General features: G+C 44.9%; 1 protein-coding gene across 1 annotated transcript; it reads left to right on the forward strand.

The window, feature by feature from the left end:
* Positions 1-4842: 4842 nt before the first annotated feature.
* Positions 4843-103206, forward strand: LOC140723908 (uncharacterized). Its single transcript, XM_073038447.1, has 10 exons — positions 4843-5026; positions 86098-86163; positions 86771-86816; positions 90889-91000; positions 93672-93793; positions 94506-94654; positions 98245-98277; positions 99526-99558; positions 101891-101923; positions 103164-103206. The coding sequence occupies exons 1-10, from the start codon at positions 5022-5024 to the stop codon at positions 103204-103206; spliced, it is 642 nt and encodes a 213-aa protein (XP_072894548.1). The 5' UTR covers positions 4843-5021.
* The last annotated feature ends 40973 nt before the right edge of the window (positions 103207-144179 follow it).

Consider the following 144179-nt stretch of genomic DNA (forward strand, 5'->3'; position numbering starts at 1 on the left):
CCTGTACACCCTCCATAACCTCCCTGTCTCACTGGGATGTACGAATGCAGAATTCCCCACAAATATGCCCTGAACCTGTACCCCTCCATAACCTCCTTGTCTCACAGGAACGTTCCAATGCAGAACTCCACACAAATATTCCCTGTTCCTGTACCCCTCCATAACCTCCCTGTCTCATTGGAATGTACCAATGCAGAACTACACACAAATATGCCCTGGACCTGTACCCTCCATAACCTCCCTGTCTCACAGGAACGTACCAATGCAGAACTCCACACAAATATGCCCTGTTCCTGTACCCCCCAATAACATCACTGTCTCACTGGAACGTACCAATGCCGAACTCCACACAAATTTGCCCTGTTCCTGTACCCCACCATAACCTCCCTGTCTCACTGGAACGTACCAATGCAGAACTCCACACAAATATGCACTGAACCTGTACCCTTCCATAACCTCCCTGTCTCACTGGAACGTACCAATGCAGAACTACACACAAATTTGCCCTGAACCTGTACCCCTCCATAACCTCCCTGTCTCACTGGAACGTAACAATGCGGAACTCCACACAAATATGCTCTGAACCTGTACCCCTCCATAACCTGTCCTTCTCACTGGAACGTACCAATGCAGAACTCCACACAAATATGCCCTGAACCTGTACCCCTCCATAACCTCCCTGTCTCACTGGGACGTACCAATGTAGAACTCCACACAAATATGCCCTGAACCTCTACCCTGCATAACCTCTCTGTCTCACTGGAACGTACCAATGCTGAATCCACACAAATATGCACTGAACCTGTACCACTCCATAACCTCCCAGGCTCACTGGAACGTACCAATGCAGAACTCCACACAAATATGCCCTGAACCTGTACCCTCCATAACCTCCCTGTCTCACTGGAACGTACCAATGCAGAACTCCACACAAATATTCCCTGAACCTATACCCCTCCATAACCTCCGTGTCTCACTGGAATGTACCAATGCAGAACTCCACACAAATATGCCCTGAACCTGTACCCCTCCATAACCTCGCTGTCTCACTGGAACGTACCATTGCAGAACTCCACACAAATATGCACTGAACCTGTACCCCTCCATAACCTCCGTGTCTCACTGGAATGTACCAATGCAGAACTCCACACAAATATGCCCTGAACCTGTACCCCTCCATAACCTCCCTGTCTCACTGGAACGTACCATTGCAGAACTCCACACAAATATGCCCTGAACCTGTACCCCTCCATAACCTCCGTGTCTCACTGGAATGTACCATTGCAGAACTCCACACAAATATGCCCTGAACCTGTACCCCTCCATAACCTCCCTGTCTAACTGGAACGTCCCACTGCAGAACTACACACAAATATGCCCTGAACCTGTACCCCTCCATAACCTACCTGTCTCACTGGAAAGTACCAATGCAGAACTCCACACAAATATGCCCTGAAAATTTGCACATTTCTTCCCTACTTTTCACTGAGAAAATCTGTTTCAAGTTTAAGCTTCCAATTTCCTGCCCGATAGCCTCATAATCCCCTTACTCCAATTAAACGCTGTTCTAACTTAACTGTTCCTATCTCTCTCCAATGATATCGTAAAGGAGATAGAATTTTGATCACTATCTCCAAAATGCTCTCCCACTGAGAGTTCTGACACTTGACCTGGTTGATTTCCTGATGCCAGTCGAGTACAGCCTCTCCTCTTGTAGTTTTATCTACATATTGTGTCAGGAAACCTTCCTGAACACACCTAACAAACTCCATCGCGTCCAAACCCTTTGTGAGATACCAATCGATATTTGGGATATTAGAAACTCCAATCACGACAATTCTGTTATTATTACACCTTTACAGGATCTGTTTCCCTGTCTGCTCCTCGATATCGCTGTTACTATTAGGCGGTGTATAAAAACACCCAGTAATGCTATTACCCAGTAACACCCCTTCCTGATCCTGCCGACCACCCACAGAAACTTCACAGACAATCCCTTAATGGCGTCCACCCTTTCTGCAGCAGTAACTCTATCTCCGATCAACATTGTCACACCACCACCACTTTAACCTTCCTCCCGGACCTTTCTGAAACATCTAAAATCTGAAGTAAACATTCCTGTGCCCTGGCACATCCAAGTCTCTGTAACAGCCAGCACATCATATCTCCAAGTAGTGATCCACGCTGTAAGCTCATCCGCTTTATTCATAACACTCCTTGCGTTAAAATAGACACATCTCAAACCTTCGGTCTGAGAGCGTCCCTTCTCTGTCACCTATTATCCTCACTCTCGCACTATCTGCAAGCTCTCTCTATTTGTGAACCAACCTCCTCTTCCCCAGTCTCTTCAGTTCGGTTCCCAACCCCCAACAATTCTATTTTAATCTCTCCCCAATAGCCTTAGCAAACATTCCTGCCAGGATATTGGTCCCCCTGGGATTCAGAGCAGCCCCTTTTTTGTGCACGTCATACCTGCCCTTAAAGAGGTCCCAATGATCCAGAAATCAGAATCCCTGCCGATCCCTGGCTCTCGGCAGCGAGGGGGGAGGGTGTCGTTGGAGGGTTGAGGACTGAGTCTGAGTGAATCTGGTTCAAAGCCCAGTAAATGACAATACTCGGACGGTGCAAGCATGGCCGCCGCAAACAGCAGCCACGGGGTTAGCGCGAAGCTATTACAGGTCAGGGGTGTTCCAGAGTTCAAAGTTCAATTGCGGTGTTGTTCTGCCGGGAAGTCCTCGGCGTGGAATGTTTGGGCTTTCCGTTTTCCTATCACAGTCCAAAAAACTGCCGGGAAGATTAACTGGAGACCTGGGATGGGAGAAGGGTATTTCCAGCCCGCTCTCACGTTCTGGCAGGATCGGCGATACCGTGGAGCAGGTCCGACAGCAAAGTGGGACGGGGGAAGGATTGAATGGAGATCAAACAGAGAAGCGAATGTTATGACCTCATGGAACCTGACTTAGACAGAGGGGCATTTCCGTTTTTACTTCTGTCGTCTATATTGTCGTATCTTTTCGGTGTCAAGGCAACCTCTCAGTCTTTTCCCTGTTTAGCACTCCCAGGTTCCGAGCTGACAAGCCGATCCTCCCCGTTTGCCTGGGAGGCGCTGAGCTCCCTGCGTGAATGAGCGGTGCCGTTAGGTGCAGGGCGAGTCTCAGCGCAAACAGTCGCCAGTAGCCCAGGGGAAAAGGAGCTGTCTCTCCTGTGAAAACAAGTCAGTGCGGCTTCATAGTTGCATATGAATATATAAGACCATATGATATGGGAGCAGAAGTAGGCCATTTGGCCCATCGAGTCTGCTCCGTCAATTCATCATGGCGGATCCAATTTTCCCTCTCAGCCCCAATCTCTTGACTTGTTTGGTCGAGTGAACTTTTGCCTTTTCTCCTTCGAGGATGAAAGGTGACCTGAAAAAGGCGTATAAGGTGATCAGGGGCGTTAAACGTGTGCATAGACAGAGGCTTTCCCCCGCCCTCCCCAGTGTTGAAATAGCTAACAGAAGGGGAAGGCGATGGTGGGAGGTGTTCCATAGTTATAACGTGCTTGCAGGTAGGTACGGAAGGGATGTCTTTCACACAGAAACTGGTGAGTGAGTGGATTGAACTGCCAGCGACGGTGGAAAAGGCGGATGAAATAGGGTCTTCTAAGAGAGCGTTAGACAGGAACATGGAGCTTAGAAAAAGATAGAAGGCTATTTCGTAGGGAAATTCTAGTCATTTTCCAGAGGCGGTTACCTGGTCGGCTCAGCATTGTGGGCCGAAGGACCTGTAATGTGCTGCAGATTTCCATGTTCTCTGTTCTCCGGAATCACATCATGTCCTGGCCCATCAAGAATCTATCAAACTCTGCCTTAAATATACATAAAGCCTTGGTCTCCACAGCCACCAGTGGCAAAGAATTCCACAGATTCACCACTCTCTGGCGAAAGAAATTCCTTCTCATCTCCATTCAGCACAGCTGCCTGAGGCAAAGAGTTCCATTGCCCCCGCTAATGACCACTGGATTTAAATACATGTGAAATGGGGCATGGTCTATCCCCTGGGAATTCGAGCGGAAATTTACCTGAGCTACATCAGTCAGCATCCCCGATCTTGCAGGACGTTTCCCGCCAGGAACGATTCTGCAAGCGGGATCTCTGGAAAGCGAGCGTTATTCAAAAAAAAAATCCCAACATGAAAGCATTTTGAATAAGCCTTGAGGAGCCTGGCAGTGGATGGGCTACAGCAGCAGAAGACCACGAGCACATACACTCAGTGGCCACTTTATTAGTTGCAGGAGATACCCAATATTGAATACCCATGGAGGCCGGCGAATATTTGAGAGACTCATGCCGCTGAGCAGTTAGACAGCCAACATCAGACTCCCGAAACCCGACTGGAAGTGATCCGGCGAGAGGAGCAAATACCCAGCGAGCCAGAAAAGGAACCTTCCCGATTCGTCGTTTTGGACAGTTCCTCTTCCGTATGACTTATCTTAAGGGGCGGGGATAAGGGGCGGGGATTCCGCGACCACTTTTAGAAAAAAAAATGCATGCAAAATAACATGAATTTTATAGCCAAACTTCTGTAATTAAACACAAAATGAAACAAGGAAATTGATTTACAGATTAGTTTTTGCTGAATTCCCTGCAATTATTTAGCAAAGGGCTTGACATATCTTGTTCACAGTTGAAGTGGGAGGGAGCTGGGGAAGGGCTTTGATTTGATTCCGAATGAGCAGGTGACTCTGTGCTGGGACGTTTAAGGTGAAACTCGTCTTGCCCCGGGCAGGACGGGACCTGCTGGGCGGAGCTTCGTATCTCGCAGAGCGTGGGCGGCTCGAATTCACAGCCTGGGACTTGCAGACTTTAACGAGAGGACGTCCGTCCCACGTTTGGGGTCGAGCAAGCTTTTCCGACCGATTAGATGCGATGGACCCTTACCATTATCCGTGGGCGCCAGGTCGGGGACAGCTGGGATTGAATAATAAGGAGAGAACTTGTGAGATCGGCCCAGAAATCAACTGAGAAGATAAATGCGGACATGAGGTAAGGTTAACACAGCTTTTTATATTTCTGCAAGTGTTTCACCTTGTGCCCCTCAGGGATTCCCCTGTTCGTTGTGCTCCTCCTCCTCAGCCCACGGTCCGACCCGCTCCGGTCGAAGATAAGAAGTAACAACACAGGTAATAGGAGCAGAAGTCGGCCAACTGCCCCGTCGAGCCGGCTCTGCCATTCAGTAAGGTCATGGCTAATCTGACCATGAACTCATCTCCACCTGCCTGCCTTCTCCCCATCACCCTTAAGTCCCCTAGTATTTAAAAACCTATCCAACCTTGTCTTAAGTATATTTACTGAGGTATGCTCAACTGCTTTATCTCCACTCTCTGGGAAAGAAGATCTCCATCCTAAATCTACTCCCCGAATCTTGAGACTATGCATCCTCGTTCTAGTCTTTCCTACCACTGGGGAAAAAAAAACTTTCCTGCCTCTATTTTTCCATCCCTGTTATATTTTTATATGTACCTATCAGATCTCTTCTCAATCTTCTGAATTCCAGTGAGTACAGTCCCAGGTGAATCAATAGTTCCCCGTAGTCTAATCACACCCCCCCCCCCCATCTCAGGAATCAACCCGGTGAACCTCCTCTGCAGCGCCACCAAAGCCAGACCCGACAGCTGTGTCAGGTGGGTGGCACCATGGCTGCGGTGTCCACCTCTTCCCCAGGCCGAGGATGTCAGTGTTTCTACCAGTCCTGCTGCATCCCTCTCCCACAGACGCGGTGTGGGGTCAGTCAAGGGTCACGGGGCACAATCTGACACTCGACTATTTGGGTCCCTTTCGTAGCCAGAGTTGAGCATCGATGTTGTGCCCCAGCTGTCTAGATACGCAAACCAGGTCAGTACGATACGGAGAGCAAACTGTTGCCCATGTAGCAGGCTGCCTCGCTGCACGCGCATAATGAACAGCAAGGATCTGCAGAGATCCATACAGTTTGGCACCGGCAGCGTCTCAGGAGTTGCCAGTCAGGGTTGAAATCAATTTAGGAACTGCAGCTCCGGAGTTTTCCCTCTGTGTTTACTATCGAATCCTTTCTCATGAGTAGATTCAGCCATAAGGTAGCGGAGGTTTGAGAGCAGAGAATTCCTTCCAGTCGAACTGTCAACCGCGGCTGACGAGCCAGATCTGCCCGAAACGGCAATTATTAAGACTCTTGCCCCGTCTCCTGTCAGTAGAAACTGTTCCGTCGGGGTCAGTAGCTAAGCCACACGTGCAGGCCGGGAGCCGGACTTGGTTGTCAAAGGCTATTTAGGTGAACGCCATTGGGAGCATTTAATAGGCAGAGGGACCTTGTTCCCATCAACACCCTTGGCTGTAACAACCTGGAGGAATCAGGGCAGTGCACCGACCACGAAAAAAAAATAAAAAAATTATAAACCCTTAGCATTTTGGGCAGCAACTCTAACGGTACTAATTCACTCTGGGATTCGATATCACATAAATGTTATCTCTGTATCGATTTTGTTTCCATTCCGTGGAGAAGGAATGGTTAAACAATATATTAAACCAAGTTCCTCAGACAGGATGAAGAGGTCAATACTCCCCAATGCCATTAGGCTTTACAATTCTACCGTCAGGACTTAAGAACTTTTTAAAAGCTATTATTAATGCTTTTTGAGACGGTGATTTAGATGCATATCATATGTTTTTACTGAGTTAAGTATTGTATGTAATTAGTTTTGCTACAACAAGTGTATGGGACATTGGAAAAAAAGTTGAATTTCCCCATGGGGATGAATAAAGTATCTATCTATCTATCTATCTATCTATCTAAGTTCCTTCAGTGTTGATTGATAGCAAGCTACCGAGCCGGCTGCTCCGATTTCAGCAGAGAGGCCGCTCCCTCTCCTGAGGAATGTGTGTGTTGGAATTCGCCCTGCGGGCAGGCAGCTGCTTGCTCAGAGATTCTGAGCCCCACAGGATAACAGCCTGCACCGCCCAAGTCAGCCAAAGGCCCCTCAGCTGTTTGGCTGCATGAATCGATTCGGAAAATATATCAAAGAAGTGATAGAACTTTTAAGCGGGATCTCGGGGAGAAGAATGCCGCTTCTTATGTTTATTTCACAGTATTCATTCAAGCAACATTTTTGTTAAGGTGTCTTTGTTTTGGAGTCAGGGATCCAGGAGTCACCGGCTCTCTTATGCCGACGATATGATGTGTTCGGCTGCTGTTTTTTTTTGTTTGAAATCATTGCCACGGTTAGGATTTCCCATTGGTTTATTCAAGATCAAAGATGCATTGCGGTGTGTCAGGGAGGTTTTAAAATGATCCCGGTGAGCGAGTAGAAGCACAAGTTGTTTGTTGTCTTTGAAGGACCGCGTGCAAACTATGAAAAGCTTTAAAAACAGTTAAACTTACAAACAAGAGAAAATCTGCTCCTCCCCCTTTTTCCCGTGGCCTTCTGTCTCTTTCAACAATCAACCTCCCAGCATCTGTACTTCATCCCTCCCCCTTCAGGATCCACCTATCATATGGAGCTTCCCTCCTTCCCTCACTCCCCCTCCAACTTATAAATCTACTCCTCAGTTCTGTTTTCTCCGAAGAGTCTCGTCCGATCTATCGACTGTATTTTTCCCACAGTTGCTGGCTGGCCTGCTGAGTTCCTCCATCATTTTGTATGTGAAACAATATACCCGTCAATTTAGTGCTTTGGTGAACCCCTTTGGTCGCATCCACTAAAGGAAAGATTCAGAAACGCGAGAAAATCTGTAGATGCTGGAAATCTGCATGCAGCACGCACAAATTGCAGTAGGAACTCAGGAGGCCAGGCATCGCCTATGGAAATTCGTAAACAGTTAGCGATTCGACCTGAAAACTTTCATCAGACTCATTTTCTTATGTCTGTTCGCCTTCATAACTTTTTGCTCAAATTTAAAACATGTATTCCTTTTGAAAACAGGAGGATAGATAGATAGATAGACCTCAGTATGTGCGGTTGGGAGACTGTAGGTCTGACACGGTGGTCAGCAGCACAGGAGCGCCGCAGGGAACCGTACTCTCTCCGGTCCTGTTCACCCTGTACACATCAGACTTACAATATAACTCGGAGTCCTGCCATGTGCAGAAGTTCGCTGATGACACGGCCATAGTGGGGTGTGTCAGGAATGGACAGGAGGAGGAGTATAGGAAACTGATACAGGACTTTGTGATATGGTGCAACTCAAACTACCTGCGTCTCAATATCACCAAGACCAAGGAGATGGTGGTGGACTTTAGGAGATCTAGGCCTCATATAGAGCCAGTGATCATTAATGGAGAATGTGTGGAGCAGGTTAAGACCTACAAGTATCTGGGAGTACAGTTAGACGAGAAGCTAGACTGGACTGCCAACACAGATGCCTTGTGAAGGAAGGCACAGAGTCGGCTGTACTTCCTTAGAAGGTTGGCGTCATTCAATGTCTGTAGTGAGATGCTGAAGATGTTCTATAGGTCAGTTGTGGAGAGCGCCCTTTTCTTTGTGGTGGCGTGTTGGGGAGGAAGCATTAAGAAGAGGGACACCTCACGTCTTAATAAGCTGGTAAGGAAGGCGGGCTCTGTCGTGGGCAAAGTACTGGAGAGTTTAACATCGGTAGCTGAGCGAAGGGTGCTGAGTAGGCTAAGGTCAATTATGGAAAACTCTGAACATCCTCTACATAGCACCATCCAGAGACAGAGAAGCAGTTTCAGCGACAGGTTACTATCGATGCAATGCTCCTCAGACAGGATGAAGAGGTCAATACTCCCCAATGCCATTAGGCTTTACAATTCAACCGCCAGGACTTAAGAACTTTTTAAAAGCTATTATTAATGCTTTTTGAGATAGTGATTTAGATGCATATCATATTTTTTACTGGGTTAAGTATTGTATGTAATTAGTTTTGCTACAACAAGTGTATGGGACATTGGAAAAAAAAGTTGAATTTCCCCATGGGGATGAATAAAGTATCTATCTATCTATCTATCTATCTATCTATCTATCTATCTATCATTAGCCCGTTGATAATCCATACCATGAATGACACAACAGGTGTCATAAGGAAATAAATTCCAAAAGCATTAGAAAACTAAATAAGCGAGAAAGAAATGATAATATTTACAACTGTGAGATCAAAACTCGACTCCTGAGAGCTGATAAACCCCAGGGACCTAATGGTTATCAGTCCACCTATGTCGTGGACATTTATTTTATTCGAAAAATCACTCGATCACGTGTCTAGGTTCCGGCTGCTTTCCTGGGCTGCGTAAGTCCAGGAAAGACACACTCTGGTGCCGCCAAACCCGCGAGACTGATGCGGCGCACCCACCCCAAACCCGGTTTGTGTAAATGCTGTGTAATTTGCTACCCTGTTAAAGCTCAATGCCCGGAAATAACAGACAGCACACTGAATACGATTAAAGAAATTATATTTGTGAGTCTTAACTGAAAGATTCGTAAAGATAAGAAAGATTAAAAAATACTAAGGGCCGCTTATAATTAAACAGTCAATGTGCACAAGTTGGAGCTCAGTTCATCGATCCTCCATCGATCTCGGCGCCTGTCTCCATGTAATTACAATTTCTCCAATGCGTCCAGTCCTACCACCGCTTCTCTCTAGCGTCTTCCCTCTTCACCTCCCTCCAAACAAAGAAGCCAGCTCTCATTCCAGAGCATCTGTTATTTTTCCCCATAACTCAAACACTGCTTCTACAGAGAGAACATTAGGTTGGCGGTGAAACATTTCCCGGGGTGTTACACTGTGGAGAGAGAATCTGGACCATAACCCTTCACAGTCTCAGATCCACACACCTATCGATGCCCATAAGACACAGCAGCAGAATTTGGCCATCTGGCCCCATCAACTCTGCTCCGGAATTCAATCCTGGCTGATCTTTCCCTCCTCTGCCTCACCCCCGTAACCTGTGAACAAGGAGAAGGAGATAAGTCCGTGGCCCAAGGTAGAAGGAGATCAGTTATACGGCTCTCGTTACATGCACATGCGGAACAACTCTTTAAATGGTTATGCAGAAATGTTGAAGTTAATAACTCACTTATTTCTACTGTCACGTACCCAGTGACCGGGTTAAAGAACCAGCAGAAATGCAAAACACACTGGAATCTGGTATTGCTATAAATTAGTAATGCTTTTTAGTAAACTACGCAATACGGTAATATAAATGCAAATATATCAAACAGGTTAGCAGTGATACAGATATAGATATCTGTGGGACAAAACTAGGCTCTTGCAAACCCAGGGGTTATTGGATACAAGCTTACGATGATGAAGACAGTTTAGTTCAGTTCGTGGTATTTTGTTGAGTAACGTTGGAGAGAGAGAGAGAGTGGGGGTCTGAGAGGTGATCCCGTCGATCTTCCCGTTGTCTTCTGATGTCCTGTTGTGGTCACCGACTACGACCATGATACTTACGAACTTTCTTCATTGGTCGCAACTCTTCACATTGTCAGCCACTGATCGATTTCCCTGAATCGATCCTCCAAAACCCGACCTTCACATGGGTGCACAAAGTTCGTTCAATGTCCCACACAGTGTGTGTCTCGTGGTGTGTCTGTGTGTGTAACAGTGGATCTGCTTTTTATCTCCACATGCTGGACATCAGCTGTCCATCAAACTGATCCTCCCATCACTTTCTGCAGAAACCGTACAAGCAGGCAAGTAACCTTGTGAAAGTTGAACAATCAGATGAGGAACCATAACATCAATCTTTCGAGCACTTTCAGTCTCTCTCTCTCTCTCTCTCTCTCTCTCTCTCTCTCTCTCTCTCTCTCTCTCTCTCTCTCACTCTCTCTCTCTCTCTCTCTCCCTCTCTGTCTCTCTCCCTCTCTCTCTCTCTCTCTATTGCTCTGGACGACTCCCCCCCCCCCCTCTCTCTTAAAAGCACCACCGTTCATATAGTCTCTTCTGGACCCCTTTCCATACTAGGGTGACCCACAACACACCCTCATTTTAATAAATTCTTACGGAGGGAAAAATTGCAGGTTATATGTGCAAAACAATACATGAGTAATCATCAGATAACAGTGTAAAACGAGTACAGTTTCAAACTTAACATCTAGATAAACAATCGGCTATAATGTTGTCAGTACCTTTGACATGTCTAATTTCGATGTCATATTCTAGCAATATGAGACTACAATTCAAAACCCTTCTGTTCTTATTTTTTATATTAGCCAGAAATACTAAAGGATTATGATCTGTGTAAACCATTAGTGGATTCTGGGCAGGACAAATATAAACTTCGAAATGTTGCAAAGATAGAATAAGTGGCAGTAACTCTTTTTCCATAGTGGAATAGTTTTTTTTCTGGTGTACATTATATTTCTTGGAGAAATAAGCCACTAGTTGTTCAATGTCATCCGCACATTTTTGCAATAATACTGCTCCGAAAGTCAGGTCACTAGCATCTGTTGCTATAGAGAATGATTTGGAATAGTCTGGTGCTCTGAATATGGGATTATAACACAATATAATTTACAGTTGTTCAAACAATATTCCCACAGCCAGAGGGTGCTCTTCCCATGTGTCACGACAGACCACTCAAACATCAATATATGTATGCCCCTGTGTTTTCTAAGCCTCTAATTACCGAGTCAATCATCCTTTGAGATGTTCCTGGAATATATTTCATTCCGAAAGGTAAAACATGATATTCATACAGCCCTGAAGGTGAGACAAAGGCTGAGATTTCCCTAGACATTTCAGTCAAAGGAACACACCAATATCCTTTCAGCAAGTCAATATTCTGTAAGGTACGTAGCCGTCCCCACTTTATCAATGTAATCATCTACTCTCGGGATAGGATCAGCATCTGTCTTTGTGATGGCATTGACTTTCCTGTAGTCAGTACAGAATCTCATGCTACCGTCCAATTTCGGTACAAGTATACAAGGCGCTGCTCACTCTGAGGTAGGTCGCCAAATAATACCAGCTGCTAGCATGTACTCAATTTCTTTTTCCACCAGCTTGCTTTTCTCAAATTTCATTCTGTAGGGATGCTTTTTAATGGGCTGGGCTGACTTTACAGTGATGTCACGCACGCGTCGTGCACGGTCTTAGAATATCACGGAATAAACCTTTAGGTCAGTTAATTAAAATATTCAGCATTTTTGCTGCTTTGACTGCAAATGCTGAATTTTCCCAGCAATATTTTTCAAAACATCATACTCTCTGAGTCTTCTGAAAACTACAGGGAGTTCGGTAAAATGATTTTGTCTTCTAGTACTAGACACGACAAACTCCTCCGTTGTCATGACAGTGCTCACTGATGCAGGATCAGAGTCATGATAACACTTGATCACATTTACATTCTGACCTGACCATTGCTCTCTGAGTAAGGTCAAAGGTGACATAATACGCTTAACTCTCAACTCCTTAACTATCCCCTGGAATGTTCTCGATATAAAGTTACTACCCTGTTTAGATTGGATTTTTTTAGGTAGACCGACTAGTATGGAGAATTTGTTAAGTGCTTTTACGTTGATGTTCCGGAGGGGCACCATTCAATGGAACCGAGACACAGCACATTTGATGGTTAACAGATACTCGTAGCCAGCTGCCGTGTTTGGCAATGAGCCCGCACAATCCACTTAGACCCCGGAAAATAGTTCACCAAAAACAGGTATCAGCCAAGATGGTGCTTTTGGGATCATCTGATTAGGATTTCCTGCACGCTGACGGGTATGGCCAGTCCTGCACAAGTTCACAACATCGTTCCTTAAATGAGGTCGGGAGAATTCCTTCACAATTCCATTTATTGGATTTTCCACTTCAGAGTGTTCACCTAAAGCCATACTATGAGCCACGTTTAAAATTTCAGCCCTGTAAACTTCCGGGACCACCACTTGATGTTCAATAGCCCGATCCTCATCTGCAAGCACAGTAGGTGGTCTCCATTCCTCATCAACAACCGGCCTCAGATAATATCCTACAGACTCTCTCTGAACCTCCTCTTCTGTGAGAGTTGTCTCCTTTAATGTCACAATTTCCAGATTTCTATTTTGCTCCTCTCTCTTCCTTTTTGCTTCTGCAGCCGGCAGTTTTTTTGTATTTTTGTTTTTACTTGGAACTCACGTTCATACTGCACTTTATCAGCCTGAATCTGAACCTCAGCCTCAGTAACTGCTTTACCCTCAACAAACATCTCCCTCCTCCTCTTTGAATTTCCCCTCGGCTGCATAAAGCTGTGTTATTAACATCTGTACCTGAGCCCTCCACGTGCGAGTGGTCAATTTAATCTTTAGCTTGCGATCAATTCCCATCAGTACATCCCTCTTAGCCTCATCCAAAGCATCAGGGGTTGGATCCACCATAAACATAATAACCACAAACTCCATTTTTGCTGTTTTTTCACACAACCACATCAAAATAAGGGAATGTACGCCAACCAATTCAAAGAATCCCCCACACAATTCTGTTCAAAGCCCCGGACGTAGGCCCTAATTTTGGACGCGTCCACAGGGACTGAGTTAAAGAACCAACAGAAATGGAAAACACTCTGGACTCTGGTATTGCTATAAAATAATAATGTTTATTAGTAAACTAAGCAGTATAGTAATATAAAAACAAATACATCAAACGGGTTGGCAATGATACAGATATAGATATATATGCATGTGTGGAACAAAACCAGGCTCTTTCAAACCCAGGGGTAATTGGATATAATGTTGCGATGATGAAGAGAGTTCAATTCAGTCCGTGGTATTTAGTTGAGTAACGGGGGGGGGGGGGGGGAGAGAGAGAGAGAGAGAGAGAGAGAGAGAGAGAGAGAGAGATAGATATGCTGCTGTCAGTTATCCCGCTGTCTTCTGAATTCCTGTTGTGGTCACCTACTATGACCATCATACGTACGACCATTCTGCAGTGGTGGAATTATCACACAGGCAAGGGTGGACACACAAGTAATTCCCCACCGCTCGCACTTTTGGCAATGTGAGCTACTGATCGATTATCCCGAATCGATCCTCCAAATCCCCACCTTCACGTGGGTGCACAAAGCTCGTTCAGTGTCCGACACAGTGTGTGTCTCGTGTGTCTGTCTCTAGCCCAGCGGATCTGCTTCTTATCTCCACATGCTGGACATCAGCTGTCCATCAACCTGCTCCTCCCATCACTTTCTGCAGAAACCGTACAAGCAGGCAAGTAACCTTGTGAAAGGTGAACAATCAGCTGAGGAACCATAACATCAATCTTTCGAGCAGTTTCAGTCTCTCTCTCTCTCTCTCTCTCTCTCTCTCTCTCTCTCTCTCTCTCATTGCGCTGGACGCCTCACTCTCTCTCTCCTAATAGCACCACCGTTCACAGAGTCTCTTCTGGACCCCTAGGGTCCTAACTAGGTTGACCCCGAACACCTCCTCCTTTTAAGAAATTCTTACGGAGGAGCATTTCAGGTTATATGTGTATTACAGTGTTTAAAAGAATACACGACTAATTATCAAACAACCTATTAAAACGGGTAGGGTTTCAAACTTAACTTCTAGATAAACAATCAGCTGTAATGTTGTCCGTACCTTTTTCATGTCTAATTTCTAGATCATATTCTTGCAATAACAAACTCCAGTTCAACAACCTTCTGTTCATATATTTCATATTAGACAGAAATACTAAGGGATTATGATCTGCGTAAACAAACCGTGGTTTCTGGGCAGGTCAAATCTTAACTTCGAAATTTTGGAAAGACAGAATAAGGGACAGTAACTCTTTTTCCACAGTGGAATATATTTTCTGGTGTACATTAAATTTCTTGGTGAAATAAGCCACTGGGTGTTCAATGTCATCCGCACCTTCTTGCAATAATACTGCTCCAGCACCCTCGTCACTAGCATCTGTTGCTATGGACTATGGTTTGGAAAAGTCAGATGCTCTTAGCATTGGGATTATAACACAATATAGTTTACAGTTCGTCAAACAATTTTCCCACAGCCGCCGGGTGCTCGTCCCACGTGTCACTCCAGACCAGTAAATCATCGGAATAAGACCCTGTGTTTTCTAACCCTCTAATTAGTGAGTTAATCATCTTTTGAAATGTTCCTGTAGCATTTTTCATTTCGAAAGGTAAATTATTATTTTCATACAGCCCTGGAGGTGTGACAAGTGCTGAGATTTCTCTAGCCCTTTCATTCAAATGAACAGACCAATATCCTTTCAGGAAGTCAATTTTCTGGAAGGTACGTAGCCGTCCCGACTTTATCAATGCAATCATCTACTCTCGGGATAGGATCAGCATCTGTCTTTGTGATGACATTGACTTTCCGTAGTCAGTACAGAATCTCATGCTACCGTCCGATTTCGGTACACGTATTCAAGGCGCTGCCCACTCTGAGGTAGATCGCCGAATAATACCAGCTGCTAGCATGTACTCAATTTCTTTTTCCACCAGCTTGCTTTTCTCAAAGTTCATTCTGTAGGGATGCTTTTTAATGGGCTGGGCTGACTTTACTGTGATGTCATGCACCGCGTCGTGCACGGTCTTAGAATATCATGGAATAAACCTTTATGCCGGTTAATTAAAATCTTCAGTAGTTTTTGCTGCTTTGACTACAAATGTTGAATTTTCCTATCAATATTTTTCAAAACATCAGACTTTCTCAGTCTTGTGAAAAATACAGGGAGTTCAGTAAAATGACTTGGTATTCCTGTACTAGACACGACAATCTCCTCCGTTGTCATGACAGTGCTCACTGGTGCAGGATCGGAGTCATGATAACACGTGATCACACTTACATTCTGACCTGTCCATTGCTCTCTGAGTAAGGTCAAAGGTGACAAAATACGCTTAACTCTCAACTCCTTAACTATCCCCTGGATGGTCCTCGATGTATCGTTTCTACCCTGGTCAGATTGGATTTCCTCAGGTAGAACTAACTGTGTGGAGAATTTGATAAGTGCTATTACCTTGATGTTCCAGAGGGGCACCATGCCATGGAACCTGGACACAGCACATATGATGGTTAAAAGATACTCGTAGCCAGCTGCAGTCTTTGGCAATGGGCCCACACAATCCACCACAAACCTGGAAAATAGTTCACCAAAAACAGGTATCAGCCTAAATGATTCTTTTGGGATCACCTGATTATTTTTACTGAACGCTGACAGGTATGGCAAGTCCTGCAGAAGTTCACAACATCCTTCCTTAAATTAGTTCGGTAAAATTCCTTCACAATTCCATTTACTGGCTTTTCCAATTCAAAGTGTTCACCTAAAGACATACTATGAGCCACGTTTAAAATTTCAGTCCTGTAACTTCCGGGACCACCACTTGATGTTCAAAAGACGATCCTCTTCTGCAAGCACAGTAGGTGGTCTCCATTCCTCATCAACACCCTACCTCTAGGATAATATCCTACTGACTCTCACTGAACCTCCTCTTCTGTGAGAGCTGTCTCCTTTAAAGTCACAATTTCCGTATTTTTATTTTGCTCCTCTCTCTTCTGGTTTGCTTCCGCAGCCGCCAGTTTTTTTTTTGTTTTGATTTTTCTTTACTCAGAACTCATGTTCATACTGCATTTTACCTGCCTGAAGCCGAACCTCAGCCTCAGTAAGTGCTTTACCCTCAAGAAACATCTCCACCCCTCCTCTTTGAATTTCCCCGCGGTTGCATAATGATGTGTTATTAACATCTGTACCTGAGCCCTCCACGTGCGAGTGGTCAATTTAATCTTTAGCTTACGAGCAATTCCCATCAGTACATCACTCTTAGCCTCAACCAAAGCATCAGGTGTTGGTCCCAGCATAAACATAGAAACCTCAATATCCATTTCTGCTGTTTTACCACACAACCAAATCAAAATAAGGGAATGTAAGCCAATCAATTCAAAGAATCCCCCACACAATTTTGTTCAAAGCCCCGGACGTAGGCCCCAATTTTGGACGCGTCCAAAGGGACTGGGTTAAATAATCAGCTGAAATGGAAAACACTTTGGAGTCTGTTATTGCTATAATCTAATAATGTTTATTAATAAACTACACAGTATAGTAATATAAAAACAAATATATCAAACAGGTTGGCAATGATACAGATATATATATATGTGTGTGTGTGTGTGTGTGTGTGTGGAATAAAAGCAGGCTCTTACAAACCCAGGGTAATTGGATATAATCTTATGATGATGAACTGAGTTCAATTCAGTCCGTGGTATTTAGTTGAGTAACGTTGCTGAGATAGAGAGAGAGAGAGAGAGGGAGAGAGAGTTGAGAGGTGATGCCGTCGATTATCCCGTTGTCTTGTGAAGTCCTGTTGTGGTCACCGACTATCACCATGATACGTACGACCGTTCTTCAGTGGTGGAATTATCACACAGGCAAGGGTGGACACACAAATAATTCCCCACCGGTCGCACTTTTCGCACAGTGAGCCACTGATCGATTACCCCGAATCGATCCTCCAAACCCCCACCTTCACCTGGGTGCACAAAGCTCGTTCAGTGTCCGACACAGTGTGTGTCTCGTGGTGTGTCTGTCTGTGGCCCAGCGGATCTGCTTCTTATCTCCACATGCTGGACATCAGCTGTCCATCAACCTGCTCCTCCCATCACTTTCTGCAGAAACCGTACAAGCAGGCAAGTAACCTTGTGAAAGGTGAACAATCAGCAGAGGAACCATAACATCAAACTTTCCAGCAGTTTCAGTCTCTCTGTCTCTGTCTCTCTCTCTCTCTGATTGCGGTGGTCGCCTCCCCCTCTCTCTCCTAATAGCAGCACAGTTCATAGGGTCTCTTCGTCACCCCTTTCCAAACTGGGGTGACGCCTAACACCTCCTCCTTTTAAGAAATTCTTACGGAGGAGAATTTCAGGTTATATGTGTATTACACAGATTAAAACAATACATGATAATTATCAAATAACCACGTAATAAGGGTAGAGTTCCAAACTTAACATTTAGATAAACAATAGCTATAATGTTGTCTGTATCTTTGACATGTCTAATTTCTAGATCATATTCTTGCAATATCAGACTCCAGTTCAACAACATTCTGTTCTTATTTTTCATATTAGCCAGAAATACTAATGGATTATGATCTGTGTAAACTATCCGTGGTTACTGGGCAGGACAAATCATAACTTTTGGACGTGTCCACAGGACAAGGTTAAAGAACCAGCAGAAATGGAAAACACTGGAGAGTGGTATTGCTATAAACTAATAATTTTACTTAGTAAATTACACATTATAGTAATAAAAAAACAAATATATCAAACGGGTTGATATAGATATATATGTAAGCCTGGAACAAAACCAGGCTCTTTCAAACCCACGGGTAATTGGATATAATCTTACGATGATGAAGAGAGTTCAATCAGTTCATGGTATTTAGTTGTGTAACGTTGCTGAGATGGAGATAGATAGAAAGGGAGAGAGAGAGAGAGAGAGAGAGAGAGAGAGAGGTGAGAGGTGATGCCGTCGATTAACCTGTTGTCTTCTGAAATCGTGTTGTAGTCACCCACTATGACCATCATACGTACGACCGTTTTTCAGTTGTGGAACTATCACACAGGCAAGGGTGGACACACAAATAATTCCCCACCGGTCGCACTTTTCACACTGTGAGTCACTGGGCGATTTCCCCAATCGATCCTCCAAAACCCCACCTTTAAGTGAGTGCACAAAGCACGTTCAGTGTCCGACACAGTGTGTGTCTCGTAGTTTGTCTGTCTGTGGCCCAGCGGATCTGCTTCTTATCTCCACATGCTGGACATCAGCTGTCCATCAACCTGCTCCTCACATCACTTTCTGCAGAAACCGTACAAGCAGGCAAGTAACCTTGTGAAAGGTGAACACTCTGCAGAGGAACCATAACATCAATCTTTCGAGCAGTTTCAGTCTCTCTCAGACTCTCTATCTCTATCTCTTTCTCTCTCTCGCTCCCCCTCTCCCCCTACCTCTCCCTATCCCTCTCCTTCACACCCCCCTCGCCCACTGGACGACTCCCCCTCTCTCTCCTAATAGCAGCACAATTCATAGGGTCTCTTCTGGACCCCTTTCCACACTAGGGTGACCCCAAACACCTCCTCCTTTTAAGAAATACTTTCGGAGGAGAATTTCAGGTTATATGTGTATTACAGAGTTTAAAACAATACATGAGTAATTATCAAATAACCTAGCAAAGCGAGAAGGGTTTCAATCTTAACATCTAGATAAACAATAGGCTATAATTTTGTCCATACCTTTGACATGTCTAATTTCTAGATCATATTCTTGCAATATCAGACTTGTTTACCAACCTTCTGTTCTTATTTTTCATATTAGCCAGAAATACTAACGGATTATGATCTGTGTAAACTCTCAGTGGTTTCTGGGGCAGGACAATTTTAAATTCGAATTTTGCAGAGACAGAATAATTGACAGTAACTCTTTTTCCGCATTGCAATATATTTTCTGGAGTACATTAAGTTTCTTTGAGAAATAAGCCACTGGGAGTTCAATGTCATCCGCAACTTTTTGCAATAATACTGCTCCAGTACCCTCGTCACTAGCATCTGTTGCAATGGAGAATGTTTTGGAAAAGTCAGGTGCTCTGAGTATGGGATTATAGCACAATATAGTTTACAGTTGCTCTAGTTTCCCACAGCCAGAGGGTGCACGTCCCACGTGTCACTCCAGACCAGTAAATCATCGGAATAAGACCCTTTGTTTTCTAACCCTCTAATTAGCGAGTTAATCATCCTTTGAAATGTTCCTGGAGTATTTTTCATTCCGAAAAGTAAAACATTATTTTCATACAGCCCTGGAGGAGTGACAAGCGCTGAGAATTCTCTAGCCCTTTCAGTCAAAGGAACACACCAATATCCTTTCAGCAAGTCAATTTTCTGTAAGGTACGTAACGATCCCGTCTTTATCAATGTATTCATCTACTCTCGGGATAGGATCAGCATCTGTCTTTGTGATGGCATTGACTTTCCTGTAGTCAGTACAGAATCTCAGGCTACCGTCCGATTTCGGTACAGGTATACAAGGCGCTGCCCACTCTGAGGTAGATCGCCGAATAATACCAGCTGCTAGCATGTACTCAATTTCTTTTTCCACCAGCTTGCTTTTCTCAAATTTCATTCTGTAGGGATGCTTTTTAATGGGCTGGGCTGACTTTACAGTGATGTCATGCACGCGTCATACATGGTCTTAGAACATCACGGAATAAACCTTTAGGTCAGTTAATTAAAATATTCAGCTTTTTTTTTGCTGCTTTGACTGCAAATGCTGAATTTTCACATCAATATTTGTCAAAACATTATGCTTTCCTGAGTCTTCTGAAAACTACAGGGAGTTCAGTAAAGTGATTTGGTGTTCCCGTACTAGACACGACAATCTCCTCCGTTGTCATGACAGTGCTCACTGGTGCAGCGTCGGAGTCATGATAACACTTGATCACATTTACATTCCGAACTGACCATTGCTCTCTGAGTAAGGTGAAAGGTGACATAATACGCTTAACTCTTAACTCATTAACTATCCCCTGGAATGTGCTCGATGTAAAGTTACTACCCTGGTCAGATTGGATTTCTTTAGGCAGACCTACTAGTATGGCGAATTTGTTAAGTGCTTTTACCTTGATGTTCCAGAGGGGCAGCATTCCATGGAACAGATACACAGCCCATATGATGGTTAACAGATACACGTAGCCAGCTGCAGTCCTTGCAATGGGCCCACACAATCCACTATGACCTTGGAAAATAGTTCACCAAAAACAGGTATCAGCCTAAATGATTCTTTTGGGATCACCTGATTACGTTTTACTGAACGCTGACAGGTATGGCAAGTCCTGCAGAAGTTCACAACATCCTTCCTTAAATTAGTTCGGTAGAATTCCTTCACAATTCCATTTACTGGCTTTTCCACTTCAAAGTGTTCGCCTAAAGACATACTATGAGCCACGTTTAAAATTTCAGTCCTGTAACTTCCGGGACCACCACTTGATGTTCAGTAACCCGATCCTCATCTGCAAGCACAGTAGGTGGTCTCCATTCCTCATCAACACCCCACCTCTAGGATAATATCCTACTGACTCTCTCTGAACCTCCTCTTCTGTGAGAGCTGTCTCCTTTAAAGTCACAATTTCCGTATTTTTATTTTGCTCCTCTCTCTTCTGGTTTGCTTCCGCAGCCGCCAGTTTTTTTTTGTTTTGATTTTTCTTTACTCAGAACTCATGTTCATAGTGCATTTTGTCTGCCTGAAGCTGAACTTCAGCCTCAGTAAGTGCTTTACCCTCAACAAACATCTCTACGCCTCATCTTTGAATTTCCCTCGGCTGCATAATGCTGTGTTATTAACATCTGTACCTGAGCCCTCCACGTGCGAGTAGTCAATTTAATCTTTAGCTTACGAGCAATTCCCATCTGTACATCCCTCTTAGCCTCATCCAAACCATCAGGGGTTGGATCCACCATAAACATAGTAACCTCAAACTCTATTTCTGCTGTTTTTCCACACAACCAAATCTAAATAAGGGAATGTACGCCAATCAATTCAAAGAATCTCCCACACAATTTTGTTCAAAGCCCGGACGTAGGCCCCCAATTTTGGACGCGTCCACAGGGACGGAGTTAAAGAACAAGCAGAAATGGAAAACAATCTGGAGTCTGGTATTGCTATAAACTAATAATGTTTATTATTAAACTACGCAGTATAGTAATATAAATACAAATATATCAAACTGGTTGGCATATGATACAGATATAGATATATATGTATGTGTGGAAGAAAACCAGGCTCTTTCAAAACCAGGGGTAATTGGATATAATCTTACGATGATGAAGAGAGTTCAATTCAGTCCGTGGTATTTAGTTGAGTAACATTGCTGAAATAGAGAGAGAGAGAGAGAGAGAGAGAGAGAGAGAGAGAGAGAGAGAGAGAGAGAGAGAGAGAGAGAGATGAGAGAGAGAGAGACAGAGAGAGAGTGAGAGGTGAGAGGTGATGCCGTCGATTATCCCGTTGTCTTGTGAAGCCCTGTTGTGGTCACCGACTATGACCATCATAACGTACGACCGTTATCACACAGGCAATGGTGGACACACAAATAATTCCCCACTGGTCGCACTTTTCGCACTGCGAGCCACTGATCGATTACCCCGAATCGATCCTCCAAAACCCGACCTTCACCTGGGTGCACAAAGCTCGTTCAGTGTCCGACACAGTGTGTGTCTCGTGGTGTGTCTGTCTTTAGCACAGCGGATCTGCTTCTTATCATCACATGCTGGACATCAACTGTCCATCAACCTGCTCCTCCCATCACTTTCTGTAGAAACCGTACATGCAGGCAAGTAAATTTTGAAAGGTGAACAATCAGCTGAGGAACCATAACATCAATCTTTCGAGCAGTTTCACTCTCTCTCTCTCTCCCTCTCTCTCTCTCTCTCTCTCTCTCTCTCTCTCTCTCTCTCTCTCTCTCTCGCTCTCTCTCTCTTTCTCCCTCTCTCTCTCTTTCTGTCTCACTCTCTATCTCTCTCTCATTGCGCTGGACACCTCACCCTCTCTCTCCTAATAGCACCACCGTTCATAGAGTCTCTTCTGGACCCCTTTCCAAACTAGGGTGACCCCGAAAACCTCCTCCTTTTAAGAAATTCTTACGGAGGAGAATTTCAGGTTATATGTGTATTACAGAGTTTAAAAGAATACATGAGTAATTATCAAATAACCGAGTAAAACGGGTAGAGTTTCAAACTGAACATCCAGATAAACAATCAGTTATAAAGCTGTCCGCAGCTTTAAACATGTCTAATTTCTAGATAATATTCTTGCAATATCAGACTCCAGATCAACAACCTTCTGCTCTTATTTTTCATATTAGCCAGAAATACTAACAGATTATGATCTGTGTAAACTATCCGTGGTTTCTGGGCAGGGTAAATCTTAACTTCGAAATTTTGCAAGACAGAATATGTGACAGTAACACTTTTTCCACAGTGGAATATATTTTCTGGTGTACATTAAATTTCTTGGAGAAATAAGCTACTGGGTGTTCAATGTCATCCGCACCTTTTTGCAATAATACTGCTCCAGCTCCCTCGTCACTAGCATCTGTTGCTATGGACTATGGTTTGGAAAAGTCAGATGCTCTGAGCATTGGGATTATAAAACAATATAGTTTACAGTTCGTCAAACAAATTTCCCACAGCCTCCGGGTGCTCGTCCCAAGTGTCACTCCAGACCAGTAAATGATCGGAATAAGATCCTGTGTTTTCTAACCCTCTAATTAGCGAGTTAATCATCCTTTGAAATGTTCCTGGAGCATTTCTCATTTCGAAAGGTAAATTATTATTTTCATACAGCCCTGGAGGAGTGACAAGTGCTGAGATTTTTCTAGTCCTTTCATTCAAAGGAACACACCAATATTGTCTCAGCAATTCAATTTTGTGTAAGGTACGTAGCCGTCCCGGCTTTATCAATGTATTCGTCTACTCTCGGGATAGGATCAGCATCTGTCTTTGTGATGGCATTGACTTTCCTGTAGTCAGCACAGTATCTCATGCTACCGTCCGATTTCGGTATAGGTGTACAAGGCGCTGCCCACTCTGAGGTAGATCACCGAATAATACCAGCTGCTGGCATGTACTCAATTCTTTTTCCACCAGCTTGCTTTTCTCAAATTTCATTCAGTTGCTTTTGCTGCGTTGAATGCAAATGTTGAATTTTCCTATCAATATTTAGCAAAACATCAGACATTCTGAGTCTTGGGAAAAATGCAGGGAGTTCAGTAAAATGATTTGGTATTCCTGTACTAGACACGACAATCTCCTCCGTTGTCATGACAGTGGCTCACTGGTGCATGGTCGGAGTCATGATAACACTTGATCACATTTACATTCTGACCTGACCATTGCTCTCTGAGTAAGGTCAAAGGTGACACAATATGCTTAACTCTCAAGTCCTTATCTATCCCCATGGAATGTTCTCGATGTAAAGTTACTACCCTGGCCAGATTGGATTTCTTCAGGTAGACCGAATAGTATGGATAATTTGATAAGTGTTTTGATCTTGATGTTCCAGAGGTGCACTATCCCATGGAAGCTAGACACAGCACATAAGATGGCTAACAGATACTCTTAGCCAGCTGCAGTCTCTGTCAATGGGCACACACAATCCACTATGACCCTGGAAAATAGTTCACCAAAAACAGGTATCAGCTTAAATGGTGCTTTTGGGATCATCTGATTAGGTTTTCCTGCACGCTGACGGGTATGGCAAGTCCTGCAGAAGTTCACAACATCCTTCCTTAAATTAGGCCAGTAGAATTCCTTCACAATTCAATTTATTGGCTTTTCCACCTCAAAGTGTTCACCTAAAGACATACTATGAGCCACGTTTAAATTTCAGCCCTGTAAACTTCCGGGACCACCACTTGATGTTCAAAAGCACGATCCTCACCTGGAAGCACAGTAGGTGGTCTCCATTCCTCATCAACACCCCACCTCTCAGATAATATCCTACTGTTTCTCACTGAACCTCCTTTTCTGTGTGAGCTGTCTCCTTTAAAGTCACAATTTCCGGATTTTTATTTTGCTCCTCTCTCTTCCTTTTTGCTTCCGCAGCCGCCAGTTATTTTGTTTTGTTTTTTTTCTTTACTCGGAACTGCTGTTCATAGTGCATTTTATCTGCCTGAAGCTGAACCTCAGCCTGTGTAAGTGCTTTACCCTCAACAAACATCTCCACGCCTCCTCTTTGAATTTCCCCTCGGCTGCATAATGATGTGTTATTAACATCTGTACCTGAGCCCTCCACATGCGAGTGGTCAATTTAATCTTTAGCTTACGAGCAATACCCATCAGTACATCCCTCTTAGCCTCATCCAAAGTGTCAGTGGTTGGTTCCACCATAAACATATGTAACGTCAAACTCCATTTCTGCTGTTTTTCCACACAACCAAATCAAAATAAGGGAATGTATGCCAATCAATTCAAAGAAACCCCCACACAATTTTGTTCAAAGCCCAGGACGTAGGCCACAATTTTGGACATGTCCACAGGGACGGGATAAAGATCCAGCAGAAATGGAAAACACTCCGGGTGTGGTATTGCTATAAACTAATAATGTTTATTTGTAAATTACACATTATATTAATCTAAAAACAAATATATCAAACGGGTTGGCAATGATACAGATATAGATATATATGTATGAGTGGAACAAAACCAGGTTCTTTCAAACCCAGGGGTAATTGGATATAATCTTACGATGCTGAAGAGAGTTCAATTCAGTCCGTGGTATTTAGTTGAGTAACGTTGCTGAGAAACAGAGAGAGAGAGAGAGAGAGAGAGAGAGAGAGAGAGAGAGAGAGTGAGAGAGAGAGAGAGAGAGAGAGAGAGAGAGGTGAGAGGTGATGCCGTCGATTATCCCGTTGTCTTATGAAGTCCTGTTGTGGTCACCGACTATGACCATCATACGTACGACCGTTCTTCAGTGGTGGGATTATCACACAGGCAAGGGTGGACACACAAATAATTTCCCACCGGTCGCACTTTTCGCACTGTGAGCCACTGATCGATTACCCCGAATTGATCCTCCAAAACCCCACCTTCACGTGGGTGCACAAAGCACGTTCAGTGTCCGACACAGTGTGTGTCTCGTGGTGTGTCTGTCTTTAGCCCAGCGGATCTGCTTCTTATCTCCACATGATGGACATCAGCTGTCCATCAACTTGCTCCTCCCATCACTTTCTGCAGAACCCGTACAAGCAGGCAATTAACCTTGTGAAAGGTGAACAATCAGCAGAGGAACCATAACATCAAGCTTTCGAGCAGTTTCAGTCTCTAACTCTCTCTCTCTCTCTCTCTCTCTCTCTCTCTACATCTCTCTCTCCCTCCGTCTCCGTCTCCCTGTCCCTCTCCCTCTACCACCACCACTCCCCTCTCCGTACGACTCCCCCTCTCTCTCCTAATAGCAGCACAATTTATAGGGTCTCTTCTGGACCCCTTTCCAAACTAGTGTGACCCCGAACACCTCCTCCTTTTATGAAATTCTTACGGAGAATTTCAGGTTATATGTATATTACAGAGTTTAAAACAATACATGAGTAATTATCAAATAGCCGAGTAAAACGGGTAGAGTTTCAAACATAACATTTAGATAAACAGTCGGCTACAACGTTGTACGTACCTTTGACATGTCTAATTTCTAGATCATATTCTTGCAATATCAGACTCCAATTCAGCAAACTTCTGATCTTATTTCTCATATTAGCCAGAAATACTAACGGTTTATGATCTGTGTGTTTATGATCTGTGTAAACTATCAGTGGTTTCTGGGCAGGACAAATAATAACTTCGAAATTTTGCAGAGACAGAATAAGTGACAGGAACTCTTTTTCCAAAGTGGAATATATTTTCTGGTGTACAATGAATTTCTTGTAGAAATAAGCCACTCTGGGTTCAATGTCATCTGCAACTTTTTGCAATAATACTGTTCCAGCGCCTCGTCACTATCATCTGTTGCTATGGAGAATGGTTTGGGAAAAGTCAGGTGCTCTGAGTTTGGGATTTGTAACACAATATAGTTTTACAGTTGCTCTAACAATTTTCCCACAGCCTACGGGTGCACGTCCCACGTCTCACTCCAGACGAGTAAGTCATCGGAATAAGACCCTTTGTTTTCTAACCATCTTATTAGCGAGTTAATCATCCTTTGAAATGTCCCTGGAGCATTTTTCATTCCGAAATGTAAAGCATTTTCATACAGCCCTGGAGGTGTGACAAGTGCTCAGATTTCTCTAACCCTTTCAGTCAAGGGAACACACCAATATCCTTCCAGCAAGTCAATGTTCTGTAAGGTTTCGTAGCCGTCCCCACTTTATCAATGTATTCATCTACTCTCGGGATAGGATCAGCATCTGTCTTTGTGTTGGCATTGACTTTCCTGTATTCAGTACAGAATCTCATGCTACCGTCCGATTTCGGTACAGGTATACAAGGCGCTGCCCACTCTGAGGTAGATCGCCGAATAATACCAGCTGTTAGCATGTACTCAATTTCTTTTTCCACCAGCTTGCTTTTCTCAAATTTCATTCTGTAGGGTTGCTTTTTAATCGGCTGGGCTGACTTTACAGTGATGTCATGCACCGCGTCGTGCACGGTCTTAGAATATCACGGAATAAACCTTTAGGTCAGTTAATTAAAATATTCAGCTTTTTTTATGCAGCTTTGACTGCAAATGCTGAATTTTCACATCAATATTTGTCAAAACATCATTCTTTCTGAGTCTTCTGAAAACTACAGGGAGTTCAGTAAAATGATTTGGTCTTCTAGTACTAGACACGACAATCTCCTCCGTTGTCATGACAGTGCTCACTGGTGCAGGGTGAGAGTCCATGATAACACTTGATCACATTTACATTCAGACCTGACCATTGCGCTCTGAGTAAGGTCAAAGGTGACATAATACGCTTAACTCTTAACTCCTTAACTATCCCCTGGAATGTACACGATGTAAAGTTACTACCCTGGACAGATTGGATTTCTTTAGGTAGACCTTCCAATATGGAGAATTTGTTAGGTGTTTTTACCTTAATGTTCCAGAGGGGCACCATTCCATGGAACCGAGACACAGCACATATGATGGTTAACAGATACTCGTAGCCAGCTGTAGTCTTTGGCAATGGGACCACACAGTCCACTATGACCCTGGAAAATAGTTCACCAAAAACAGGGTATCAGCCTAAATGGTGCTTTTGGGATCATCTGATTAGGTTTTCCTGCATGCTGACAGGTATGGCAAGTACTGCACGTTCACATCATCCTTCCTTAAATCAGGTCGGGAGAATTCCTCCACAATTCCATTTACTGGCTTTTCCAATTCAAAGTGTCCACCTAAAGAGCTAAGTTTAAAATTTCAGCCCTGTAAACTTCCGGGACCACCACTTGATGTTCAATATACCGATCCTCATCTGCAAGAGCAGTAGGTGGTCTCCACTTCCTCATCAACATCCCATCTCTAGGATAATATCCTACTGACTCTCTCTGAATCTCCTCTTCTGTGAGAGCTGTCACCTTTAAAGTCACAATTTACGGATTTTTTTTTTTCTCATCACTCTTCCTTGTTGCTTCCTCAGCCGCCAGTTTTATTTTTACTCGGAACTCCTGTTCATAGTGCATTTTATCGGCCTGAATCTGAACCTCAGCCTCAGTAAGTGCTTTACCCTCAACAAACATCTCCACAACTCCTCTTTGAATTTCCCCTCGGCTGCATAATGCTGTGTTATTAACATCTGTACCTGAGCCCTCCACGTGCGAGTGGTCAATTTAATCTTTAGCTTACGAGCAATTCCATCAATACATCCCTCATAGCCTCATCCAAAGCGTCAGGGGTTGGATCCACGATAAACATAGTCACGTCAAACTCCATTTCTGCTGTTTTTCCACACAACCAAATCTAAATAAGGGAATGTACGCCAATTAATTCAAAGATCCCCCACACAATTTTGTTCAAAGCCTCGGACGTAGGCCCCAATTTTGGACGCGTCCACAGGGACGGGGTTAAAGAACCAGCTAAAATGGAAAACCCTCAGGAATCTGGTATTGCTATAAACTAATAAGGTTTATTAGTATACAACGCTGTATAGTAATATAAATACAAATATATCAAACGGGTTGGCAATGATACAGATATAGATATATATGTATGTGTGGAACAAATTCCCGCTCTTTCAAACCCAGGGGTAATTGCATATAATCTTACGATGATGAAGAGAGTTCAATTCAGTCCGTGGTATTTAGTTGAGTAACGTTGCAGAGTGAGAGAGAGAGAGAGAGAGAGAGAGGTGAGAGTTGATGCCGTCGATTATCCCATTGTGGTCACCGACTATGACCATCATATGTACGACCGTACTTCAGTGGTGGAATTATCACTCAGGCAAGGGTGGACACACAAATAATTTCCCACCGGTCGCACTTTTCGCACTGTGAGCAACTGAGCGATTTCCCCGAATCGGTCCTCCAAAATTCCACCTTCACGTGGGTGCACAAATCTCGTTCAGTGTGTGTGTGTGTGTGTGTGTGTGTGTGTGTGTGTGTGTGTGTGTGTGTGTGTGTGTGTGTGTGTGTGTGTGTGTGTGTGTGTGTGTGTGTGTGTGTGTGTGTGTGTGTGGTGTGGTGGAATAAAAGCAGGCTCTTTCAAACACAGGGGTAATTGGATATAATCTTACGATGATGAACAGAGTTCAATTCAGTCCATGGTATTGAGAGAGAGAGAGAGAGAGAGAGACGTCAATTATCCCATTGTCTTGTGAAGTCCTGTTGTGGTCACCGACTATGACCATCATACGTACGACCGTTATTCAGTGGTTGAATTATCACACAGGCAATGGTGGACACACAAATAATTCCCCACCGCTCGCACTTTTCGCACTGTGAGCCACTGATCGACTTCCCCGAATCGATCCTCCAAAAGCTCGTTCAGTGTCCGACACAGTGTGTGTCTCGTGGTGTGTCTGTCTGTGGCCCAGCGGATCTTATTCTTATCTCCACATGCTGGACATTAGCTGTCCATCAACCTGCTCCTCCCATCATTTTCTGCAGAAACCGTACAAGCAGGCAAGTAACCTTGTGAAAGGTGAACAATCAGCAGAGGAACCATAACATCAATCTTTCGAGCAGTTACAGTCTCTCTCTCTCTCTCTCCCTCGCTCCCTCTCTCCCTCTCCATCTCCCTCTCCCTCTCGCTCCACGCCTCCCCTCCGCTGGACGACTCCCCCTCTCTCTCCTAATAGCAGCACAATTCATAGGGTCTCTTCTGGACCCCTTTCCAAACTAGGGTAACCCCGAACACCCCCTCCTTTTAAGAAATCCTTACGGAGGAGAATTTCAGGTTATATGTGTATTACAGAGTTTAAAAGAATACATGAGTAATTATCAAAATACCGAGTAAAACGGGTAGAGTTTCAGACTTAACATCTAGATAAACAATCGGCTACAATGTTGTCCGTACCTTTGACATGTCTAATTTCTAGATCATAATCTTGCAATATCAGACTCCAGTTCAACAACCTTCTGTTCTTATTTTTCATATTATCCAGAAATACTAAAGGATTATGATATGTGTAAACTATCCGTGGTTTCTGGGCAGGACAAATCTTAACTGCGAAATTTTGCAAAGACAGAATAAGGGACAGTAACTCTTTTTCCACAGTGGAATATATTTTCTGGTGTACATTAAATTTCTTGGTGAAATAAGCCACTGGGTGTTCAATGTCATCCGCACCTTCTTGCAATAATACTGCTCCAGCACCCTTGTCACTGGCATCTGTTGCTATGGACTATGGTTTGGAAAAGTCTGATGCTCTGAGCATTGGGATTATAACACAATGTAGTTTACAGTTGGTCAAACAATTTTCCCACAGCCTCCGGGTGCTCGTCCCACGTGTCACTCCAGACCAGTAAATCATCGGAATAAGACCCTGTGTTTTCTATCCCTCGTATTAGCGAGTTAATCATCCTTTGAAATGTTCCTGGAGCATTTCTCATTTCGAAAGGTAAATTATTATTTTCATACAGCCCTGGAGGCGTGACAAGTGCTGAGATTTCTTTAGCCCTTTCAGTCAAAGGAACACACCAATATCCTTTCAGCAAGTCTATTTTTGGTAAGGTACACAGCCGTCCCGGCTTTATCAATGTATTCATCTACTCTCGGGATAGGATCAGCATCTGTCTTTGTGATGGCATTGACTTTCCTGTACTCCGTACAGAATCTCATGATACCGTCCGATTTCAGTACAAGTATACAAGGCGCTGCCCACTCTGAGGTAGATCGCTGAATAATACCAGCTGCTAGCATGTACTCAATTTCTTTTTCCACCAGCTTGCTTTCCTCGAAGTTCATTCTGTAGGGTTGCTTTTTAATGGGCTGGGCTGACTTTACAGTGATGTCATGCACCGCCCTCGGGAAGCCCTTAGAATGTTGCATTGTTTTTGCTGCTTTGACTTCAAATGTTGAATTTTCCTATCAATATTTTTCAAAACATCATACTTTCTGAGTCTTGTGAAAAATACAGGCAGTTCAGTAAAATGATCTGGTCTTCTTGTACTAGACACGGCAATCTCCTCCGTTGTCATGACAGTGCTCACTGGTGCAGTGTCGGAGTCATGATAACACTTGATCACATTTACATTCTGACCTGAGATTGCTCACTGAGTAAGGTCAAAGGTGACACAATACCCTTAACTCTGAACTCCTTAACTATCCCCTGGTTTGTTCTCGATGTAAAGTTTCTACCCTGGTCAGATTGGATTTCCTCAGGTAGATCTAACTGTGTGGAGAATTTGATAAGGGCTATTACCTTGATGTTCCAGAGGGGCACCATGCCATGGAACCTGGACACAGCACATATGATGGTTAACAGATACTCGTAGCCAGCTGCAGTCTTTGGCAATGGGCCCACACAATCCACCACAAACCCTGTAAAATAGTTCGCCAAAAACAGGTATCAGCTTAAATGGTGCTTTTGGGTCACCTGACTATATTTTCCTGCACGCTGACAGGTATGGCAAGTCCTGCACAAGTTCATAACATCCTTCCTTAAACTAGGCCAGTAGAATTCCTTCACAATTCCATTTATTGGCTTTTCCACTTCAACGTGTTCACCTGAAGACATACTATGAGCCACATTTAAAATTTCAGCCCTGTAAACTTCCGGGACCACCACTTGATGTTCAATAGCCCGATCCTCATCTGCAAGCACAGTAGGTGTTCTCCACTTCCTCATCAACACCCCATCTCTAAGATAATATCCCACTGACTCTCTCTGAACCTCTTCTTCTGTGAGAGCTGTCTCCTTTAAAGTCACAATTTCCGGATTTTTATTTTGCTCCTCACTCTTCCTTTTTGCTTCCTCAGCCGCCAGTTTCTTTTTTTACTCTGAACATAAGTTCATACTTCATTTTCGCTGTCTGAAGCTGAACCTCAGCCTCAGTAAGTGCTTTGTTCTCAACAAACATCTCCACGTCTCCTCTTTGAATTTCCCCTCCGCTACATAATGCTGTGTTATTAACAGCTGTACCTGAGCCCTCCACGTGCGAGTGGTCAATTTAATCTTTAGCTTACGAGCAATTCCCATCAGTACATCCCTCTTAGCCTTATCCAACGTGTCAGGGGTTGGCTCCGCCTTACAACTAGTAACCTCAAACTCCATTGCTGCTATTTTTCCACACAAGCAAATCAAAATAAGGGAATGTGTCCCAATTAATTCAAAAATTCCCCACACAATTTTGTTCAAAGCCTCGGACATAGGCCCCAATTTTGGACGTGTCCACCGTGACGGGGTTAAATAACCAGCAGAAATCGAAAACACACTGGAGTCTGGTATTGCTATAAACTAATAATGTTTATTAGTAAATTACCCAATACAGTAATATAAATGCAAACATATCACAGGTTAGCAATGCTACAGATATAGATATATATGTATGTGTGGAACAAAACTAGGCTCTTTCAAACATAGTGGTAATTGGATATAATCTAACGATGATGAAGAGAGTTCAATTCAGTTCATGGTATTTAGTTGAGTTACTTTGGAGAGAGAGAGAGAGAGAGAGAGAGAGAGGTGATGCCTTTGATCTTCCTGTTGTCTTCCGAAGTCCTGCTGTGGTCACCGATACGAACCATGATACGTGCAACCGTTCTTCTGTTGTCGCACCTTTTTCACACTGTGAGCCACTGAGCGATTTCCCCGAATCAATCCTCGAATACCCCACCTTCATGTGGTTGCACAAATCTCGTTCAGTGTCCGGCACTGTGTGTGTCTCCTGGTGTGTCTGTCTGTGTAACAGTGGATCTGCTCTTTATCTGCACATGCTGGACACCAGCTGTCCATCAACCTGCTCCGCCCACCGCTTTCTGCAGAAACCGTACAAGCGGACTAGTAACATTGTGAAAGGTAAACAATCAGCACAGGAACCATAACATGATTCTTTCGAGCAATTTCTGTTGCTCTCTCTATCTCTCTCTCTCAGTTGTCTGGACTCTTCCCCCTCTGTCTCTTAAAAGCAGCACAGTTCATAGAGCCTCTTCTGGACCCCTTTCCAAACTAGGGTGAGCCCTAACACTACATTCAGTAATAAGTATATCGCTTTGGATACTGTTGGTGGGGACAACCTGCCAGGGGCTAGTTGTCATGGTTTCGTATCTGGCACCGGGACTGGACCCTCAGCTCAGAATGGAAGGAGGGAAAGGAGGAGAGCAATAGTGATAGGGGATTCGACAGTTATGGGACAGATAAGAGGTTTTGTGGAAGAGATTGAGACTCTCGGATCGTCTGTTGCCTCCCTGGTGCCAGGGTCCACGATATCTCAGATCGAGTTCTCAGCATTCTCAAGAGCGAGTGGGTGCAGCCTGATGTCCTGGTCCATGAAGAAGGAGAAAGTCCTGCAAAGAGAATTTAGGGAGTTTGGTGCAACGGTGAAAGACAGGATATCCAGGGTTGCAATCTTCTGTGCCGCGTGCTAGTGAGGCTAGAAATAGGAAGTTAATGCAGATAAATACGTGGCTAAGGAGTTGCTGCAGGAGGGAGGTCTGCATGTTTCTGAGCAATTGGGTCTTGTTCCAGGGAAGGTGGGACCTGTTCCGACGGGACGGGTTGCACCTAATCTGGAGGGGGGACTGCCATTTTTGCAGGAAGGTTTGCTCGTGCTACTCAGGGGGGTTTAAACTAGATATGCAGGGGGAGGGGAGCCAGAGTGTTAGAGCAGATTGTGAGGTGGAAGAAGATAAAGGTCATGCGAGAGCTGCAAGTATAGTGCATGGGGTAAAGCCAGATCTAACATATAAAGATACTTTGAGGAAAGAGAAGCAGAATAAAGGGAGTAAAGATGGTAAGGTAGAAGGGCAAAAGTGCGTGTACTTCAAAGCAAGAAGCAGCAGGAAAAAAGATGATGAACTGAGAGCTTGGATACATCCATAGAATTATGATGTAGTGGCCATTAGAGAGACTTGGCTGGCACCAGAGCAGGAATGGATTCTCAATATTTCTGCATTTCAGTGCTTTAAATGGAGCGGGGAAGGAAGGGATGAGGGGTGGCATTACTGGTCAGGGATGCTATTACAGCTACAGAAAGGGTGGGAAATGTAGCAAGATCCTCCATTGAGTCAGTATGGGTAGAAGTCAGGAACGGCAAAGGAGCATTTACTCTATTGGGATTATTCTATAGACCCTGGCAGCAGCAGAGATACCGAGGAGCAGATTGGGAGGCAGATTTTTGAAAGGTGCGAAAATAACAGGGTTGTTATTATGGGTGACTATAACTTCGCGAATATTGATTGGCACCTGATTAATTCCAATGGTTTATAGAAGATAGAACAACATAGCACAGTACAGGACATTCGGCCCACAATGCTGTGCCAACCCTTAACCCTGCCTCCATATAACCCTCACCTTAAGTTCTTTTATATACCTGCCTAGTGGTCTCTTAAATTTCACTAGTGTAACGGCCTCCACCACTGACTCAGTCAGTCCATTCCACGCACCATCAACTCTCTGAGTAAAAATCTTTCCTCTAATATCCCCCTTGAACTTTCCACCCCTTTCCTTAAATCCATGTCCTCTTGTATTGACCAGGGGTCCCCTGGGGAAGAGGCACTGGTTGTCCTCTCTATCTATTCATCTTAATATCTTGTATACCTCTATCATGTCTTCTCTAATCCTTCGTAGAGTAAAGCCCTAGCTCCCTTAATCTCTGATCATAATGCATACACTCTAAACCAGGCAGCATCCTGGTAAAACACCTCTGTACCCTTTCCAATGCTTCCACATCCTCCCTATAGTCAGGTTGACCAGAGCTGGACACAGTACTCCAAGTGCGCCCGAACTAGAGTTATTTTTTTAGAGCTGCATCATTACCCCGTTATTCTTAAGCTCTATCCCTCGACTTTTGAAGGCTAACACTCCATAAGCTTTCTTAGCTATCTTATCTACCTGTGAGGCAACTTTCAGGGATTTGTGGACATGTACCCCTAGATCCTTCTGCTCCTCCACACACCCCAGTATCCTGCCATTTACTTTGCCTTGGAGTTTGACCTTCCAAAGTGTACAGCCTCAGACTTCTCCGGGTTGAACTCCATCTGCCGCTTCTCAGCCCACTTCTGCATCCTATCAATGTCTCTCTGCAACCTTCGACAATCCTCAGCACTATCCACAACACCACCAAGCTTTGAGTCGTCTGCAAACTTTTGTGTCGTCCATCCTTCTACCCCCACATCCAGGACGTTAATTAAAATCTCGAAAAGTAGACGTCCCAGAATCGATCCGTGTGCGGCACCATTAGTCACAACCCTTCAATGCGAATCTACTCCCTCCACCACAACTCTCTGCTTTCTGCAGGCAAGCCAATTCTGAATCCACCTGGCCAACCCTTCCTGGATCCCATGCCTTCTGACATTCAGAATAAACCTACCATGAGGGACCTTGTCCAATGCCTTACTAAAACAATATAGATCACATCCATTGCACTACCCTCATCTATGTGCCTGGTCACCTCCTCAAAGAACTCCGTCTGGCTTGTTAGACACGAACTGCCCTTCGCAATGCGATGCTGACTGTTTCTGATCAGAGCATAATTCTCTAAATGCCCATAGTTTGTATCACTAAGAATCTTTTACAGACGTAAGACTCACTGGTCTATAATTACCTTGACTATCCCTACTAACATTTTTGAGCAAAGGGTCAACATTCGCCTCCCTCCAATCCTCCGGTACCATTCCTGTGGACAACGAGGATATAAAGGTCCTAGCCAGAGGCTCAGCATTCTTTTCCCTCGCCTCGTGGAGCTGCCTGGGGAATATTCCGTCAGGCCCCGGAGACTTATCCATCCTAATGTATTTTAGCAACTCCAGCACCTCTTCTCCCTTGATATCAACATGCTCCAGAACATCAACCTCACTCATATCGACCTCACCGTCATCAAGATCCCCCTCATTGGTGAATAACGAAGAGAAGTATTCATTGAGGACGTCGCTCACTTCCACAGCCTCCAGGCACACCTTACCACCTTTACCTCTAATCGGTCCTGTGATCACATAATTGAAGAATGCACTGGGGTTTAGAAGGGGCAGAGTTTGTTCAGTGTGTCCAGAAAGGTTTCCTGTCACAGTATGTTGACAGGCCGACTAGGGGGAATGCCATACCAGATCTAGTATTAGGAAACGGACTGGGTCAGGTCACAGATCTCTCAGTGGAAGACCATCTGGTGGACATTGACCACTGCTCCCTGGACTTTAACATTATCATTTAAAAGGATAGAATCAGACAGGACAGAAACATTTTTAATTGGGGAAGGGCAAATTATGTGGCTATAAGGATAGATCTTGCGGGTGTGAATTGGGATGATGTTTTTGCAGGGAAATGTACTGTGGAAATGTGGTCGAGGGTTAGGGAGCTCTTGCAGGATGTTAGGGATAAATTTGTCCCGGAGAGGAAGTTAAAGAATGGTAGGGTGAAGGATCCATGGGTGACAAGATAGGTGGAAAATCTAGTCAGATGGAAGAAGGCAGCATACACGAGGTTTAGGAAGCAAGGATCAGATGAGTCTATTGAGGAATATAGCGTAGCAAGAAAGGAGCTTAAGAAGGGGCTGAGGAGAGCAAGCAAGGTGTATGAGAAGGCCTTTGGCAAGTAGGGTAAAGGAAAACCCCACGGCATTCTTCAATTATCTGAAGAAAAAATGGTTTACAGGAGTGAAGATAGGACCGATTAGAGATAAAGTTGGGAAGATGTTCCTGGAGGCTGTGGAAGTGATCGCAGTCCTCAACGAATACTTCTCTTCGGTATTCACCAATGAGAAGAAACTTGATGATGGTGAGGACAATATTACTGAGGTTAATGTTCGGGAGCATGTTTATATTAAGGGGGAAGAACTGTTGGATTTGTTAAAATACATTAGTACCGATAAGTCCCCGAGGCCTGAAGGAATATTCCCCAGGCTGCTCCACGAGGAGAGGGAAGAGATTGCCTAGCCTCTGGCTAGGATCGTTATGTCCTCGTTGTCCATGGGAATGGTACCGGAGGATTGGAGGGAGGCTAATGTTGTCCGCTTGTTCAAAAAAGGTAGCAGGGATAGTCCTGATAATTATAGACCAGTGAGCCTTACGTCTGTGGTGGGAAAGCTGTTGGAAAAGATTCTTAGAGATAGGATCTATGGGCATTTACAGAATCATGGTCTGATCAGAGACAGTCAGCATGGCTTTGTGAAGGGCAGATCGTGTCTAACAAGCCTGATAGGGTTCTTTGAGGAGGTGACCAGGCATATAGATGGGGATAGTGCAGTGGATGTGATCTACATGGATTTTAGTAAGGCATCTGACAAGGTATCACAAGGTAGCCTTATTCAGAAAGTCAGAAGGCATGGGATCCACGGAAGTTTGACCAGGAGGGTTCAGAATTGGCTTGCCTGCAGAAAGCAGAGTGTCGTGGTGGAGGGACTACATTCAGATTGGAGGGTTGTGACTAGTGGTCCCTCAACAGATCCCACAAGGATCTGTTCTGGGACCCCTGCATTTCGTGATTTTTATTAACGACCTGGATGTGGGGGTAGAAGTGTTGTTTAGCAAGTTTGCAGATGACACAAAGGTTGGTGGTGTTGCGGATAGTGTAGTGGATTGTCGAATATTGCAGAGAGACATTGACAGGATGCAGAAGTGGGCTGAGAAGTGGCAGATGGAGTTCAAACCGGAGAAGTGTGAGGTGGTACACTTTGGAAGGACAAATTCCAAGTCCAAACTAAATGGCAGGATACTTGGTAGTGTGGAGGAGCAGAGAGATCTGGGGGTGCACGTCCACAAATCCCTGTAAGCTGCCTCACAGGTAAATAGGGTAATTAAGAAAACTTATGCACTGTTACCTTTCATAAGTCGAGGGATAGAGTTTAAGAGTTGCGGGATAATGATGCCACTGTATAAAACTCTGGTTAGGCCACACTTGGAGTACTGTGTCCACTTTTGGTCGACTCACTGTAGGGAGGATGTGGAAGCATTGGAAAGGGTACAGAAGAGATTTACCAGGATGCTGCCTGGTTTAGAGAGCCTGGATTATGATCAGAATTTAAAGGAGCTAGGGCTTTACTCTCTGGAGAGATGGAGGATGAGAGGAGACATGATAGAGGTATACAAGACATTAAGAGGAATAGATAGAGAGGACAAACAGCACCTCTTCCCCAGGACACCACTGCTTAATTCAAGAGGACATGGGTTTAAGGAAAGGGGTGGAAAGTTCAAGGGGGATATTAGATGAAGGATTTCTACACAAAGAGTGGTTGGTGCGTGGAATGCCATACATGAGTCAGTGGTGGAGGCAGATACACTGGTGAAATTTCAGAGACTACTAGACAGGTATATGGAGGAATTTAATGTGTGGAGGGGGGTATATGGGAGGCAGGGTTTAAGGGTCGGCACAACATTGTGGCTCGAAGGGCCTGTACTCTGCTATATTGTTCTATGTTTCTTAGGTCACGAACCTATCTATCACACCTGCAGATGACCAAGATCCGTATGCTCCACTGCCGCCGGACAAAGTGTGTAAATGCAGGATAGGGCTATGTTGAAAATTAAATGTGCTCGGTTTTCTAAAATTGACTCTTTCTACCTCAGGCCACGAAGTTAGCAATCAACCCCCACCCCCCGCCCCCACCGTACAGCACATCGCCGGATACTGCTGCAGTTTAACTCAATCTGACAATTTACACAGGTACAATTAAGTGGCAATTATCAATCATCAAAATCTTGATCTAAGAAATAACGTCATGTAAGTGTAACACCCTGATTAACATTCTGTCTGCTATACTGTAGGCATTTCAGTTTATCAATTTTATGAGAGAAGTCGGTTTTATTATAAGCTTGTAGGGTTTGATCTGAGATAAAGGGATTTACTGTACAACTTAAGAATGTAGTGTCATCCAGTCAGGATGGTAGAATTGATAAGGGTTCTACAGAATGCTGTGAGGGCAGCTCTTTGTTGGTGGGAGCTGGGAGAATGCAGGAGGGAAGATGGATGAAGACGCCGTCCCTCTTGCACAAGGTGCTTTATGCAAATGAATGTCTTCAGGAGGAAGAACCAATACTCTGGAAGTAGACAACACAAGTGAATCTGCAGATGCTGGAAATAAATAAAAACATAAAATGCTGGCAGAATTCAGCAGGCCAGAGAGCATCTATGGAAGAAAGTAGTGACAACGTTTTGGGCCGAAATCCTTCATCAAGAGAGTCCTTTTGTTCGACGTGGATTTCAAGCGGAAACAAATGTTTCTCGATGATTTGATCTCCACTGTGCACAGGTGACTGCTTCAGTATAATGGGTCATTTTTTTCCTGTCCTTCCTTTGGTAACTAGGTGCTTAAGTTAACATTCGTAAATATACTTCTTTATAATTTGTATTCACTGTAAGAAACGTTATGTCTTGCCAAAGGGCGATAGCCGCGGGTAGAAAATCACACAGCTTTCACACAAACTGGCGTGTGGGTGGGCAAACGAGCCATCCCAACCTCATGGATTTCACAGGTCCACAGTTGTATCACGCTAGATGTACGAAGCCTGACAAAGGTGGGTTTCTCCTCACAGTGTCCAGTGCTTGTTAGCGAGGAACTAACGAGCCGCATTTCCAGAGGCTTCCAGTGTAAATTTGTTTTATAAGCCACCATACCTTCCAGAAATACACGCTTGATCCAGTTTACAGTGTGAGTCCTAAAAACTATAATGACAAATCCATTATTAGAGATCGGGGAATCTTAATGACAGACGCATCCTTCCTGAGGCATCGCTCCTTGAAAAGATGTCTTGGATACTATGGAGGCTGGTACCCATGATAGAGTCGACGAATGGTACAAGATTCTGCAACTTACTTCGATCTTGTGCCTTGCCCCGCCCCAATACCAGATTGTGATGCAGCCAGTGACAATTCTCTCCATGATGCATTTTTAGAAATTTTCGAGTATTTTAGTTGACAACCCAAATCTCCTCAAAATTGGAATGTAATAAAGTCACTTAATTGCATTCTTTACACCTGCACAATATTTTGTGTCCATGTTAGTGTGTCAGAGATATTGACACCCAGGAATTGCTCGCACTTTCCACTCTTGACCTCTCTATGCCGTTTGATTTTGCTCCCTTGTCTTAGCCCTTCCTGAACTCCACAATCAGCTCTTTGGTCTTGCTGAAGTTGAGTGCAAAGTTGTTGTTGCGGGACCACTCAACTAACTGGTATATCTTGCTCCTGTACGCCCTTACCTCACAGACCTAAATTCTGCCAACAATGATTACATTCACAGCAGTTTACAGTTGATATTTGAGATGCCCCTAGACACATAGTCATGGGCTTAGAGAAGGTAGAGCAGTGTTAAGCACACAAAACTGTGCTGTGCCGGCCATTACCCTATATTTTCCATAGGCATAGGGCAATTCACAGGTTGTTGATCAAGCTCCCCTTCGGGCCACCATGCCCATTCTAGTACCCAACACCATTCTATTTACAAACACTTCGTCCGCAGGCGGCAATGCCAATGTTTCTGTATGTTCACCTGGATAATGGGGATGGACAGTCAGAATCACTGCATCCATCCACTATCTACGCCCCATGACAGCGTATTCCTGGTTCCAGCACTCCTCACCACCATACCACCACCTCTGGGTGACATTGCTCATAGTCCCTCTGAACCTCTTGCACGGCCACGTCAATCTGTCCTGTGTACTATTGAGAACTGTGCTACAAGGGTGACCGTTAACACTGTGTAACCCATCCATACTTCTCCCCTGCTATCGGTCAGAACACCCCAGTTAGTCTATTCCGGTCCACGAGGGTCAATCCAGACTGCGCAGTCTGCCTTAAACAGAAGGGAAATGAACGATCTCGAAAGAGGTGCTGGAGAGGAAGAGAAAGAGTGTGGAATGGGGAGAAGCTGATTGGGAGTAAAGGAGGTGGAGAGAAGTCGGTTTTAGCTGGTGGGAGAGACCATGCAGGAAGGGGACCGTGTTTTGAACAGTGTTCAAAACAACTTTTCACTCAACCTCCACACCACGGGAATTGGACATGTGCTCCCCACAGTTCAATGTCTGTCGTCGCTGGGAACTGAGCACCACTGCCGTGATTTCCCACTACTCCCAGCCTGTCACCTTTCCAGAAATTAAATTAATCCCAGTGTCTGTTGTGTAATCATTAACCAAGTGCCCGCTTTTAACTTCACCAACATCATCAGCACAGTGTTCTGTCAAATACTGAGTTCCTGTGGGTGACATGAAGGCAATGTGGGAGAGCAAAGAATGCAACAGATATCCATATTAACAGACTAATGCCGAAGGATATGTGAGAGAGAGAGAGAGGGAGAGAGAGAGAGAGAGAGGAAGAGAGAGAGAGAATAAGGAAAAGCGAGGGAGCATTGATGAAATAGTTAGAGGCTGGAGGGACAGTGGGAAAGAGAAGGGAGGAGGAGCTGAGAGCGAGATATTGCAGTGTGTGTTAGACAGATACAGTGAATCATGAAACCCAGAGTGAAAGGGGGAAAGAACAATAGATGTAGTATGATTTCTTGTCTCTCATGCCTAATGATTACAATTTCTCTGAGCTCTCATCTCCAGAGTTCACAGTTTCACTGCAAAGACCATGAGTGGTCCGCATTCCCTCTGTGTCACCTTGCTGTACAAGGTGTGTGCTTGTCCGGTGCCTGTACATACCGAGAGATAACACGGGATATTGATATAAATGAGAAGAAAAACAACTCGTGATTTTAGTGTCTCCAGCCGCAGGTTTTGCATCATCCAATGGAGCTACCTTGTGCAAACAGAAGCTCATTAATTCACCGGGAGACACTGCATCAGTAGCACCTATACTAGTGGATCCAGAGAACAGCTGAAGCCACCACCTACTTTGCCTATTGGGAAGACTGTTTCTGAAGCACCTGGCCATTCTGCTCAAAGCTTCCAACTCAGCATGAATCACATATGCAAAGCTGGCAAGGCATCTGCTAACTCGGTGATTCAATCACCCGCCCATTTATGAGATGACGGAGAGCTGCACCTGGCTTTCTGGCAACGAAATGGCAGTCACTGTGTGGTACATTAAGACAGTCCATTCAGCCCATCAAAGCTGCTTCGTCAATCAATTATGTTTAATCCCGCATCACCTTTGATGCCCTGACGAATCAGGAAATTATCTTTTTTTTTGCTTTCAATATTTCCACGGACTTGGCTTGCACACCTGTCCGTGGCCGAGCATTCTGCAGATTCACCACTCTCTGGAAAAACAATATCCTACTTAACTTTGTTCTAAAGTGATCCCTCTCAAATTTGAGGTTGTGCCTGCAATTTCTGGAGACTTTGTATATGAAACATCGTCTCCACATCCGCCTAAACAAGTCTTTTCAACATTTGGTAGATTTCAATGCGACCTACCCACATTCTTCTAAATGCCAGTGCGTACAGGGCCAAAGCTCTTACATCTTAACCCTTCTTTCCCAGAATCATCCTCGTAATCTGGACTCCCCCCGATGTGAGCGCATGCTTTCTGAGATACGGGGCATAAAACTGTTGACAGTACGCCAAGTGCGGACTGTTGCTTATAAGTACTCAGCTAATCTCGCTGTTTTTATATTATATTCCACTTTGAAATGAATACCAACATCTGCCTTCTTTACGACCAGCTCATTTCTGAACATTGTATTCAACCTGCCAATTTTTTCCTATTCTTCCAATTTTTATATCCTTAGACCAGTGGTGTCAAACTCAATTTAGGTCACGGGCCGGATTGAGCAAAATGCAGCTTCATGCGGGCCAGATCAGTCGGACGCGTGCGAACGCAGCTTTCGTTGCCTCCATTTGTTCAGCCTACTCTCATGTGTCTCAGTCTCTGCTATAACTACAAAGTGTTTCACTTTACAAATTCCGTTTCTTATGAAGAAGACTGCCGAGCAAGACTGCCGAATAAACACTAGAAACCCTGAAAACCTGGTACCTGAATAAACTCAGTATTAGCCATATCATACGCCATAGGCGCTTCGATTACTGGGGCCAGCTTTAATAGTAATTAGATATTATCTCGCGGGCCAAAGATAATTACACCGCGGGCCGGATTTGGCCCGCGGGCCTTGAGTTTGACATATATGCCTTAGACCATAAAACCATTAGACAAAGGAGTAGAATTAAGCCATTCAAACCAGTAAGTCCGTCTACAATTTCATAATGGCTGATCCCGGATCGATTCAACCCCATACACCTGCCCTCTCATCATTTCCCTTGATGCCCCACTTTCTTTCTGTAATCCCATTGCTTCTTCAGAGCTACATACCCCTCCAACTATCTTCATAACTTCTGACAACGTTGCTGCAAAGCTATCAATTTCTTTATCTAAATCATTGACAAAAGTATAAAAAGTAGGTTTCTAATACTGGCCTCTGGAGAACACTACTAGTCACTGGCAGACAACCAGGAAATGCCCCCCTTTATTCCAGTCGCTGGTCCCTGCCTGTCAGCCATCCCTCTAACCATGTCAGCATCTTTCCTGTATTTCCATGTGATTTTATCATGTTAAGCGGCCTCATGCGTGGCACCGTGTGAAATGCCTTCTGGAAATACAAGTAAAGGATTGGAGGGTTGTGAATGTTGTTCCTTTATTAAAGGAAGGGAGTAGAGATAGACGAGGAAATTATAGATGTGAGTCTCCATTCAGTGTTTGGCAAGTTGATAGAAAACATCCTTGCAGACAGGATTCATGAATATTTGGAGACATATAATATGATTAGGAATAGTCAGCATGACTTTGTCAAAGGCAGGTCGTGTCTTATGAACCTGACTGAAATTTTTGACCATGTGACATTGATGAAAGCAAGGCAGTAGATGTAGTGTATATGGATTTCAGCAAGATACCCCATGCAAGGCTTATTGAGAGAATTAGAATGCATGGGTTCCAAGGGGACATTGCTTTGAGCATCCAGAGTTGGCTTGACCAAGGAAGGTAATGAGTGGTTGCAGGTTGGTCACATTCTACAAGGAGGCCGGTGACCAGTGGTGGGTCTCAGGGATCTGTTGTGGGACCACTACTCTTCATGATCTTTGTAGATGATCTGGATGAGGAAGTGGAAGGTTGGGTTAGTAAATTTGCTGATAACACAAAGTTTGGTGGTGTTGTGGATAGTTTGGAGGGCCATCAAAGATTACAGTGGGAGATTGATAGGATGCAAAACTGAGCTGCAAAATGACAGATGGAGTTCATCCCAGATAAGTGTGAGGTGGTTCATTTTGGTAGGTCAAGTAGGATGGCAGTATATAGTATTAATCGTAATATTCTTGGCAGTGTGGAGGATCAGAGAGATCTTGGGGTCCGAGTCCATAGGACACTCAAAGCTGCTGCGCAGGTTTACTCTGTGGTTAAGCAGGCAGACTGTGCATTGGCCTTCATCAATCGTGGGTTTAAGTTTAGGAGCCGAGAGGTAATGCTGCAGCTATATAGGAACCTGTTCAAACTCTACTTGGAGTATTGTGCTCAGCTCTGATAGACTGACTGCAGGAAGGATGTGGAAACCATAGAAAAGGTGCAGAGGAGCTTTACAAGGATGTCACCTGGATTGGAGAATTGTTTGAGTGAACTTGGCCTTTTCTCCTTGGAGGGACGGAGGATGAGAGGTGATCTGACAGAGGTGTATAAGATGATGAAGGGCATTTATTGTGTGGATAGCCAAGGCTTTATCCCAGGGCTGAAATGCCAGCACGAGAGGGCACAGTTGTAATGTGTTTGGAGGTAGGTACGGAGGAGATGCCAGGTGTACGTTTATTTACACAGTGAAGGTGAGTTCGCGGAATGGGCAATCGACGACGGTCGTGGAGGCGAAAGCGATAGTGTCGTTTAAGAGACTTCTGGATAGGTACATGGAGATTAGAAAATTAGAGGGCTATGGGTAACCCCAGGTAGATTCTAAGGTAAGGACATGTTCAGTGCAGCGTTTTAGGCTGAAGGGCCTGTATTGTGCCATAGGCTTTCTATCTTTCTATGTAATGGCTTCTTTGAAATGTTTCACTGCTAAGGCAAAAGTAATGGCTTCTCAGTAATGTTCCCTGCTGAGATAATTGTTTCTCTGTAGCAGCAATGTTTGGGTTATGCCTGTTAGCCCATCGGAGACTGTTGCTTTGTCTTGTGTATCAGGAAGGACGTTGTCTTCGCGGTTTTTGTCAAGGAGAGATGAAGAGGGAGGACGCGTGTGGAGAGAGCGGGTAGACCACTAGGCGGAGTGGACTGGGATGTGGAAGTTCGAAGTTCGGTGACGCTCGGAGGAGACCGATGGTGGAAGAATGACTACTGAGTGAGCTCAAACGTGACTTTGACTTGACTTGGGCACTTTTTTATTTTCAGTACTATATTCAGATTAAGATTCATAATGTTCTATCATTTAATTGCATATTGTGTACTGTCTGGTATTTTGCGTTGTGGGTTTGTAGCTGGGGGTACATTGCACAACATCCACACAATGTGATTACCCAGTTTGGTGGGGCTGAAGGCCGACTCCCCTAGACGAACAGGAGCCGGGCGAGCCTGAGGGTTACATTTGTACCAAAGACATCCACCTCCCTTCATTTTTTTCATGCTAATTGTTAGTCCTCGAGGAACCCTGTCAGATTTGTCAGGCAGGGTAACCAAACAGGCCTGTAATTTCCTTCTTTATTTGCCTTCCTCCCTTTTTAAAGAGTGCAGAGACATTTGCAATTTGACATTCCTCCGGAACCATAACAGAATCCAGTGATTCTTGGAAAATGATAAACACTGCATCTGCTGTCTCTTCGGCAACCTCTTTCAGAACTGTGGGATGTCAGCCATATGGTCCACTTGTCCTATTTCAGACTTTTGCGTTTCTTTGGCGCTTTTTCCTTTGTAATAGAAAAGGCACTCACTCATGCTCCCTGGCACTCACGGTCTTCAGGAACACTGTTAAAGTCTTTCACAGGGAGAGCTGATGTAAAGTACTCATGAGCTTCATATGCCATTTCATTATCCCCCATTACTACATCACCAGCCTTATTTCCGGTAGTCCAGTTTCAACTCTCACTGCCCTTTTACTCTTTATATAACTGTAAAACAAACTTTTAGCATTCCACTTTATATTATTGGCCAGTTTGCCCTCATGTTTATTCTTTTGAATTTGTATGGCTTTCTTAGTGGCCTTATGTTGGATTAAAAAAAAAATTCTCAAACATGCAAAGACCCTTTCTACAGGCCGAGAGCCAAGTTCCTCGCCCAGAACGTTGACTGTACACTATTTCTAATTTCTGATGTAAAATCATCTAGAAAAATGATGCAAATGTAACCCCTGGGTCGCCTCAGGCATCGCTCAAACTCGTTCTAGTCTAGGGGGAGCAGCCTTCGGCCCCGCCAAACTGGGTAATCAGCTGGTGTGGATGCTGTGTGATGTCCCCGCCTCGCTCAAAAAACAGACAGTACACCTTATGCGATTAAATGAGTACAATTTATAAAGATTACTATAACTAAGCGATTACTAACGATACAGTATATATGAATAAGAGAAAAAAAAAGAAAAGGCGCCAAACTTATCAAAGTCCAAACCACTTCGTGCACAACCGTTGGAGCTCAATTACTGAAGTCTTCTGGTATTCGATCCCCTCCGAATTTCTCGACCCGCCTCCTGGGACCCCCACGGTGGTCGACCAGTCGCTCCACACTCCTCTGTCTCCGTCTCCTCTCATCACCGAAAACCTTGGGCCGGGGACCCCCGCTCGGTGTCCGTACCGTCGCCCAGCTTCCAGCACCCCGTCCTCTCCATCTCACTCCGTCTCACTCCATCGCGCCGACTCCCCAAAACCCCCACCAACAATCAGTTTATAGTCCCAAACAAGCTTCCAGCACTTATCATAACAAAGACGCTAGCATTCCTACTATTAACACAGGCGCCAGCATTCCTACTTTTAACAAAACAAAGACGCCATTTTGATTACATACACAGTAACAAAGAAAAAGAAAAAAACCCCCGTTACACTCTCCCCCCACCAAATAAAAGTCATGTCCTCATGACTATTAGATAACTCGTCACCTTTCCTGCCAACACACCATAACCCAAGCACAAGCAGTGACATCTCCTCCCCACACAGTAAACCTCACGCCCTGTTCCTTAGGCGCTATATAGGCCAACTATCTGGGCGTTCCCAAACCCTTCTGAGACCTCTGTACCCCCCTCACCTAAACCCTTAGGCTAGGACACAGCTGAGGATACCTTGGGTCCACTACCAACTCCTCTTTCAACCTCTCACTCATGCCCCACACTGCACACAGCTAACCCTCCCCACTACACCTGACTCAGTGGAAGAAGGGCCAAAGGTCTCTTCCTCAATCGAGGGAAAGTCAGCAAAAGGCAGCATGTACCACACATCCAGCACATCAGCCTTTGAATCCGTATTCTTCCTCATTTCTTCGATCGGTAGCTGCTGTTTGATCTTCTCCAAACGGAAACACGTGGCCTGCACTGCTCCTGCAGTCTCTTCAGCCTCCTGCAATTGAGATTATCATCTTCTCTGGCCCCTGGCTCAGCAGTTCTGACTCCTGCATCCCGACCATCTCAATCTGGAATGCAGTTACTCCAACAGCTTCTTCCACCCCGACCTGAAAAGCAGCAGTTAAAGATTGGTCACCCTCCAGTTCAGTATTCACTGCACTTCTCTCCAGCTTTTTTTCTCCTCATGACTTCTTCCAGATCAACCTTCAGGTTTTGCACTTCATTTGAACTGTCGATGGTCATCTTCAGGTTCCCTTCAAGCTACCGCTTCCCCCTTCCGAGATTTGTCCGCAATTTCTTCACCTCCGCAAACTCCCTTCTCCAGGCTCTCAGTTTGCTGTGGCCCTTAGTCAAACAACTTTCTTCGTTCTCTCCAACTTGTAAGTCTTTCAAATGGTCCCAGATCACTCTCTCCGGTCTCTCAGTCTTCATTTCAAACTTGATTCCGTAGAGACAGACACTCACGAGCTGCGACCTTCGCCAGCCCTGGCACGTGTCCAGAAAACACTTTAACTCTGTAGTTCTCAGCCGCTCCTGCAACGCCCTCACTTCATATTCTCCTGAGGCAAATCCAAATACCAGGAGATCATCCACATACGTCAAAATTCCAAACGCCTCCACACCCCCATGGTCTTCCACATGCCCTGCAGGAAGGTTGCAAGGGCTCCGGAGATACCCTGTGGTATCTTTTCGGACCGGAAAGACGACTAGGAAACTTTTAACCGCCGTCTTCTCCTTGGCGGCCTCACTCATCGGGATCTGGCAACATCCACTCCTCAGATCCAGCACCTTAAACCTCTTCGCACCACTCAGATAGGCCATCGCCTCTACGGCCCAATATAATCCACACACACGCTGCCTACGTCTGCCACGCTGTAGGGGCCAGTCGCCGCAACCTCTGCCTCACCGAGGTGTCTTCAGCAGTCAACTCCCCTCCCTGGTGGTATTTCGCAGCGTCCACTAAGAGGGTCTCACCCTCAGATACTCCTCCAGGCCATACCACCACCGGCTCTGGTTTGAATTCGGTATCGGCCCAATGCTGCTACACACGTCCGCACAAGCAGCTCGAAACTCTGGGTGCATCGATAATGCCTCCAAACAGCTCTCACCCGCCTCCTCCGGGCAGGCCCCCAAGCGCACCAACAGGATATTGGTTCTCTCCAGAACCGAAACGCTGCCCGTCTCAACAGTGTCCGGACACATCAGCATTAACGATTCACGAACCTCAGTCACCTCCACATTTGCCTCTAAGAACTCCATTTTCACTGACCAACAACCGTCGTCTTTATAATCACCGGCACTGGTACCCCAAATCTCCAGTGCCGTCAATGTCATCAAGGGTAAAGGCTTCCAAAAACGGTTATAAAACAAACTGTACAGCAACTTAACCGGTGCCCCAGTGCCGAGGATGGCTTTAACTTGACTTCCATCCATCCGTAACAACACCTGAGTGCGTGGTCCCTCTAAGCCTTCAGGAATAGAGTCTGTTCCTTGCGGGAGTTCCTTGGTACATTGCTGGGAACGTGCTCCCCCAGAGACCCCAAGCCGTTCCCCCACTGGGCCTCCTCTAAGTTTCCCGACATCTCTCGGATCAACGGAACAACTGATCCCCTTGACAGATCCCCCTGTCTCCGCAAGCAATTTATCTGCCCTCCTAACCAAAAGGGATACCCTAAAAACTTCCCACCAATCTCCTGCCACGGATATGATAAGCCCCCCAGTTGCGGCATTTGACTTCCAGTCGAACCACACGCATTTTCCCACACTTTCCCAGAACTGGCAGCTGTCACTTCGAGGTAATTGCGCCCGACAGTTCTAACAACGCTACCAGCCCGCCTACTCAAACTTTCAACCAATCCCTGTCGCTTTCCCTCAGCCAAGCACTGCCACTCACCCAACAACTGAGAGGTCTGCTTCGCCCCTTTAGGGCTGGACATTATTCCAACAACCGGGCGGAGCCCACCGTAGCTGAAACATCCCAACCTGCCACTCCTCACTCTCCAAACAGTACGGACAACCCATGGTACCACCACCATTTCGTCAGCGCTAGTCAGAACTCGAACAACGACCTCCGGGCTACCAACAGCAGCCACCCCACCCAACACACATACAGAGACAACCGGCAATCGCACACCCACAAAGGCACACCAGCTCTTCGCCGCAGACACAATTCAAAGAGGGTGATCACACAGCTTCCACAGAAATCAAACCCGGACGAACACCCCCACAATGTAACCCCTGGGTCGCCTCAGGCATCGCTCAAACTCGTTCTAGTCTAGGGGGAGCAGCCTTCGGCCCCGCCAAACTGGGTAATCAGCTGGTGTGGATGCTGTGTGATGTCCCCGCCTCGCTCAAAAAACAGACAGTACACCTTATGCGATTAAATGAGTACAATTTATAAAGATTACTATAACTAAGCGATTACTAACGATACAGTATATATGAATAAGAGAAAAAAAAAGAAAAGGCGCCAAACTTATCAAAGTCCAAACCACTTCGTGCACAACCGTTGGAGCTCAATTACTGAAGTCTTCTGGTATTCGATCCCCTCCGAATTTCTCGACCCGCCTCCTGGGACCCCCACGGTGGTCGACCAGTCGCTCCACACTCCTCTGTCTCCGTCTCCTCTCATCACCGAAAACCTTGGGCCGGGGACCCCCGCTCGGGGTCCGTACCATCGCCCAGCTTCCAGCACCCCGTCCTCTCTCTCTCACTCCATCGCGCCGACTCCCCAAAACCCCCACCAACAATCAGTTTATAGTCCCAAACAAGCTTCCAGCACTTATCATAACAAAGACGCTAGCATTCCTACTATTAACACAGGCGCCAGCATTCCTACTTTTAACAAAACAAAGACGCCATTTTGATTACATACACAGTAACAAAGAAAAAGAAAAAAACCCCCGTTACACTAACTACTTGGTTTTATGTATTTATTTGATTGTACAATTTGAGCCTAAGAAGGAAGAGTCATTTTTATCAGACAAAATCCAAATTGTCTAAAGCAGTGTTAACAGTAAAATAAAAATACAATGCGTTTCCATTCCCACTTGACGCACTGATGTCCCCTTCTCCCTTCCGCAAACCTCCTCCTTCGACATATCGATCTGGTTTGCTGCCCTCCTCTGGATGTTTTAATCTGGAATTCCTCCTCAAACCTTACCGACTCTGAACTCCACTTTCTCTGTGCGTACCCCAAATTTACAATCAAACCCCCAGACAAAGGATGTGCTGTTGGACTGTTTCCGAGTGAACTTGTGAAATCCAGCATCTCCTTATCCGTACCACATGAGGAGGACCCCACTCCAGAACTACATAAAACTGTCTCTGACGCCATTAGTGACCTCATCAGTTCTGGAGATCTCCCATCCAATCACAGATCCTTCGCCCACAACAGCTTACCTTGACCCAATACCCAAGATCCACAATCCCGACTGTGCTGGGTAGGCATATTATCTCTGCCTGCTCCTGACCCACTGCACTCTTATGCTCATAGTTCGACTTAATTCTGTCCGCCTTGGTCAGTCCCTTCCAATCTGCATCGGTGAAACTTCTCATGCTCGCGATCTTCTTTCTAGCGTTTAACTCCCTGGCCACGATTACCTCATTTACACCATGAATGATCATTCCGAATACACTTCTACCCCCGATCCACTACCACTTTCCTCTGTCTGTTAGAATTGGTCCTCACCCTCAACAATGTTTCCTTTCGCTCCGTCCGCATTATCCAAGCTCGTGTGTTGGCCATTGGCTACGTCCCTATTCCAAGCCTTTGCCAGAGATGTTCCCTATCTTGTTCCTCCAGCACATTGATGTGTTATGCTCCGGTCCCGAGCCGGCGTTCCGGTTCTTGTTCCGGGCTGCAGACTCCGGGTCTTGTAGCCGTCCGCCTTTCACCCTTGAGCCTAATTAGTCACACCTGTGGATCATCTTGGCTTGTTGGGGCTCAAGGTATGTACACCTGATGCCCATCGGCTGGCGGTGTATAGAGGGGCCTCTGGGACTGAGTGGAGTTGGGGGATTGTCTTGCCTATCCTGCTCACCCCTGGTTGTCCTGCTTATCCTGCTCACCCCTGGTTGTCCTGCTTATCCTGCTCACCCCTGGTTGTCCTGCCTATCCTGCTCACCCCTGGTTGTCCTGCCTATCCTGCTCACCCCTGGTTGTCCTGGCTTGGAGTACCATCGTTAAAGACGAGTTTTTCGAGTAGGTCTGGCAATCACCCTGGACGAAGTTTCCTTTCTATCCCTTGCCTCCGTTGGGCAAGCCTGGCTGGACTGCCGTTGCCCGACGGGGGACTCTGCCTCTTCCTACCCCTTGCTGCCGTGGAGTTGTGCTCCGCAACCTACCCAGGTGCCCTGCAACATGCGTAGGCCCCTGCGTTCCTTCCTCGGAGGTCCGGGCCCTGCCCAGGAGTTATGTGCCTCCCCCAGAGAACTCCAAGATCCTGCCGGAACTCCTAGATCCTGCCGGACCTCCAAGAACCTCCTCAGAACTCCGGGATCCTTCCTTGCCTGAATTCTAAGCCTCTCTTGGAACCCCAGAATCACCATGTCCCTCATGTCCACCACGGTCCCCACATCTTGTCTATCGTTTAGCTGTTCCCATCCTGTCCCTAGTACTTCAGTGTCTGCGTCCTGCACTTGTGTCCAGCCGCCTGTCCCCTTACGACATTGATGACTGCATCGATGCTGTTTCAGGCACCTGCTCTGAGGCTGGAATTTCATCACATTGGCCACCAACTTCCACACTGACCTTAAGTACACTTGGTCTGTTTTAACAACTGCCTTACCTTGCTCGATCTCTTTCTCTCAATCAAAGGAAACAAATTGCCGACCCTTTTCATTAGAAACATACTGGCTCCAACAGTTATTTGGTCCTTACCTCTTCCCTCCCAGTTTCCTGTAAAAATGCTATTCCCTTTTCCCCTTTCCTTTATCTCATCAGCATCTGCTCCAAGAATGTGGCCACCATTCCAGGCGATCAGAGCTGCCTTCTCTCCGCGGCCCTAAACATCGATTGCACTCTTTTCCACAGTTGCTGCTTGATCTTCTGAGTTCTTCCTGCATTTCAATGTATCAAAAATGATTAAAATATGTTCCCTTATTCGTCAATTGATATTGCACTAATCTTCTTCGATGTTAACACATCCCCTCTTAGTGGGACCAAATGGCTCACAGTGCTCCAAAATTGGCCTGCCCAGCGCTTTAAAAAGTTTCATTCAGCCTTGCTTCTTGCTTTTATATTCTATTCCTCTTGAAATGAATGCTAACATTGCATTGACATTTCACAGCACTGACTCAACCTGCCAATAAACGTTTAGGTGAATCTGCAGAGATCGCAAAAGTCACCTTGCACCTCAGATTTTTTTAAATTTTGTTTTCACTCCATTAAGAAAATATGCTGTGCCGTTATTTAATCTAACAAAATGCATCGCCATACAGGGGAAGACACTGCATTCAATTAGCTGCCTCTTTGCCATTCTCCATATCCATTCAATTCATTATGGAGTCTGTCTACTTTCTAAAAACTATCTACCCATCTATGTATCTTCGCATCATCTGAAGACATTGTCACAAAGCCATCTATTCCAAATTCACAGATAGTTCTTACGTATAACGTAAGCGGACCCAACACAGACCACTGTGGAACACCACTAGTCACCGACAACCTCACAGAAAAGGCTCTCTTTATACTCACTCTTTCCTTCCTGCTAAACAGTCATTGCTTTCTCTATGCTAGCATCGGTCATCCAATACCGTGGATCTTTACTTTTTAAGCAGTCTCATGTCTGATGCCCTATCGGAGGTCTTCTAAAAATCCAAGTGCACACCAGCTACCGATTCTACATTGACTATTCTGCTTGATAATCTCTTAAGGAATTCCAGTAGTTTTGTCAAGCAAAACCGATCCCTGAGAAAAAAAACATGCTGACATTTGTCAGAAATCATGTTGACTCTAATAATCGAGTTAAACATCTTCTTAGACACTGAGCTCAGCCTAATTGTCCTGTCCTTTCTTCTGGCTCTCTTGCTTCATGAAGCTTTGAGTGACGTTTGCAATTTTCCATTTCTCCGGAAGCATGCCGGAATCAAATGACACATGAAAGATGACTAGTGTTGCTTCCACAATCACGTGCTCCACATATTAGGACCCTGGAGGGCATAATATCTTGTCCAGGAGACTTTTCAAAATTCAGACTTCGATATCCAAAGAACATTCTCCCTTCCAATAGCAACTTCACACACATTGTCCTTGACACTCTCGAGTTTCTGAGATATTTCTCGGTTGTTTATACTGTATATTTGATATTTCTGTATTCACCAGGTGGCCCTGTAATGCTACAGGTGACCCCTCTGTTTCTGGGATGAGGTCCCCCGATCTGCGCCAGGCTTTCGAAGATTCCTTGTAGACATCTAGTCTGCTCAGATGACAGGGTATTGTTCCAGAAACGTTCATGTTCCCACATTTGTTAAATTCTTCTCCTGTAGTGATTATTTCTTAAGCTTACTGGGCTGTTCTTTCCTTTAGGTATAACGGCGTGTGCTTCTTGTCAGAATGCATATGCTCACATGGGCTATGAATTCCGCTTTCTTTGATGAAATTATATTATTAGAAGGGTTACCTAACCTCTCAGTATGTAACACCCTGGGAAAGGTTCCACTGCTAGGGTAATGTAGCAGCTTCCTGTAGCAACCTCCTGTAGCAGCTAGGTTTGAATTATGGTTAGCGATAACGGGAGTTTTCTAATGTGAACTGGATCTTTTGTCAGGAGTAACCGTGATTAGATGGAGCAAGGGTTCGTAGGTGATAGAGAATAGGTCAATATGCCTTTTATCTTATGCCGCGTGCGATTATTCCTTGGCACTGACTTTGTAAAGGGTGGCAAAGTGCATAGCATCCACACAAAACGGGGTTTGCGTTGGCAGAGCCCTTTCTATATCATGGGTTAGGCCAGACCAAAGTGTATATTAACCTAGACTTACTCAGCCAGGGAAATCAGCGGGGTTTCATGTTATTGTTTAATGTCTGTTATTCTTCTTCCCCCTTTGGTCCTCGGTAATGTTAATCTAACTGTGCTGGAGTGTATACATTTTTAGGAAGTTTGTCCTGTCACGACTTTTTTTTTTGTAAATTTTCCAGACTGATATCGAGCCAAAATATCTTGTCAAATGAAGACGTTAATTCGGATATAACCATAGAATCATATAGTAATTAGAGCATGGAAACAGGTAATCTCGGCCCTCCTAGTCCATGTCGAAAGCCTACTCTCACCTAGTCCCACCGACTTGCACTCAGCGCACAACCCTCCATTCCTTTCCTGTCCATATACCTATCCATTTTTTTAAGTGACATAATCGAACCTGCCTCTAACACTTCTACAAGAAGCTCGTTCCACACAGCTACCACTCTCTGAGTAAAGAAGTCCCCCCTCGTGTTACCCCTTAACGTTTGCACCCTAACTCTCAAATCATGCCCTCTTGCTTGAATCTCCCCTTCTCTCAATGAAAAAAAGCCTATCCACGTGAACTCTATCTATGTTTACCCCACATAATTTTAAATACCTCTATCAAGTACCCCCTCAACCTTCTACGCTCCAAAGAATAAATAACTAACTTGTTCTTCTCTGTAACTTAGGTGCTGAAACCCAGGTAACATTCTACTAAATCTCCTCTGTACTCTCTCTATTTTGTTGACATTTTTCCTATAGTTCGGTGACCAGAACTGTACACAATACTCCAAATTTGTCCTCACCAATGCCTTGTACAATTTTAACATTACATCCCAAATCCTATACTCAATGCTCTGATTTATAAAGTCCAGCATACCAAACGCTTTCTTCACCACCCTATCCACATGAGATTCCACAGTCAGGGAACTATGCACCATTATTCCTGGATCACTCTACTGCATTCATCAATGCCTTACCATTTGCCATGTATGTCCTATTTTGATTAGACCTACCAAAATGTAACACCTCACACTGATCAACATTAAACTACATGGGCCATCTGTCAGCCCACTCTTCTAACTGGCCTAAATCTCTCTGCAAGCTTTGAAAACCTACTTCACTATCCACAACGCCACATATCTTAGTGTGCATACTTACTAATCCAGTTTTCCACCCCATCATTCAGATCATCAATGTATGTGAAAAACAACATTGGACCCAGTACAGATCCCTGAGGCACAACACTTGTCACTGGCCTCCAACCTAACAAACAGTTATCCACCACTGCTCTCTGAAATCTCCCATCTAGCCACTGTTGAATCCATTTTTACAAATTCAATGTTAATAACTAACGATTGAACCTTCCTAACTATCCTTCCTTGTGGAACCTTGTCAAAGGCCTTACTGAAGTCAATATAGACAACATCCACTGCTTTACCGTCGTCAACTTTCCTAGTAGCCACTTAAAAAATTTCAATAGGATTTGTTAAACATGCCCTTCCTCGCACAAATCCATGTTGACTGTTCTTAATCAGACCCTGTCTATCCAGAGAATTATATATTCCGTTTCCTAGGATACTTTCCATTAATTTACCCAGCACTGCCATCAAACGTACAGGCCGATTATTGCTAGGTTTACGCATAGAACCCTTTTTAAACAATAGGACCACATGAGCAATTCGCCAATAATCCGGCACCATCCCCGTTTCTAATGACATTTGAAATATTTCTGTCCGAGCCCCTGCTGTTTCTACACTAACTTCCTTCAAGATCCTAGGGAATACCCTGTCAGGACCCAGAGATCTATCCACTTTTATATTCTTTAGAAGCACCAGTACTTCCTCTTCTTTAATCATCATAGTTTCCATAACTACCATACTTGTTTCCCTTATCGTACACAATTAAATATCCTTCTCCTTAATGAATACCGAAGAAAAGAAATTGTTCAAAATCATCCCCATCTCTTTTGGCTCCACACATAGCAGTCCACTCTGATTCTCTAAGGGACCACTTTTATCCCTCACTATCCTTTTGCTATTAATATAACTGTAGAAACCCTTTGGATTTATTTTCACCTTACTTGCCAAAGCAACCTCATATCTTTTTTTAGCTTTTCTAATATCTTTCTTAATATTCTTTTTACTTTCTTTATATTCCTCGAGCACCTCATTACTCCATGTTCCCTATATTTATTGTAGATCTTTCTCATTTTCCGAACCAGGTTTCCAATATCCCTTGATAACCATGGCTCTCTCAAAGTCTTAACCTTTCCTTTCAACCTAACAGGAACATAAAGAATCTGTACCCTCAAAATTTTACCTTTAAATGACCTCCATTTCTCTATTACATCCTTCCCATAAAACAAATTGTCCCAATCCACTCCTTCTAAATCCTCAAAGTTAGCCTTTCTCCAATCTAAAATCTCAACCCTGGGTCCAGACCTATCCTTCTCCATAGCTATATTGAAACTAATGGCATTGTGATACACTGGTTATATCGGAAGTCTTCATTGCACGTTTTTTATGTTTACTAAAGAGCATTATTTGGCAGATTTTCTTAGGCATGAATTAAATTATTTGGAATGTTTGCCTTTGTAGAGTCTGATTTGTCTTTGCTTTGACACCTGAAAACCTGTATAGGTCATAGTCATCCATCTGTTGAATCGTATCATGCTATTCGGTTTTAAACTCGACGAACACTATAACATCTTTCTCTCTGCTTAATGCTCTGTACTTATTCGTCTAGATTATATGTTCCTAATTTTCGAAAAGATTACAACTATTGTTATAATTGCTTTAGCTTTATTGGTGAAGTAGCGTTAAATTTCAAATTGGCCAGGAAGGTTTGTTAAGCAATAAATTGTTTGGTTGTTTCTAATCTGAAACCCAATATTTCTCTGATTCAGTCAATTACAGACCGTGTTCAAAGAAAGTCCAAACCCGAGCAAGCATTGAGTGCCGTCGGGAAAAATGCCTTGGTTTAATTTCAAATGCACGGGGAACCGGCACCATCGTCTCTTGTGGGGTCGAACGTGCTCGGGTCATTCTTTACCGTGAGTCTACATGAACACACAGTTTTGAAGTAGTCATTTCTCTAAGGAGGGTTGTAACCTGAGGTCGTTTCCTCACCTCATATCACTGGATCCGACGTGTGGATGGACAGTTCTACCCTGGACTCTACTCCAATAACACTCACTGAGCGTCTTTACCGGAACAACAGAACAGGTGCAGCTCCGTGTAACCGCGGAAAAGCAATGACGACCAACCTAGGACTCTAACGATGCAGATGCCTTCTCTTATTTGCTTAAGTGATTCTAGTTAATTTGGAAGCTTTGTGGAGAACGGTGAGGTGTCTCACATCCTGTCCTCACAGTAGGCAAAGTAGGTGGCGGGTTCAGCTGCTGTCTGGATCCACTCATGTTTGTGATATTGATGTTGTATCCTAGTTAAATAATGAGCTTTGGTTTGCACGGGTCGCAACATTCGATGATGCGACACTTGCGGCAGATGTATTTAGAATCATGAGTTGTCTTTGTCCTCCTGCACTGGGGGTTCTGCATAGACATAGCCTCTGTCATTTCTCCGTATATAGAGGCTGTGGATAAACGCAGACCCAGTACAGCAAGTCAACACTTAGGTAAACCGTCACACTTAGCGTCTCTGCAGTGGAAGTGTAGTCACAGAATGTCAGAAAGACGTGATTCCTTATTCCTTGCCCTGGTCTGCCCCACCTCACAACTGGCCCTGTCTCCATCACCTCACTTCTCCTGTCCCGTCTTTTTGGACCAGTCTCCTTACCCAAACATGCTTTGTTGCACAAAGTCCCCCTCTCCGATCCACACTTATTATTTCCGTTTTCTCCCTGATAAATATGCCGGGGCAAAATCGCCAAGGGAACAGTCCAATTAAATATTTATACTGATCCACGTTTGTAGAGGGTCATCGGGCTGGTATGCAGTCCCGATGGGTAGCGATGCAGAACTCAATGATGTACGCAAGGCCTGTAAGAAACACGGGACATTGTACATAGAGCAATCGGGAGGAGAGGGTCCTGGAGAGAGAAACGCGGAAGGTGGGCTAGGAGATAAGATTGGTGAGTAGGAATGGAAGGCGTGCTGGATGGTCTCGAGAGTAGGTATGAAAGGGGAGGTGCGCTGGCTGTAGAAAGTTGCTAAGATGGGCTGAGTATCAGCACAGAAATGAGTACGAAGCCAGAAGGAAATGGGCTGGTAAGTGGTGAGACTGGAGAGAGTACTGCATCATATCGATAGTGATGATGTGGTGAGTGCGCATGCGGGTGAAACCAATGCTTTCACGTGTAGGAGTTACACATGTTTTGACTTGGTTTCGAGTGTGAATGTATTTTGTGAAAGCAGCTCGTTTCCGAGCTCTTATATTGGTTGTTGCCGAGTGTCTACCGTTACTGATGTGGCTGAATACATTTGTGTAAACTGACTATTCCGTTGTCGTCCTGGCCCCGGTCTACGTAGCAGGGAGAATCAGGGTTTAAGCGCTGTGTATTGGAGATGCGAGTTGGTGCAGGGAAGCATGGTTGAGGAGGCAGGCTGGTGCAGGAAGACGGAATGGAAGGAGGGAGGCGAGGCAGGCAGGGTCATGTCGGAGGTGGTACAGGGCAGGGAGGCCGGGCTAGGCAGGGATCGGGACTGAGCGGCAGATGTGGGACTGCGGAAGGATGCGATTTCGCACACAGCTTACCTTTCGCTCAAGCCAGCTTCGAAGACCAGTGAGGCCGTAAGCAGAAACACGGGCAGCATAGTCACCCTGTGAAAACAGAAGCAGTCGCTACCCAGTATTTGCCATCAGCATAGGGTCATTGATAGGGTCATACAGCAGGCAGCCCTTCGGCCCGTTGGGTCAATTCTGGTTCCCAACAGCTTCGTATTGATTTCGTATAGTGGCAAAAAAGCCACAATTCTATTTTTTCATCTCGATACTAGGGATTGCAGGCAAGAGTATATCCATCCTGCCCCACCCGGGCACCGCAATAAGGCTCCAGAAACCCCAGCACCACCACAACTAGCCCTACGGCTACAGAACCTGTGAACCTCTCACCCCGCCTCTTAAATCTGTATGGTGTACCTTAGAAACACATCTGCAACATGGGATAACGTTCCCAATGTGTGAACCTTCCATGCCCTCCAACGGTTAGAACAACAGCCAATCTCCTCCATTCCAGAAAAAGACAGAAAACCTGCACGGAACTCTCTTAGAGAGCAGGGGAAGGAGGGTTCCTCGAGATTAGGTGGGAGAGGAAGAGTGACTGGGTGAAATCTGCCGAGGAGGATTTGCAAGGTTTAAGGGCGAATAGAGGGGTGGGGTGGTCAGATAGAAGGTGCGGAGTGTTTGGTACAGTGCTTAAAACGATCTACCTCGTACATCAGATAAAACAAATTATCTACCACATGGAGTGCTCAAATCTCACCCGAGCAGGTATATTTATTTGGTTACTACAGCGCCTTCCCAACTTCTCTGCCCAGACCAACTTACTTTTCTCTCTCTCCTCAGTTCTAATGAAATGTACTTAATCGCAAATAGTTTCCCTTTCTCTGGTAAGTGAGGGGGGTGAAAAGGGGTGAGAAATTGTGAAAGGCAGAGGGTGCGTGGCATATTACAGGAAGATTCATACATCGATTTTCGTGGTGTCAGGTTGCATCTAATCAAACGGAATATAAGGTGCTGTTTTCCAAACTCAGCGTGGCCTCCTCACAACAGTTGAAGTGGTCATGGATGGGCATATCAGAATGGGAATGAGAAATGGAAGCAAACTCGGTTGCCAGTTTCCGACCCCGCTTGTTCTGGCGGACGGAACGTAGATGCTTGGCAAATCCGTCTCCCAATCTATTTCGAGTCTCGTTGATATACAATAGGTCACACCGGGACCACAGAATGTCAGTGAGGGGGGGGATGTGTAGGGGCAGGTCTAGCAACTGCTCTGTGTGCCAGGAGGAAGATCGGTGGGCAGTGACGAATATACGATCCGTATGGAAAGTGGCGGAGGGCGAGAGTAACTATAACTTGTTCAACCCTGCTGCATGTTAAAACGCCATCCCCTGCTCTCAAGTCCTCGGTCACCGCCGCATATGCTCTCAGGGTGAGGCTTTTCATTCTAGTGGTCTTCCACTTCCATTCCCATTGAGGTATGTCCATCCCTGATCTCCACTCTGTCGTGATGAAGCCACACTTAGGATGGAGAAAGAGCGCCTGATGTTCTGATTGGCTCGCCTCCAACCCGATGACATGAACAGTGATCTTTGAAACTTCCAGTAATGCTCTCCAACACACGCAAACCTTTATATTTCCCATCTAGGTAGCATCTATGGAAACAAATACACTGGAGTTTTCCGAATGAAACACTTCGGCAGGACTGGAAAACAGAAACCTGAGGAGTAGAATATAAAGTTGGGTGGAGGGGAGATAGAAACGCCGTGTGATAGGTGAATCCTGGAGGGGGAGTGATGAAGTAAATAGATGGGAAGTTGATTGGTGAAAGAGGATGGAGGCCATGGTAGAAAGAAGAATAAAAGGTGGGGGGAACACCAGAGGGAGGCGACGGGCGGACAAGCAAATGAAGTGAGAGAGGGGAAAGGCGATGGGAATTGGAGAAAAAGGGGAAAGGGCCTGGGCACATTGCTGGAAGTTTTAGACAACGATGTTCTTGCCATCAGGTTGCAGGATATCCAAATGGAATATAAGGAGTTGTTATAACCAGAGTGCGGCCTCGTCACAACTTTGGAGGAGGCCATGGATGGACAAACCTGAATGGGAATGGGAATTGGAATTCAAGTCGGTGACCACTGCAAGATCCCGCTGGTTCTGGCGGATGGATAGTAGATGCATGGCGAAGCGGTCTCCCAATCTGCGTCGAGTCTCATCGATATACAGCAGGCCACACCGGGAGCAACGGGCACAATAAGTGACCCCAACAGACTCACAGGGGAAGTGTCGTCTCACATGGAAGGACTGTTTAGGTAAGGATCTGTGGCACTTCTGCTTGTAAAGGTAAGAAAGTCGCACACTGGGAGATCCGTATGGAGAGCAGAACGTGGATAAGGAGATAGGGAGAGGTGTGCTTGGTTGTGGAAGACGGAGGAACTGCGAGAAGGGGATGGCGTTCTACGTTCGTACTTGTTCTGTACCTCGTCTGACACTGCTACTTGTAAAACTCCATCCCATTTACTCAATTCCTCTACACAACGTTTTATGTCGATGCCTCAGCTTTTCCTTTTTCTCCAGTATTAGAGTAGTGTTTCGTCCCGAAACTACGACTGTACATTTTTTTTTCATAGATTCTGCCTGGCCTGCTGAGTTCCTCAAGCAATTTTTGTGATTCTGATTCTATTTGTTAATATCTACTGCAGAGGACAGACCAGTACCCCTCCCTAGGTAATCTTCACTGCCCTCTCCGAGACTAACACTGTCCACAATACACTCGGTACATCTGCAAAAACGTCGCGCACAATTCGAATGAACTTTTCCATCTTCACTGAGCAAGCTCTTTGGGGAGAAAGCCCAGCGCCATCAGTGCAGAGAGTTAGCGACTGTTCTCCCAGGCTGGTTTTCAGTCTCTGGTGTGGTGGCCCTGCTCCACAAACTGGGCATCAGCACCGACAGATCACTTTTTATTTAATAAAGACATTGTCTTCAGCACAAAGGTAGATGTCCTTACAGCCATCCACACGATATTCCATTGCCACCTTCCCACACACTTACCCGGCCGCTGCATATTCCATTTCATCATCCCAAGCCCTGCTCTGCGCTCACACCTACACATGGTGAATGTCGTCAGAAACTTTGGTCCTTGGATCTGTGGCACTCCTCAGTTCATGGGTGACGTCGCTGTGTCCTGAACACCACTGACCGTGATTTCCCGCTCTTACAGACTGCCAACATGCTGGAGGTGCATTTAGACCCAGTGTTTCTTGTGTGATCAATAACACAGACCCAGGCTTAACTTCAACAACATCTCCGGCACGGTGTTTTGTCAGATACTGAGTCTCTGCAGGTGGGTTGAAGATGATATGGCAGGGTAGAGAGCGAGGTGGATGCACATATTCCAGACGGAGACAGAGGGAATGGGACAGAACATGGCGAAATGTGGACGGGGCGGAGGGACGGATGGGGGAGAGAGATGAAATTGCTCAATAGAGACTGCAGGAGTTGCGAGAGAGAGCAGCTGGAACAGAGATGGTGATGTAAGAGTGTGTGAATTAGAGAGAGAAAGCATAGTTGAAGAGGCAGCGAGGCAAGGGGAGGGAGAGAGACATATAGAAAGAGAGAGAGCGAGAGAGAGAAGGAGAAAGAGTGAGAGAGATGGAATTGAGAGAGAGAAGTGAGAGAAAATGAGAGAGAGAGAGAGAGAGAGAGAGAGAGAGGTGGAAATTGGGGCACGATAAGTACAGAATAACCCCTTGTTTCTAACATCCACTGACTACTGTTCCAATGCTGAGGCACTAAGTACTACGGCTTAGCTCAGTGTTGTCTTGCTGTACTGGTTGTGTGTTTGTCCAGAGCCTCTATATACGGCGAGATAACACAGGCTGTTGCTGTGCAGAACAGCCAGTGCAGGAGACGGGAAAAATAAGAAACTCGTGATTTTAAGTACTTTGCCCGCAAATATTGCATCGGGATGAAGGGGTTAACCTATGAGGAGAGATTGAGTAGCCTGGGATTATATTCTCTGCAGTTCAGAAGAATGAGAGGGGATCTTATAGAAACATGCAACATTTTGAAAGGGATAGATAAGATAGAAGTAGGAAAGTTGTATCCATTGGTAGGTGAGACTCAAGCTCGGGGACATTGCCTCAAGATTCAGGGGAGAAGATTTAGCACGGACATGAGGAGAATCTGTGGAATTCTCTGCCCAGGGAAGCAGTTGAGGCATCTTCACTAACTATATTTAAGAAACAGTTAGATAGTTTTTTTTTTACATTGTAAGACAATTAAGGGTTATGGGGAAGAGGCAGGTCGATGGAGCTGAGTTTACAGACAGATCGTCCATAAACTTATTGAATAGCGAGACAGGTTGGATGGGACGGATGGCCTACTCCTGCTCCTATTTCTTATTTTTTTAATGTTCTTATGATCGTATGGAGCTACTTTGTGCAAACAGATGTTCATTGATTAACTAGGAAACCGCCGCAATGTCACAAACATGAGTGAATCCAGAGAGCAGCTGACCTACTTTGCCTACGAGGAGGACAGTATGTGAGACACCCCACCGTACTCCACAATGCTTCCAAATGAACCTCAGCCACTTATGCAAATGGATGAAGACATCTGTGTCGTTAGAATCCTAGTTTGATCGTCATCACATTTTGGACGTTACACAGAACTGCACCTATTCTGTTGTCGAGCTACTAACCGTCATTGTCTCTAATCCGAGCAGGGTGAGTCTGGAATACAACAGTAAAATCACGGGTCAAATCCAGTGGCAGCAGTTCTGGGCACCGACCTCAGGTTAAATCACTTCGTATAGCAACCCATACTGCAGAACTGTGCGCTCATGTAGAGTGACTGTACGAGATGGTCCCAGCACATTATTCCGCCCCCTAAGACGGCAGTGCAGGTTAACCATGCAATTCCCAGTGACACTCTCAGACTACTGGGGTTTTGACAGTCTTCAAACCGGCTCTCTAATTCAACCGAAACAGAGGAATATAGGGATTCAGTTCAGAAGCAACCAAACCAATTACATCTTAAAATACCTTCCTGATGATTTGAAAATAAATGCTAGTTCACCTTTAAAGCTAAAGCAATGAATGCAAATAGTAGAACTTTTTTCGAAAAAAAGTCTGGCATATAGATTGGACTAGATAACCACAGAACATTAAGCAGAGGGGAAGATGTAGTAGAGCTAGTTGAATTCAAAAATGAGTACCATGAGATGATACAACAGATGGAGGAACATGAAATATATACAATAGGTATTTAGGTGTCTACAACAAGCAAAATGGATCATATTCCGACAAATGAAAAAAGCGTTCCATATAATTTACTTCAGGCTTTCGAAAATCTGCCAAACAAAGTTCAATAGTAAACTTACAACAAATGGAAAGAACGCTTCCGTGATATTCGTGTTAACGTCTTTGTTTTAGCAACATATTTCGGCCAAAATCATTCTCGAAAATTTACAAAGAACAGTAAGAACTGAAAAGGATCACATTCCAAAACACCCGTTATCTCTAACCATATCCCATACCCAGCTTCTACAGAATGGCCATTACATTAGCAGTGGAACCTTCATTTCAGAAGGAATAGAATATAAAAGCAAGGCGTAATTTTGAATGAATCTTTATCGAGCGCTGGGGAAGCCGCTCATGCAGTACAGTGAGCCGTTTTGGTCCCACTATGAACGGATGTGCTATCATCAGACAAGGGCAGTGCAGCATCAATCGCAGAGGAAAGGAAAACATATCTTTGAAGGATTAAAATACTGCAAGAACTTAAAAGGCCAAACTTATTGGCAATATTTCCAAGAACAGAAGAGTATCTTACAAAACCTCAGCAACATCTTGTTGTTTTTATATTATATTCCACTTTGAAATGAATCACAACATTGCACTTTCCTTCTTTACGACAAGCTCAATCTGTAAGTCAACCTTCACGGAGTCTAGCAAGTCGTCTCTTCAGGCCCTCTGCTCCTCTCATGTTTGAATTGTCTTAGATAACATTCTGCACGTTTGTTCCTTTTGCCAAAATGCATTTTCATTCCTTTCTGAAAACTGTATTCCATCTGCTATTTTTTTCGAGCATTCTGCCAGTTTGTATAAGTCCTTAGACCATGAAGCCATTAGACAAAGGAGTAGAATTAATCCATTCAAACCAATGATCCCGTCTATCATTTTGTAATGGCTGATCCCGGATCGATTCAACCCCATACATCTGCCCTCTCACCATATACCCTGATGCTCAAATTTCCTTCCTCAATCGTATTGCTTCCTCGGCACTACCGACCCATCCAACTATCTTCAGAACATCTCTGAACGTTGCAAGAATGCTATCAATTCCATTACTTCAATCATTGACAGCAATATGAGAGGTAGCATTCTAAATACAGGCCCCTGAGGAAGATTGCCAGTTACTGGCAGCCAACCAGATAATGCCTCCTTTATTCCACTTGCTGACTCCTGCTATTCTACTATCCCTCCAACCACGTCAGTATCTTTCCTGTAATGCCATGTGATTTTATTTTGTTGTGAAGCATCATGAGTAGCACCATAGCAACTGCTTTTCGAAAATCCAAGTAAAGGACATCCACTGCCTTTCCTTTTCTCCATCCTACTTGTTACGTCCTTAAGGAACTGTTTCAGATTTGTCAGGAACGATGTCCGTTGACAGAGATCATGCTGTTTTTAACAGCTTTATCATTAATCTCCAATTATCAGAAACATCATTGTTATTACTGGACACCAAAATGTTCAAAGCTACTGAGGTTGGTCTATCAGTCTTAAAATGTTTTTCTTTATTTGCCTTCCTGGCTTCTTAAAATGTGCAGTGACATTTGAAATTTTACTGTCCTCCAAACCCATATCAGAATCGAGTGATTCTTGAAAGATCATAACAAATGCATCTCCTATCTCTTCGGCAACATCTTTAAGAGCTTTTAAGAGGCATACAATGTATGCCTTTTCGTTTCCCTGGCACTTTTTCGTTTGTAATAGCAAAGGCTCTCACGCGTTCTCCCTGGCACGCACGGTCCTTAGCCACAGTGGTAATGTCTTCCACAGTAAGGTCTAATGCGAAGTTCTAATTCGGCTCATATGCCATTTCTTTTCCCCCTATTACTACTTCACCAGCATCACTTCCAGTGGTCTATTTTCAGCTCTCACCTCCCTTTTAATCTTTACGTAACTGAAAAACAGACTTTTAGCATCCTACTTCATGTCATTGGCTAGTTTGCCCACATATTTAATTTTTTCGATTATTTTGAGTTTCCTGGCCACTTTTTTGGATTAAAAAAAACACAATAACTTATTAAACATGATGCGACCCTTCCTACAGTCAACACCTCTGTCCGAGAACCAAGTGCCTCTGCTATAAAAGTCGACTGTGCAATATTGCTAGTTTCTAAAGTAAAATCTTCCCGCAGAATGCTGCAAACAAACTTTGTTTTTCGTGTTTATTTGATTGTGCAATTTGAGCCTGAGAAGGGAGAGTCATACTGTTTTTAACACACAACATCCAAATTGTCTAAGTCAGTGTTAACAGTAATAAATACAAGGTGTTGCAATTTCTAGCCGACGCACAGATTTCTACTTCTAGCTTCTGCAAAACTCCTTCCACATATCACATTGGTTCGCTGCCCTGCTTTGGATCTTTTAATCCCTAATTCCGGATGAGACATCAGTCAGGTACACTACCATGCCTCATTCCTCCTCATGTCTTACCCACTCTAAACTCTGCTCTCTCTGTGCCTATCCCAAACTTACCAACAAACCCCCAGACAAAGATTGTGCTGTTGTAAAGTTTCGGACTGAATTTGTGGAGTCCAACACCTCCTTATCCCTACCAGATAAAGAAAGCCCAGCTCCGCAGCATCGCAAAACTGACTAAGACACTGTTACTGACCTCATCAGTTCTGCAGAGCTCCCATCCACTGTCACCAAATTCACAGATCCTTCACCCAGATCTATTTATTTTGACCCAATACCCAAGATCCACAATCGCGACTGTTCCGGGTAGGCCCATTTGCTGCCTGCTCCAGACCCACTGTACTCCAATCCTCGTACCTCAACCCATTCTGTCTTCCCAGATTCAGTCTCTTCCCAGCTATATCGGCGAATCTTATCGTGCTCGTGATCTCCTCTCTAATGATCAATTTCCTGACCACGATTGCCTTATTTTCAGCGTGAATGACCACTCTCAATACGCCTCTACCCTGATCCGCCATCACTTTCCTCTGTCTGACAGAATTCATCCTCGCCCTCACTATTTTTCTTTCGGCTCCTTCTACTTTATCCAGGCACGAAGGCTGTCTATGGGCTTCGTCCCTGTGCCAAAATTTCCCCAGAAATGTTCCCCATCTTGTCCTCCAGAACACTGATGACAGCATTGATGCTTTTCATGCACCTGCTCTGAGGCCGTGAATTTCATCACATTTGCCACCAACGTCCACACTGACCTTAACTACACTTGGTCCATTTTAACAACTCCCTTCCCTTGCTCAATCTCTGTGTCTCCATCACTGGAGATAAAGTGTCGACCCTCTTCATTAGAAACATACCGGCTCCAACTGTTATCTGGTCCATATCTCTTCCCTCGCAGTTTCCTGTAAAAATACCATTCCCTTTTCTCCTTTCCTTCATCTCATCTGCATCTGCTCCAAGAATGGGGCCTCCATTCCAGATCAGAGCTACCTTCTCTCTGCGGCCCTAAATACAGATCGCACTCATTTCCACAGTTGCTGCCTAATCTTCTGAGCTCTTCCTGCATTTTAATCCTTCAAAATTAATTAATTAAATATAATTCCCCTCCTGTACAAATGATACCGCACTCACCTTCTAGCACATCCCTTCTTAGTGAGACCAAAGCGGCTCACAGTACGCCAAAAGCAGCCTGCCCAGAGTTTTCTGAAGTTTTATTCATTCTTGCTTTTATATTCTATTCCTCTTGAAATGAATGCTAACATCGCATTGGCATTTCGCAGCAGTGACTCAACCGGCCAATAAACGTTTAAGGAATTCTAAAATTTTCCGTGCTTTTATTTAATCATACAGGAGAAGACACTGCATTCAATTCCCTAACTCTTTGCCCATTCTCCCAATCCGTCTAAATCATTGTGGAGCCTGTCTGCTTTTTCAAAACTATCTTCCCCTCTACCTATCTTCGCATCATCTGAAGGTTTTGCCACAAAGCCATCTATTCCACTTCCGCAGAATGTTAGAACATAGAATATAGAACGTAGAACAACACAGCACAGTACTGGCCATTCGGCCCACAATGCTGAGCCGACACTTAAACCCTGCCTCCAATGTAACCCTCCACCTTAAATTCCTCCATACGTCTGTCTAGTAGTCTCTTAACGTTCACTAGTGTATCTGACTCCACCACTGACTCAGGCTGTGCATTCCACGCAATAACCACTCTCTGAGTGAAACATCTTCCTCTAATATCCCCCTTGAACTTTCCTCCCCTTACCTTAAAACCATGTCCTCTTGTATTTTGCAGTGGTACCCTGGAGAAGAGGCGCTGGCTGTCCACTCTATCTATTCCTCTTAATATCTTGTATACCTCTATCATGTCTCCTCTCATCCTCCTTCTCTCAAGAGAGTAAAGCCCTAGCTCCCTTAATCTCTGATCATAATGCATACTCTCTAAACCAGGCAGCATCCATCCTTCCTACAGTGAGGCGATCAGAAATGGACACAGTACAGCAAGTGTGGTGTAACCAGAATTTTATAGAGTGCATCATTCCCCAGCGACTCTTAAACTCTATCCCTCGATTTATGAAAGCTAACACTTCATAAGCTTTTGTAACTACACTATCTACCTGTGAGGCAACTTTCAGGTATCTGAGGACTTGTACTCCCATATCCCACTGCTCATCCACACTCCCAAGTGCCCTGCCATTTACTTTGTACTCTGTCTTGGAGTTTGTCCTTCCAAAGTGTACCACCTCATACTTCACTGGTCTGAAATCCATCTGCCACTTTGCAGCCCAATTCTGCATCCTATCAATGTCTCTCTGCAATCTTCGACAATTCTCAACGTGATCTACAACACCAGCAACCTTTGTCTCGTCTGCAAACTTGCCAACCCACCCTTCTACACCCACTTCCAGGTCGTTAATAAAAATCCCAGAACCGATCCTTGTGGGACACCACTAGACAGAACCCTCCAATCAGAATGTACTCCCTCCACCACGACCCTCTGCCTTCTGCAGGCAAGCCAATTCTGAATCCACCTGGTCAAACTTCCCTGGATCCCATGCCTTCAGACCTATTGAATAAGCCTATCGTGTGGTACCTTGTCAAATGCCTTACTAAAATCCACGTAGATCAGATCCACTTCCCTTATTTATATGCCTAGTCACCTCCTCAAAGAACTCCATCAGGCTTGTTAGGCACGATCTGCCCTTCACAAAGCCATTCTGACTGACCCTGATCAGTTCATGATTCTCTAAATGCCCATAAATTCTATTTCTAAGAATTTCTTTCTAACAGCATTCCCATCACAGGTGTAAGGCTCAATGGTCTATAATTACCCGGACTCTCCTTACCACCTTTTTCTGAACAAGGGTCAACATTCGCCTCCCTCCACTCCTCCGGTACCATTCCCATGGACAACGAGCACATAAAGATTCTAGCCAGAGGTTCAGCATTCTCTTCCCTCACCTCGTGGAGCAGCTTGCGGAATATTCCATCAGGCCTCGGTGACTGATCCATCCTAATGTATTTTAACAACTCCAAACCCTCTTCTGCCATAATATCAACATGCTTCAGAACATCAACTTCACTCATATTGTCCTCACCGTCATCAAGTTCCCTCTCATTGGTGAGTACCGAAGAGAAGTATTCATTGAGGACCTCGCTCACTTCCACAGCCTCCAGGCACATCTTCCCACCTTTATCCCTAACCGGGCTTATCTTCACTCCTGTCAACCTTTTCTTCTTCACATAATTGAAGTATACCTTGGGGTTTTTCTTTACGAAACTTGCTAAGTCCTTCTGATGCCCCTTTCTTGCTCTCCTCAGTCCCTTCTTAACCTCCTTTCTTGCTACCCTATTTCCTGAATAGACTCATCTGATCCTTGCTTCGTCAACCTCACGTATGCTGCCTTCTTCCATCTGACTAGATTCTCCACGTCACTTGTCACCCATGGCTCCTTCACACTACCATTCTTTATCTTCCTCACCGGGACAAATTTATCCCTAACATCCTGCATGAGATCCCTAAACATCGACCACATGTCCATAGTACATTTCCCTGCAAAAACATCATCCCAATTCACACCCGCAATTTCTAGACTTATAGCCTCATAATTTGCCCTTCCCAAATTAAAGATCTTCCTGTCCTCTCTGATTCTATCCTTTTCCATGATAATGCTAAATGCTAGGGAGCGGTGGTCACTGTCCCCCAGATGTTCACACTCAGAGATTTGTGACCTGACCCATTTCATTACCTAATACTAGATCTACTATGGCATTACCCCTAGTAGGAATGTCAACATACTGTGACAGAAATCCATCCAGGACGCACTTAACAATCTCTGCCCTGTCTAAACCACTGGAACTAATCAGTTGCCAATCAATATTAGCTAAGTTACAGTCACACATGGTAGCATCCCTGTTATTTTTGCACTTTTCCAAAATCTGGCTCCCAATCTGCTCCTCTGTATCTCTGCTGCTAGCAGGGGATCTATAGAATACCCCCAATAGAGTAACTGCTACCTTCCTGTTCTGACTTCTACCGATACTGTCAGAGAAGATGATCCAGCTACATAACCCACCCTTTCTGTAGCTGTAATAGTATCCCTGACCAGTAATGCCCACCCCTCCTTTCCATTTCCCCTTCCCTATCCCTTTTAAAGCATTGAAATCCAGGAATATTGAGAATCCATTCCTGCCCTGTTGCCAGCCAAGTCTCTGTAATGGCCACCACATCATAATTCGATGTATGTATCCAAGCTCTCAGTTCATCACCTTTGTTCCTGATGCTTCTTGCATTGAAGTACATGCACTTTAGCCCTTCTACCTTAATACCTTTACGCCCTTTATTCTGCTTCTCTTTCCTCAAAACCTCTTCATAAGCTAGATCTGGCTTTACTCCAAGCAATATACTTGCAGTTCTCGCATGACATTTATCATCCTCCACCTCACTATCTGCTCTAACACTCTGTATCCCTTCTCCCTGCAAATCTATTTTAAATCCCACGGAGCAGCAGTAGCAAAACTTCCCGCAAGATGGTAGTCCAATTCCAGTTCAGTTCAGGGTAGTTAAGAAAGCTTATGGAGTATTAGGTTTCATAAGTCGATAGATAGAGTTTAAGAGTCGCGATGTAATGATGCAGCTATATAAAACTCTGGTTAGGCCACACTTGGAGTACTGTGTCCAGTTCTGGTCGCCTCACTATAGGAAGGATGTGGATGCATTGGAAAGGGTACAGAGGAGATTTACCAGGATGCTGCCTGGTTTAGAGAGTATGCATTATGATCAGAGATTAGGGGAGAATGGGCTTTACTCTCCGGAGAGATGGAGGATGAGAGGAGACATGATAGAGGTATACAAGATATTAAGAGGAATAGATATGGTGTACAACCGGCGCCTCTTCCCCAGGGCACCACTGTTCGGTACAAGAGAACATGGCTTTAAGGTAAAAGGAGGGAAGTTCAAAGAGGATATTAGAGGATGGCTTTTTACTCAGAGAGTGGTTGGTGCGTGGAATGCACTGCCTGAGTCAGTAGTGGAGGCAGGTACAGTAGTGAAATTTAGGAGACTACTAGACTGGTATATGGAGGAATTTATGGTAGGGGGTTATATGGGAGGCAGGGTTTAAGGGTTGGCACAACATTGTAGGCCAAATTTCCTGTACTGTGTTGTATTGTTCTATGTTTTATGAACTATTGGAACTAATCAGGTGCCAATCAATATTAGGGAAGTTAAAGTCACCCATGATAACAACCCTGTTATTTTTGCACTTTTCCAAAATCCCAATCTGCTCGTCCGTATCTTTGCTGCTCCCAGGGGGCCCATTGGATACTCCCAGTAGAGTAACTGCTCCCTTCCTGTTCCTGACTTCTACCGATACTGACAGAAAAGAGGATCCTGCTACATTACCCACCCTCTCTGTAGCTGTAATAGTATCCCTGACCTGTAATGCCACCCTTCATCCCTCCCCCCCATCCATTTTAAAGCACTGAAATCCAGGAATATTGAGAATCCCTTCCTGCCCTGGTGCCAGCCAAGTCTCTGTAATGGCCACTACATCATAATTCCATGTATGTATCCAAGCTCTCAGTTCATCACCTTTGTTCCTGATGCTTCTTTCATTGAAGTTCAGGTACTTTTTCCCCTTCTACCTTACTAAACTTATACGTTTTATTCTGCTTCACTTTCTTCAAAGCCTATTTATATGTCAGATCTGGCTTTAGTCCATGCACTATACTTGCAGATCTCGCATGACCTTTATCCTGCTCCACCTCACTATCTGCTCTAATATTCTGGTTCTCCTCCCCCTGCATATCTAGATTAAACACCCCAGGGATTCACTAGCAATCCTTCCCACAAGGATGTTAGTCCCCATCCAGTTCAGCTGCAGCCCGTCCGTCGGAACAGGTCTCACATTCCCTGGAACAAAGCCCAATTGTCCAGAAACATGAAGCCCTCCCTCCTGCACCAACTCCTTAGCCACGTATTTAGCTGCATTATCTTCCTATTTCTGGCCTTACTAGCATGTAGCTGGTCCTGTCCTTCAACTTTGCACCTGACTACCTAAATCTACTTTGTAGGAACTGCTCCTTCTTCCTATCCACGTCATTGGTCCCTACATAGACAACGACATCCGGCTGCTCACCCTCCCTCTTGACAATACTGAGAACTCGATCCGAGATATCATGGGCCCTGGCACCTGGGAGGCAACAGACCATCCGGGATTCTCGATCTCTTTCACAGAACCTCTCATCTGTCCCCCTAACTATCGAATCCCCAATCACGACTGCTCTCCTCTTTTCCCTCCTTCTCTTCTGAGCTGAGGGTCCAGTCTCGGTGTCAGAGATGCAACCACTGCAACTTGTCCCAGGTAGGTCGTCCCGACCAACAGTATCCAAAACGTTCTTACATATAACTGAAGCGATCCCAACGCAGACTGCTGTGGAATACCACTGTTCACCGACAGCCTACCAGAAAAGGCTCTCTTTATTCGCACTCTTTCCTACCTGCTAAACAGTCATTGCTTTTTCAATGCTAGCATCTATCATGTAATACCGTGGATTTTGACGTTTTTAGCAGCCTCATGTCTGATGCCTTATCAGAGGTCTTCTAAGAATCCAAGAACAGAACAGCTACCGATTCTACATTATCTATTCTGCTTGATAATCTCTGAAGGAATTCCAAAAGCTTTGTCAAACAAAACCTTCCCCTGAGGAAAACTTGCTGACACATGTCAGAAAATACGTTGACTGTAATATTCGATTTAAACATCTTCCTAGACACTGAAATCAGCCTAATTGTCCTGTCCTTTCTTCTGGCTCTCTCCCTTCCTGACAGTTCGAGTGATGTTTGCAATTTTCCATTTTTCCGGATCCATGCCAGATTCAATTGACACTTGAAAGATCACTATTGTTGCTTCAACAGGCATGTGTTCCACGTATTAGGACACTGCGGGGTATAATATCTTGTCCAGGAGACTATTAAAACTTCAGGCTTCGATATCTAAAGAACCTTCTCTCTTCCAATGGCAACTTGACACGCATAGTCCTTGACACTCTTGAATTTCTGACATATTTCTTGTTCGTTTATTCTGTATTTTTGATATTTCTGTATTCACCAGGTGGCCCTGTAATGCCACAAGGGACCCCTCTGTTTCTGGGATGAGGTCTCCCGATGTGAGCCAGGCTTTGGAAGCTTCGTTGTAGACATTTAGTCTGCTCATGACGGACTAGTGTTCCAGGGAGGGTCATGTTCCCCCATTTGTTAACTTCTTCTCCTGTAGTGATTATGTCATAAGCTTTCTGAGTTGTTCTTTCCTTTAGGTGTAATGGCGTGTACTTCTTGTCAGAATGTATATGTGCACATCAGGTATGAATTCCGTTTTTTTTAATGAAACTATATTATTAGAAGTGTTATCTGACTGTTTAGTATTTAACGCCCTGGAAGAGGTTCCACTGCTATTGTAATGGTCTTTCTGTAGCAGCTGAATTTGGATTATGGTTCGCGATAACGGGTGTTTTCGAAAGTGAACTGGATCTTTTGTTAGGGTACTCGTGATTAGATGGAGCAAGGAGTTCACAGTTGACAGAGGATTGATCAATATGTCACTTTGAAGAGTTAAGTTTAATTAACATGGAAGGTTAGTTAAGAAGGTTCAGTCGTTAGGTATTAATACTGGAGTAATAACATGGATTCAACAGTGGCTAGATGGGAGATGCCAGAGAGTAGTGGTGGATAATTTTTTATCGGGATGGAGGCCGGTGACTATCGGGGTGCCTCAGGGATCTGTTTTGGGCCCAATGTTGTTTGTAATATACATAAATGATCTGGATGATGGGGTGGTAAATTGGATTAGTAAGTATGCTGATGATACTAAGGTAGGAGGTGTTGTGGATAATGAGGTGGGCTTTCAAAGCTTGCAGGGAGATTTATGCCGGTTAGAAGAATGGGCTGAACTTTGGCAGATGGAGTTTAATGCTGAGAAGTGTGAGGTTCTACATTTTGGCAGGAATAATCCAAATAGAACATACAGGGTAAATGGTACGGCATTGAGGAATGCAGTGGAACAGAGAGATCTGGGAATAACAGTGCATTGTTCCCTGAAGGTGGAGTCTCATGTAGATAGGGTGGTGAAGAAGGCTTTTGGAATGCTGGCCTTTATAAATCAGAGCACATTGAGTACAGAAGTAGGGATGTAATGTTAAAATTGTACAAGGCATTGGTAAGGCCAAATTTGGAATATTGTGTACAGTTCTGGTCACTGAATTATAGGAAAGATATCAATAAATCAGAGAGAGTGCAGAGACGATTTACTAGGATGTTACCTGGGTTTCAGCACTTAAGTTACAGAGAAAGGTTGAACAAGTTAGGTCTCTATTCATTGGAGCGTAGAAGGTTGAGGGGGGATATGATCGAGGTATTTAAAATTTTGAGAGGGATGGATAGAGTTGACGTGAATAGGCTGTTTCCATTGAGAGTAGGGGAGATTCAAACGAGAGGACATGATTTGAGAGTTAGGGGGCAAACGTTTAAGGGAAACACGAGGGGGTATTTCTTTACTCAGAGAGTGATAGCTGTGTGGAATGAGCTTCCTGTAGAAGTAGTAGAGGCCAGTTCAGTTGTGTCATTTAAGGTAAAAATGGATAGGTATATGGACTGGAAAGGAGTGGAGGGTTATGGGCTGAGTGCGGTAGGTGGAACTAGGTGAGATTAAGAGTTCGGCACGGACTAGGAGGGCCGGAATGGCCTGTTTCCGTGTTGTGATTGTTATATGGTTATATGGTTATAATTGGCACTTTTGTTTTTTTATCCTTATTTTCTTTTCTAAACCTTTAGTTAAGATTCCTGAATATAATTCCTTTTATCTTATGCCGCGTGCTGTCTATTATTCCTTGGCACGGACTTTGTAACGGGGCAGCAAAGTACACAGCATCCACACAAAACGGTGTATCGGGTGGGACAGCCCTCGCAGTATCACGGGTTAGGCCAGACCGGAGTGTATATTAAACTAGACTTACACAGCCAGGGAAACGAGTGGGGTTTCATGTTATTGTTTAATGTCTGTTATTATTCTTCCCCTTCTGTCCTTGGTAATGTTAATCTAAGTGTGCTGGAGTGTACATTTTTCTTTCTAAAATTTCCTCCTTTGAGGTCTTACTTTTCTTTGTAATTTTTCCAGATTGATATCGAACCGAAATATATTGCCAAGCGAAGATGTTATTTCGAATATACCGGAAGTGTTTATTGCAATTGTTTTATGTTTACTGTTGAGCTTTGTTTGCCAGATTTTCTTCAGCCTGAAGTAAATTCTGTGGAAAGGTTTGACTCTGTAGCAGTCGGATTTTCTTTTTTTGCTTTGACACCTAGATACCTATATATTTCATTGTCATCTATCTGTTGTATGGTATCATGCTAATCGGTTTTAAATTCGACTAACTCTGTTACTTCTTTCTCGCTGTTTAATGTTCTGTACTTACCTTGTCCAGAGTAACATAGAAACATAGAAAACTTACAGCACAATACAGGCCCTGCGACCAACAAAGTTGTGCCGAATATGTCCCTACCTGAGAAATTACTAGGCTTACCTATAGCCCCCTATTTTCCTAAGATCCATGAACCTACCTAAATATCTTAATAGACCCTACCGTATCGGTATCCACCACCATTGCCGGCAGCACATTGCACGCACACACGCATATGTTCCTAATTTTCGAAAAGAGATCTACTATTGTATTAATTGCTTTAGCTTTATTGGTGATGTAGCATTTAATTTCAAATCGTCCAGGAAGGTGTGTTAAGGTAAAATCGCTTGGTTGTTTCTGATCTGAAACCCTATGCTTCTCTGATTCAGTCAATTACAGAGCGTGTTCGCAGACAGTCCAAACCCTAATCGGCATTGAGTGTCACCGGGAAAAATGCTTTAGTTTAATTTGAAACGCATGGGGAACCTGCGCCACAGTCTCTTGTGCAGTCGAACATGCCGGGGTCATTCTTCACTGTGAGTCTACATGAGTGCACAGTTTCGCAGTCGGCATTGCTGCACGGAGGGTTTTTATCTGAGGTCGTTTCCTCAACTCCTGCCACTGGATCCGACCTGTGGGTGGACAGTTCTACCCTGGACTCTACTCCAGTAACAGACACTGAGCATCATTACCGGAACAACAGAACAGGTGCAGCTCCGTGTAACAGCGGAAAAGCAATGACGACCAACCTAGGACTCTAACGATGCTGATGCCTTCTCTGATTTGCTTAAGTGATTCAGGTTAATTTGGAAGCTTTGTGGAAAACTGTGAGGGGTCTCACATACTGTCCTCACAGTAGGCAAAGTAGGTGGCAGGTTCAGCTGCTGTCTGGATCCGCTCATGTTTGTGATATTGATGTGGTGTCCTAGTTAATTAATGAGCTTTGGTTTGCACAATGTTGCTCCATTCGATGATGCAATATTGTGGTTGGAAAACTTAAAATCACGAGTTGTTTTTTATTCTCCTGCATTGGCTGTTCTGGATAGCAACAGCACGTGTCATCCCTCCATATATAGAGGCTCTGGACAAGCGCACACCCAGTACAGCAAGTCGACACTGAGGTAAGCCGTAGCACTTAGCGTCTGGCAGTAGACAAGTGATTATGCTGTATGTATCGTGTTTTCTCTCTCCCTCTCTCTCTCTCACCCCCCTCTCCCTCCCCCTCTCCCTCCCCCTCTCCCTCCCTCTCTCTCTCTATGTCTCTCTGTCCTCTCTTTCTCTCTCTTACTCACACTGTCTCCTACCTCTCTATCTCTGTTCCTCCTCCTTTCTCTCCTACTTCCTCCAGCATCCGTTTTACAATTTCATCTCTCTTTCTTTCTGTCTCTCTCCGTCATTCGTCCCTCCGTCTCTGTCCCCATTATGCAATATCCCGCACCCAGCCCTCTGTTTCTACTGGAATATGTGTATCCACCTCGATCTTTACCCTCCAATATCATCTTCATCCCATCCAAAGAGACTCTGTATCAGACAAATCAGCATGCTGGAGATGTTTGTGAGGTTAAACCTGGGGCTCGGTTAATAATTACACAATGAACAGTGGGTCTACATGCATCTCTATCATGTGCGCAGTCTATAAGAGAGAAATCACGGTCAGTGGTGCTCAGGTCACAGCGACGTCAGTCCATGAACTGAGGGGTGTCACAGGTTCTATTACCAAGGGTTCTGACCCCACTCACCATTGTGACGGTATGAGCGAAGGGCAGGGCGTGGGATGATGAAGGGGGATACGGAGCGGCTGACTGAGTGTGTGGGAAGGTGGCAATGGAAAATCCTATGGATTATTATAAGGGTATCTACTTTCGTACAGAAGACAGAGTCATTATTAAATGAAAAGAGATATGTTGGTGGTGATGCCCAGTTTGAGGAACTGTTGCACCATAGGGAGAGATGAAAGATACTTAAAATCACAATTTGTTTTTCTTCTCCTGCATTGGCTGTTCTCTCAATCCCACTCCATCTAACTCACACCGTCTCCTACCTCTCTATCTCTGTTAATATTCAGTTTTTTTTCCCCACTTCCTCCAGTATCCGTCTTACAATTTCATCTCTCTCTCTCTCTCTCTCTCTCACTGTCTATCTCGCCGCCATTCGTCCCTCCGTCTCTGTCCCCATTATGCAATAACCCGCCCCCAGCCGCCCGTTTCTACTAGAATATATGTATCCACCTCGATCTTTACCCTCCCATATCATCTTCATCCCATCCAAAGAGACTCTGTTTCAGACAAATCAGCGTGTCGGAGACGTTGGTGAGATTATAGACAATAGACAATAGACAATAGGTGCAGAAGTAGACCATTCGGCCCTTCGAGCCTGCACCGCCATTTTGAGATCACGGCTGATCAAATACTATCAATACCCGGTTCCTGCCTTGTCCCCATATCCCTTGATACCCCTGTCCATTAGATACCTATCTAGCTCCTTCTTCTTTTTTTCTAGCTCCTTCTTGAAAGCATCCAGAAAATTGGCCTGTACTACCTTCTGAGGCAGTGCATTCCAGACCCCCACAACTCTCTGGGAGAAGAAGTTTTTCCTTAACTCTGTCCTAAATGACCTACACATTATTCTCAAACCATGCCCTCTGGTACTGGACTCTCCCAGCATCTGGAACATATTTCCTGCCTCTATCTTGTACAATCCCTTAATAATCTTATATGTTTCAATCAGATCCCCTCTCAATCTCCTTAACTCTAGCGTGTACAAGCCCAGTCTCTCTAACCTCTCTGCATAAGACAGTCCAGACATCCCAGGAATTAACCTCGTGAATCTACGCTGCACTTCCTCTACAGCCAGGATGTCCTTCCTTAACCCAGGAGACCAAAACTGTACACAATACTCCAGATGTGGTCTCACCAGGGCTCTGTACAAATGCAAGAGGATTTCTTTGCTCTTGTACTGAATTCCCTTTGTAATAAAGGCCAACATTCCATTAGCCTTCTGCACTGCCTGCTGCACTTGCTCATTCACCTTCAGTGACTGATGAACAAGGACTCCGAGATCTCTTTGTATTACTCCCTTACTCAACTCTATACCGTTCAGATAATAATCTGCCTTCCTGTTCTTACTCCCAAAGTGGATAACCTCACACTTATTCACACTAAACGCCATCTGCCAAGTATCTGCCCACTCACCCAGCCTATCCAAGTCACCCTGAATTCTCCTAACATCCTCATCACATGTCACACTGCCACCCAGCTTAGTATCATCAGCAAATTTGCTGATGTTATTTTCTATGCCTTCATCCAAATCGTTAGCGTAAATGGTAAACAGCTGTGGTCCCAATACCGATGTCATTCCGAGAAACACCCATTCACCGTTACCCTTTGCTTTCTATCTGCCAACCAGTTTTCTATCCATGTCAATGCCTTCCCCCTGATGCCCTGAGCTTTGATTTTACCCACCAATCTTCTATGTGGGACCTTATCAAATGCCTTCTGGAAATCGAGGTACACTACATCCACTGGATCTCCCCCGTCTAACTTCCTGGTTACATCCTCGAAAAACTCCAACAGATTAGTCAAACATGATTTACCCTTGGTAAATCCATGCTGGCTCGGCCCAATCCTATCACTGCTATCTAGATATGCCACTAATTCATCCTTTATAATGGACTCTAGCATCTTTCCCACCACCGATATCAGGCTGACAGGTCGATTGTTCTCTGTTTTCTCCCTCCCTCCTTTCTTAAAAAGTGGGATAACATTAGCCATTCTCCAATCCTCAGGAACTGATCCTTAATCTAAGGAACATTGGAAAATGATTACCAATGCATCCGCAACTTCCAGGGCCACCTCCTTTTGTACCCTAGGGTGCAGACCATCTGGACCTGGGGATTTGCCAGCCTTCAGTCCCATCAGTCTTCTCATCACCGTTTCCTTCCGAATGTCAATCTGTTTCATTTCCTCTGTTACCCTATGTCCTTGGCCCATCCATACATCTGGGAGACTGCTTGTGTCTTCCTTAGTGAAAACAGATCTAAAGTACTCATTAAATTCTTCTGCCATTTCTCTGTTTCCCATAACAATTTCACCCAATTCATTCTTCAAGGGCCCAGCATTGTTCTTAACTATCTTCTTTCTCTTCACATACCTAAAAAAGCTTTTGCTATCTTCCTTTATATTCCTGGCTAGCTTGCGTTCATACCTCATTTTTTCTCCCCGTATTGTCTTTTTAGTTAAGTTCTGTTGTTCCTTAAAAACTTCCCAATCATCTGTCCTCCCACTTACCTTAGCTCTGTCATATTTCCTTTTTTTTTAATGCTATGCAATCTCTGACTTCCTTTGTCAACCACTGTGGCCCCTTTCCCCCCTTTGAATCCTTCCTTCTCTGGGGGATGAACTGATTTTGCACCTTGTGCATTATTCCCAAGAATACCTGCCATTGCTGTTCCACTGTCTTTTCTGCTAGGCTATCCTTCCAGTCAACTTCAGCCAGCTCCTCCCTCATGGCTCCATCGTTTCCCCTGTTCATCTGCAACACTGACACCTCCGAGCTGCACTTATCCCTCTCAAATTGCAGATAAAAGCTTATCATAATGTGATCACTACCTCCTAATGGCTCCTTTACTGCGAGATCGCTTATCAAATCCTGTTCATTACATAACACTAAATCCAGAATAGTCTTGTCCCTGGTCGGCTCTCGTACAAGCTGTTCCAAGAATACATCCTGTAGGCACTCTACAAACTCCCTATCCTGTGGTGCAGCACCAACCTGATTCTTCCAGTTCACCTGCATGTTGAAATCCCCCATAACTACTGCGACATTACCTTTGCCACATGCCAATGTTAACTCCCTATTCAACTTGCACCCAATATTCATGCTACTGTTTGGTGGCCTGTAGACAAGACCCATTTGGGTCCTTTTGCCCTTACTGTTCCTCAGTTCTATCCACACAGACTCTACTTCTCCTGACCCTATGTCCCCCCTTGCAAAGGACTGAATCTCATTCCTCACCAACAGGGCCACACCACCCCCTCTGCCCACATTTCTGTCCCTACGATAGCACGTATACCCTTGTATATTCATTTCCCAGTTGTGATCTCCCTGCAGCCACGTCTCCGTTATCACAACAACATCATAGTTACCCATTCGCACCTGGGCTTCAAGCTCATCCGCCTTATTTCTGACACTTCATGCATTCAGATATAGAATTTTTAGCCCATTTCTCCTCTCTCTGTTTGAATCGCTGCCTATTGTGCTTAACCCAGCTCCCCGAACTCCCATCGGGCTATACGCCCCTAGAATTTTGTTATCCTTCCTAAATTTACTTATTCGTTCAACACATTTAACTCCATGTTCCGTCAGACAATCCCTCTGTACATGAGACCTCCTTATCACTTGTTCCGCCCCACCTTCCTCTACTACACACTTAATATTCCGGAACCGTGTAGTCCCCACCTGTCCTTTATTCTTCCTCTCGTTATCCTGTCTCACATTCTGGATCCCCACCCCCTGCAAATTTAATTTAACCCCCCTCCCCCAAGAAGCACTAGCAAACTTCCCTGCAAGTATGTTAGTACCGCTCCAGTTCAGGTGTAAACCGTCCCTTCGGAACAGATCCCACCTTCCCTGGAACAAGGCCCAATTATCTACAAACCTGAAGCCCTCCCTCCTGCTCCATCCTCTCAGCTACGTATTAATCTTTATAATCTTCTGTTCCTTGCCTCACTCGCAGGTGGCACAGGTAGCAATCCTGAGAGGTCCTGCCCTTCAGCTTTGCACCTAACTCCCTGAACTCCCTACGCAGGACTCCCTCACTCATCCTACCCACGTCATTGGTCCCTACATGGACCACAACATCTGGATCCTTGCCCTCCCTCTCGAGAATAACCTGCACCCGATCTGAGATGTCCCGGACCCCGGCACCAGGGAAGCAACATACCATCGGAGACTCCCGATCTTCCCCACAAAATCTCCTATCCGCCCCCCTGACTATAGAATCCCCTATCACTACTGCTCTCTTCTCATCCCTCCTCCCCTTCCTAGTCACGGGTCCAACCTCAGTGCCAGAGACTGGACCACTGCAGCTTGTTCCTGGTAGGTCATACCCACCAACAGTATCCAAAACGGTATACTTATTTTTGATGGGAACGGCCACTGGGGTGCTCTTCTCTCTCTGTCTGCTCCCCCTGCCTCTCTTGACTGTCACCCATTTGCTTACCTCCTGTCTTTTCTGTGTTGACCCTGACCTCCCAAATACTGCATACGGAGCACACCACTGCTCTAACCGTCTCCCCCATTACCTGATCCTAGATTTGTCAGAATCCCAGATTATACCTGGGACTCGGTTAATAACCACACAAAGAACAGTTGGTCTACATGCATCTCTGTCATGTGCGCAGTCTATGGGAAGAGGGAAATCACGGTCAGTGGTGCTCAGGTCACAGCGACATCAGCCCATGGACTGAGGGGTGTCACAGGTTCTATTACCAAGGTTTCTGACCACACTCACCAGTGTGACGGTATGAGCGAAGGGCAGGGCGTGGGATGATGAAAGGGGATATGGAGCGGCTGAGTGAGTGTGTGGGAAGGTGGCAATGGAAAACCCTGTGGATAGCTATAAGGGCATAGTCTTTGGTGTAGAAGACATAGTCATTATTAAATGAAAAGAGATCTGTTGCTGGTGATGCCCAGTTAGTGGAGCTGTTGCACCATACCCAGAGAATAAAGATCACCATAGGGGAACAGTCACTAACCCAGTCTATACCTAGTACTTCACCCCGGGCACGTCGACGCATCTAATTTGGCGCATTGTATTTTGCTGATGTACCTGTCGTATTGTTCACAGCTTTGGTGAAAATTCCCGAGGGATGGAAACTGGTTTCTCCTCTATTGATAACCAGAATGAGAATCACAAAAAATGCTTTTAGGATCTCTGCAGGCCAAACAGCATCAGTGAAAAAAAGAAGTGCAGTCCGAGATTCGGGCCGAAAACACTTCGGCAGGACTGGAGATAAAAAAACAGCTGAGGAGTAGATTTAAAAGGCGCCGGGTGTGGAGAGCGAAACACTAGGTGTTAGGTGAAACCTGGAGGGGAGGGAGTGGTGATAAAGTAATTAGCTTGGAATGTGAAAGAGACAGGACCATTTAAAACAGACAAAAAAATTGTCAGAGCACCAGAGGGAGGTGCTGGGTGGTCAAGGAGACATGGTGAGAGAGGGAAAAGGAGATGGGACATAGAAAGGGGCGGGGGGGAGTAGGGTCGGCGGTTTGGAGGGCATTACTGGAAATTTGAAAAATCAATGTTCAGTTTTTCAGGTTGGAGGCCACCCGTACAGAATATAAGGTGCTGTTCCTCCATCCTAAGTGTGGCCTCATCACGACAGAGGAGGGGGCCATGGATGGACATACAGCAATGGGAATGGGAAGCGGAATTAAAATGGATGACCACTGGAATGAAAAGCCTCAACTTGAAATCATATGCAGCGGTGACGTAGGAATTGAGAGAAGGGGATGGAGTGTTTAATGTAGCAGGGTTGAAAGAGGAATAGTTCCTCTAGCCCTCCCCCCCCCCTTTCCATACGGATTGCCCCTACGTGACTCCCTTGTCCATTTGTCCCTCCCCACTGAATTTCCCTCCCGGCTCTTATCTTTGTAAACAGAACAAGTACTACACCTGCCCCTACACCTCCCTCACTAACATTCAGAGCTGTAAACAGTCTTTTCATATGAGGCGACACTTCACTTGTGAGTCTGTTGGAATCTTTTATTGTGTTCTGTGCTCCCGGTGTGGCCTCGTGTACATCAACGAGGCTCGACATAGATTGAGAGACGGCTTTGAAAAAGACCTGCGCTCAGTCCGCCAGAACAAGTGGCCAGCGATTTTAATTCCAGTTCCAATTCCTGTACCGACATGTCCATCAATCACTGTCGTGATGAGGCCACGCTTACTTCCTTTTCACCATTTCCTATCCCCTTCCCTCGCCCCTCACCTTATCTGCTTGCCCGCCAATCGCCTCTCTCTGGTAGTCCCCCCCCCCCCATACCCCTTTTTTTTTCTTTCTTCCATGGACATCTGTCTCAGAATGAAGACCATTGTCGCCCCCGGTGAGGCCTCCAGTATATTGACCAGACTCGACGTAGATTGGGAGACAGCGTCGCCAAGCATTTCCGTTCCGTCCACCAGAACAAACGGGATCGCCCACTGGCCACTGATTTTAATTCCAATTCACATTCCCATTCCGATATGTCCATCCATGGCCTCCTCCGCTGTCGTGATGAGGCAACGTTTAGGTTGGGGGAACAACACCTGATATTCCGTTTGAGTAGGTGCAACCTGACGGCACCAAAATCGATGTCCCCACGCCCCCTCCCCTTTTCACCATTTCCCATCCCCCTTTCCCCCTCTCACCTAATATCCCTGCCCACCTGTCACCTCCCTCTAGTTCTACTCCCCAATTTTGTTTTCTTTCTTCTATGGCCATCTCTCTCTTGTACCAAACATTTTATCCCCCCATAGATGCTGCTGCTTTGTAGAGTTCCTCCAGCATTTTGTGTGTGTTGCTCTGATTTCCGGCTTCTGCAGGTTTTGTCTTGTTTGAGAATTCGGGATCACATTTATTATCACTGACATTCACTGTGTGACGTGAAACGTGTTTTTGTAGCTGCAATACACTGCAAAGACAGAAAATTCCCATTAAGTACATAAGTAAAGGGAGATTGATAGATTGATAGATAGATAGATAGGTAGATAGGTAGATAAACCGACCGACTGATGTGTAGATCAATAGATCGATAGATAAATGGATAGACAGATGGACACGCTCCAATGGGCAAAGTCTCAGCAGGATGGAGTCAGCGAGGATGTTTTCCCTGACTCAGATGTTTTGGATCAGGGACCTGCTCCATCATCAAGGGATGACATTGGCAATCAATCTCAGAATGAAGTGTATCATCATTAACATATTTGGTGCAATTTCTTCTTCTGTTCCAACAGCACAGCGTGAGAGTGAAAAATTGTAAATTGCAATAAATAAATACTTATGGCAGACAGGAGCTGTCAGGAGAGGGAGAGACATTAGATGAAGTACACTTCATTAGAACTGAGGAGGGAGAGAAACGTAAGTTGGTCTGGGCAGCAGAGAAGGTGGGAAGGCTCTTTAGAAATGAAACATCTCTGCTCGGCTGAGATTTGACTGAATTGGTTTATCTCATGTACAAGGTACAGTGCAAAGGTTATTTTTACACTCCACACCAAACTTTCTCCTTCTGTCCAACCAGCCCTACCCTCAACCCACTCTTACACCTCCCTTACCATGTTCGTCCAATTCCACTCAATCACTCTTCCTCTCCCGCCTATTCTCTCGCACTCTCTCCTTCCCCATCTCTCTGACAGAAACTCTGTCTTTTCCTGGAGTGGAGGAGGCTACCTGAGGTGTTCTAACCGATGAAGGGCATGCATAGTTCACACGGCGGGAACGTTATCCCATGTAGCAGAGGCTTCAGTAGCACACAATATAGATCTAAGAGGCGGAGTGAGAGGCTCACCAGGATTGTTAAGTGACCGGAATCAACTGGGGCTGGCTCTCCTGGTGTCGAGGATGCTAACCAGAATCCGTTGCGGTGCAGTGGGAACGATAGTGCTTGGGTAGAGATACACTGACACTCCGTCCCCTGTATCAAGATGAGCCAGTTAAAATTGTGGGATTATAGCCAAAGTACGAATTATTTCGCAATACAATGATGTTGAGTACTAGAACTGGCTCGGCGGGCCGATGGGCTGTTTGCTGTATAACCCTGTGAATGGCCTTATGTCCATGGCAAATACTGGATAGTGACTGTTTCTGTTTCTCATAGGGTAACAATGCTGCCCGTGTTTCTGCTTGTCGCCTCGCCGGTCAGCGTGGAAGGCTTGAGCAAAGAGTAAGACAAGAATCAAATTCCTTTCCTTCCGCAGTCCCACCATCTGCCGCTCTATCCCGATTCCTTGTATCCCTGCCAGTGCTGCCTCCATGTGTTGCACTCCCTCCGACCAGGCACTGCCTGCCTCGCCTCCCTCCTTCAATCAGTTTTCCGGGACCAGCTGCCCTTCCCTACCCGGTTTCCATTCACAAACTCCGCCTCTTCAATCCATATCGCTTAAATCCTGATTCTCCCTGCGATGGAAACCGAGGCAAGAATCACAACTGAGTACTCGGATTAAACATTTGTACCGAGCCACATCCGTAACAGTAGACACTCGGCAACATACAATATGAGAGCTAAGAACCGAGCTCCTTTAACAAAATACATTCGCCCTCCCCTCCAGCACGGCGTCCTTCTACAAACCAGCTTCTCACCAGATAACATCCCCCATGTTTAGCGCACGGCTCTCTTAATGTCGTACCTTGTTACACTGTCGGGTTTGATCTAAGAGCCCTTCTCTTCTGATGGCACACATCAATGAATCCACAGTTTTGTGGAATGTGTGGGATGCTTGTTTGCATTGTCTATTGAGTTTCTGATTCTCTCATTGTGTTTTTGCTTCCAGTCATTGCTTGGGATATGATGCCCTCTGCACCACTGCAGATTATGAGGTAATGTGATCGCTGACTATTACTTTTCCTTTCCTCCTTCCCTTGGACGTCCCGTCTTCAGCTACATCCGTTTCCCAGAGAATCTCCCTGTCACAGATCATTGCTCACTGTTGACATCTGAGCCTCTATTTACCCGACACCGCCACGTACAGATTCCCGTCCACGTCATTCTTCCTCAGGCCGTAGGGACGAATTGTCTCCGCTCCGCCGTCATTGGTTCTGAACCCTGGAGCTGCTTATCCGTCAGCACCCGGGGAGTCAGACGCAGCTGGAGAACTGTAGCCTGCTGACTACCCACCCTGGCCCCACTTCCCCCAGGGAGGGAAGGGTGAAGGGTAAATTAAGGGCTATAAGAAGATATGTCTTTTGGAGAGGGTACGAAGGAGCTTTACTGGGATGTTTACTGAATTAGTGGGTCCGTGCTCCAGTAGGAATTTGCGCACACTCGGAATGCTTTCGTTGCAGCGGCGGTAGCTGAGGAGATGTCAGTAAGGGTTTAAAAGTTTGATAAGTAACGCTGTCATGTATTGTACGTGATAGGCGTTAAAAAGAAGTATGTAGGAGGCCGTCAAATGTGATTTTTTTTTTGTCTGTACATGGAAGGACTTCGAAAACAACATGTTGAGACTACAAAACTTCTATGTGCTTGTCAGAACAAGAGGGGAGGGTAACAAGTGCAGAGAAACTGTCACAGGGGGGATAGGAGGGTGGACCCAAGTGCAGGACGCAGGCACTGAAGTACAAGGGGCAGGACAGGAATAACTAAAGGATAGAACCAGATGGGGAGACCAGGGCATGCGAAAGAGACAGGGCATGCGAGGTAATCCTGGGGTTCAGAAAGAGCTAGTGGCAAGGCAGGAGGGCCGCCTGGGCGGCCGCATCACTCCTGGGCAGGGCTGCCTCCAGGGCGTGAACACGGTGTCCGGGGCAAGACGCAGGACACCTGGGCAGGTAACGGGCACAACTCATCAGAGGTGAGGGGTAGGAAGGGGACAGATTCCTCTTGCCGGGCAACGGCAGACCGGCCTGCTACCCGCCGGAGGCAAGGGATCGGAAGGGAACTTGGTCCGGGGTGATTCCAAGGCTGACTCACAGAACCTGAGGATGAGACCGTGGATACTCCAAGCTGGGACGACCGGAACGAACAGGGCCGATCGGACGAAACACCTCGGAACATGGCAAACCAGCTCGTACAAGACAAAACAGGTTTAGAGCAGGGAAACCCACCCACCCAACCAGACTCCGTACCAGAGTCCCTTATATCCACCTGCCAGCTGATAGGCAACAGGTGCACCTCCTTAAGCCAAGATGATCTTATTTGGCTTAAGGGCGACAAGAGGGTCGGCTGCAAGACCTGGAGTCCGGTATCCATGGACCGGATCATAACCTGGAATGCTTGGGCCCGAGCAGAAACATTTAAAACATCCTTTGCAATTGGAGAGATACCAGAGGAGGAGAGGACAACCAATTTTTAAGACTATTTTTAAGAGTTTAAACATAAACCACAAAATTCTAGGCCGCAATTTCTGACATCAGCGGAGGAAACGTTACCTGAAAGTATTCCAAGGGACCTGATGTAGGAGTATTTGGATATCAGTTGACTAAATAAGTACTGTCTGCATGGTGTCGTGCCTGGTAGGTTATTCCTAACCAAATTATCGAGTTTTTTGAGGAACTTACCAGGAAAATGTATGAAGGTAAGGCATTGTGGGAGACACCAGATAGTGGCAGTAGATAGCTGCCTCTCAGATTGTGACCTGGGCTTATTGATGTGATATAGGCTGTGCTGTGTTTGTTGTTGTTTTATTTCATCTATATCAACGCAGCTGATGATAATGTGGTTAACTGTGTCAGCAAAACGCCGAAGACACCAAGTCTGGGGGTGTAGTGGGCAGCGAGAAAGACTATCTTGGCTCCAGTGGGATATGCACCAGCTGGCAAAATGCTCTAAAATATGGCAGGTGGAAATTAATGCAGACAAGTGTGAGGCTATACACTATGGCAGGACTAAACACAGTAAGCCTTACACGGTGAACGTCAGGACACTGAAGAGTGTGGTAGAACAAAGCAATCTGCAATACGGTCCATAAATCGTTGAAAGTGTCGCCATGTGTAGATAGGATCCTAGAGAAACCGTTCAGCACAATGGCCTTTATTAATCAATGTATTGAGTACAGGAGATGAGATGTTGTGTTGAAGATGTTCCAGACGTTAGTGAAGCCCAATTCAGACTATTGTCTGCAGTTGTGGTCACCGACATACAGGAGAGTTGTAATTAAGATTGAAAGAGCACAGTGAAAACTTACGAAGATATTGCCGCGTCCAGAACATTTGCACTTTAAGGAAATATTGAAAAGGTTTTTTCAGTATTTCTTAGAAGACAGAAGATTGAGAGTGGTTTTGAAAGATGTTTACAATATTACGAGTGGTGTCAATTGGGTAAATGCAAGTAGGCTCTTTCCACTGGTGTTGCGTGGGACAACGACCAGTGTCCTGGATTGAGTGTGAAAAGCTGAAAAGTTTAAAAGGAACATGAGGGGAAACCTCTTCTCTGAGTGGATCATGAGAGCATGGAATAAGCTCCCAGCTCAAGCGAGGCATGCGAACTGGATGTGAACGTTTAAGAAAAGTTTGGATCGTTATATGATGATATGGTTATGTAAGTCTTTGGTCTCGGTGAAGGTCGATTGGAGAAGCAGTTTGAATGGTCATTGCATGGACTAGATGTGCTGAAGGGCTTGTGCTGTACTTCTCTATTTCTCCGTGAGATTGTATGGACAAGGTTTGTCACCCCGAGTGCACTGAATGCTTTGAGTGTGCGATCTACGTTGATAGACCATAAGGCGATAAAGTATATCAGCAGAAATAGGCCATTAGGCCCATCAATACTGCTCCACCATTCAAATATGGGGTGATCCAATTCTTCCAGTCATCCCCACTCCCCGGCTTTCAACCTATACCCTTGGAAGCGCTGTCTAATCAAGAACCTATCTATCTCTGCCTTAAATTCACCCAATGATTTTGCCTTCACACCCACTCGTGGCAACAAATTCCAAAGATTTACCACCTTCTGCTTAAAGTAATTTCTCTGCACGTCAGTTTTAAAAGGACTTTCTTCAATTCTGAAGCCGTGCCAAATTGTTCTGGAGTCATCTACCATGGAAATACCTTTGCCATATCTAATCTGTCCAGGCCTTTTAACATTCTAAATGTTTCTAGGAGATCCCCCTTCATTCTTCTGAACTCCAGGGAATACAGCTCATGAGCTGCCAGACCTTCCTCATAAGGTAACCCTTTCATCCCTTTCATACTGTCGGAAACAGATACATTAGAGATTTTTCCATGGCGTTTATACAGGCACCTGAAGGAAAATGTAAGGGTACGGTTAATGTGAAGAGAGAGGGACTTAGTTTAGTCAGCCAGATGATTACAAATTTAATTGACCTGACACAGTACTGTGGGCTGAAAGGCCGGTCCCTCTACTTCTCTATGTTCCCTGTTCTATGTTCGATTTGTCACAGCTACCTTGTTACAGACAGTAAATCCGTCATTATCATTTGCGCCCAACACATTCTGAGGCTGTGCTGCGCCAGTTCGCATGGATCGTCACGCTTCGAGTGCCAACATATCTTCCCACCAATGACTATCCATGACCAATACGTCCTTGTAATATGGGAGGATACCAGAGTACCCAGAGGAAACCCACGCGATCACGGGGAGAACGGAGAATTCTTTACAGCCGAGAAAGATGATGTGGACGGTGGGGAATTGAACCCATTTGCGAGTGCTATAAAACTCTACGTTGGTTGTTGCAATACGCTGCTGCCTTGCCAGGGTACCTTCGGACCACGAAGGGTCTATTGATACATGTGCGGAGTACTGAGTGTATCTGTTCAGAGGTACTTGTGCCACTTTAAGACCTTACGCTGCTCAGTGCCATGACATTCTATCCGTCGCTGTGCTCACTTCGTTCTGCCTCGTCGTGTGCCATCCTTGCTCCTCAATCACGAAACGCACATCACCGAACCCCTCTTACAACTCCTATAGTAAGAACTCCATTCTCTGTCAACAGGTCCGCCGTTACAAAGACTCGGTCTGGGTTGGAATACACGGCAGCTACACCCACAATCTTAGAACTGATAGCGCACCGCTGCACCTATATCTCGCTGGGCGAAACCTGGAAGGTAGGAAAACGGCCAATATTGATGACATCAGAAACAATCTGTCGACTGTCAACTGGGGCAGACTGTTCCAGACACATATGTATTTGATAAGTTGGAGTATTAGAACATTGCCGTCGAGAGAGTGCAATGCTTTTACGTAAAAGTTTAAGATGATAAGTGTAGAAAACCGTCGTTTTCTAGAGATGTGGAGGCGCTTGGTAAGAAAAAGTGGAGATGTGTATCACGTATAAGCAGGTAGGAACAACATATCTATTTATGGAGTAACCTTAATGCAATGGAATAGTTTTTTTTTAAAGAATCAGGAGCGACAATGGAGTCCATGAGATTTCACCAACAGACAAGGGAAGGGAATGATTGGGATGATTGGGGATACTAATACTGTATGGAGACATGTGGAGATAAAAGAAGTGGGGAGATCATAAATAATTTTTCTTTTTCATCTGTATTTAGTCAGTAGACTGCTACAGAGTCTATAGCACAGAGGCAAAGTGGCAACATCTTCACAGAGAAGGACGTGTTTGTTGTCCTGTCGCAACTTAGGGATGCAAGTGGAAAAGTGGTAATGTTGTTGCTGGAATTAGTTGAAGGTATTCTAAACAAATGATACATAAGTATTTGTTTTGACATGGATGAAGATTAATCAGCTCAGTTTCCTGCCTATACATTATTGAGGCTGTTACCACTAAAGTTGATGAAAGCAAGGCTGTAGACATTGTATACATGGATTTCAGTATTCCAGTTGAGAAGGGCCCGTGTGGGCGTTTTGTCAAGAAGTTTCGATGCATTCAAGATTAGGTAGTAATTTGAATTAGACACTGGCTTTGCGGAGCAGCGAAGTACATTGTTGCCTCTCTGGCTGGAGACCTGTGACCAGTAGAGAGCCGTAGGGATTGATGCTGTGTCCGTTGTTGTTTGCCATCTATCTAAGGGATCTGAATGATAATGTGGTTAACTCGATTAGTAAAATTTAGGGACCATAGCAAGAACAGGAATGTAGTAGACAGTGAGGAATACTGTCATGGCCTGCAGCGGGATTTGGGCGAGCTGGAAATTGTGCTTAAAACGGCAGATGGAATTTAATTCAGTCAAGTGCGAGGTTTTTCACTTCGGTCGGACCAACCACGGTAGGGCTTAAATACTGAAAGACAGGGCACTGAGGAGTGCGGCAGAGCAAAGGCATCTGGGAATACAGGTCCATAATTGATTGAGAGTAGCATCACAGGTTGATCGGATCATAATTAATGATTTTTGTAGACTGTTCTTAATAAATAACAGTATTGAGTAAAGGAGATGGGAAGTTATGTTTAAGTTGTTAAAACTGAGAAATAAACAAGTTTGAAAGAGGACAGAAGAAATTTTATAGAGACTTCCTGGGTCTTGAGGACCTTAGCTATCAATGAATATTGAAATGGTTAGGACATAAATTTCTGGAATATTCAAAATATAGATAGGTTGATCCTTTCAGGTGTTTTCCACTGAGGCTGGTTGGGAATACAAGCAGAGGTTAAGGGTGAAAGGTGAAAAGTTTGATGGGATCCATCTTCACTCAAAGGTTATGGCAATGTTTAATGACCTGGCAGCAGAAGTGGTGCATGCGAGCTCGTCGTCAAAGTTTAAGCGAAGTTTGGATACTGACATAGATGGGGGGAGTATGGAGGGTTAGGATCCCAGTGGTGATCGAAGGAATCGGGCAGTTTAAATCATTCAGCACGGAGCAGATAGGCCAAATGGCCTGTTTCTCTGCTTTTCTCTTCTATGACTCGATGACTCCATGACTCGGAATGAACTGGATGAGGCAGTGTAAGTTGGGATATTAAGCTTGCAGGTGACAAGCGGCTTTGCTGACTTGGAGATAATGTAGATCAGGGGTGTCAAACTCATTTTAGGTCACCAGCCGGATTGAGCAAAATGAAGCTTCATGCGGGCCGGATCAGTCGGACGCATGCGAACGCAGCTTTTGTTGCCTCCGTTTTATCAGCCTGCTCTCATGTGCCTCAGTCTCTGCTATAACTACAAAGTGTTTCACTTTACAAATTCCGTTTCTTATGAAGAAGACTGCCGAGCAAGACTGCTGAATAAACACTAAAAACCCTGAAAACCTGATACATGAATAAACTCAGCATTAGCCATATCATACGCCATAGGCGCTTCGATTACTGGGGCCAGCTTTAATAGTAATTAGATATTATCTCGCCGGCCAAAGATAATTCCACCGTGGGCCGGATTTGGCCCGCGGGCCTTGAGTTTGACATATATGATGTAGAGGATTGCTGCAGGTTGTAGCAGAACAGTGACAGGATTTGGCGGTGGGCTGAGAAATGGCAGATGTTGTTCAAGCCCGACAAGTGTGAAGTTAGGTGGTAGAAGGAAATTTGGGATCCACACCATAGATCCATCAAACCTGTAGCAGAAATTGACAGGGTTATTGAAAAGGCGTGTGGTGTGTTGCCCGGGGTGGTGGCAGAGACACACACAATAGATCACTTAGGAAACTCCTTGATAAGCATACGGAGGTCTGTGTGGGAGTGAAGATTCAGGTTGACCTTAAAATAGGTTATAATGTCGTCACAACATCGCGGAACATAGCGTTATATACTGAAACTAACGCTTAAGTATATGAGTGCTTCCAAAGAAATGTATGAAGTATTATAATGTTCTGCAAAACCCTTAGAGATGAAGATCCAATACACTGGACAAGAACTCGTTTCACTGACCGGGCGTAGAGTGCTTGCAATCTACATGATGCTTCCCGAAGAGCTCTGGGACAATCCTCCAACAGCAACCAACACAGAAGTGAGTATCAGCTGAAAGCTGACAATACATTGTACTGTGTCTGAACACCCCCTACCCCAATGTCTAGAGGGGCAGGTGTTCAGGAAGGAGCCCTGTAGAATCGTCTGATGGTTACTTCTTTATCAGCTGCTGAAATCAGACACTAGTGCTTCACCAGGAGGAAAAACTGGCTTTGGTCCAGTTATTTGAGTTTAAGGCCCAGAGATTTGTCAGCGCAGATAAGATCAATATTTTTCAGGAGGGTGTGGAATTTGGCACCTAAAGACGCTTTTGCTGTCCAATATGAAGGAATACCGGTAGTTTGGGGGGTACTTAAATGCACACGGTGCAAAAGGACGAACATAACATGCTTATCTTAAAGGGAAATCAAGCCTGACAAATATGTACGTATTCTTTGAGGAAACAACGGGACAGTCTAAAAAAAAAGGCGAGGAAGTGTGATAAATCAGTGTATCTGAATCTGAACCTGAGGTAGATACAGTGAGTCATGGTGGGTGCGTTTCTAACCGATTGTTTCTGTTCCGGGATACTGAAGGGAGAGGAGGTGTAGGGGGAAGTATTGCGGGTCCGGAATCTGGGCGGTGAGTGGAACTGCAAAGTGATCTCAGATATGACTTGACAACTGATTGAATGGAAGAACAGGGTGGAAAGCGGGGGGTGCTGATGAATCGGAATTTCCCTGGTCCCATTTTACGGTGTTTACATCTTTCAGGTGTTTATCACTCGTTTCCCAGTGATGGATGTGTTCGCCAGGATTATCCGTGGGTTTGTCATAACCGACGCAGATGATTTCAACCACACGCTCTCTGAGCAGAATACCCCTGTCAACAATTCCAACTTCTTCGTGTATTCCTGCTTGGGGTAGGTCACACAGCGAGGCGTTCAGTTGGGTCTTTTGTGCGATCAGAGGCCAAAGGGCTGAGGATCTTCTCTCACAGGTGTTTTCTAGAAGGAAGGTACCCGGCAGCCTATTCAACACTTTCCTAGAATGTTTCCGGAGCCAACATATCATGTGCACAGCTTCCTCATCCGAACCCACAGTTTCCCAACATCCAATGACAGCAGGATGTCTCCAAACAGGACAATCCCAATCCGGTGGTGTGAGAAACACTTACTCGCAGGGTGAATCCATCACTCCCACCATGTCACCAATAACAAATGTCCTAACCCCATACAGGGAAATGAAACATGAAATTTCACCCAGGTTATCCATCAGCTTCTCTTCCGTCTCCGCATACCTCTCCCGGGCAATAGATCTGAATGTCATTGCTGGTCTTCCGAGACAAAGGAGAGTGTAAAGCAGAGCCACAATGTGTTGTCCCGTTTTGGACACCCAGACATAGCTAGTCCACATCTTTGTCCCGCCTTCCTACAATGTTAATTCATGTATACTGTCGGATTCAGATCATTATCACTGTCCCATCTAAAGACAACACCTCGCATTGTCATAAGGAGGGCGTTGGGAATGGACCCAAATGCAGGACACAGACACTGAAATACTAGGAACAGGATGGGACAAAACTAAAGGAAGGGACAAGTCGCAGACTAGGCTAGGAAAGCAGGACCAGGATGAGGGACTGGGAACATGGAGCCTGGTCGTGGCCTCCGAGCCCGAGACTGGACAAAGATCCAGAACTTTGGTCGTGACTTGGACTCGGACCTCAAACCAGACGAAGACGTGACGAGACTTGAGGACTGGGGTTTTGAGGCTTGAGGCTTGGGACTGGGGTCTTGAGGCTTGAGGCTTGAGACTGGGGTTATGAAGCTTGAGGCTTGAGACTGGGGTCTTGAGGCTTGAGACTGGGGTCTTGAAGCTTGAGACTGGGGTCTTGAGGCTTGCAAACCTCGGAAGCTGGAGATTGGAGGCAGACTAGGAACTGAACATCAACATAGTAGAGCCGGGACTTCTTCTTCGACAAGCCGGGATTCATCTTTAACAAGACATTAACATGAGACTGCACATACATAGACAAAGAGCTGGGACTTATCCTTCGACAACTCAGGACTCAACTTCCACTCCGCACCAAGATGGGACAGGACCATCTGTCTGGTAACGGCAGAACGGCCTGACTTACCCCATGGGGTGAGGACAGGAAGAGACAAACACCGAAGAACGACAGACAGTTCCATCTCTGCATCGGGGCTGCTCCGAATCGCAGTTACGGCTGGCGACCTTGGCTGGCTACGGAAACAACCAGGTCCCTACCCAGCTCAGAGTGGCAGACGGGCACACAGCTGGCCTGGGAAACGGCCTAACCATACCGCAATAATACCTCCGACTACTGACAGCAAGGCTCTAAGAAGCAATTGTTCTCCAAATGGCCGTTCTAGCCTCCCAAGGCCATTTGCTCCCAGGGAAGCTTGACAAGACGAACCCCAACCAGACTCAATCCCAGGTCCACTTATATACCCAGCCTCAAGATAAGCATCAGAAGCAAATGGTTAAGTCCAACTGAAACAAGGGACAGCCGGACGACCCGGAGTCCGGTGCCGGAATGCTCCGGAGGAGGACCGTGAACCAGAATGCGGACTTCGGATCAGACCATGACACGCATGAACGCACCATGAAACTCCATGTTGCGTGAGGTGGCATAGTGTATGTCCCGCTGAGCTAACAGTGAACCATGTCTCTGGGTTCACCTCGCTGCATGCTACTGAGGCTTCTTCAGATTCTGGCGCCTAAAACCAATTAGCGTTTAAAGGCTCGGAATTGGCGAGTAAGTGCATGGGGAACAATGTCTCTGTGAGCGAGGCGATAAATATATCAGAGGCAAAGTATCGTTTGGGTGCTTACACTGACAGAGGGGTGGAAACTTTCCCGTGGTGAAGCCCTTTTCCTCACACCGCTCTTCCAAAGGGAAGGGACCGTTTGAGCAACTGTTGTCGACTCTAAAAGTGAATGGCTGAACGCTGTTCGATGACAGAGCCCTGCAATAAATTCTTAAGGTTTTCAAATTTTCCTGACGGATTTCTCAGTCAGGATCTCCCCTCTACAAAACACTACTGGCTTGAGACTGTTTTTATCACGAACTGCAAGATACTCCAAAAATTCCCCCTCAATAATGACTCAAAAATCTCATCAACAGGTGCGGTACACGGAAGATTTATATTTAGTTTTCGATAAGACCATGAGATGTTCGAGAATTATTGAACCAATGGGCCAATCGAGACTCTCCACCATGTAATCTTCCCTCATTTGTTATCCCGCTCATCTCCTTTCTCCTGTTTTATCAATGAACTTAATGATCTTTATGAATCAAAAGCCTATCAAAATCCACCTTAAATGAAATCACGAATTTGGACTCCACATCCAATGCATTCTTCAGATTCAGCATCCCCTAATCCTCTGGTAGTGTGCTTGTATTATTTTATGCTCTATTAAGGTGGGGGTTATATGGGAGGCAGGGTTTAAGGGCTGCCACAAAATTGTGGGCCGAAAGGCCTACTGTTCTGTTCTATTCTATGTCCTAGCGAAAGGGACATCTTTGAGGCTATGCACACAGATCCAATCCCCAATCCCCCCATAGGAAATGCTTTCTCTCCATCTACTAAATTGTTCAATGGTCCATGGTTTTCCAGCTCATTCTTCAAAACTACCTGTATTGTTGATCTGAGAGTCTTTCCCTAATATTCTAACTTTTTGGCATCCTTGAATCAGGTCTGTAGTTTTGGGCAAAAGAATGTCTTATAGCATGTAAGCGGATGTGGAATGCTTTATGTGCGAAAGGGACGTTAAATGAATATCCCTCCAATTTAGGCAGCATACTGGTAACTCTCAGTTGTTCTGCTTCGAAACCTTTCTAGCAAAAGAGATTCTTCATAATCTCTGAGGCGATGCACTCTGCTCCAAGCCCAATTGCCCCATAGGAAATGTCCTCTCTCCATCTACCCAATCCAGGCCATTCAATGGTTCATGTTCTCCAGCTCCATCTTCAAAACAACGTCTATCATTGAGCTGAGATTCTCTCGCTAATTTTGCACTTTCTTGGCATCCTTGAGTCAGGTCTGTAGTTTTGGGCAAAAGAATATCATACAGCATGAAAGTCGATGTGGAATATTTTTGTGCGAGCAGGACGGTAAATTAACCAGAGCCTCTGAAGTATCGGTTGTGTGTCCATGCCTAAGGCATGGTGGAAGGCTCTGGCAGTGTCAGATAAAAGTCTTGCACATAACACTGATCCTCCGAGGGGTGAAACGGTGTGAAAAGGTGCACTGGGTGTCCCGAGACATAAGCTTGTTCAGTATTCCTGAGAACTCACTGGTTCGGGAATCAATAGAGGGAAGGAATTTAGTAGAATTGTTGAACTTGAAGTTGACTTCAAATGGGTCGATGTTCCCAAAGGGAAATTGGGCTGGTATCCCGGCCCTGCCGCTGAGCATCTTAGGATGAGGTCACAGTTATATGAACGATGTGCAGTCTCTAAAACTTTTTTCTCCGTATCCCCAACTAGGAAATCAATGGAGTCCAGTCGTTTGCCGAAGATGTAAGTGGCTGAGGAATGTTGTGACTGTGATCGTGGCAGTTAACGAATCAGAGACGCTGCAGTATAAGGTGGCTGTTCATGCTGACAGCCGGGCAGGAACAGAAGATTAAGAGCACTAGAAATTGGTGTTCACCTTTGGTCCTTGATTGTTGTCGATTTAAAACCTTCTTTTCAAGAGAGCCGTCTTTTTTTTTGACCTAAGAGGTGTCAAGAGGTTCTTAAACGTACCAGATAGGGATGTCTCTAACAGGACTCCTGACACTGCGTTCCCCACACCCACCATTATGTGCAAATACAAACTACAAACCCATGGCAGTCCCTATACATCCCTCTAGTCATTTGAAAATTATATCCCCCGATTAGCCATTTCCACACTGGGGAAAAAGTCTTTGGCAAACCACTTAAATATGCCGTTTAACCTGTACAACCCGAAGCAGTCACCTTTCACACACCTGGCTGTAAAAGCCATAGTTCACTGAACCTATACTCATATGAATATCCCTACAGTCTAGGCAGCATACTGGTAAATCTCAGTTGTTCTGCTTCGAAACCTTTCTAGCAAAAGAAATTCTTCATCATCTCCGAGGCGATGCACTCTGCTCCAAGCCCAATTGCCCCATAGGAAATGTCCTCTCTTCATCTACCCAATCCAGGATGTTCAATGGTTCATGTCCTGCAGCTCCATCTTCAAAACTACGTCTATCATTGAGCTGAGATTCGCTCGCTAATTTTGTACTTTCTTCGCATCCTTGAGTCAGGTCTGTAGTTTTGGGCAAAAGAATGTCCTACAGCATGTAAGTCGACGTGGAATATTTTATGTGCGAGCAGGACGGTAAATGAAACAGAGCAGATGAATTATCAGCTGGGTGTCGGTGCTTACGGAATGCAGGGAATGCTCTGGTGGTGTCAGATAGAAGGCTCGCATATCAAACTGCTCCTCGGAGGGGTGAAACTATGTGACTGGGAGCACTGTGTGTCCAGAGATAGAAGCCTGTTCAGTCTTTCGGAGAACTCTCCTGTTCCGGCATCAATAAGGGAAGGAATTTAGTAGGATTGTTGAACTTGAAGTTGACTTCAAATGGGTCGATGTTCACAAAGGGAAATTGGGCTGGTATCCCGGCCCTGTTGCTGAGCATCTTAGGAAGAGAACAGGCGGTGGGTGGCAGTGATAAGGGAAGAGATGGTCAATGTTAACTGGATGATGTACGGTTTCTAATTCTTGATTTTTTTTCCTATATCCACCAATAGGGACTCAAAGGCGTCCCCTCACTTCCCGCAAATGTAAGTGGCTGAGGAATGTTCTGACTATGATCGGGTCAGTTAAGAAATCAGATACGCTGTAGTATAAGGGGGCTGCTCATGATGATGGTCGGCCAGGAAGAGAAAATGGATAAGACTAGACCTCTCTGTTCACTAATTGATCCTTGATTGTTGTCGACTTAATACATTCATTTCTAAGAGCCGTCTTTCTTTGATTGTCCATGTCTCTAAGAATTTCTTCAATGTACCTAATAGGTATGTCTGTAACAGGACTCCTGACATCTCGTTCCACACACTCACCATTATGTGTAAATACATACGCCATGCAGTCCCTATACCTCTTTCTAATGACGTCAAAATTATATCCCACGATTAGCTATTTCAACTCTGGGAAAAAAAAATGATTGGTCATCTGCTTGATCTATGCTTTTTAACTTATAGATAGATAGATAGATAGATACTTTATTCATCCCCATGGGGAAATTCAACATTTTTTCCAATGACCCATACACTTATTGTAGCAAAACTAATTACATACAATACTTAACTCAGTAAAAATATGATATGCATCTAAAATCACTCTCTCAAAAAGCATTAATAATAGCTTTTAAAAAGTTCTTAAGTAGTTTACTTAAATTCATTGAGTCATAACCCCGGCACTTTAACATATCTTACTCCTGGCGGTTGAATTGTAAAGCCGAATGGCATTGGGGAGTATTGATCTCTTCATCCTGTCTGAGGAGCATTGCATCGATAGCAACCTGTCGCTGAAACTGCTTCTCTGTCTCTGGATGGTGCTATGTAGAGGATGTTCAGGGTTTTTCATAATTGACCGTAGCCTACTCAGCGCCCTTCGCTCTGCTACCGATGTTATACTCTCCAGTACATTTCCCACGACAGAGCCCACTTCCTTACCAGCTTATTAAGACGTGAGGCGTCCCTCTTCTTAATGCTGCCTCCCCAACACGCCACCACAAAGAAGAAGGCGCTCTCCACAACTGACCTATAGAACATCTTCAGCATCTCACTACAAACATTGAATGACGCCAACCTACTAAGGAAGTACAGTCGACTATGTGCCTTCCTGCACAAGGCATCTGTGTTGGCAGTCCAGTCTAGCTTCTCATCTAACTGTACTCCCAGATACTTGTAGGTCTTAACCTGCTCCACACATTAATGATCACTGGCTCCATATGTAGCCTAGATCTCCTAAAGTACACCACCATCTCCTTGGTCTTGGTGATATTGAGACGCAGGTAGTTTGAGTTGCACCATATCAAAATGTCCTGTATCAGTTTCCTATATTCTTCCTCCTGTCCATTCCTGACACACCCCACTATGGCCGTGTCATCAGAGAACTTCTGCACATGGAAGAAATCCGAGTTATATTGGAAGTCTGATGTGTACAGGGTGAACAGGACCGGAGAGAGTACGGCCCCTGCGGCGCTCCTGTGCTGCTGACCACCGTGCCAGACCTACAGTCTCCCAACCGCACATACTGAGGTCTATCTGTCAAGTATACAACCCTAAGCAGTCACCTTTCATCCACTTCGCTGTAAAAGGAAAAGTCATAGCTCGCTGAACCTTTCCTCATATGAATATCCCTCCAGTCTAGGCAGCATACTGGTAAATCTCCGTTGTTCTGCTTCAAAACTCTTCTAGACAAAGAGATTCTTCATCATTTCCGAGGCGATGCACTCTGCTCCAAGCCCAATTGCCCCATAGGAAATGTCCTCTCTCCATCTACCCAATCCAGGATGTTCAATGGTTCATGTTCTCCAGCTCAATCTTCAAAACTACGTCTATCATTGAGCTGAGAGTCTCTGGTTAATTTTGTACCTTCTTCGCATCCTTGAGTCAGGTCTGTAGTTTTGGGCAAAAGAATGTCCTACAGCATGTTAGTCGATTTGGAATATTTTTCTGCGAGCAGGACGGTAAATGAACCAGAGCCGCTGAAGTATCGGTTGCGTGTCCGTTCCTAAGGCACAGTGGAAGGGTCTGGCAGTGTCAGATAAAAGGCCCGCACATAACACTGCACCTCCGAGGGGTGAAACGGTGTGAAATGGTGCACTGTGTGTCCCGAGAGAGAAGCTTGTTCAGAGATCTGGAGAAATCTTCAGTTCCTGCATCAACAGAGTGAAGGAGTTTAGTAGAATTGTTGAACTTGAAGTTGAAATCCAATGGGTCAATTTGCTCAGAGGGAAGTTGTGCTGCAATCCCGACACTGCCGCTGAGCATTTAATGCAGGGAACAGGCGGTGGGGTGGCAGTGATAGGGGAAGAGATGGTCACAGGTAACCGGATGACGTACGGTCTCTAATTCTTGATTTTTTCTTTTCCATCTCCACGAATAGGAGCTCAAAGTCAGTCCCTCGATTCGCGCCAATGTAAGTGGCTGAGGAATGATGTGACTGTGATCGGGTCAGTTAATGAATCAGATACGCTGTTGTACAAGGGGGCTGCTCATGATGATGTTCGGGCAGGAACAGAAAATTGAGAAGACTAGAGCTCTCTGTTGACTAATTAATCCTTGATTGTTGTCGACTTAATAGCTTCATTTCTGCAGAGCCATCTTTCTTTTTATTGTGCGTGTTTCTAGGATTTTTCTAAACGTACCTGATAGGTAGGTCTGTAACAGGACTACTGACAACGCGTTCCACACACCCACTATTATGTGTAGATACATACGCCTGGCAGTCCCTATACCTCCCTTTAATCACCTCAAAATTATATCCCCCGATTAGCTATTTCCACACTAGGAAAAAACAGTCTTTGGCTATCCGCTTCATTTATGCCATTTAGATTGTACAAACGTAAGCAGTCGCCTTTCACACACTTAGCTGTAAAAGCCATAGATGGCTGAATCTTTGCTCATATGAATATCCCTCCAGTCTCGGCGTCATTCTGGTAAATCACCGTTGTTCTGCTTCAAAACATTTGTAGTGAAAGAGATTCGTCATCACCTCTGAAGCGATGTACTCTGATACAAGCCCAGTTCCCCTACAGGAAACGTCCTCTCTCCATCTACCCAATCCAGGCCATTCAATGGTTCATGGTTCTGCAGCTCATTCTTCAACAGTACGTGAACCATTGAGCTGAGAGTCTCTCGCTAATTTTGTACCTTCTTCGCATCCTTGAGTCAGGTCTGTAGTTTTGGGCAAAATAATGTCCTACTGCATGTAAGTCGATGTGGAATATTTTATGTGCGAGTAGGACGGAAAATGATCCAGAGCCACTGATATATCAGTTGGGAGTCCGTGCCTAAGGAATGGTGCAAGGGTCTGTCGGTGTCAGATAAATGTCTCGCATATCGCACTGCTACTCCGTGGGGTGAAAAGGTGTGAATCGGTCCACTGTGTGTACCGAGAGAGAAGCTGTTTAGTGTTCTGGAGAACTCTCCGGTTCGGTCATCATGAGAGGGAAGGAGATTAGGAGAATTGTTGAGCTTGAAGTTGACCTCCAATGGGTCAATGTGCCCTGAGGAAAATTGGGCTGGAATCCCGACGCTGCCGCTGAGCATCTTATGAAGGGAACAGGTGGAGGGAGGCAGTGATAAGGGAAGAAATGGTCACAATAAACTGGATGACGTACCGACTCTAATTCTAGATTTTTTTTTCCCATATCCAGGAGTAGGAACTCAGAGGCGTCACCCCACTTCCCGGAAATGTAAGTGGCTGAGTAATTTTCTGACTGTGATCCGGTCAGTTAATGAATGAGAGACGCTGCAGTTTCAGGTGGATGCTCATGCTGATGGTCGGCCATGAACAGAGAATTGAGACTAGACCTCAATGTTTGCCCTTTCGTCCTTGATTCTTGTCGACTAAATAACTTCAGTTCTTCAGAGCCGACTTTTTTTATTGTCCATGTTTCTAGGATTTTCTTAAATGTACCTGACAGGTATGTCTCTAGCAGGACTCCTGACACCGCGTTCCCCACACCCACCATTATGTGTAAATCAATGTGCCTGGCAGTCCCTATACCTCCCTCTAATCACTTCAAAATTATATCCCCCGCTTAGCTATTTCTACACTGGGAAAAAAGGTTTTGGCTATCCGCTTGATTTATCCCGTTTAACATGTACAACTCTAATCAGTCACCTTTCATCCACTTCGCTGTAAAAGGAAAAGTCATACCTCGCTGAACCTTTCCTCATATGAATATCCCTCCAGTCTAGGCAGCATACTGGTAAATCTCCGTTGTTCTGCTTCGAAACTCTTCTAGACAAAGAGATTCTTCATCATCTCTGAGGCGATGCACTCTGCTCCAAGCCCAATTGCCCCATAGGTAATGTCCTCTCACCATCTACCCAATCCAGGATGTTCAATGATTCATGTTCTCCAGCTACATCTTCAAAACTACGTCTATCATTGAGCTGAGATTCTCTCGCTAATTTTGTACTTTCTTCGCATCCTTGAGTCAGGTCTGTAGTTTTGGGCAAAAGAATGTCCTACAGCATGTAAGTCGATGTGGAATATTTTATGTGCCAGCAGTACGGCAAATGAAACAGAGCAGATGAATTATCGGCTGGGTGTCCATGCTTACGGAATACAGGGAATGCTCTGGCCGTGTCAGATTCAAGGCTTGCATATCAAACTGCTCCTCGGAGTGGTGAAACTATGTGAATAGGAGTAGTGTGTGTCCAGAGATAGAAGCCTGTTCAGTCTTTCGGAGAACTCTCCTGTTCCGGCATCAATAAGGGAAGGAATTTAGTAGAATTGTTGAGCTTGAAGTTGACCGCCAATGGGTCAATGTGCCCTGAGGGAAATTGGGCTGAAATCCCGACGCTGCCGCTGAGCATCTTATGAAGGGAACAGGTGGTGGGAGGCAGTGATAAGGTGAGAAATGGTCACAGTAAACTGGATGACGTACCGACTCTAATTCTTGATTTTTTTCCCATATCCAGGAGTAGGAACTCAGAGGCGTCACCTCACTTCCCGCAAATGTAAGTGGCTGAGTATTTTTCTGACTCTGATCCGGTCAGTTAATGAATGAGAGACGCTGCAGTTTCAGGTGGATGCTCATGCTGATGGTCGGCCATGAACAGAAAATTGAGACAAGACCTCAATGTTTGCCCTTTCGTCCTTGATTCTTGTCGACTAAATACCTTCAGTTCTTCAGAGCCGACTTTTTTTATTGTCCATGTTTCTAGGATTTTCTTAAATGTACCTGACAGGTATGTCTCTAGCAGGACTCCTGACACCGCGTTCCCCACACCCACCATTATGTGTAAATCAATGTGCCTGGCAGTCCCTATACCTCCCTCTAATCACTTCAAAATTATATCCCCCGCTTAGCTATTTCTACACTGGGAAAAAAAGGTTTTGGCTATCCGCTTAGCTATTTCTACACTGGGAAAAAAGGTTTTGGCTATCCGCTTGATCTATGCCGTTTAACTTGTACAACTCTAAGCAGTCACCATTCATCCACTTCGCTGTAAAAGGAAAAGTCATAGCTCGCTGAACCTTTCCTCATATGAATATCCCTCTAGTCTAGGCAGCATACTGGTAAATCTCAGTTGTTCTGCTTCGAAACTCTTTTAGACAAAGAGATTCTTCGTCATCTCCGAGGCGATGCACTCTGCTCCAAACCCAATTGTCGCATACCATATATAACCATATAACAATCACAGCACAGATACAGGCCATTCCGGCCCCCCTAGTCCATGCCGAACTCTTAATCTCACCTAGTCCTAACTACCCGCACTCAGCCCATAACCTTCCACTCCTTTCCTGTCCATAGGAAATTTCCTCTCTCCATCTACCCAATCCAGGATGTTCAATGGTTCATGTTCTCCAGCTCCATCTTCAAAACTACGTCAATCATTGAGCTGAGATTCTCTCACTAATTTTGTACTTTCTTCGCATCCTTGAGTCAGGTCTGTAGTTTTGGGCAAAAGAATGTCCTACAGCATGTTAGTCGATTTGGAATATTTTTGTGCGAGCAGGACGGGAAATGAACCAGAGCCGCTGAAGTATCGGTTGTGTGTCCGTTCCTAAGGCATGGTGGAAGGGTCTGGCAGTGTCAGATAAAGGGCTCGCACATAACACTGCTCCTCCGAGGGGTGAAACGGTGTGAAATGGTGCACTGTGTGTCCCGAGAGAAAAGCTTGTTCAGAGATCCGGAGAAATCTCAGTTCCTCCATCAACAGAGTGAAGGAGTTTAGTAGAATTGTTGAACTTGAAGTTGACATCCAATGGGTCAATTTGCTCAGAGGGAAATTGGGCTGAAATCCCGACGCTGCCGCTGAGCATCTTATGAAGCGAACAGGTGGTGGGAGGCAGTGATAAGGTGAGAAATGGTCACAGTAAACTGGATGACGTACCGACTCTAATTCTAGATTTTTTTTCCCCATATCCAGGAGTAGGAACTCAGAGGCGTCACCCCACTTCCCGGAAATGTAAGTGGCTGAGTAATTTTCTGACTGTGATCCGGTCAGTTAATGAATGAGAGACGCTGCAGTTTCAGGTGGATGCTCATGCTGATGGTCGGCCATGAACAGAGAATTGAGACTAGACCTCAATGTTTGCCCTTTCGTCCTTGATTCTTGTCGACTAAATACCTTCAGTTCTTCAGAGCCGACTTTTTTTATTGTCCATGTTTCTAGGATTTTCTTAAATGTACCTGACAGGTATGTCTCTAGCAGGACTCCTGACACCGCGTTCCCCACACCCACCATTATGTGTGCCTGGCAGTCCCTATACCTCCCTCTAATCACTTCAAAATTATATCCCCCGCTTAGCTATTTCCACACTGGGGAAAAAGGTTTTGGCTATCCGCTTGATTTATCCCGTTTAACTTGTACAACTCTAATCAGTCACCTTTCATCCACTTCGCTGTAAAAGGAAAAGTCATAGCTCGCTGAACCTTTCCTCATATGAATATCACTCTAGTCTAGGCAGCATACTGGTAAATCTTAGTTGTTCTGCTTCGAAACTCTTCTAGACAAAGAGATTCTTCATCATCTCCGAGGCGATGCACTCTGCTCCAAGCCCAATTGCCCCATAGGAAATGTCCTCACTCCATCTACCCAATCCAGGCCGTTCAAAGGTTCATGTTCTGCAGCTCCATCTTCAAAACTATGTCTATCATTGAGCTGAGATTCGCTCGCTAATTTTGTACTTTCTTCGCATCCTTGAGTCAGGTCTGTAGTTTTGGGCAAAAGAATGTCCTACAGCATGTAAGTCGATTTGGAATATTTTTGTGCGAGCAGGACGGGAAATGAACCAGAGCCGCTGAAGTATCGGTAGTGTGTCCGTTCCTAAGGCATGGTGGAAGGGTCTGGCAGTGTCAGATAAAGGGCTCGCACATAATACTGCTCCTCCGAGTGGTGAAACGCTGTGAAATGGTGCACTGTGTGTCCCGAGAGAGAAGCTTGTTCAGAGATCCGGAGAAATCTCAGTTCCTCCATCAACAGAGTGAAGGAGTTTAGTAGAATTGTTGAACTTGAAGTTGACATCCAATGGGTCAATTTGCTCAGAGGGAAGTTGTGCTGCAATCCCGACACTGGCGCTGAGCATTTGATGCAGGGAACAGGCGGTGGGGTGCAGTGATAGGGGAAGAGATGGTCAAAGGTAACCGGATGACGTACGGTCTCAAATTCTTGATTTTTTATTTTCCATATCCACGAATAGGAACTCAAAGTCATCCGCTCGATTCCCGCCAAAGTAAGTGGCTGAGAAATGATGTGACTGTGATTGGGTCAGTTAATGAATCAGATACGCTGTTGTATAAGGGGTCTGCTCATGATGATGTTCGGGCAGGAACAGAAAATTGAGAAGACTAGACCTCTCTGTTCACTAATTGATCCTTGATTGTTGTCGACTTAATACCTTCATTTCTACAGAGCCGTCTTTCTTTTTATTGTGCATGTTTCTAGGATTTTCCTAAACGTACCTGATAGGTAGGTCTGCAACAGGGCTACTGACACCGCGTTCCACACACCCACTATTATGTGTATATACATACGCCTGGCAGTCCCTATACCTCCCTTTAATCACTTCAAAATTATATCCCCCGATTAGCTATTTCCACACTAGGAGAAAAAAATGTCTTTGGCTATCCGATTGATTTATGCCATTTAGTTTGTACAAACTTAAGCAGTCGCCTTTCACACACTTCGCTGTAAAAGCCATAGATGGCTGAACCTTTGCTCATATGAATATCCCTCCAGTCTCGGCGTCATTCTGGTAAATCACCGTTGTTCTGCTTCGAAACATTTGTAGTGAAAGAGATTCGTCATCACCTCTGAAGCGATGTACTCTGATACAAGCCCAGTTCCCCTACAGGAAACTTCCTCTCTCCATCTACCCAATCCAGGCCATTCAATGGTTCATGGTTCTGCAGCTCATTCTTCAACAGTACGTGAACCATTTAGCTGAGAGTCTCTCGCTAATTTTGTACCTTCTTCGCATCCTTGAGTCAGGTCTGTAGTTTTGGGCAAAATAATGTCCTACTGCATGTAAGTCGATGTGGAATATTTTATGTGCGAGTAGGACGGAAAATGATCCAGAGCCACTGATATATCAGTTGGGAGTCCATGCCTAAGGAATGGTGCAAGGGTCTGTCGGTGTCAGATAAATGGCTCGCATATCGCACTGCTACTCCGTGGGGTGAAAAGGTGTGAATCGGTCCACTGTGTGTACCAAGAGAGAAGCTGTTTAGTGTTCCGGAGAACTCTCCAGTTCTGTCATCATGAGATTGGAGGAGATCAGTAGAATTGTTGAGCTTGAAGTTGACCGCCAATGGGTCAATGTGCCCTGAGGGAAATTGGGCTGAAATCCCGACGCTGCCGCTGAGCATCTTATGAAGGGAACAGGAGGAGGTAGGCAGTGATAAGGTGAGAAATGGTCACAGTAAACTGGATGACGTACCGACTCTAATTCTAGATTTTTTTTTCCCATATCCAGGAGTAGGAACTCAGAGGCGTCACCCCACTTCCCGGAAATGTAAGTGGCTGAGTAATTTTCTGACTGTGATCCGGTCAGTTAATGAATGAGAGACGCTGCAGTTTCAGGTGGATGCTCATGCTGATGGTCGGCCATGAACAGAGAATTGAGACTAGACCTCAATGTTTGCCCTTTCGTCCTTGATTCTTGTCGACTAAATACCTTCAGTTCTTCAGAGCCGACTTTTTTTATTGTCCATGTTTCCAGTATTTTCATAAATGTACCTGACAGGTATGTCTCTAGCAGGACTCCTGACACCGCGTTCCCCACACCCACCATTATGTGTAAATCAATGTGCCTGGCAGTCCCTATACCTCCCTCTAATCACTTCAAAATTATATCCCCCGCTTAGCTATTTCTACACTGGGAAAAAAGGTTTTGGCTATCCGCTTGATCTATGCCGTTTAACTTGTACAACTCTAAGCAGTCACCATTCATCCACTTCGCTGTAAAAGGAAAAGTCATAGCTCGCTGAACCTTTCCTCATATGAATATCCCTCTAGTCTAGGCAGCATACTGGAAAATCTCAGTTGTTCTGCTTCGAAACTCTTTTAGACAAAGAGATTCTTCGTCATCTCCGAGGCAATGCACTCTGCTCCAAACCCAATTGTCGCATACCATATATAACCATATAACAATCACAGCACAGATACAGGCCATTCCGGCCCTCCTAGTCCATGCCGAACTCTTAAACTCACCTAGTCCTAACTACCCGCACTCAGCCCATAACCTTCCACTCCTTTCCTGTCCATAGGAAATTTCCTCTCTCCATCTACCCAATCCAGGATGTTCAATGGTTCATGTTCTCCAGCTCCATCTTCAAAACTACGTCAATCATTGAGCTGAGATTCTCTCACTAATTTTGTACTTTCTTCGCATCCTTGAGTCAGGTCTGTAGTTTTGGGCAAAAGAATGTCCTACAGCATGTAAGTCGATTTGGAATATTTTTGTGCGAGCAGGACGGGAAATGAACCAGAGCCGCTGAAGTATCGGTTGTGTGTCCGTTCCTAAGGCATGGTGGAAGGGTCTGGCAGTGTCAGATAAAGGGCTCGCACATAACACTGCTCCTCCGAGGGGTGAAACGGTGTGAAATGGTGCACTGTGTGTCCCGAGAGAAAAGCTTGTTCAGAGATCCGGAGAAATCTCAGTTCCTCCATCAACAGAGTGAAGGAGTTTAGTAGAATTGTTGAACTTGAAGTTGACATCCAATGGGTCAATTTGCTCAGAGGGAAGTTGTGCTGCAATCCCGACACTGCCGCTGAGCATTTAATGCAGGGAACAGGCGGTGGGGTGGCAGTGATAGGGGAAGAGATGGTCACAGGTAACCGGATGACGTACGGTCTCAAATTCTTGATTTTTTATTTTCCATATCCACGAATAGGAACTCAAAGTCATCCGCTCGATTCCCGCAAAAGTAAGTGGCTGAGAAATGATGTGACTGTGATTGGGTCAGTTAATGAATCAGATACGCTGTTGTATAAGGGGTCTGCTCATGATGATGTTCGGGCAGGAGCAGAAAATTGTGAAGACTAGACCTCTCTGTTCACTGATTGATCCTTGATTGTTGTCGACTTAATACCTTCATTTCTACAGAGCCGTCTTTCTTTTTATTGTGCATGTTTCTAGGATTTTCCTAAACGTACCTGATAGGTAGGTCTGCAACAGGGCTACTGACACCGCGTTCCACACACCCACTATTATGTGTATATACATACGTCTGGCAGTCCCTATACCTCCCTTTAATCACTTCAAAATTATATCCCCCGATTAGCTATTTCCACACTAGGAGAAAAAAATGTCTTTGGCTATCCGCTTGATTTATGCCATTTAGTTTGTACAAACTTAAGCAGTCGCCTTTCACACACTTCGCTGTAAAAGCCATAGATGGCTGAACCTTTGCTCATATGAATATCCCTCCAGTCTCGGCATCATACTGGTAAATCTCCGTTGTTCTGCTTCGAAACATTTGTAGCGAAAGAATTTCTTCATCACCTCTGAAGCGATGCACTCTAATACAAGCCCAGTTCCCCTACAGGAAACGTCCTCTCTCCATCTACCCAATCCAGGCCGTTCAATGGTTCATGGTTCTGCAGCTCATTCTTCAACAGTACGTGAACCATTGAGCTGAGAGTCTGTCGCTAATTTTGTACCTTCTTCGCATCCTTGAGTCAGGTCTGTAGTTTTGGGCAAAATAATGTCCTACTGCATGTAAGTCGATGTGGAATATTTTCTGTGCGAGTAGGACGGTAAATGATCCAGATCCACTGATATATCAGTTGGGAGTCCATGCCTAAGGAATGGTGCAAGGGTCTGTCGGTGTCAGATAAATGGCTCGCATATCGCACAGCTACTCCGTGGGGTGAAAAGGTGTGAATCGGTCCACTGTGTGTACCGAGAGAGAAGCTGTTTAGTGTTCCGGAGAACTCTCCGGTTCTGTCATCATGAGATTGGAGGAGATTAGTAGAATTGTTGAGCTTGAAGTTGACCGCCAATGGGTCAATGTGCCCTGAGGGAAATTGGGCTGAAATCCCGACGCTGCCGCTGAGCATCTTATGTAGGGGACAGGAGGAGGTAGGCAGTGATAAGGTGAGAAATGGTCACAGTAAACTGGATGACGTACCGACTCTAATTCTAGATTTTTTTTTCCCATATCCAGGAGTAGGAACTCAGAGGCGTCACCCCACTTCCCGGAAATGTAAGTGGCTGAGTAATTTTCTGACTGTGATCCGGTCAGTTAATGAATGAGAGACGCTGCAGTTTCAGGTGGATGCTCATGCTGATGGTCGGCCATGAACAGAGAATTGAGACTAGACCTCAATGTTTGCCCTTTCGTCCTTGATTCTTGTCGACTAAATACCTTCAGTTCTTCAGAGCCGAATTTTTTTATTGTCCATGTTTCTAGGATTTTCTTAAATGTACCTGACAGGTATGTCTCTAGCAGGACACCTGACACCGCGTTCCCCACACCCACCATTATGTGTGCCTGGCAGTCCCTATACCTCCCTCTAATCACTTCAAAATTATATCCCCCGCTTAGCTATTTCCACACTGGGGAAAAAGGTTTTGGCTATCCGCTTGATTTATCCCGTTTAAGTTGTACAACTCTAATCAGTCACCTTTCATCCGCTTCGCTGTAAAAGGAAAAGTCATAGCTCGCTGAACCTTTCCTCATATGAATATCCCTCTAGTCTAGGCAGCATACTGGTAAATCTTAGTTGTTCTGCTTCGAAACTCTTCTAGACAAAGAGATTCTTCATCATCTCCGAGGCGATGCCCTCTGCTCCAAGCCCAATTGCCCCATAGGAAATGTCCTCACTCCATCTACCCAATCCAGGCCGTTCAAAGGTTCATGTTCTGCAGCTCCATCTTCAAAACTATGTCTATCATTGAGCTGAGATTCGCTCGCTAATTTTGTACTTTCTTCGCATCCTTGAGTCAGGTCTGTAGTTTTGGGCAAAAGAATGTCCTACAGCATGTAAGTCGATTTGGAATATTTTTGTGCGAGCAGGACGGGAAATGAACCAGAGCCGCTGAAGTATCGGTTGTGTGTCCGTTCCTAAGGCATGTTGGAAGGGTCTGGCAGTGTCAGATAAAGGGCTCGCACATAACACTGCTCCTCCGAGGGGTGAAACGGTGTGAAATGGTGCACTGTGTGTCCCGAGAGAGAAGCTTGTTCAGAGATCCGGAGAAATCTCAGTTCCTCCATCAACAGAGTGAAGGAGTTTAGTAGAATTGTTGAACTTGAAGTTGACATCCAATGGGTCAAATTGCTCAGAGGGAAGTTGTGCTGCAATCCCGACACTGACGCTGAGCATTTGATGCAGGGAACAGGCGGTGGGGTGGCAGTGATAGGGGAAGAGATGGTCACAGGTAACCGGATGACGTACGGTCTCAAATTCTTGATTTTTTATTTTCCATATCCACGAATAGGAACTCAAAGTCATCCGCTCGATTCCCGCAGAAGTAAGTGGCTGAGAAATGATGTGACTGTGATTGGGTCAGTTAATGAATCAGATACGCTGTTGTATAAGGGGTCTGCTCATGATGATGTTTGGGCAGGAACAGAAAATTGAGAAGACTAGACCTCTCTGTTCACTAATTGATCCTTGATTGTTGTCGACTTAATACCTTCATTTCTACAGAGCCGTCTTTCTTTTTATTGTGCATGTTTCTAGGATTTTCCTAAACGTACCTGATAGGTAGGTCTGCAACAGGGCTACTGACACCGCGTTCCACACACCCACTATTATGTGTATATACATACGTCTGGCAGTCCCTATACCTCCCTTTAATCACTTCAAAATTATATCCCCCGCTTAGCTATTTCCACACTAGGAGAAAAAAATGTCTTTGGCTATCCGCTTGATTTATCCCGTTTAACTTGTACAACTCTAATCAGTCACCTTTCATCCGCTTTGCTGTAAAAGGAAAAGTCATAGCTCGCTGAACCTTTCCTCATATGAATATCCCTCTAGTCTAGGCAGCATACTGGTAAATCTTAGTTGTTCTGCTTCGAAACTCTTCTAGACAAAGAGATTCTTCATCATCTCCGAGGCGATGCACTCTGCTCCAAGCCCAATTGCACCATAGGAAATGTCCTCACTCCATCTACCCAATCCAGGCCGTTCAAAGGTTCATGTTCTGCAGCTCCATCTTCAAAACTATGTCTATCATTGAGCTGAGATTCGCTCGCTAATTTTGTACTTTCTTCGCATTCTTGAGTCAGGTCTGTAGTTTTGGGCAAAAGAATGTCCTACAGCATGTAAGTCGATTTGGAATATTTTTGTGCGAGCAGGACGGGAAATGAACCAGAGCCGCTGAAGTATCGGTTGTGTGTCCGTTCCTAAGGCATGGTGGAAGGGTCTGGCAGTGTCAGATAAAGGGCTCGCACATAACACTGCTCCTCCGAGGGGTGAAACGGTGTGAAATGGTGCACTGTGTGTCCCGAGAGAGAAGCTTGTTCAGAGATCCGGAGAAATCTCAGTTCCTCCATCAACAGAGTGAAGGAGTTTAGTAGAATTGTTGAACTTGAAGTTGACATCCAATGGGTCAAATTGCTCAGAGGGAAGTTGTGCTGCAATCCCGACACTGACGCTGAGCATTTGATGCAGGGAACAGGCGGTGGGGTGGCAGTGATAGGGGAAGAGATGGTCACAGGTAACCGGATGACGTACGGTCTCAAATTCTTGATTTTTTATTTTCCATATCCACGAATAGGAACTCAAAGTCATCCGCTCGATTCCCGCAGAAGTAAGTGGCTGAGAAATGATGTGACTGTGATTGGGTCAGTTAATGAATCAGATACGCTGTTGTATAAGGGGTCTGCTCATGATGATGTTTGGGCAGGAACAGAAAATTGAGAAGACTAGACCTCTCTGTTCACTAATTGATCCTTGATTGTTGTCGACTTAATACCTTCATTTCTACAGAGCCGTCTTTCTTTTTATTGTGCATGTTTCTAGGATTTTCCTAAACGTACCTGATAGGTAGGTCTGCAACAGGGCTACTGACACCGCGTTCCACACACCCACTATTATGTGTATATACATACGTCTGGCAGTCCCTATACCTCCCTTTAATCACTTCAAAATTATATCCCCCGCTTAGCTATTTCCACACTAGGAGAAAAAAATGTCTTTGGCTATCCGCTTGATTTATCCCGTTTAACTTGTACAACTCTAATCAGTCACCTTTCATCCGCTTTGCTGTAAAAGGAAAAGTCATAGCTCGCTGAACCTTTCCTCATATGAATATCCCTCTAGTCTAGGCAGCATACTGGTAAATCTTAGTTGTTCTGCTTCGAAACTCTTCTAGACAAAGAGATTCTTCATCATCTCCGAGGCGATGCACTCTGCTCCAAGCCCAATTGCACCATAGGAAATGTCCTCACTCCATCTACCCAATCCAGGCCGTTCAAAGGTTCATGTTCTGCAGCTCCATCTTCAAAACTATGTCTATCATTGAGCTGAGATTCGCTCGTTAATTTTGTACTTTCTTCGCATTCTTGAGTCAGGTCTGTAGTTTTGGGCAAAAGAATGTCCTACAGCATGTAAGTCGATTTGGAATATTTTTGTGCGAGCAGGACGGGAAATGAACCAGAGCCGCTGAAGTATCGGTTGTGTGTCCGTTCCTAAGGCATGGTGGAAGGGTCTGGCAGTGTCAGATAAAGGGCTCGCACATAATACTGCTCCTCCGAGTGGTGAAACGCTGTGAAATGGTGCACTGTGTGTCCCGAGAGAGAAGCTTGTTCAGAGATCCAGAGAAATCTCAGTTCCTCCATCAACAGAGTGAAGGAGTTTAGTAGAATTGTTGAACTTGAAGTTGACATCCAATGGGTCAATTTGCTCAGAGGGAAGTTGTGCTGCAATCCCGACACTGCCGCTGAGCATTTGATGCAGGGAACAGGCGGTGGGGTGGCAGTGATAGGGGAAGAGATGGTCAAAGGTAACCGGATGACGTACGGTCTCAAATTCTTGATTTTTTATTTTCCATATCCACGAATAGGAACTCAAAGTCATCCGCTCGATTCCCGCCAAAGTAAGTGGCTGAGAAATGATGTGACTGTGATTGGGTCAGTTAATGAATCAGATACGCTGTTGTATAAGGGGTCTGCTCATGATGATGTTCGGGCAGGAACAGAAAATTGAGAAGACTAGACCTCTCTGTTCACTAATTGATCCTTGATTGTTGTCGACTTAATACCTTCATTTCTACAGAGCCGTCTTTCTTTTTATTGTGCATGTTTCTAGGATTTTCCTAAACGTACCTGATAGGTAGGTCTGCAACAGGGCTACTGACACCGCGTTCCACACACCCACTATTATGTGTATATACATACGTCTGGCAGTCCCTATACCTCCCTTTAATCACTTCAAAATTATATCCCCCGATTAGCTATTTCCACACTAGGAGAAAAAAATGTCTTTGGCTATCCGCTTGATTTATGCCATTTAGTTTGTACAAACTTAAGCAGTCGCCTTTCACACACTTCGCTGTAAAAGCCATAGATGGCTGAACCTTTGCTCATATGAATATCCCTCCAGTCTCGGCATCATACTGGTAAATCTCCGTTGTTCTGCTTCGAAACATTTGTAGCGAAAGAATTTCTTCATCACCTCTGAAGCGATGCACTCTAATACAAGCCCAGTTCCCCTACAGGAAACGTCCTCTCTCCATCTACCCAATCCAGGCCGTTCAATGGTTCATGGTTCTGCAGCTCATTCTTCAACAGTACGTGAACCATTGAGCTGAGAGTCTGTCGCTAATTTTGTACCTTCTTCGCATCCTTGAGTCAGGTCTGTAGTTTTGGGCAAAATAATGTCCTACTGCATGTAAGTCGATGTGGAATATTTTATGTGCGAGTAGGACGGAAAATGATCCAGAGCCACTGATATATCAGTTGGGAGTCCATGCCTAAGGAATGGTGCAAGGGTCTGTCGGTGTCAGATAAATGGCTCGCATATCGCACAGCTACTCCGTGGGGTGAAAAGGTGTGAATCGGTCCAATGTGTGTACCGAGAGAGAAGCTGTTTAGTGTTCCGGAGAACTCTCCGGTTCTGTCATCATGAGATTGGAGGAGATTAGTAGAATTGTTGAGCTTGAAGTTGACCGCCAATGGGTCAATGTGCCCTGAGGGAAATTGGGCTGAAATCCCGACGCTGCCGCTGAGCATCTTATGAAGGGAACAGGAGGAGGTAGGCAGTGATAAGGTGAGAAATGGTCACAGTAAACTGGATGACGTACCGACTCTAATTCTAGATTTTTTTTTCCCATATCCAGGAGTAGGAACTCAGAGGCGTCACCCCACTTCCCGGAAATGTAAGTGGCTGAGTAATTTTCTGACTGTGATCGGGTCAGTTAATGAATGAGAGACGCTGCAGTTTCAGGTGGATGCTCATGCTGATGGTCGGCCATGAACAGAGAATTGAGACTAGACCTCAATGTTTGCCCTTTCGTCCTTGATTCTTGTCGACTAAATACCTTCAGTTCTTCAGAGCCGACTTTTTTTATTGTCCATGTTTCCAGTAATTTCTTAAATGTACCTGACAGGTATGTCTCTAGCAGGACTCCTGACACCGCGTTCCTCACACCCACCATTATGTGTAAATCAATGTGCCTGGCAGTCCCTATACCTCCCTCTAATCACTTCAAAATTATATCCCCTGCTTAGCTATTTCCACACTGGGAAAAAAGGTTTTGGCTATCCGCTTGATCTATGCCGTTTAACTTGTACAACTCTAAGCAGTCACCATTCATCCACTTCGCTGTAAAAGGAAAAGTCATAGCTCGCTGAACCTTTCCTCATATGAATATCCCTCTAGTCTAGGCAGCATACTGGTAAATCTTAGTTGTTCTGCTTCGAAACTCTTCTAGACAAAGAGATTCTTCATCATCTCCGAGGCGATGCCCTCTGCTCCAAGCCCAATTGCCCCATAGGAAATGTCCTCACTCCATCTACCCAATCCAGGCCGTTCAAAGGTTCATGTTCTGCAGCTCCATCTTCAAAACTATGTCTATCATTGAGCTGAGATTCGCTCGCTAATTTTGTACTTTCTTCGCATCCTTGAGTCAGGTCTGTAGTTTTGGGCAAAAGAATGTCCTACAGCATGTAAGTCGATTTGGAATATTTTTGTGCGAGCAGGACGGGAAATGAACCAGAGCCGCTGAAGTATCGGTTGTGTGTCCGTTCCTAAGGCATGTTGGAAGGGTCTGGCAGTGTCAGATAAAGGGCTCGCACATAACACTGCTCCTCCGAGGGGTGAAACGGTGTGAAATGGTGCACTGTGTGTCCCGAGAGAAAAGCTTGTTCAGAGATCCGGAGAAATCTCAGTTCCTCCATCAACAGAGTGAAGGAGTTTAGTAGAATTGTTGAACTTGAAGTTGACATCCAATGGTCAAATTGCTCAGAGGGAAGTTGTGCTGCAATCCCGACACTGCCACTGAGCATTTAATGCAGGGAACAGGCGGTGGGGTGGCAGTGATAGGGGAAGAGATGGTCAAAGGTAACCGGATGACGTACGGTCTCAAATTCTTGATTTTTTATTTTCCATATCCACGAATAGGAACTCAAAGTCAACCGCTCGATTCCCGCAAAAGTAAGTGGCTGAGAAATGATGTGACTGTGATTGGGTCAGTTAATGAATCAGATACGCTGTTGTATAAGGGGTCTGCTCATGATGATGTTCGGGCAGGAACAGAAAATTGAGAAGACTAGACCTCTCTGTTGACTAATTGATCCTTGATTGTTGTCGACTTAATACCTTCATTTCTACAGAGCCGTCTTTCTTTTTATTGTGCATGTTTCTAGGATTTTCCTAAACGTACCTCATAGGTAGGTCTGCAACAGGGCTACTGACACCGCGTTCCACACACCCACTATTATGTGTATATACATACGTCTGGCAGTCCCTATACCTCCCTTTAATCACTTCAAAATTATATCCCCCGATTAGCTATTTCCACACTAGGAGAAAAAAATGTCTTTGGCTATCCGCTTGATTTATGCCATTTAGTTTGTACAAACGTAAGCAGTCGCCTTTCACACACTTCGCTGTAAAAGCCATAGATGGCTGAACCTTTGCTCATATGAATATCCCTCCAGTCTCGGCATCATACTGGTAAATCTCCGTTGTTCTGCTTCGAAACATTTGTAGCGAAAGAATTTCTTCATCACCTCTGAAGCGATGTACTCTGATACAAGCCCAGTTCCCCTACAGGAAACGTCCTCTCTCCATCTACCCAATCCAGGCCGTTCAATGGTTCATGGTTCTGCAGCTCATTCTTCAACAGTACGTGAACCATTGAGCTGAGAGTCTCTCGCTAATTTTGTACCTTCTTCGCATCCTTGAGTCAGGTCTGTAGTTTTGGGCAAAATAATGTCCTACTGCATGTAAGTCGATGTGGAATATTTTATGTGCGAGTAGGACGGAAAATGATCCAGAGCCACTGATATATCAGTTGGGAGTCCATGCCTAAGGAATGGTGCAAGGGTCTGTCGGTGTCAGATAAATGGCTCGCATATCGCACAGCTACTCCGTGGGGTGAAAAGGTGTGAATCGGTCCACTGTGTGTACCAAGAGAGAAGCTGTTTAGTGTTCCGGAGAACTCTCCGGTTCTGTCATCATGAGATTGGAGGAGATTAGTAGAATTGTTGAGCTTGAAGTTGACCGCCAATGGGTCAATGTGCCCTGAGGGAAATTGGGCTGAAATCCCGACGCTGCCGCTGAGCATCTTATGAAGGGAACAGGTGGTGGGAGGCAGTGATAAGGTGAGAAATGGTCACAGTAAACTGGATGACGTACCGACTCTAATTCTTGATTTTTTTCCCATATCCAGGAGTAGGAACTCAGAGGCGTCACCTCACTTCCCGCAAATGTAAGTGGCTGAGTATTTTTCTGACTCTGATCCGGTCAGTTAATGAATGAGAGACGCTGCAGTTTCAGGTGGATGCTCATGCTGATGGTCGGCCATGAACAGAAAATTGAGACAAGACCTCAATGTTTGCCCTTTCGTCCTTGATTCTTGTCGACTAAATACCTTCAGTTCTTCAGAGCCGACTTTTTTTATTGTCCATGTTTCTAGGATTTTCTTAAATGTACCTGACAGGTATGTCTCTAGCAGGACTCCTGACACCGCGTTCCCCACACCCACCATTATGTGTAAATCAATGTGCCTGGCAGTCCCTATACCTCCCTCTAATCACTTCAAAATTATATCCCCCGCTTAGCTATTACTACACTGGGAAAAAAGGTTTTGGCTATCCGCTTGATCTATGCCGTTTATCTTGTACAACTCTAAGCAGTCACCATTCATCCACTTCGCTGTAAAAGGAAAAGTCATAGCTCGCTGAACCTTTCCTCATATGAATATCCCTCTAGTCTAGGCAGCATACTGGTAAATCTCAGTTGTTCTGCTTCGAAACTCTTTTAGACAAAGAGATTCTTCGTCATCTCCGAGGCGATGCACTCTGCTCCAAACCCAATTGTCGCATACCATATATAACCATGTAACAATCAAAGCACAGATACAGGCCATTCCGGCCCTCCTAGTCCATGCCGAACTCTTAATCTCACCTAGTCCTAACTACCCGCACTCAGCCCATAAGCTTCCACTCCTTTCCTGTCCATAGGAAATTTCCTCTCTCCATCTACCCAATCCAGGATGTTCAATGGTTCATGTTCTCCAGCTCCATCTTCAAAACTACGTCTATCATTGAGCTGAGATTCTCTCACTAATTTTGTACTTTCTTCGCATCCTTGAGTCAGGTCTGTAGTTTTGGGGAAAAGAAAGTCCTACAGCATGTAATTCGATGTGGAATATTTTATGTGCGAGCAGTATGGCAAATGAAACAGAGCAGATGAATTATCGGCTGGGTGTCCATGCTTACGGAATACAGGGAATGCTCTGGTGGTGTCAGATACAAGGCTTGCATATCAAACTGCTCCTCGGAGGGGTGAAGCTATGTGAATAGGTGTAGTGTGTGTCCAGAGATAGAAGCCTGTTCAGTCTTTCGGAGAACGCTCCTGTTCCGGCATCAATAAGGGAAGGAATTTAGTAGCATTGTTGAACTTGAAGTTGACTTCAAATGGGTCGAAGTTCCCAAAGGGAAATTCGGCTGGTATCTCGGCCCTGCTGCTGAGCATCTTAGGAAGAGAACAGGCGGTGGGTGGTAGTGATAAGGGAAGAGATGGTCAATGTTAACTGGATGATGCACGGTTTTTAATTCTTGATTTTTTTTTCCCTATATCCACCAATAGGGACTCAAAGGTGTCCCCTCACTTCCCGCAAATGTAAGTGGCTGAGGAATGTTCTGAGTATGATCGGGTCAGTTAATGAATCAGATACGCTGTAGTATAAGGGGGCTGCTCATGATGATGGTCGGCCAGAAAGAGAAAATGGATAAGTCTAGACCTCTCTGTTCACTAATTGATCCTTGATTGTTGTCAACTTAATACATTCATTTCTACAGAGCCGTCTTTCTTTGATTGTCCATGTCTCTAAGAATTTCTTCAATGTACCTAATAGGTATGCCTGTAACAGGACTCCTGACATCTCGTTCCACACTCTCACCATTATGTGTAAATACATACGCCATGCAGTCCCTATATTTCTCTCTAATGACTTCAAAATTATATCCCACGATTAGCTATTTCAACTCTGGAAAAAAAAAGTGCTTGATCATCTGCTTGATCTATGCCTTTTAACTTATACAACCCTAAGCAGTCACCTTCCATCCACTTCGCTGTAAAAGGAAAAGTCATAGCTCGCTGAACCTTTCCTCATATGAATATCCCTCCAGTCTAGGCAGCATACTGGTAAATCTCCGTTGTTCTGCTTCAAAACTCTTCTAGACAAAGAGATTCTTCATCATCTCTGAGGCGATGCACTCTGCTCCAAGCCCAATTGCCCCATAGGAAATGTCCTCTCTCCATCTACCCAATCCAGGATGTTCAATGGTTCATGTTCTCCAGCTCCATCTTCAAAACTACGTCTATCATTGAGCTGAGGGTCTCTGGTTAATTTTGTACCTTCTTCGCATCCTTGAGTCAGGTCTGTAGTTTTGGGCAAAAGAATGTCCTACAGCATGTTAGTCGATTTGGAATATTTTTGTGCGAGCAGGACGGTAAATGAACCAGAGCCGCTGAAGTATCGGTTGTGTGTCCGTTCCTAAGGCACGGTGGAAGGGTCTGGCAGTGTCAGATAAAAGGCTCGCTCATAACACTGCTCCTCCGTGGGGTGAAACGGTGTGAAATGGTGCACTGTGTGTCCCGAGAGTGAAGCTTGTTCAGAGATCTGGAGAAATCTTCAGTTCCTGCATCAACAGAGTGAAGGAGTTTAGTAGAATTGTTGAACTTGAAGTTGACATCCAATGGGTCAATTTGCTCAGAGGGAAGTTGTGCTGCAATCCCGACACTGCCACTGAGCATTTGATGCAGGGAACAGGCGGTGGGGTGGCAGTGATAGGGGAAGAGATGGTCACAGGTAACCGGATGACGTACGGTCTCTAATTCTTGATTTTTTCTTTTCCATCTCCACGAATAGGAGCTCAAAGGCAGTCCCTCGATTCGCGCCAATGTAAGTGGCTGAGGAATGATGTGACTGTGATCGGGTCAGTTAATGAATCAGATACGCTGTTGTACAAGGGGGCTGCTCATGATGATGTTCGGGCAGGAACAGAAAATTGAGAAGACTAGAGCTCTCTGTTGACTAATTGATCCTTGATTGTTGTCGACTTAATAGCTTCATTTCTACAGAGCCATCTTTCTTTTTATTGTGCATGTTTCTAGGATTTTCCTAAACGTACCTGATAGGTAGGTCTGTAACAGGACTACTGAAAACGCGTTCCACACACCCACTATTATGTGTAGATACATACGCCTGGCAGTCCCTATACCACCCTTTAATCACCTCAAAATTATATCCCCCGATTAGCTATTTACACACTAGGGAAAAAAAGTCTTTGGCTATCCGCTTCATTTATGCCATTTAGTTTGTACAAACGTAAGCAGTCGCCTTTCACACACTTAGCTGTAAAAGCCATAGATGGCTGAATCTTTGCTCATATGAATATCCCTCCAGTCTCGGCGTCATTCTGGTAAATCACCGTTGTTCTGCTTCAAAACATTTGTAGTGAAAGAGATTCGTCATCACCTCTGAAGCGATGTACTCTGATACAAGCCCAGTTCCCCTACAGGAAACATCCTCTCTCCATCTACCCAATCCAGGCCATTCAATTGTTCATGGTTCTGCAGCTCATTCTTCAACAGTACGTGAACCATTTAGCTGAGAGTCTCTCGCTAATTTTGTACCTTCTTCGCATCCTTGAGTCAGGTCTGTAGTTTTGGGCAAAATAATGTCCTACTGCATGTAAGTCGATGTGGAATATTTTATGTGCGAGTAGGACGGAAAATGATCCAGATCCACTGATATATCAGTTGGGAGTCCGTGCCTAAGGAATGGTGCAAGGGTCTGTCGGTGTCAGATAAATGGCTCGCATATCGCACAGCTACTCCGTGGGGTGAAAAGGTGTGAATCGGTCCACTGTGTGTACCGAGAGAGAAGCTGTTTAGTGTTCCGGAGAACTCTCCGGTTCGGTCATCATGAGAGGGAAGGAGATTAGTAGAATTGTTGAGCTTGAAGTTGACCTCCAATGTGTCAATGTGCCCTGAGGAAAATTGGGCTGGAATCCAGACGCTGCCGCTGAGCATCTTATGTAGGGAACAGGAGGAGGTAGGCAGTGATAAGGGAAGAAATGGTCACAGTAAACTGGATGACGTACGGACTCTAATTCTAGATTTTTTTTTCCCATATCCAGGAATAGGAACTCAGAGGCGTCACCCCACTTGCCGGAAATGTAAGTGGCTGAGTAATTTTCTGACTGTGATCGGGTCAGTTAATGAATGAGAGACGCTGCAGTTTCAGGTGGCTGCTCATGCTGATGGTCGGCCATGAACAGAGAATTGAGACTAGACCTCAATGTTTACCCTTTGGTCCTTGATTCTTGTCGACTAAATACCTTCAGTTCTTCAGAGCCGACTTTTTTTATTGTCCATGTTTCTAGGATTTTCTTAAATGTACCTGACAGGTATGTCTCTAGCAGGACTCCTGACACCGCGTTCCCCACACCCACCATTATGTGTAAATCAATGTGCCTGGCAGTCCCTATACCTCCCTCTAATCACTTCAAAATTATATCCCCCGCTTAGCTATTTCCACACTGGGAAAAAAGGTTTTGGCTATCCGCTTGATCTATGCCGTTTAACATGTACAACTCTAAGCAGTCACCTTTCATCCACTTCGCTGTAAAAGGAAAAGTCATAGCTCGCTGAACCTTTCCTCATATGAATATGCCTCTAGTCTAGGCAGCATACTGGTAAATCTCAGTTCTTCTGCTTCGAAACTCTTCTAGACAAAGAGATTCTTCATCATGTCTGAGGCGATGCACTCTGCTCCAAGCCCAGTTGCCCCATAGGAAATGTCCTCTCTCCATCTAACCAATCCAGGCCGTTCAAAGGTTCATGTTCTGCAGCTCCATCTTCAAAACTAAGTCTATCATTGAGCTGAGATTCGCTCGCTAATTTTGTACTTTCTTCGCATCCTTGAGTCAGGTCTATAGTTTTGGGCAAAAGAATGTCCTACAGCATGTAAGTCGATGTGGAATATTTTATGTGCGAGCAGGACGGTAAATGAAACAGAGCAGCTGAAGTATCGGCTTGGGTGTCCGTGCTTACGGAATGCAGGGTATGCTCTGGCAGTGTCAGATAGAAGGCTCGCATACCAAACTGCTCTTCGGAAGGATGAAACTAGGTGAATGGGTGCATAGTGCACCCATTAGAGAGATTCTTCATCATCTCTGAGGCGATGCACTCTGCTCCAAGCCCAATTGCCCCATAGGTAATGTCCTCTCACCATCTACCCAATCCAGGATGTTCAATGATTCATGTTCTCCAGCTCCATCTTCAAAACTACGTCTATCATTGAGCTGAGATTCTCTCGCTAATTTTGTACTTTCTTCGCATCCTTGAGTCAGGTCTGTAGTTTTGGGCAAAAGAATGTCCTACAGCATGTAAGTCGATGTGGAATATTTTATGTGCGAGCAGTACGGCAAATGAAACAGAGCAGATGAATTATCGGCTGGGTGTCCATGCTTACGGAATACAGTGAATGCTCTGGCGGTGTCAGATACAAGGCTTGCATATCAAACTGCTCCTCGGAGGGGTGAAACTATGTGAATAGGAGTAGTGTGTGTCCAGAGATAGAAGCCTGTTCAGTCTTTCGGAGAACTCTCCTGTTCCGGCATCAATAAGGGAAGGAATTTAGTAGCATTGTTGAACTTGAAGTTGACTTCAAATGGGTCGATGTTCCCAAAGGGAAATTCGGCTGGTATCCCGGCCCTGCTGCTGAGCATCTTAGGAAGAGAACAGGCGGTGGGTGGCAGTGATAAGGGAAGAGATGGTCAATGTTAACTGGATGATGTACGGTTTTTAATTCTTGATTTTTTTTTCCTATATCCACCAATAGGGACTCTAAGGTGTCCCCTCACTTCCCGCAAATGTAAGTGGCTGAGGAATGTTCTGAGTATGATCGGGTCAGTTAATGAATCAGATACGCTGTAGTATAAGGGGGCTGCTCATGATGATGGTCGGCCAGGAAGAGAAAATGGATAAGTCTAGACCTCTCTGTTCACTAATTGATCCTTGATTGTAGTCAACTTAATACATTCATTTCTACAGAGCCGTCTTTCTTTGATTGTCCATGTCTCTAAGAATTTCTTCAATGTACCTAATAGGTATGTCTGTAACAGGACTCCTGACATCTCGTCCCACACACTCACCATTATGTGTAAATACATACGCCATGCAGTCCCTATACTTCTCTCTAATGACTTCAAAATTATATCCCACGATTAGCTATTTCAACTCTGGAAAAAAAAAAGTGCTTGATCATCTGCTTGATCTATGCCTTTTAACTTATACAACCCTAAGCAGTCACCTTTCATCCACTTCGCTGTAAAAGGAAAAGTCATAGCTCGCTGAACCTTTCCTCATATGAATATCCCTCCAGTCTAGGCAGCATACTGGTAAATCTCCGTTGTTCTGCTTCAAAACTCTTCTAGACAAAGAGATTCTTCATCATCTCTGAGGCGATGCACTCTACTCCAAGCCCAATTGCCCCATAGGAAATGTCCTCTCTCCATCTACCCAATCCAGGATGTTCAATGGTTCATGTTCTCCAGCTCAATCTTCAAAACTACGTCTATCATTGAGCTGAGGGTCACTGGTTAATTTTGTACCTTCTTCGCATCCTTGAGTCAGGTCTGTAGTTTTGGGCAAAAGAATGTCCTACAGCATGTTAGTCGATTTGGAATATTTTTGTGCGAGCAGGACGGTAAATGAACCAGAGCCGCTGAAGTATCGGTTGTGTGTCCGTTCCTAAGGCACGGTGGAAGGGTCTGGCAGTGTCAGATAAAAGGCTCGCACATAACACTGCTCCTCCGAGGGGTGAAACGGTGTGAAATGTTGCACTGTGTGTCCCGAGAGAGAAGCCTGTTCAGAGATCTGGAGAAATCTTCAGTTCCTGCATCAACAGAGTGAAGGAGTTTAGTAGAATTGTTGAACTTGAAGTTGACCTGCAATGGGTCAATTTGCTCAGAGGGAAGTTGTGCTGCAATCCCGACACAGCCGCTGAGCATTTGATGCAGGGATCAAATCTAATTCTTGATTTTTTATTTTCCATATCCACGAATAGGAACTCAAAGTCATCCGCTCGATTCCCGCCAAAGTAAGTGGCTGAGAAATGATGTGACTGTGATTTGGCTATCCGATTGATTTATCAGTTGGGAGTCCATGCCTAAGGAATGGTGCAAGGGTCTGTCGGTGTCAGATAAATGGCTCGCATATCGCACAGCTACTCCGTGGGGTGAAAAGGTGTGAATCGGTCCACTGTGTGTACCGAGAGAGAAGCTGTTTATTGTTCCGGAGAACTCTCCGGTTCGGTCATCATGAGAGGGAAGGAGATTAGTAGAATTGTTGAGCTTGAAGTTCACCGCCAATGGGTCAATGTGCCCTGAGGGAAATTGGGCTGAAATCCCGACGGTGCCGCTGAGCATCTTATGAAGGGAACAGGTGGTGGGAGGCAGTGATAAGGTGAGAAATGGTCACAGTAAACTGGATGACGTACCGACTCTAATTCTTGATTTTTTTCCCATATCCAGGAGTAGGAACTCAGAGGCGTCACCTCACTTCCCGCAAATGTAAGTGGCTGAGTATTTTTCTGACTCTGATCCGGTCAGTTAATGAATGAGAGACGCTGCAGTTTCAGGTGGATGCTCATGCTGATGGTCGGCCATGAACAGAAAATTGAGACTAGACCTCAATGTTTGCCCTTTGGTCCTTGATTCTTGTCGACTAAATACCTTCAGTTCTTCAGAGCCGACTTTTTTTATTGTCCATGTTTCTAGGATTTTCTTAAATGTACCTGACAGGTATGTCTCTAGCAGGACTCCTGACACCGCGTTCCCCACACCCACCATTATGTGTAAATCAATGTGCCTGGCAGTCCCTATACCTCCCTCTAATCACTTCAAAATTATATCCCCCGCTTAGCTATTTCTACACTGGGAAAAAAGGTTTTGGCTATCCGCTTAGCTATTTCTACACTGGGAAAAAAGGTTTTGGCTATCCGCTTGATCTATGCCGTTTAACTTGTACAACTCTAAGCAGTCACCATTCATCCACTTCGCTGTAAAAGGAAAAGTCATAGCTCGCTGAACCTTTCCTCATATGAATATCCCTCTAGTCTAGGCAACATACTGGTAAATCTCAGTTGTTCTGCTTCGAAACTCTTTTAGACAAAGAGATTCTTCGTCATCTCTGAGGCGATGCACTCTGCTCCAAACCCAATTGTCGCATACCATATATAACCATATAACAATCACAGCACAGATACAGGCCATTCCGGCCCTCCTAGTCCATGCCGAACTCTTAATCTCACCTAGTCCTAACTACCCGCACTCAGCCCATAACCTTCCACTCCTTTCCTGTCCATAGGAAATTTCCTCTCTCCATCTACCCAATCCAGGATGTTCAATGGTTCATGTTCTCCAGCTCCATCTTCAAAACTACGTCTATCATTGAGCTGAGATTCTCTCACTAATTTTGGACTTTCTTCGCATCCTTGAGTCAGGTCTGTAGTTTTGGGCAAAAGAATGTCCTACAGCATGTAAGTCGATGTGGAATATTTTTGTGCGAGCAGGACGGTAAATGAACCAGAGCCGCTGCAGTATCCGTTGGGCGTACACGCCGACGGAATAGTGGGACTCTGTGACAGTGACGGATAGAAGGCTCACTTATCACACTGCTCCTCCGAGGAGTGAAACGGTCTGAATGGTTGCACTGTGTGTCCCGAGAGAGAAGCTTGGTCAGTGTTCCAGAGAACACTCCGGTTCCGGCATCAATGGAGGGAAGGAATTTGGTGGAATTGTTGAACTTGAGGTTGACTTCTAACGGGTCAATGTGCCCAGAGGGAAGGTGGTCTGGTATCTCAGCGCTTCCGCTGTGCATCTTTAGAAGGGATCAGGCATTCGGCGGCAGCGATAATTGAAGAGATGGTAACAGTTAACTGGATTATGTGTGGTCTCTAATCCTGTAGTTTCTTTTCCCACAACCCCGAGTAGGAAGTCAATGGCGTCATATCATTTCCTGCAAATGTAAGTGGTTGAGAAATGCTGTGACTGTGATCGGGTCTGTTAATGAATCAGAGATGGTGCAGTATCAGTTGGGTGCTCATGCTGACGGTCGGCCAGTAACAGAAAATATAGAACACAAGATATTTATGTTCGCCCTTTGGTCCTTGATTGTTGTTGACAGAAAACCTTCATTTCTACAGAGCCATGTTCTTCGATGATCTATGTGTCTAAGAGTATCTTAAATGTTCCCGATAGGTATGACTCTAACAGGACTCCTGACACCATGTACAACACACCCAGCATCATGTGTGAATACGTACGCCTGGCAGCCCAAATTCCTCCCCCTAATCACTTCAAAATTGTATCCCCTGATTAGCTAATTCCACACTGGGAAATAAAGTCTTTGGCTATCCCCTTGATCTATGCCGTTTAACTTGTACAACCCTATGCAGTCGCCTTTCATCCACTTCGCTGTTAAAAAAAAAGGTATAGCTCGCTAAACCTATCCTCGTATGAATACCCTCTAGTCTCTGCAGCAGATTGGTAAATCTCCGTTGTTCTGCTTCGAAAGCCCTCACATACTTTCTGTAATGAGGGGAACGGAATTGAAATTAATTGAGCGGTAACATTACCTTGCGGCTTTTACTGACTCCCTCGACGATTGAGGCCAACACCTCATACACTTTCTTAACAGCCTTTTCAACATGCGCGTCAACTTTGTGGAATTTTTGGATGTGAACCTAATCATTACTCTGTTCTTCCACACTGATGATTAGCCCATCATGAACCCTGCAGTTTGCATTCAAATTCGACTTTGCAAAGTGCATCACTTCACACTTTTCCACATTGAGCTCAGCTTTGCCAATTCTCATTCTGCATTCCTCATTGCCTTGTTGTAACCTACAATGCATCCACACTCTCCGGAAATGGACCAGCCCAATTACCCGCTTCCCGAACCGATCTCTGTGGAACACCACTGGTCACCAAACTCCAAGTGAAATATCCTCCACATGCTGCCACTCTGTTTTCTGTGGGTAATTTATTGTTATGTACAGCAGCCAGGTTTCCCGGCCGCCCATAACTGTGAACGTTTTGCTAAAATCTTCATCAGTGTGCTCTGTCTAATAATTAAGAATTTGTTTCCATTCCTGAGACATGTCCCGCCCCTCTCACAGCCATGCTGACTATCCCTGATCAGACTATCGTTCTCCAACTGTGCGGAAATACTGTCGACAAATATCCTCCTACAGTTTGACCGCACGAATGATGGGCCTACTGGTCTGTAATACCCAGCATTTTCCCTGTTCCTTTCCTTCATTAAACGAATAACAGTTGGCAATGTCCAATCCTCTGATATTACTGCAGTAGCCAAATGACACAGAAAGGTCATCACCGAACGCGCAGCAGTATCTTCCGTCCCTTCCGGTAGAAAAATGGGGTACATCCCCTCTGGCACCAGGAACTGATGTATCGTGATGTTCTCGAAAATTTCAGCTCATCCTCTTTCTTAACATCGATATGTTCAAACATATGAGCCTGCTCTACGTCATGCTCACATTTGAAACATTCCGTTTCAATTGTGAACACTGAAAGAAAATCCGTCTGATTTTCACATAGGTGTAAAAGGCCTTTGGGTTTAGAAGTTCCTGCCTGACTACTTTGTAGTTCATTAGAAACATGTCTCTTCCCTGATCCCTAAATCTTCAGTCTGCTTCTTCCTCCCTCTTGTCTATCTTTAGTCAACCGTGACACCTTCACTCTATCATTGCCGACCCCGTCTCACTGGGACGAACCTATCCAGAAGAACTTGCTAGAACTTCCTAATAAAAAAAGTTCCACGTTTCAGTTGTGCATTACCCTGTGTCTATCTTTTCCCAATTTACGTTTCCAACTTCTTGACTAATAGCGTGTTAATTCGCTCTCCTGCCAATCAACTGATTTATAATACTGTCTCTTCCTATCCTCATTCAATGCCAGGGTAAAGAATAGGAGTTGTGGTCACTGTCTGTGGTAGGAGTTCTGGAAATATCGCATCGGGAAATATGGCAGGTGACCTGGTTCACTGGTCTAATATGGCGTTTCCTTCAGTTGTACCTCCATTAATGAGTCAGAAATCATTTGTGGGTTCATTGAACATATTCTTCCAATCTAAACCATTTTCTCTAAGGAGGTTCCAGTCAATATAAGGGAAGCTAATGTCACAAGAATAAACGGCGTTAAGATTACACACTTACAAAATCTGTCTCCTGAAATGTTCTTCGGTCTCCATTTGGCTATGTGAGTGGTGAGTCTACATAATACTTCCAGTAGCATAGCTACTCTTCCTGTTTCTGACTTCCATCCACATTGACTCACTGAATGATCTGAGCACGACTCCTGCATTTGTGCTGCTGTGAGATTATCCGACTCTTGCACGTTTCCCCCAGAGTGTTTGAACCATAGAGACACTGGAGCATCCAGAAGCGATTCCGGCCCTTGTGACAACAAAGTATCTGTAATGGCCATAACTCTGTAGTTCCATGTACTCTGTTCTCTAAATATATCACCCCTGTTCCCAATAATTCTCTCATTAGAATAGGCGCAGTACAATCCCACCTACTGTCTGTAGGTTCACTGCCGCTCCTTCCTCACAATGTCCCTATACGCAACTGCTCTATTCTCTGACATATCCCTTTTGATTAAATTCCTCTCCTGAAATAAGTTTCCGTTCCCCACCACCTCTGTCAAACCTGTCTGTAAGTTTTCCCTCCAGTTCAGGAGGCAAAGCAGTTACAGAAACATGTTTTGGGATCCAGGATGTACCTTTATTTGGAAAGGATGGAGTGATTAGCCACAGCCAGGATGTCTTTGTAGAAGGAAAATCACGTTTCATAAATCTGATCAGGTGTATTGAACAGGGAAAGAAGAGGTCTGACATAGTCCCAAATTGTAAGATAGCTGAAGGGTGAGAACATGTGGACCCATGGTGAGCTGAACAATTGCATACACAAGAACATAAGAAACAGGAGCAGGAATAGGCCATCCGGCTCATCTAGACTGACCCACCATACAAATAAGATCATGCCTTATCTGTCCGCAAACTCAGCTCCATCTACCTGGCTTTTCCCCATAACCCTTAATTCCCTTACTATGTAAAAACTATTTAACTGTATCTTAAATATATTTAGTGAAGAATCCTCAACTGCTTCCCTGGGCAGAATTCCACAGAATCACCACTCTACAGGAAAAACAGTTTCTCCACATCTCCGTCCTAAATGTTCTCATCTGAATCTTGAGTCAAGTTCTAGTATCACCTACCAATACAAACAACTTTTCCACTTCTATGTTCTATTTCGATCCCTTTCAAAAGTTTGGATGTTTCTATTAGACCCCCCTCCATTCTTCCGAATTCCAGAGAGTATAGTCCCAGGCGACATAATCTCTCCTCATAGATTAACTATTTCATGCTTGGAATCAAGCTGGTGAAACTCCTCCGCGCTGCCTCCAAAGCCAGTATATCCTTCCTCAAGTATGGAGACCAGAACTGCACACCGTACTCCAGGTGCGGCCTCACCAGTTCCCTGTAGAGTTGCAGCATGATCTCCCTGCTGTTGAATTCAATCTCTCTAGCAATGAAGGCCAGCATTCCGTTTGCCTTCTTGTGAACCTTTTGTATCTGCAAGCCAACTTTTTGCGATTCATGAACAAGCGCTCCTAAATCCCTCTGCACAACAGCATGCTGCAATCTTTCACCATTTAAATTACGCTTTTAAATATAATACGCTTTTCCACTCAGTTTAGTGTCATCAGCAAATGTTGCTACACCGATCCAGCGGCACCCCACTCTGCACTGACTGTCAACAGGAGAGACACCCATTTATACCCACCTCTCTGCCTTCTATTGGTTAACCAATCCACTATTCATGCCAGTACGCTCCCTCCGACTCCATGCATCTGTATCCTATTTGTAAGTTTCTTGTGCGGCACCTTATCAAACATCTTCTGGAAAACCATGTATACCACATCCACCTGTTCCCCTCTATCCACTGCACTCATTATGTCCTCCGAGAACTCTAGTAAGTTTGCCAAACAGGACCTGCGCTTTCTGAATTCATGCTGCGTCTGTCTAATGGAACCACTTCTCTCTGAAAAGGGAGGCTGACAAGAGTCAGAGGGAGATGGTAGAGAGATGCCAGACAGGAGACCTGTAGACAGATTTATCAGTAAGTTTGCAGTTGACACCGAAATTGCTGCTGTGGTCGATAGTGGAGAAGATTGTCTGAGGTTACATTGGGAAATGAGTCAACTGGGGAAGTGGGTCAAAGAATAACTCAAGCAAGTAGAGTGTAGTATACTTGGAGAGTTAAACCGAGAGAGAACTTACACATATAATGGATACATTTGGATAAAGGTAGATGGATCGGTGGGATTGGAGACACAGACAGAGTGATGGTGAAGAAGATGTCTGACCCGTCGGCCTGCAGCAGTAAAATCACTGGCACCCAGAGTTGGGATGTCAGCTTACAACTGTTCATGTTGGTTAGACCTCACCTGCAGGATTGTGTACATTTGTGGTCACGACAAAAGTGAAGGGATGTGATTTTGCTTGCGAGGAGGGATAAAAGGATCCCATGGGATTCGGAAGTCACGCTACAGACAAGGTAATTTCTAGAGTTGAACGCAGGTTCACCACACTCACCATTTGAAACTCTGCCGATTTTTTTTCGGGGGGTTGGTGGCTGGTTTACTGATGATTAGAACAATCCCTTCAGTAAAGGGACTGCTCTTCCCCTCTCAGGAACATTATCCTCAACTCCCTGTTATATATTTCAGTGATGAGATATGGTTCGTTTCCACCGGCGGATTCGACTGCCCGGCCCCGTGAGGCCAACGAGGACGCTTTGGATCCTCCGCTTGCTTCCTGTTAAACGCCGCTTTCTACATGCTCTCCACTGTTAATTCACTCCCAACACCGCCACTCAGTAATCTCAGCACTGGCCTGTTCACCCGTGGGGTAATGCCAGACATCGAATACCCGTGACCAACCCGTGTGGGATCATCACCTACTCTCACAGAGGCCGCAGAGTGGCTGTATTGGGAGCCCAGTTCTGGGACGTTAGCAACCGTGGTCCTTCGGCTGACACACGACTATCGGACCGTTGTGAAGCGCTGTGGCCCAGAAATGATATTACCTTGTCAGCCAGACAGATGTGACGTTTCCTAGGATCTCTTTCATTCCCGGTGTTACAGTACGATAGGGAACACGTTCAAAACCGCGAGGAATCTCAGACTGACGTTTGGGGTTTGAGGGGATGTCTGTGTCTTTTCTGCGAGTGCACGGCTGAAAGTAAAGAGAGACGGGCCACTTCCGTCGGATCGCACGGGTTCTCGGCATCGTAGCGGTGTACATACTGGGCAGAACAGCCGGCGGATGTTTGATAAGATCCACTTCCTGTGTTGATGTAACTGTAAACACTCTCGTGTACTCTGATGGTAGCAGGGGTTCTAATATTTCTTTTGCCACGGCATGTGGCGGCTCCTTCTCGGAGCTCACTACTGACCACACTGCCTTTCTGACATCTGTCCCGCGGTGGGATAACCATTTCCCAACTTAACTGCATGAATCAATAAAGCCAACGCTGTTTGCATTAACATGGTCTGCATCTCTTGTCAAACGCTCGCTGCTGTCAAATCCGACTGTTCATTGGGAAGGTACATTCAGCCCCACCGGGAATAACTAGCTCCTAGGGCAGTGAAAACAGCATGCTGACACACCCACATTAACAGCTCACCCTTCTTCCCTCCCGACGCTGAGCCACTCTGTGGAAAACTGTCAGCTGATAGTGACGCCGCCTGGGGTGCGGGGAGGGTCATGAGGAACCGGAGCGGTACACCGTCAGGGAAAATGCGAGCAGTCACTTTACTAACGTGGGCCAACAGCCCAAATGGTCTCTCCCACCATATTGGCATCACCTGCCCTGAGGGTAGACAGCTCTAAATTGATGGCTTTGGTAGACACAGCGCAGGAGGATAACCTGTCCGTGGGGTAATGCCAGACTTACCAGCTATCACCGGACAGACGCCATACCCACAACATCCCCCCTCTTAACCACCTCCATCCCTTCGCACGGCTTTCAATCTACTCGGGGCGAGGCACCGAACACATAACGATATCACGCAAAAAGACAGTGACACCTAGAATGGAAGATGTAAGAATCAGGGACTAGGGACATTAAGAATTAGCGTGTGGAGAGGGAACATTAGATGAGGGCCCAGAGGAGGCGTGGTGTGGATGCCAGTGGAGCTGATGTTGGGGTCGGAGGGGTGGTAAATGAGTGTTTAGGAAGAGAAAGAATTGGGGTGAAGAGAGGGTGAAGGGCTTGGAAACGTAATCAATAACAGATCTGTGAAGGAAGTTGTGGCTGGGCGTGATATGGGAGGGGGGGGGAGGTGGATGAGTTCGGAGAGTCTGATTACCGAGGGTCCCGGGAGGGACCGTCGTGTGTTTGACGGTGGGGATGTCAGAATCAGGTTTAATATCACTGGCACATATCTAGAAATTTGTTGTCTTATGGCATTGACACAGTAAAATACAAATTTATAAAACTATAAATTACAATTAGAAATATATATTAATATTAAATAACTATTTTCAATTGTTATGAACTGTAACATGTTAGAAATGAACCAGGAGCAATAGACTGCACGTGGCGTCTGGTTATGATGTTAAAACCACTATCTTTATTAGCAACTACTTATAATATAGTAACTTAAACCAAGATCAACAAAAATTAACTGTGTCATCTGTATATATGTGAGTAAATATAACTTCCAAACTATACTGAGCTTGGGGGGGGGGGTGGAGGGGATGAACAAGGCTTAGAGTCTTGAGATGTAAAATAGGGAAAGTTCAGTTCTTCCACGGAATAAATGATGGGAGAGAGAGATTTGTAATCCAGGGTAAATGTAGAGAGAAGGCAATTACGTCGAATTCCAGAGGTTCCACGATGGTAAGACGATCGGTCTCTCACTATTCCTCCAGCCTCTGACTATTTCAATACACCCTGTCCTCGTTATATACGGGGATACGTTCCTCGCAGTCGACGCATAATGTGAATAATTGTTTAAATGGGGGAAATAGGGATGCGCTCCAGTGGGTTTCCTAAATGTGTTTTATCTGTAATTTCTTCACATTTTCATACCAATACGATACAAAAGCAGTACCATAAGGAACATTCGCATTATATTTCATCAATTTAATTCAATGCAATAAATCATAGAAAGTTAACATACTAGGATGTACAGTACTCACCAACAGTGGCAGGTGTGTTTGGTCCGGGAGATGAGCGGTTGTTATAGTGACGGGCACCTTTACGTGGATAAGGTGCATGGATGGTTGTGGTCGTCAGGATCATATCAAACATAGCAAGGCGTGAAGAAAGACTCACAGAACTCTTAGAACTACCGACACCGGTTTGAAGAAAGTGGTGAGGTTTGTTTGCTTGGCAGAATTATGTTTTTCAGCATAAATTTGCTTGTAAGGGAAAAGGGTTGACGGTAGAGAACGACTAAAATGCTGACTCCGTTCTAAACTTGGGTCCGCGTCCATCGCCATTTTTGCCAAGTGTTCCGACTTCCACCATTGCCTCACCGTTGATAAACTCCCAGATTTTCAAAATCGTCCGTTCGCCATTAAAAATATATTCCTCGAATGTGGATCACACCTTGGTCGAGTGGCTGAATCAGCGATGTTGTTTTAGGCGGCAGGAAACGCACTATTATGTTCGGATGAATGCTGTCCAATGTTTAGGATGGGCTGGCGCATTGTCAAGCAACAAAAAAACTTTAAAGGCAAGATGCTGTTCCCAGAGTAGCGTCACAAAGCTGTGTTACCTTCACCTGATGCCACACTGTTTATAATTTCCAACTTTTTTTCAAATGTTAAAGCGGTTTTCTGCTGCTCGGCTGATGGCCCAGGACATGACATCGGACGCTTAGGAGGAATAGTTAAATATTTTAAGCAAAAAATCACTGCACCTTAGGTAAAAACAACAGAATTTTAAGATTGCCAGATCGCACATCTATACCTTGCCAAAACCAATGCGAGACTGGCGGGAGTGTGTTGTGATGGAAATAACTGGTTCTTTGAGTCTCAACAGTAGAGGCCTGGACACACGCAGTTTTAATAATAAGGAATTTATTTACAAGGGGAAGTCGGGTCAACAGAAGCAAGTACAATACACAGAAAGCGGTGTGGGGGACAGGGTACAGTTACACATACGAAGAACAAGGGAAAAGCACTACAACACCTATCCCCCTTGACCTTGGATAGCTGCGGCTCCCTTACCAGGACAAACGATAGACCTTCCCAAACATAAATCAATGCACTTACCTTCAATGAAGTGGTCTGTAAGAGAGACAGAGCCAGGCACATGTCTCACCTTTTATAGCATGGGGCTGGGCGCGATAATCCAATTAAGGTTACCAATAATTTAGGTGTGCATTGATTAGTTGGGAGGGACCAAATGTTGACTGGCATGTGGTGCGTCCTCCGACCAGCAGGTGGCAGTGCGTTTTTCAAGTGGCCGATATCTCTGGATACAGAGTGAGACTGTGAGGAGCGCGCACCTGACTTGTATTGGCGGGAAAACAGTGCTCCTCGCATAACAGTGAGTTTTTGACGCATATAAAGAGACATTGGTAGAAATAGGTCCCTCGCTTAACTTCGAATTCGTATAGTCTGAATACGCATATAACGGGATGGGGCGTTTTTTTTTTCTCTTCTCCCTCTCTCTCTCTCTCTCTCGCAATCATTTGGGCTCATTTTCTATTCAGAAATTTGATGGCAGAGGGTAAGAAACTGTTTCTGAAACGTTGAATGTGGGGTTTCAGGCTCCGTTAACTCCCCCTTCACGGTAGCAATGAGAGGAGGGCAGGTCCTGGGTGATGCGGATACTTAGTGAACGACACCGTATTTCTGATCATCGCCTGTCAAAAATGCCTTTGGAGCTGGAGAGGACAGTGGCCATCAGCAATTTGGCTGAGACTGCTTTTCTGATCCTGTGCAGTGACCCCCTGAGTAAGGGGTGGAGGGTCGGAGGTTTGCTCACTCAGAGTTCAGAGGAGTAGCAGTCCTGGGAGATTGACTGTCCGCCCGTCCCGTTAACACAGTGAGGGACGCGAAGCAAACTCGCTGCCTTCGAACTGCAATGCACGGATGCACCGTCCCTGACGGCTGTTTCGGTACCTTTACCTCCTACCAGTCATTAAACTCTTCATTTATTTTATTAGTTTTTTTCATTAAATCCCGGGTCTCGTCACAACCACAACATGTTCGATAATGAAACCCATACCACAGTGTAAATTTCCATTGGTCAATTGACCGACAAAGCCGTAGCTTCCTGTGACATGTAGGAAAAGGAAATGCTAGCGGAAATACTGCCGTCTCGAGGCGAACGGGCGGAATTCGCGCCGAGCACTCCTGAGAACAGATCGGGCCTGGTTCGTGCTCGGATTGCGTGGGCAGCACGGCAAAGAGATTTATCTGATTGCACTCTACATCGGCACGCCCTTCAACACGCTATGAGCAGACAACATCCACGTGCACAGAGATCCTAACTTCAACTTTCGAGTTTAATTGTCTCCAGTGAGTTGGTATCAAGATTCTGATATGTTTACCTGAACAGGGAATGGCTCAACAAGGTCCTGTTACCATCGAAAGAAAGTCTAAAGTTGACTTGCATGACATAGTTAGGAAGGCGTCTTTCTGTTTCATTTCCCGGAGTGTTCATGAGGATGTAACAAAGAATTTTAATAAACGCAGCATGGTAGAAACCATCAATAGACACTTTAGTAAGGCATTGAGTCAATGTCCGATAGTTAATGCAGACGATCAAATGACAAGGGACATGACGATTAAACCACAGGATATCGGAGCAGAATTGTGCCCCTCGGTCCATCGTGATCTTCCAATTTCCCATCACGGGTAATCTGATCCTCAACCCCAACCTCCTTCTCTTTCCCAAAAACCGTTAGTCCCCTGACCAATTGAAAACCTGTGAACCTTTTTTTCTGAAAAACACCCAATGACTCGGACTACACACATTCATGGCAGCAAATTTGAGTCGTGAAATGAATGCCAGCATTGCATTTGTCTTCGCCAGCACCGAATTAACCTGAAAGTTGGCCTTCAGGAAATCCAGAGCAAGACTCATGAGTCCGTATGCAGCTCTGATTTCACAATGTTCTGCCCATAGAAACTTTTTTTTAAATTTCTGTGCATTAATCATTAGTTTCGCGACACACTTCCATACACTGGATTTCACCTGTCACTTCTTTGTCCATTCTGTCAACTGACCCGCTGCCGGCGACACTACTTGACTCTGCAGGTATATCGTTCATCTGAAGCTCTTCTACCAGTAGCTACCTGACTTATCTCAGCATCATTATATGGTGATGGAATATTTACTGTATCTCGGTCTTGCAATACATTACTTTTGGAAAAAGAGGGAACAAAGATCTCTGCCAAGGGCACAACAATATCTGCTCGTTTCCTATAATGTCATTTGATATAGATGGTCAGGATCGGAGGACATTCATGAAACACTCCAACATTTTGTCCTTTTCTAATTGATGTGCTCTTAGATAGCACAGACCCCTCCAGTGAATACACAAACTATGTCCTTTTCACGAGTTAATGTAGATTTATTACTTTACCTAGATGCTGTCTGGCCTACTGAGATCCTCCAACGTGTTCTGTGTGTTGCTTTGAATTTCGAGCATCTCCAGATTTTCTCGTGTTTCTAAATGTAGCTCTGGATTTAACATTACGCTCATTTACTGTGGTTCTACACATTATCACCGTTGACGTTATTGGTGTCTAGTCCACAACCAAGCCTGGAATTGCCTATTTACACCAATATTGTGTAAATGTCCTTGGCATATTCATATAGGTAGGACACCTATACTGCATTTGTCATTGTAGAGCAGAGAACGAGTTTGTAAACTTGGTGGGTGGGAAGGAAGTTGAGAATAGCGAGGACGGAGTTTCCTGACATGGTGTGGGACAGGAGGTAGGAAAGGTGTGTCAGGACGAGGGAGGGGACTGGCGCGGCGGCACAAACAGCTCTAAGTTACCGTGTGATATCATTGATTCCAATTAAATTGTTTATTGGTCATAACAAAATTTCTCTCTGGTGCTCCCTGCTCTCTCCCCTCTATTCCCAACAATGATACCCCTCTCATCGCCAGTCTACAATAGAGACCAATACCAGAATCAAGTTTATCGGCGCTCACATATATGACGAAATCATTTTTTTTAAGACATGCAAGATAGTCACACAGTACGGTAAAGCGAGCCCTCTCGGTTTCTCTTTTCTCTTTTCCAGTTGGGATGTTTCATAGATGCCTCAGCACTGCTAATGTACTCCACAAGGAACTGTTTGGACTCAGCGAAATCTCTCCGAACGGATCCCGTCATTTTTCCTGACGATGCCCTTCGTGATCAATGCCGAAAGGCCTAATTTGGCCAGCCGGGCTTATCAATCTAACGAACATTCTGCCACCGACGACTTCTAAAAAAAGGTTCACAGTTGTGCGCTGCCCGTTGGCAACATAATATTGCAAGGTTCTCTCTGCTGTAATCTTAGAGGATCTCTCCAGAGTCCAGCACGTAAGGGCTATTATGAAGAATGCATGACAGCACCTCTACTTCCTTAGAAGATTACGAAGATTTGGCATGTCATCAAAAACATTGAAAATTTTCTGTGAAGTTGTGGTGGAGAGTCTATTGTCGGGTTGCTTCATGACCCAGGAAGGAATCACCAATCCTCTTCTACAGCAAACCTACAAAAAATAGCGGATGTGACGCAATTGTTTGAAATGAATAGGAACAGAGGGATAATATAGTCCAAATCAGAATCAGATCTACAATCACCAGCATGTGTTGTGGAATTTGTTAACCTAACAGCAGAAGTTCAATGCAGTGCATAATGTAGATGATAAATAATTAAATAAGTACATAATTAACTAAATTACAGAATATGAGTGTTACAAGAATCACCCCTCGTAATAACGATCAGTGAGGCACAGAGTATCTGCATTTACCGACAAGTAACTTGTATTATTTCTACTATAAAGCATGTGGGTTCACATTCATATCTACGTGCATGCTCCCTACTAGAACCCCTGACACTTAATGAACAGACAATGAAGAGAAAGGTATTACCCGTGAAAGGAGTCTATGCTGAATATTTCTGAGTTCAGTTATTAGCAGCAAACACTGACTATGTAATCATAAACCAAGATGTTATTTTGAGTCACCAGAGAAGAACAGCACAGAAATTGGCCCTTTGGCCGTTCTAGTCGATGCCGCACTGTTCGTTTTTTTCTGCTTAGCACCATGTACCTGCACAGTGACTCCTCATAAACCTCCCATTCTGTACTTATCGAAATTTCTGTTAAATGTCGAAATCCAGCCACTCGTCTCCATCTGAGGTTCTACCAACAATAGTTGTATCATCAACAAATTTATCGATGAAATTTGAACAACGCTTAGCCACATACTCATGGGTATAAAGAGAGAAAACCAGTGGTCTAAGCACACCTTGAATTTCACCAGCGTTATTCGTCAGCGGGAAGGAGATATTATCACCAATCCGCACAGATCATAGCCTTCCGGTTAGGAAGTCCAGAATCTAATTGCAGAGTGAGATACAGAGGCCCAGGTTCTGTAACTTCTCAATCAGAATTTAGGGAATGGTGGTGTTAACTGCTAAGTCGATGAACAGCATCCTGATTTGTTGTTTGTGTTGTCCAGGTTGTCTAAAGCCGTGTGAAAAACCATTGAGATTGCTTCTGTCGTTGACCTATTGTGGCGATAACAGTGGGTCCAGGTCCTTGCTGAGGCAAGAGTTCAGTCTAATCATGACCAACCTCTCAAAACATTCCTTCACTACAGATATGAGTGCTACCGGGCGATAGTCATCAATGCATCTCCTATTATTCTTCTTAGGCACTGGTACTGGAATTTCCGTCCGTAGCAGTGAGAAGTTGAAAATGTCATTGAATACTACCTCCAGTTGGTTGTCACACGTTTTCAGAGCATTACCAATTATTTCCTCGGGGTCACAGGCCTTGCAGAATTCACCCTCTTTATAGACAGCCTAACATTGGTCTCCGTGACAGAGATCACAGGGTCGCCTGGTGCAGCAAGAATCTTCACAACTGCAGTGATCCATAGATCACAGCAGGTGTTCTCTCAAACTGATAGGGTGGAAAGACTTCAATTATCCTGATATACTGTGTAAACTGAGACCTTCATAGTGCAATTAGGGTGGAGCTTATTAGGTGCATCAAAGGAAGTCGCTTAAATCAGCATGTAGATGGTTCAACACGAGGGGAGCTGTACTGGACCTGTCGTTGCCTTTAATGTGTCGGCAGTTAGGGAAGAGAGAACACAACTCGTTAAGTTTTAAAATAGCTATAGATAAGAATGAGCACGGATTTTGCGGGAGAGTATTAAACTGAAGCAGTGCAAATTACAAGATCACCGGGCAGAATCTACGGAGAGTTAACTTGGAACAGCTATTTTTGCAAAGACCACATCCAGCGTATGGAGGATATTAAAGACCAACTTCACACATACTGGATGAGGATGTTCCAGTCAGAGGGAAGGACATGGATTACAAGGATATTGAACCTTCCAGCTTGAGAGAGGTCATGAACTTAGTCAACAAGAAGTAAGAAAAGTATGTAAAGCTTAGGAAGCTCGACTCAAACAGAGCCCTGGAGGATTACTGAAAATGCTGACAAAGAACTCAAGAAGGAAATTCGAAAAGACAGGCGAAGCCACGAAAATTCTTTGGCAGTAGGATTAAAGGGAATCCCAAAGGCACTCTGTATATACGTCAAAAGCTGGAGGATAACTAGGGATAAAGGCAGGAGGCGGCATTTGCTTGGATGCGAAGGATGTGGCTGAGTTCCTTGATGAATAACTTACATCAGTATTTGCCAATGAGAAGGACGTGGAGGAGCGGAGGCGGGGCAGGTGTGGGTCACTGCCCAGATTATTAATATGCCCGGGAATTTGGAAATAAAGGAGAAAATAGTGGACTCTTAATTAGAATTAAACTGTTTAATTCCCCACGGCCTGATGAGATATACCTCAGGTTATTGAGAGGTAAGTGAAGAAATTGCTGTGGCCTTGATCAATATCATTGTGTCTCCCCAGTCACAAGCAGGGTCCTGGAAGACTGGCGAGGAGCTAATGCTGATTCATCTTTCAAGAAGGAGACCAGGGATAAACTTGGAAATTATAGACAGCTGAGTCTCACGTCAGTGGTAGGGAATTCACTGTAGATAATTCTTATGATTCTTACATGATTCATGAATATTTGGAAACTCATAGCCTGATTGGTTCTGTGCAGGACATATCATGTGTTACAAACTTAAATGCGTTTTCCGAAGAACTGGTGAGGGCGATTGGTGACGGCAGAATTGTGGATGTGACCTGCATGAATTTTTTTGAGGCGATTGACGAGTTTCCTCGTGGGAGGCTCTTGCAGAAGATTACTCCATTCAGATTCAGAACAGACTCGCCCATAGAAGAAGTGGTTGGTAGTACAAAGTTGTTATAGGAGCGGGAGGTCTGTGATTACACAAGGAACTTGTAAGAAACGCTCAGATGAGCACATGAATGTGTAGAGAATGAAGGGGCATTATGTAGGTATAATGGGTTAGTTTTATTTGGCCAGTTGGTTACTAATTTATTCAGTTCAGGACAATATTTTGTGCCGAGGTGCCTGTTCCTGTGTTGTACTGTTCTCTTTTCTATGTCTCTGTTCTAGAACATTATAAGTCTACAATGATTCAATGTGATTTTCAGTTCAGTGTGCTGTTTTACCCTATCAAGCTCCAGAACCTCTTTCAACATTTTTCGAATTTTGCCAACCCATTCCTCATTTCCTCAAAGGATTCTTTCAAGCGGGGGTGTGCTGCCTTTATGGCAGTTATTTAGTTATATTTTCGCTTAGTAATTCGTGTGTTAGCATTTTTTAGTTAAAGATAGGATTGTTTAAGTAAGTTCGTTGTCTGTAATATATCGCGGCTGCGATGACGTCACATCCGGTTTCACAGCGTCTTGTGGGAAAATACCGGTTTGAAAAAGACAGGAAGGTGGGGGGGCAGACACGTGCCAGTCCAGCGCAAGCAGAGTTTTTTCTCTACGCACCAGAAACATAGTGAAAGCAACGCTGTAAGTCATGAGATAATCGATATGTTGAATTAAAATGTTAACTCTGATTCCGTTAAAAGTAACGACGGTCGATAAGGTTTATGTTTTCGTTAGTTAAAGAGTCGGGATAGTTTGTGTTGAAGTGTATTTAAAGCAGTCAATGGCGTAGATAGATTCTAACTATGCTGCACTTTAATGTAATGTAGTAGTTGTAGTTTTACCTTTGCAAGTATTCACGATGTAAATGTGATATCTAGAAGGAAACAAACACTGTACCAATCTTGTATTGTTTTATCAACAGTTTTCACCATACGTTAATGTGGAAGAGTGAACAGTAAACGGTTAATCTTACTGTGATTCTGTCTTCATTGACAACGGTTTACCTCGACGTTTAACTCGGGTTCTGTTACTCCCGAGCGAGAACGTTACAGGGGGCGTCACGTGATGACGTAGGGTCGAGACGTTGGGAATCCAGCTCCCTCGTAAAATGTAATGAAATAGGGTTTAAATGAAGAAGAGTTAACAAATTTCTACTAGAAACTATTTATATGTAAACTCAGGATTATCTTTTGATATGGCTCCTAAACTGAAACAGAAAAAAGCTACTACTTCGAAGACTGCGCAAATCGGCGGAGAAAAAGGCCTAACCGTCTGGGTGAAGCCTCGGATTCAAGTTGGATCTCCTCCCGGCGAAGTGCATGGCACTTCTGATGATGCTGGACCGGAAGTTGTAGTGATGTCGGCGGTCCCCAGGAAGAAACGGCAAGAACAACGCATGCGCGAAAGTATGCATGAACAGATATTAACAAAACTACAAATCCCAACTACGGTTGGAAGTGAATCGGAAGTGGAATCAGACTCTTTGGGAAATTCAGAGGAGGAAGAAGAGGAGAAGAAGGAAGAGATTAAAGGAGACATAAAAGATATCCTGATATATATTATGAATGAATTAAAAGCTATAAGAAGGATGCAGAATAAACTCGATAAAGTGGTACAAAAACAAAAGAAGATGGATAATAAAGTTAAAGAGATGGAAGTAAAAGTGGAAGAAAACACTGAAAGAATAGATAAGATAGAAGACAATAATCTTGCCTGGACAATAGAAAGAAAATGGATGTTGGAAAAAACAGAAGCGCTTGAAAACTCTAGTAGACGAAATAATATCAGAATTGTTGGTCTTATGGAAGGTACAGAGGGAGAAAATCCAATAAAATTCTTTCAAGAATGGATTCCGATAATGTTAGAAATGAAAGAAGGAAGCCAAGTAATTGAAATTGACAGAGCACACAGAGCTTTAAGAC

This window comes from Hemitrygon akajei, unplaced genomic scaffold (genome assembly GCF_048418815.1).
Source record: "Hemitrygon akajei unplaced genomic scaffold, sHemAka1.3 Scf000146, whole genome shotgun sequence".
In the NCBI taxonomy this organism is placed as follows: domain Eukaryota; kingdom Metazoa; phylum Chordata; class Chondrichthyes; order Myliobatiformes; family Dasyatidae; genus Hemitrygon; species Hemitrygon akajei.

What these genes read in the sequence shown, in the direction of transcription:
- LOC140723908 (XM_073038447.1), top strand. An exon ending in GCACCACTGCAGATTATGAG is followed by an intron (nt 86,817 to 90,888) that starts GTAATGTGATCG and finishes CTCTGTCAACAG; the next exon opens with GTCCGCCGTTACAAAGACTC. An exon ending in GTCCCTCGATTCGCGCCAAT is followed by an intron (nt 101,924 to 103,163) that starts GTAAGTGGCTGA and finishes TCCCATATCCAG; the next exon opens with GAGTAGGAACTCAGAGGCGT.